This window comes from Asterias rubens, chromosome 10 (assembly GCF_902459465.1).
Source record: "Asterias rubens chromosome 10, eAstRub1.3, whole genome shotgun sequence".
In the NCBI taxonomy this organism is placed as follows: domain Eukaryota; kingdom Metazoa; phylum Echinodermata; class Asteroidea; order Forcipulatida; family Asteriidae; genus Asterias; species Asterias rubens.
The window spans coordinates 18,113,736-18,231,953 of NC_047071.1; the positions used below are offsets into that span (position 1 = coordinate 18,113,736).

General features: G+C 38.2%; 3 protein-coding genes across 4 annotated transcripts; 2 read left to right on the forward strand and 1 right to left on the reverse strand.

Annotated features, from left to right (window-relative positions):
- Positions 1 to 23,255: 23,255 nt before the first annotated feature.
- LOC117295367 (methyl-CpG-binding domain protein 2-like) lies at positions 23,256 to 72,238 on the reverse strand. 2 transcript variants are annotated; one of them, XM_033777974.1, is made up of 7 exons: positions 72,032 to 72,238; positions 69,502 to 69,659; positions 67,662 to 67,804; positions 66,948 to 67,038; positions 66,513 to 66,610; positions 47,273 to 47,435; positions 23,256 to 25,152 (listed from the first exon to the last, which is right to left on the reverse strand). In XM_033777974.1, the coding sequence occupies exons 1-7, from the start codon at positions 72,151 to 72,153 to the stop codon at positions 25,109 to 25,111; spliced, it is 819 nt and encodes a 272-aa protein (XP_033633865.1). In that variant the 5' UTR covers positions 72,154 to 72,238; the 3' UTR covers positions 23,256 to 25,108. The 2 variants fall into 2 exon arrangements, with proteins under 2 accessions (XP_033633865.1, XP_033633866.1); XM_033777975.1 differs by lacking the exon at positions 23,256 to 25,152 and adding an exon at positions 44,084 to 45,399.
- A 171-nt stretch (positions 72,239 to 72,409) lies between these two features.
- On the forward strand, positions 72,410 to 77,810 carry LOC117295368 (telomere repeats-binding bouquet formation protein 2-like). Its single transcript, XM_033777976.1, has 7 exons — positions 72,410 to 72,563; positions 73,003 to 73,238; positions 73,719 to 73,800; positions 74,108 to 74,247; positions 74,703 to 74,907; positions 75,492 to 75,568; positions 76,714 to 77,810. Exons 2-7 carry the CDS (start codon positions 73,151 to 73,153, stop codon positions 76,833 to 76,835), a joined length of 714 nt encoding a protein of 237 aa, XP_033633867.1. The 5' UTR covers positions 72,410 to 72,563; positions 73,003 to 73,150; the 3' UTR covers positions 76,836 to 77,810.
- A 3,273-nt stretch (positions 77,811 to 81,083) lies between these two features.
- Positions 81,084 to 113,697, forward strand: LOC117295834 (neuronal acetylcholine receptor subunit alpha-7-like). Its single transcript, XM_033778606.1, has 10 exons — positions 81,084 to 82,025; positions 84,700 to 84,741; positions 99,969 to 100,123; positions 102,182 to 102,226; positions 106,266 to 106,375; positions 108,027 to 108,283; positions 109,457 to 109,645; positions 110,406 to 110,492; positions 110,981 to 111,090; positions 111,618 to 113,697. The coding sequence occupies exons 1-10, from the start codon at positions 81,959 to 81,961 to the stop codon at positions 112,125 to 112,127; spliced, it is 1,572 nt and encodes a 523-aa protein (XP_033634497.1). The 5' UTR covers positions 81,084 to 81,958; the 3' UTR covers positions 112,128 to 113,697.
- Positions 113,698 to 118,218: the final 4,521 nt, after the last annotated feature.

Genomic DNA, 118,218 nt, shown 5'->3' on the forward strand with positions numbered 1-118,218 from the left:
GGGTCTTATTTCATAGCCAGGCCTGTATGCATCGTTTTTTGAAAGGGCAAGGGCACCAAGACATTTTCTCCTTGGTAAATAATATAGGAAAATTGTAAATTTGTACTGGAGCATTTCAAGGGCACCAAGGCAATGACCAGGGGGCATGGAGGCAACCTATTTCGTTGCTTCTGTGAAGTAAGAGGCCTTCTGAGTGATGACGACCAAAGATTGTTTGAAACATTTCTGAAAGGTTGGCTGGGTGTGGGTTGGTGGGGTGTGACAAATTCTCACTATATTCTCACTATCATTTCATTAGTATTCTGGTTGTGAATTCAATGATTCTCAGAAAAGCTAACTTAAACATTGTACTAGCCAAGAACCCAATGGGGAGAAGACACAGAAAGAAGTCAAGTTTTAGATGTGGGAGGAAAACTCCAGAGAATTATTCCAGGGAAAACCCACGGGTCCCCAAGAGGTGGAAGGTGAAAAAGATCCCCCTACGCAAACCCGACCACCCTCTGTGCAAAGAGGGACCAGAACTCTGTGCAACAAAGTAGTCGGACTGTTTTGTTGAATATTAAAAACTCTTGCAATACGTAAAAAAAAAAAAAAAACCAAGGGCACCTTATTTGAGTCTTTCACAGATTATTAGATGGAAATTTGACCCATAGAAAGGATTTTAATCCCCACAATGGGATACAATGTTGGCTGTAATTATTGACTGGTTTCTTAAATAAGCAGAACAGGATGACCCTTAATTATTTAATCAATAAACTATTGACCAGTTCCAAGATTGGACCCAACAGAGAGAAAAGTTTCTGTCTGGTTTCAAAACAAAGTGTGGGTGTACATTTCATCATGAGTGGGTTATTGTGAACTGAGTACTTTTTTTTGGTAATCTCCAACAATGCTGCCCACTCAGGTCATGGTAGAGTACTCCATCTTTGAAGAACAGCGTATTGGCTGAAAGTCTGTAGGCGTAGGCAGAAGTTCAGCGTGTGTTCACACTTTAACTTCAACGTCAAGGTATTCACCATCCCCCCCATGACCCTCACCTCCTAAAATCATCGGCACAGTTATCCATCACTCTTTGTTTGAACCAAAGAAACATGATCAACAGGAGCAATGTTGGGTAATAATTCTACATGAAGGGAGCGCTATCCTTTTATAAAACTCTTCAAAAAAAGTTTTCATTTGAATGCCTCACAATAGATGCGCCACCCACTGCTTTGCCTTTGTGTGTTGTAAAAAGGTAAATACAACCCAAACCGCAAGGAAGAGTACAATCATTCTAGAGATTTTTTTGGGGGCTTTGTCAGGAAAGTCGGAACAGGAAGGACATTCAATGTTATCGTGTTATTTCTGGAACACTTCTTCCACGTGGATTAGTTTGACTATTTTTGTTTTTCCGGTAACTTCCTTGAGTTGCCAAGCAGCAGTAACATTGTCAAACCTAAAACATGGTACCTGGTTAAAGCTTAATCTCACAAATCTTGTTCTAGCTTGTGATGGAAAAACATTCACACAGGTAGAACAAAATATGATATTTGTATTAATTCAAAGCACTGGACTCTTTTGGTGTTCTCACTTAGTGTATCTAACATGCATGAAATAAAAAGCTTTGAAACTTAATTGAACTCAATTGGTCATGGAAGTTGCAGGAGAATAATGAGAGAACACACGTTGTTGCACAAATTTGTGCGATTTCAGATGCCTAATAAAAAGCTTCAGCTGACTGTCTTTTATTATTGGAGTGAGAAATTACCTCTTTCTCAAAAACAAAGTTTACTCTAGAGTGAGACATTTCTCATAATCTTTTATACGATCAACAGCTTTCCATTGTTCGTTGCCAAGTATGTTTGTATGCTAACAATTATTTTGAGTAATTACCAATAGTGTCCAAATGCCTTTTAAAGGCAGTGGACAATATTGGTAATTACTCAAAATAATTCGTAGCATAGAACCATTCTTGGTGACTAGTAATGGGGAGAGGTTGATGGTCTAAAACATTGTGAGAAACGGCTATCTCTGAAGTGCCATAGAATAAAACACAATAAACCCTTTGAGACACCTATTATTAAAGACATTGGACACTATTGATAATTGTCAAAGACCAGTCTTCTCACTTGGTGTATCTCAACATATGCATAAAATAACAGACATGTGAAAATTTGAGCTCAATTGGTCGTCGAAGTTGCGAGATAATAATGAAAGAAAAAAACACCCTTGTCACATGAAGTTGCGTGCTTTTAGATGGTTGATTTCGAGACCTCAACTTCTAAAACTGAGGTCTCGAAATTAAATTCGTGGAAAATTACTTCTTTCTTGAAAACTACGTCACTTCAGAAGGAGCCGTTTCTCACAATGTTTTATACTATCAACCTCTCCCCATTACTTGTTACCAACTAACGTTTTATGCTAATAATTATTTTGAATAATTACCAATAGTATCCACTGCCTTTAATCAGCTTCAGCGAGAAATCACTCCAGAACAATGTGTAGACAATCAAACTATTCTGATTCAGTGAAGTGAATGCTGGCTTATCTCATTCATTTCACTTTGGGAATTTGTTGAGATTAATTTGTCGCCAGCATCAAACTAATCATGCAGTAGTTCCACTGATTAATCTGCTGGGGGAGTACTACTATAGTATTTTAATCACATCAAACACAAAGAATATATTTTTTGGATGTTTTATGGGATAATTTTGGAGCAGCAAAATCATGAAACAACCACTTTGGGCCTTAATTGGTTTACAACGATTGTGGCAAAACTTGTGGCCAAGTGATTTATTCATTTGTCTTTTTGGTAAATAAACATTACAGATACATACAGTTGAGTTATTGGGGCAAAACTTGTGGCTAAGTGATTTATTCATTTGTCTTTTTGGTAAATAAACATTACAGATACATACAGTTGAGTTATAATCTACATTAATCTACATACTAATTATAATCTACATACTAAAGTGACCTGAATTAGGGTTACACACAGCTAGTTGGTAAGGATTTAGGCAAGGATATCATCCACTTAACGCGTGACTGGTAAGAGCAAACTGCACTATACCTTCCCAACATTGTCATACACTGTTATGGTGATGAATGATTGATATGAAATTAGTCATGAGTTTTTACATTTTATTTTTATTTCCAAAAGGTGAACACGACTGACTTAATTGGGTTATTTGTTTAAATAACCTGCTTTTCTAGAAGTTTACTACCTGAGTGCTATACAAATTTCCAAGTGTACTCTCTAAATGCAAAAGAGTGAAAAAGCACTCTTTGAAGAGCCATATGAGGGACAACTCTTTTTTGAGTGGTCTTCCACTCTTAAGAGTGAAGTTTGCATCTTTTTGAGTGAAATAAACACCACTCTTTTCAAAGAGCCATTTGAGGGACAACTCGAAATGTAAAGAGTGGTGTCACTCTTTTACATTAAGAGAGTACGGCAAAAATGGCACCCTACTTTATGCTTCTACAGCTAAATACCCCTAGGGAGGAAGTTCAGAAAGGATCAATCAAACACCAAGTCCTTACAAAGTTTAATACATGTCTCCTTTGAGTTTTTTTCCAATAATATTACGGAAGTGAATTTAACAGACTTATTCCGAACACTTTCTTTTGTGTTTTGTCCCTTTGTGCATGCAAGAACAGAACTTGGGGCTTCCTGCCCCGCACCTCTATAGCCACAGTGCCGTCAGGATTGATGAATGTTAAACAAATTTTGGTGCGTATGACCGACCTTTCTAAACTGGAAAGTTCATGTCTTTTGTAAACTATAAAAAGGCATCGTTTACAATGGCATATTAAAAATCAGAGTATCGGGGTGGTAGACAGAGACATCAAACTTTGACAACGTGTACATGCCCCTATGTGTTGCCACCTTTGACAATGTTGTGGGTCTTGTTTCAGTGAAAGAGGAAGGCGGGGAACGCTAATTAATTTTTGGTTTGCCACCGATGATGTGACAAAGTCAAAATGGAGTGCCTTTGGTTAAAGAAAGTGTTTGACACTTTTAAAGATCCAAAACAATCAACAGATAAAATTCACAACAACTGTATGTCCAAGTTGATTCCACACTGAAAAAACAAAAGTAAAAAGGAAATGAGGTTAAGCAGTTCTTTGAAGATGTACATTAGTTTTTTTGTTGTTTAGTTTAATGCATGGTAGATGATCCCAGAGTCACTTCTAGGGGTTTATTTTGAGCTGTTAAAATTCTTTGAAAGTGTGGTCAATTAAAAATCCCCCCGACTCCACAGTAGATAATTTTCTCTTCCAAAAACATTGATGTGCTCAAACAAACTCATTGGGTTTTAATTGGTTGTGGGTCCCATTAACAAGAAAGTTAAACCAGGCCTGTATGATAGACTTATCACTATGGTTTCGACCCACAGTTGACACACAATCAACCCATACATACCCAACCTACTTATAATTTCACTAATTTGTGACTTATTATTAAAAAACACTTACAGGAGGTCAGGATTTGATATTGCAAAAATATCACAAACAAAGCTTTAACCTTTTTTTTAATCTTCCCGCCAATAGAAACATCCTTGAATGTCAAAGCAGCGTATGCTGATTAAACCATGGAGGTAGAAAAAACCACCTGCCCCTGAATGCCTCAATGCCCCAATGCATGCCTTGTCACTTCATCTGATGACAATTAGTAAACACCCCTTATTTGTACACTTCTTTGCATTTCACTTGTCTGGTTTTGTACAGGAAGCTGATAATCAGTGGACCAATATTTGTTACTTCTTGTTGATTAGGGGTTGGGGGTTTAAACTTCGTAAACACTTACTTGAAGGAAGATTCTAGTTACTTCTTTCTGTTAGGAATTGAACTTTGGGGTAGACTTTTTTTAGGAGGGGGTCAACTGACATAATGAGAATGAAGAATATTCCCATGGGATGTGTAAAGGCTTTGACCTCATGGGGTCAAGTGGAATGGGGCTGCTACCCCTGCCAATCAGTAAGATAAGGGTGTGATTTAAAAAAAATCCTTGAATGGCATTGATTGTTTTTGACCTTGCTCGGTGATTAAAGTCAGTAAATACAAACATTTGCTTAAAATAACATGCTTAAATGGTCACCCACAACAGCTGTAGGCCTATGACCCTTGGGGGGGGGGGGGGGGGGTTGGCAAGAAGGGCAAGAAGCATTGACTTAGAACCTTGATTTGCTACACATGTCGAATTTAATCTTCATGAAGGTTATCTTTTACTCAAACATTGTATTATATTTTTCACAACCAGTGCCCCATTTCATGGCTCTGCTTACCGTAAGCAAACAATTGGTGCTTCTGGAAGCAGGTAATTCCGCGCTTACTTCAAGGGTATTTCACTGGTTGGCAGGGAATTTTTGAGTGCAAAGTAAGCGGAATGGTAACCGCACAATTTGGCGGTAAGCAGAGCCATATGAACTTGGGCCCAGGGCCCATAAAGCCTGTTAGCACAAAAACAACTTGCTAAGCACAGAAAAGTATTGCTCAACCGAAATAGCTTACCAGCCAAAATGTCATTGTTGTGACTGGTGCCCTACTTAGTTTTTGCTGAGCAGTATGTTTTGCTTAACAGCTTTATGAAATTGAGCAAAAAGAAACCATTGAAGGTATTACCACCAACTCCAGAGGGAGCCGTTTCTCTTAATGTTTTATACTATGCTCTCCATTGCTCACTACCAAGTCAGTTTTTATATGTTAGTAGATAGTTTGTGTAATAACCAATAGTGTCCAGTTCCTATAAAACTAGTTCAATACAGAATGTAGGATTCTATAATTGCAAAGTCTTGGTTGAAAGGTGACTAATTCCCCAGTAAGTGGAGAACAGAATAGCGGGAGTTTCCGGAGCAACCTGCCTCACCATGAAGTGTCCCTTCACACCTTTGTTGCAACATCTCTCTAGAGAATTAGTAGAAAAATAGGTTTTGGCGTCACCTGCTCCTACGACCAGCTGAGCCCCAGTAGCATGCCGGATTAGGGTGACAAATAGATCATCTTGCAGCCAGAGCTTAATTGTTGGGTAAGCTTTTAGGCCTGATACTTCATGGGGCAATGAAGACTAGTGCCTCCATGCCCCCTGGTCATTGCTGTGGTGCCCTTGAAATGCAAGAGAGCATAAATTTACTTATTTCCTAATTGAGTCTCGGTGCCCTTGCCCTTTCTAAAACGAAACATACAGGGATGCAAGTCCACATTTCTTTATGTTGACCAGCAGATCAGTGGGCTAGATTTCAACCATTTTCTTCCGGTCATCATGGATTGAGAAAATTTAGTATTAGTGAGGACTGTGGGTAGCACAGTAGGTGATAGAATTGGTAAGTCACAAGAAGAAATTGCAGTAGGCAAAATTCATCTGCTGATCCATATAAAAACTATATATTTTTTTTATGTGGAGAGTTTTCAAACTATACTGAATCTTCCACATAACTTTGTTTAATACAACCTGGGTACTTGAAAGTTAGAAAACTTTTGAGGCATTTTTGAATAAGTTATCAGCATTTTTTTTTTAAAGTTAAAATCAATGTTTTGAATGTTTGTATTTGTTTGAAATAGAAACAATTACTTTTTTTACTGAAGCAGTTTGTTCAGTAGTCTTGAGTGACCACTTGAACTTTTTTTAATTAATTAAATAAACAAATTAACACATGCAACTAAAGTGTGCAGGTATAGGGCCTACCGTCCCAGGTCAAAATTCCAGTTGAACCTAGTTAACTGGGGTCAACTGGTTCAACTGGATAGTGACCAAAGTCATCCATTTTCCATATTAACCAACTGGTTTGGACTAGGTTCAACTGTGTTCAAGGTTTAAATTATAAACCAGTTGGTGTCTGTCCATTTTCCATATTAAACCAACTGGTAGTTTTCAACTAGGTTCAACTAGAATTTCGACCTGGGTTTCTATTAGTGAGTTGTTTGGGTTACTGTGTCCGTAAATACTGACCAAAGATATTTTAAAGCAAAATTTAGCATTTTTCATTCTAAAAACTGACACGCCTCAGACAGCAACATGACAGCCTAGGAAGCGGCTGAATTAAATATTAATCTCCAGGGTTTATTTAGAGTGCAAATTTGATCGTGGTTGTTTTAGACTTGAATCAATTTATTTTGCAAAAGCGTATCGGGTGACAGTGATGCAAGTCAATGACCACATCTCAGCCACAGCATAGTTGGCGAGAGAAGAAAAAAAGAGAGAGGGGGAGAGACAGACAGAGTAAAAAGAAAAAGCAGGGGCCTGAAACCTGAGTGCAAATTGCTGGGGACGTCTCGTTAAGTTTGGATCTGTTGTTGACAACTACACAAAAACCTTCAACCAAAGAAAACTGCTTAAGGTAGTAAGTGGACTATTGATGTGTCAGGTACCCGTAATGGAATCTCCTTATACCCGGAACACTGCTACAAAAGGAAGGTGTACTCCTACTAAATCAATTAAATTCATTATACACCCATTGTAACTGTTTTAATTGGGTTAATCAAACACAAAAATTCCTTCAGTGAAGATGTGATTATTAATGACAAGAAAAACAAAACTTGAACCTTTTTTTGACTGATGTCTCTGCTGCCCCCAGCCCCCATTTAAAGTCTGGACTTTGAAAATAATAAAAGGAAACATTTAACTTTTACGTAGTATTTTCAGTGTTTTTAATTTTTTTTTCTACAGACAAAATGTACTATTTTTGTAACCTTCTCAGCAGATTATCTGAACAAAACAGTGAATGACATAAAAATGGACCCTTCCCATGAAATACGCTAATTACATTCACACATGCGTACAGACCCTGTTGGTTGGCATAGAGTTGTGCACTAAGCAGACGTGCAATCGCGTGTGCGTCACGCACCCATTAGCCGTGTACAAAACAGCGCGATTTTCCCTCATTTTGCCAACCAAAACCTTAGTGCGCACGCGCTATGTGCATTTTACATATTTCATTGGGAAGGGTCTATTGAGCACTGAAAGGGGCTCGTTTTAGAAACATACAACCGTAACCAATAGTTAGCCAGAATGGTTGCACCCCTTCTTACTCCTAAAATGTTACCTTAGTTTCGGCACTGCATAATTAGAAGTGATAACTGGGATCTCTCATAGTTATGAATTAGCATCAGTGATAACTAGATGACAATTGTACCTCATTAGTAGGATTTGTGCCAAATAAATCATGGTCAAGACATTTACAAGTTATATATTTATTAGAAACATCATTTATTCATAAGTAGGCCCCTATATAAGTAAGTCATAATGATGTGATTCATACATAACTTGTATGACTTGTACCAAGTCAAAAGTGTGAGATACATTGTATAAGTCATTATAGCGAATTGATTTCCCCTCTCTCACTAATGCTTCTGTACTTTTCATTTGGTGCACAGCCACAACCATACACTTTTTGTCACACAGACACCAAATGAACAACATACATTGAGTAGCTCTTTGCAGATCTTGTATTCCACAAACTCAAGAACTTTGAATTCATCATTGACACAGCAACTGTTAAATTACTTCACTGAGATAACTGCTAATGTATATCGATGGTTTTCAAACTATTGTTCATAATGGGAAAACCAATTATGTACTCATGAGGTTGTGTACATTTTGTGTATGTTTTTGTTTGCGTCACAATGAGTCTGCCCTTACCTTGACTGATATACAACTTTGGAATGTGTGACATACAAACTTTCAACCTTCAACAGTGATAACGTCACTATCTTAGTATTAATAATAATCCAGAACAATAATATTGTTGTTTGGAACTTGATATTTCAAATAAAAAGGTCGCATTCCCTTAAGGTGATCCTCAGGCAGCCAGTGCCCAGGCAGGGCATTAGCGTGGGTGGATGTGATCCTGGGCTATGGTTGTATGGGTTTGGACTGGCACCACAAATAAAATATTGAACAAGTAAGACTGACAACATAGGGCTAGCTAGCTCAGTTGGTACATTGCTGATAAATTAAACCTGAGGTCGTTGGTTCAAATCCCACTTCTTATAACGTTCCCGTACCTGATAATAATACAAGATACATGAATTAAATCCCATCCCATCCCCAGGATGAAGTGTCTAGCCTAATGACAAGCGACCCAACTGGGACCTAAACCCTTGACAACTCCAGAACTTAAAATAATCAAATCTTGTCTGGACCCCCCCCCCCCCCCCCCCCATCCCCCCACTAGTCTAATGAGCTTGAAAGTAACGTGGTCTCACTTAACAGATAACAAAATAAGGAACATTATTATATCACTTATTGATTAATAATATTCTGGCTTGAGAGGAAGGAAATGAAATGAAAAACTGAAGCAACCCCTACAGGGCAAATAGAAGAAGAAGAAAAAAAAACCCAAGAGAGAACTTCACGAGTTCTAGATGAACAAAACATTAAAGAAGAAGGATGCAAGCTAACAATAATTTGACAACACTGACAGATGAAGTGATCTCACTCAATGGCCTGACAAAAAGGCACTCGGTTATATCGCTATGGAATGTACACAGTATGTGCGTTACATTAATGATTAAGCCACCTCGGACCGATGTAGCGCACTGTGTTTCAAGTTAATAAATCAAAGCATGCAGTGGAGCTTCAATATCACAGGAAACTCAAGCTTGCAGTGACGTGTGCAATTAAAACAAATCATTCATGATCTATGAGCAAGGCTTTTGTGAAGAAAGAGTGGGTCATGTAAGATTTCAATAGGTATACTTCGTCTCCCTCCCCATGGGTCACTCTTAATGTTAATAGCCATTTAGCTTTAATGTGTCTGATATTTATTTTGTTCAATTTAGAACATTGGATTTTTTCTTCCCTAGAAATTCATGGTAATATAAATGTCAGGTTGTTAGACTCTCCTGGCTCAACCCTCGAGGGCCAGCTGATTTTTTGTAAAAAAACAAGGGAAGAGCTTGTAGGAATTTTATGTCTGATATGTGGCAGAGGGTGCGCCCCCTCAATTTTCCCATCATTTAACACTTTTTCTCTTGTACAGAAGTATTCCACTCCTATAAAAGAAACCTTTTGAGATTGCCATAGAGTTATATATAAGAACTAGCTGAGGGCGCACTGGTGATGCTTCTTGCACAACTGCTACGGCACCGCAAGGAGACACGCGCGCCATTCTGTACACGCGTTGAATATGAAGTACACGTTGGAATCATAGATTCTATATTTATGGTTGGAATTTGTGTTTATTGAACGCTGACGCGATGCTGTTTTGTCAACGTACAAAATGGCCGCACAACACCCTGAGCGATGCTGTTTTGTCCACTTAGAAAATGGCCGCCTGCGCGCACGCCGGGACACGTATTCAGGCCAGTGTGCCCTCTAGTTCTTATAGGAGAATATGGAGATTGGAGTGGAGATGCACCACGCCACGTTTGTAGGAAAGGTGGTCACTGGTATAAGGGCAGGGTGTTGTTACACCTGCAAAAGTTGGGATACACCTGAAGTGGAGGTACACCATGCCACATAAACAGAGCACCAAATGTGTAGGGAAAGGGGAGGTGGTCACTGGTAAGGGGGGGGGGGGGGGGTGTTGTTACACGTACTAAAGTTGGGATAAGAGTGGAGGTACGCCATGCCACATACAGAACACCAAATGTGTACTCTCTAAATGTAAAGCTGTCCTCCATATAGCTCTTCAAAAAGAGTTATTTCACTCTTTAAGATGGGTCTCACTCCAGGACAGAGTGAAAAATCACTCAAAAAGATGCAAAATTCAATCTAAAAGAGTGGAAGACCACTCAAAAAAGAGTTTTCCTTCATATGGCTCTTCAAAGAGTGCTTTTTCACTATTTTATACTAAGAGAGTAGGGAAAGGGGAGGTGGTCACTGGTAAGGGGGGGGGGGGTGTTGTTACACCTGCAAAAATTGGGATAAGAGTGGAGGTACGCCATGCCACATACAGAACACCAAATGTGTAGAGAGATGGTCATGGGTAAGGGTGGGGTGTTGCACGCCTGTGAAACTTGGGATACACCTCATTTGCTTCTATTCCACCTGATGAATTGCAACTTGCTTCGGGTAGATTCATCAAGGTTTTCATCAAGGACAACCTTGATGTGACATTCAATTGTCACATTGAATTCTAAAGGAATTTTCCTTGTGCAATGTTGGCAAGTTCTTCCCAATGAAAATAAATGTGAAATAACAATGTCCTATTGAATTGAACTGAATGATAAGTATGAAATGACATTGTTATCACACCTTTATTGAAATAAAATGAACTGGTCGTCATTTCGCCATACACCTTCAACTTTTGGAGATACGGTGAGGTATTTCAAAAGGAAGGAGCAACTAATAACAAAATTGAAAGCTTCTGTTGTTTTAAACTCTGCTGCTAAAATGCAGACACACTTAGAACATTATATGCTATGACAGTTTCACAATTGCCTTACTCTGTTTATTGGTATAAAGTGAAAGTGTGTAAACTTGGTTAAGCTGTGGAAATTACCCCAAAAGGAAATGTATGTTAAACAAAGACACATATTTTCACTAACATTATTTTCATTCAACCTTTTTTTTCTAGGAGTGCAATCCTGTACTCTGGTGTGCATTTGGGAGGCATGCATGCTTATAATATTATATATGCGTAACTTCACTTTAAGACACATGTGAGTAGTTTGGGTCTGAAGAAAAATTTTCCTCTGTTTTTGTTATCTCTTATTTCTTATAATGAAAAGATTTTTTAAAAGACATTGATTGCGTCGAAAGATTAAATAGTTTCTAAAAGACATTGATTGTGTAGAAAGATTACTCATCCCCAGGCAAAGTGTTGTGTCACCAGCAACCCTGCCCAGTGTTGAAAGACAAATTGAAATCTGTGTGTTCTCAGAATCACTTTGAAGAGGGTTCGGATGACTTCTTAAGTAGAACTGCCAGTACTACTGATAAGATTTCCTTTACTAACGAAGGGTGAGAGGTTTTATTTGTCTCAGCTTACATGCCGAATCACAATATCTAAGTCTCTTGACTCCCAAGATTCCATGTCTTGAAGTTACGTGACTAGATGTTGAAGCACTGATAAGTTTCCCAGGTTAGGATTGAAGTAGGTCTCAGCTTTTGTAATCAGACATCTACTGATGACAGCCAGGTCAACAGTGGGGTTAAAGAAGTCAATTATTTACTTCTTTAAGAATATATACTTCGGGATGTCTGCCATCTTTAAAACCACTGGACACCTTGGTAATTGTCAAAGACCACTATGCCCACTTGGTGTATCCCAACATATGCATAAAATAACAAATCTGTGAACATTTTGACTCCAAGGTCCACATGATGGTCATCGAGGTTGCAAGAGAATAGGGATGAAAAAACACCCTTGTTGCACAAATTTATGTACTTTGGGATGCATAATAAATAGCTTCAGGCCTTAAATCTTTCTCAAAAAATACGTTTCTTCAGACGTTTCTCACAATGTTTTATACTTTCAACAGCTCTCCATTGCTCGTTACCAAGTAACTTTTAATGCTAACAATTATTTTGAGCATAATTACCAATAGTGTCCAGTGCCTTTATAAAGAGGTCATGTTGTTTACTTCTTTAAGATTAGATAGTTCCTGATATACGCCATCTTTACAGGGACTTGAGTTCTTTGCTATTGCTTTGAGCCGTGTCAAGGGGTCCAAGTTTTCTATCAGCCAAGTTCACCGACCAACTTGCAAGGAATTTGAACAGAACATTTCAGTTCTTAGCACAGATTCTTGTTCAAAGGTAAACTTTTAACATTGCTGCATGTTCTTTCTGTATTACCTCCCATGCTCTATATATACCATCAAATCAATGATGACGTTGTCTAACCATCCCTAACAGGGCATTCTTTGGTTGCTGGTTATGGATGATGTATCAAACCGAGGTATGTGGTGGCTGTTAACCCTTGAACAGCACTTGGGATTAAAGAGAAGTGCCATTCACATGTTTTTATCCCTTGTGTGCAGAGCAGGAAAATATCCAGGGAGTAATCACTGGGGGAGGTTTTAAAAGGATAGGGGAGGGGAGTCATTTGTCTGGGGGGGGGGGGCAGTACAATGACAACTTTTTATGAAACATTCAGAATAATTTGTTGTGTGTTGGATTTTTTTTAATTTTTCTTGTCTTACTGTGTGTAGAATATCAATGCTTCAAATCAACAGTGATTTAGTGGTCTCTGAAATGCATTGTGTTGTTTTGTCCTTTTGTTGGGTAATTTTCTTGTGTCCTTCCCCACAGGTTGACTCAGTTCGTACCTGTCTCCCTTCAGGCACTAATTTTCCCCATTGCTTTTTGCACCCCCCCCCCCCCCCCACTGTCTCTATCATTACTGAGGTAGAAGTATGGATCGCATTAAGAATAATGTTTTGATCACTTTGATGTTTTTAATAAAAACCTCTCCGTCAAGGTAAACATTATGAGGTTTCATAACTGCAATTAAGTATCCCAATGATGTAAGTACCTTCCTATGCACAATAACGCAATTAAAACATCCAGTATGTACAAAAGGAGGTGTTATGTTTTGCCCTGCTCCCTTGATGTAGCAAATGAAAGGTACGGACTTACTTGCTCGGAATGATCTGGGGGATGGGAATGCAAGTATGCATGGATGTCACACCAATGGTGTTATAGCAAGGACATGGAGAATGTAGTCTGGGTCTTAACATAATGAGAGTTGACGAGTATGGTGCAACTGGATTCTGGGAGGTGGGGGTAGGGGTGGAGCTAAGACCCTGTGGGAAAAAGGGGTTGTTAGTCTAGGGTGCATTCAGACACGGTACTAAAGTTGGTTTAACTCATGGTTCAACTCGATCGAGTTCAACTCAGTGTGTCTGAACGGATCTAAAGTTAGTCCGAATTGAGTTCAACCCACAAAAGATAAACCGTCCAGGGAGGGGGTTTATCTTTAGACCGCTTCGGGTTTATCTTTTAACACTGTGTGTGGACAGAATAAAAAAGACCACATCCGGTTTAACTCACAACAGGCGACCCATTGACCTTCGTAATCATTACGCAAACACACGGTGACCAATGAACAGGACAATAAACAGGATGTTAGAGTAACGGGGTCGCGTTTTCTTTGACCTCTTAAAACCCCCCAAAAAAGGGATCGGGTTTAACTCAGTGCTGTCTGAACGCAAAGGGGTTTTATTTTTACGATCACCCCCTGCTGTTCGTAAAAGTTAAACCGGTTCGGGTCTAACTTAGTACGCTGTCTGAACATACCCTTTGGTGTAACTAAATGCTGTAAGGCGTGGTTAGGGGACTGTGGGAACAATTGTCTGTTGCAACTGAGTACTTTGAGGTTGGTAAGGGTTGACAGGGGTTTCCCTTAACTTTTTCAGTGACTATCCAGCGGGACCACTGAGCTTGTTATTTAGCTGGTCCGCAGCTTTTTCACTGGTCACCTGCCCTGGTCTGTATTTTGGGACTTCCTTTCAACTAGCATTATTTAGGATGCGCAGTCTGTACACTCAAACCCATTTGTAGCATCTCAACATTATTAGAAACACAAAGCATGAGTGGATCTACTAACTTACTGTGAAACAAACAAGTCCGTTTACTAGAATTTAAATATTTTCACTTCCTTCTGTGAGAAAGTGAATCTAAACTAGCTATAGTTAATTCACACGGAAGCACAACTTATAAGAATTAGAAAAAGAAAAAAACACACAAGTAATTGACCTTGACTACCTATGCATGGTGCAGTCGACTTTCCCTTTAAATCAAATCAATGGTGCCAAATCAAATCGTCTTCTCTCCATTTCTTTTAGTTAGATTTAAAAGGATCAGTCCTTAAAATGGCTTTGAAACTAGGTCGCCCACATGACCTATGACCTAGAGGACATGGTCTCCAAGAACTATAGATGTCAGGACAGGGGTGGATTTCACAAAGAGTTAGACTAGTCTTATCTTGAGTTAGGACGATCAGTTACTCGTTCTAACTAATAGGACTAGCCTTAAAATTGTATTGTTTCCTAGAACTAGTCCCAAGTTCGGAATAGTCCTAAATCTTTGTGAAATCGAGTTCGGGGTAAGATCCTTGAGACTGCAGAGCTTAGAATCTCAACATTTTACAGGATTGGAATTTATTATACAAGACCACAAATCAAAATGAGTTGAACCATGGAGGAGGTTGAACAAGCACTGAGGGAAGAATTGTCTCATGGGTACACTTCAATACTCGATAGATTTGAATGATATTATTCATCAGATAGCAACAAATCAAAGGTTTGTTTTATTTCTACCTCCATGGTTTTACAGAAAGTGAAGTTTTGTTATTCAACTGGAAAACAAAAGACCACCGGGCTTGTCAGGTCATGAGTTTACTGGCCTGACGCTTGGGGCCTGTGGTCCACTGTTAAATTGGATCCACTGCTGTATATTTTTTGGGGGGATGATTTATGACTCTGTCCACTGTAAATGGCTTACTGTAAGATTGGGTGATACAGAAGAGATATGGTTGTACCCCCATTGAGGTGACATTACTGTTTCCAAGAAATCATTGAGGCAGAGGGGAAAATTACTGTTGCCCTTGCATTGCACTATGCGCAGTGCACTTACACTTCTTATTCTTATCCTGTCCGTCATTTTGAAAGTCAAAATGTACACAAAGGAATTGACTCTCAAAAATGGTGGATGCGTATTGAAATATGTGCCAAGTTGTAAAGGGGCAATGGCAGCCAGTGAACAAGACAGTGAATAAAGGTATGTGTTTCACTAAAAACATTACATGAGGTTACAAAACAAATCAGAAAGGAATGCACATACAGAGAGGATGTATGTAACTGTCTGGAATTCTGATCACTGTTGTAAGTTGCGAGCAATTCTGTTTTGGAAGTTCCACATCGGACTTTTGCTGACTCTTCCCAGTAGATGACTGATGTTGTGCTTATCTTAATTGGGAAAAGGCACAAACAAAAACTTCAATAGAAAGAACTTTTTAAAGTGTTTTTTTGTCAACAAAATACTGATGTGGTTAAAATTATCAACAATACAGGACATGTCACCCACTCAAACTTGCTTACTAGATGATGTTTACCAACCAAGACACACCATGTCATAATATGCTCCATCAGGATTAGTACGATCTCCATGGTATATTGGTCATTATTTGCTAACTAGGAATTCTAGGCAGTAGGCCTATTTTCTGCTTTCGAAACAGCTCTGTATAAAATTGGGCCCAGAGAATTTGTATCCATTCAAGGAAATGAGAATGTTATGTATATCTTAATTTGATTGAAGCTTATAATTTTTGTTTTAACAAGGCTGAGAAGCCCAGAGTTGTTTTTTTTCAAGGGAGAGACATTATCCACACCGCACTGGTCGTCAATCTCAACCCCAGGTTATATTTGGTAGCAAGCCAAAGACAGGCCAGTATTAGCTATGCCATAATTTGGTCAGTTACCAAACCATATTGTTATTCATCCACAAATGCTGGCTAAGGAATTTCCTATAGCAACAGAAATGCAGGCTTGGAATTATTATACACAGGCCATGGAGGCCATGACCTCTGTGCACCATGTCTTGACCTTGGTGCCCCTTCAAAGATTTTCCAATGGAAGTGCCCTTTGCAAAATGAATGTTGCAATGTTTCAAAGATGAAATTCCAAGCCTGGAAATGGGCTACAGTACCTTACCCAGTCTGCACAATATTCTTCTATCCAAAGGTGAATGAACCTTCATGTCTCAAGTATTGATGTAAGACGAGCAGGTTATGAAATTTCCTCCCAGTGACATGCCTTGAAAGCTTGTCATGATGTCAGGCTATAAAAGTGATGCGCCGGTTAAGTTCATTTTTGTTTACAAGCCAAGGGCATCGGAAGGCGATAATTCCCTCTTTTCTATAGTTTTAGGTGTGTGGGGTGTGGAGCTGCTTGGAGGGGGGGGGGGGGTTATAAATATAGCCTACTTATGGAGTAGTTCCTTACAGCCAAGGCCACTGTGACACACTTTGTTAGGGGCAGGGACCTTACTTATTTTACCAAAATGGTTCCCAGTTGTGTGTAGCTATTATATTTAACGTGGCCAATAAACTCAAAGGAATGAAGGCATTGAGTTACACGCAGGCCATGAAGACCATTGCCCTCGTTGCCCCTGGTCTTGGGTGTGGTGGCCTTCAAGATTTTCCAATTGAAGTGCCCTTCACAAAATAATAATGGACACGCCCTTTCAACATGTTCAAAGATGCGAATGGTGCGTCTCTTTTGTTCTTCATCAACTCATGGAACAAATAAAAGCGTCTCTGTTGGGTAAGAAAATACAAACTTGGTTCAAGACATTATCAACATGAGAAATGTTTTCACAAGACAAATTTCCAAAATTTAAAGATAAAGTTTGATGGTGCCAACTTAAACAAATTTGCATAGAAACTTAATTACATATGAATAATTATTACATGCATATGACAAAACATGAAATCATTGTGCTCTGTTTTTAAAACATTTGTGAAGCTTTTGGAGAACTAGGTTGGAATAGGATTGTGTTTTGCGAAATTTTTCCTCATTCCTTTAACGAGACTCATTTAGTCTAGACATAACGACTTAACGATGCAGGAAGATATGGGCAGTCAATCAAATAGCACTCATTGACTAATACTATATAGGAATAATTGAGTTACGCCTAATACATGAAAACATTTGCTAGCTCAGTCACCCTTTGCTATGTCTTAATGGCGGTGAAGGGTGTGGACCTAAGGCAATTATCTTGCAATGTTTTTGTTTTTACGACCGAGAAGCTTGAAAGAAAATAAGACGCACTGAAAAAGATGATCAGTGTAGAGTGTTGTGGTTTTGAGGAAAAATACTGAATTTAAGTGCAGAAACACTGTAAAATGTGTCGTGAATAAAAGGCCAGTAATCGCAGTCAAAGGCCCGATGACATTATTTTGCACATAACTTTACTAGTGAAACTTTGTAGGCCTACATTGCGTTCATCAGCAAATAAGTTGATAAAGTTGACTAAAATGTGAGGCTATACCCTTATAAATTGTTAATAATTTGATGATTATTTTATTAAAAAAAGCAAGGCTTATCCCTTGCCTATTTTTCAAATTTTTTGATAAATTTTGACTAAAATGCAAGCTTTGCCTTGCCCATTTATCACGTTTTCTGATGAATTTTGACTAAAATGCAAGTTTTTCATATTTTTTTAAATTTTTGATGAAATTTGACCTATATACAAGGCCCTTGCCATTTTGTACATTTAAGGATTAATTTTGACTAAAATGCAGGGCCCTTGCATTTTTTTCATTTATGAATTTTGATTAAAATGCAAGGCTTACCCCGTGCACATTTTTTCATTTTTTTAAAAATGAATTTTTTCATATTTTTGATGAGTTTTTACTAAAGTGCAAGGCTTACCCCTTGCACTTTTTTTTACATTTTTCTGTTGAATTTTAAAGAAACACGTTGCCTTGGATCGGTCGAGTTGGTATTTGAAAAGTGCTTGAAACCCTTTGTTACAAAAGGCATATGGTTAGAAAGATAACTTAAAAGTAAAATATAATGATCCACACAAACATGCCTTGGAATTTCACGGTTTTCTTTAACGTCGCGAAGAAACACGGTCGGCCATTTATGGGAGTCAAAAATTTGACTCCCATAAATGGCCGACCGTGTTAGTCAACGAGGTAAAAGGAAAACCACGCAATTTCGAGGCATATTTGTGTAGATCATTGTATTCTACTTTGACAACATCTTTCTAACCATATGCATTTTATAACAAACGGTTACAAACGATTTTTATAGACCAACTCGTCCGATCCAATGCAACGTGTTCCTTTTAGTAAAATGCAAGGCTTACTTCTTGCATTTTTTTCATTTATGAATTTTGATTAAATCGCAAGGTTTACCTCTTGCACATTTTTCCATTTTTTTAAAATGAATTTGGAGTAAAAAGCACTTTTTTCATATTTTTGATTAGTTTTTACTAAAATGCTAGGCTTACCCCTTGCATTTTTTTCATGTATGAATTTTGAGTAAAATGCAAGGCTTACCCCTTGCACATTTTTAATGAACTTTGAGTAAAATTTTGATGAAAATGCAAGGCTTACCCCTTGCACTTTTTTCATATTTGTGATGAATTTCGAGTCAAATGCAATGCTTTACTCCTTGCACATTTTGGATAAACTTTGAGTAAAAATGCAAGGCTACCCCGTGCGAATGTTTTCATATTTTTGCTGAATTTTGAGTAGAGGCTAACCCCTTGCACATTTTTCATATTTTTCGATGAATTTTGAGTTAACTGCCCATTTATCACTTTTTAGGATGAATTTTGAGTAAAATGCAAGGCTTACCCCTTGCACATTTTTAATGAACTTTGAGTAAAATTTGGATGAAAATACATGGGTTACCCCTTGCACTTTTTTCATATTTGTGATGAGTTTCGAGTAGAGGCTAACCCCTTGCACTTTTTTCATTTTTTTTATTAATTTTTGGTAACATTTTTGCACTTTTTTCTCGTATTTTGAATTAATTTTGAGTCAAGTGCAAGGCTTACCCCTTGCACATTTTTAATGTTTTTGATGAATTTGAATGAAATGCAAGGCTCACCCCTTGCATTTTCTAAGCAAAATGTAGATACAATCTGATGCTTTCATCTGAAACTGTTTTTTTTAGTTTCTTCTTTTACATTAAATAAAAAGTAAAACTTCCCCTCAATGCTACCTTTTCAAAGATTACTTTCACCAAACAATAACCACTTTCAATTCTTACCAGGAAACTTGACCAATAAAACATATACAAATTTGACACGCCACACCAAAATCTGTACTGTCTCTTATTTATTTAGCAAGAATGTGGTTGATGAAAAATCATGTACTGTTATTCTAACACTTCAGTGGAAAGTGAAAATATATAAGACATATCTCCACTGCTCCATAACAGCAAGCATCAGTCAGTGTTGGGTACAATGCACTATATTTCAGGGTTTTCAGATAAAGAGATTCTTGAAGGCATCCCAAGTAATCTTAAAGCCAGTGGACACTATTGGTAATTGTCAAAGACCAGTCTTCTCACTTTCTGTATCTCAACATATGCATAAAATAACAAACCTGTGAAAATTTGAGCTCAATCGGTCATCATTTTTTTATTTTGTGTAGGCGCCTTGATTGGTTTTCTGGAGAAGTGCGCATTATAAATCCGTTATCAAAATTGCGAGATAATAATGAAAGAAAAAACACCCTTGTCACACGAAGTTGTGTGCTTTCAGATGCTTGATTTCGAGACCTCAAATTCTAAATCTGAGGTCTCAAAATCAAATTCAGGGAAAATTACTTCTTTCTTGAAAACTACGTCACTTTAGAGGGAGCTGTTTCTCACAATGTTTTACTATCAACCTCTCCCCATTACTTGTTACCAAGTAAGGTTTAAAGCTTATAATTATTTTGAGTAATTACCAATAGTGTCCACAGCCTTTGAAGCCGTTGGACCCTTTCGGTACAGAAAAAAAAAAATTCACAGATGTACACATAACTTACAGGGATTACAGAAGGTCATGGTGAAAGATTTCTATTGAAATATTATTCCATGAAATGCTTTACTTTTTGAGAAAACATTAAAACAATATCAATTCTCGATAGCGAGAATTATGGATTTACTTTAAACACATGTCATGACACGGCGAAACGCGCGGATACAAGGGTGGGTTTTCCCGTTGTTTTCTCCCGACTCCGATGACCGATTGAGCCTAAATTTTCACAGGTAACATACCTGTGAAAATTTGATATAGAAGTTGATATAGAAGTTGTGATACACGAAGTGTGGGCCTTGGACAATACTGTTTACTGAAAGGGTTCAATGGATTTAAATTACAAGATACAAATTTATTTTTGTATTTATACATTTACATATCTCCTGTCTTTGCTGCGATTGAATCTTTCACTAAAATCTGAAAAGGATTCAATTGGGCACATGTTGCTCCTATTAAGATAATATTTACAAGGATTTAAAAAACAAACTAATACATGAATAAAGGCATTCTTTAACTTGTAAAACCAAGCAAGCCTAATTGCAGCGGGATTTGAAAACCGGTGTTCAAATGAGTTTGGGTTGTCATCTTACACAACTGTAAGGTGATGGAACTTGTCTGAAATAAGTAGCACCGTAACCATGTTATGAATGAATGGCTGACAAACATAGAATGTTGAATCCAATCCCAATCATGGTATACAGTAACACTGGCAAATTGAATTGGGCTTTCTTCCAGAGAGAGAATACAGCAGGCTGCATACATTGACACAGCAGCCTTGGGGTTGACTGTCTGCAGCGACCATGGCTTGCAGCAGTAGCTAGAGTGAACATGGGAGTAACATCTAATGAAAAATGCACCCTGGTTCAGGCTGTGGACTTTCACTGTGTAGAATGTCTAGGGTTAGGTCTAAAGTGTTTGCATAACTGAAACAACACAAGAATTGGAAGAGTGTACATGAATTAAAGATAGAGTGTCGCTTTAAAAACGCAGGGTAAATTCAACATTTTATCCGTTCTTAGTCTGTCTCTATCTGAAACTCAACTGATGTAGGCATGATAATCTTCCTACTTGTGTCTGATTTCAATTTGTTTTGCCCTTGAACAAGAAATCAACAAATAAAATTGTGATTGCCTGACAAGTCTTCTGAGGCCCGGCACCATGTTTACAGGTTGGTTATAGCCCTCCGTACTCAATCAAATGTTCCTCCTTTTTTTCCAAGGACCAAAATATCATTCCTGCTAAAGAAATGTCTATTTCCTGAGAAAATAGCCACAGGTGTGTTTTCATGAGGAAGTATTTTTTTCTCTGTACATTTAAAAAATAAATAAAAATAGCTGACTATCTTTTCAAAAGAGAAACACAAAAATCTGTTGTGATAAACAAAGAAAAATAGTCTGAAAATACTGTTTGTTGTTGTGGGGGATATGGTTCCGAAGGCAGACAACAAAAAGTTGTCCAACATATATGTTGCCGATAGAATTTTGCAAGAAATTATCACGGTCTGTGGCACTGGCATTGTAGCCATGCACAATCAAAACCACTAAACTGAAACAAGTACACCAAAACTCAGGTATGATGTTGTAAACCATACTCAAAATACATACTAATATACAATCATCAGAGAGGTGCGTGGGCCTGTCAAATAGTTAAATAGTGACACGCAATGCTTGATGCAGAATAAATGTATGCTAAAAGAGCCCAATTTCACAAAGCTGCTTATAAGCACAAACACAAAAAGTAGGATTTGAAACTTTGCATGGTGGAGATATGATATGGAAAGGTTTGCGGTCACACCATGTAAATGAGTTGGGTTGGTTCTGAAAAGAACCGTTGGTTTCAACTCACCAGAATAAGGTTACCAGCCAAAAGACCATGTCACATTTTGTACTAAGCAAGGATTTTTTTAAGCAGTATTTTGTTTTCTGCTTAAGCAGCTCTATGAAAATGGGCCCTGGAACGAATATTAAAAATTGCGTCATAGATCTTGGTACTCAAAGCAAATCTTTCAGAAATGTGACTGGCTTTATGGCTTCAAGTTGTGCTTCTCTAGTTTCCTGGGGTCAATTTTACAGAGATGTATAAGCACAAAAAGTAGCTAAGCACAACCAAATTATGCTTACCAGAATAAGACTACCAGCCAAAATACCATGTCACATGCATCATTTCTGACTGGTATCCTGCTCACTTGTGCTAAGCAAACAAATTATAAAAAAAATGTTCTGCTTAAGCAGCTCTTTGAAATTGGACCCTGATTGGCCTCAAACCACTTGAAATGGATCTTTGTTCACAACAATAAAAAATACTAATAAAAGTATTTAGACATACATAAAATACACCTTAGAACTTGTTTCATTTTTTGATTGTTTTTCTTAATCTCAATTGCTTTTCTTGCCCCCAGCTGGGCTAAAGGATTTGTTATGAGTAGAAACTCGGGGTGCTACGGTTGGGTTATGAATAAAAGGGGTGTCTTCTTGGCAACCAACGACTTTGAAATCCCCCCTCAAGACGCTGCAATGTTAATCTAGAATGGAGATTGAGGTTGCCCTCCGCTCCATCATTCCCTTAAACACATCAGTGTCTGTGCATATTAAGCTTGGGCGATATCGATTTATTTTATTCACGATATATCGCCGACAATATATCACGATATTCGATATAATCGCGATTAATTAAATTTGACATAATCAGTCTTCAAACTCCAAGTGAAAGTTGTAGAAGAGACAGTCATAGCATAAGAGAGGTGTTCTAATGACCCATTCTTCTGGTTTTACTCCAAACCCATGGGGTGCAATATATTGATATTTCGATTAAAACCAAATTCATCCGATATCGAAATCGTTTCCAAATTAATATCGCGATATTCGATAATATCGTGATATCGCCCAAGCTTAGTGCATATCCAAGGTATGAATATTTAAATTTATGTCCGAACCTGCTTTTGGACCAATCTGCATATATCTAACACTGTACGTGTATAATGCCAATGGTGACCAATGCATGCTGTTCGTCTTCACTCCTGCCAGGGCCATCTGTGTTGGGATCCCGGAGGCCAACTATGAGCCTAGCACTGAAACAGCAAAAAGGGGTCCAAGCTATTTTCATTTCCAGCTCAGATGCTCGTGGCAGCACTCTCTTGTCGGTATTAATTCTGTAATTCTCATCCCACATTTGTTCTCACTTTAATATAATATAGAGTTCTTATAAAGCGCACATATCTGAGATCAAGACCCTGAACAAAGGAATAATTCAACAGTAGACATTGATAAAACTTAATGAGCTCTGAACAGTTCAGTCTTCAACGGTTTTCCATTTTCTAATGGAAGAACTATTTTCTTTTATGAAAAGTGAGTCAAATGAAATTCCAGCCTTTAATTATTCACCTTGTCATTTCCAAAGAATGATAAAAACAGGAAGGCTTACTGCCACTTGCCCCATCCTGAAATTCTCAAACCGTTGACAACATTTTGACACGAGGTTTCATAACCAACGAGCTATCTTAACTGTGTGTATCACGCCCACTATTCTTGGGACAAAATTGAGGCATCCGAAGAAAACATCCTGTCTCCCTAAAAAAAAACCAAGGTTATTTTAATGACTGCCTTCAGGGAACCATACAAAGTGGTCTGCAGTGTGAAGGAAAGTTCAAGTTGGGTTGAGTATCCGATCTCCTCCCTTTCAATAAAACATTACTAGGACACCGTTGTTCAACTGTACTAGTGAAAGTTGATCTAGCTATAGATATTAGTACCAGGCATAGAGTTATATATAAGAACTAGAGGGCGGTGATGCTGCGTGCAAAAACGCAACGGGACTGCAAGGAGACACGTGCGCCATTTGCAAGATGAACTTTGTACGGCCATTGAATGTGAAATACACACGCTATGCGATGCTGTTTTATTGTCAACTTCAAAAATGGCCGCCACCGGGCCGCATATCTAGGCTTGTGCGCCCTCTAGTTCTTATATATAAGTCTATGGTACCAGGCCTGTAAGCTTTGTTTTTGAAAAGGCAAGGGCACCAAGGCAATGAGGAAATTGTTAATTTCTACTGAAGCATTTCAAGGGCACCAAGGCAATGACCAGGGGGCATTGAGGCAATCGCCTTCGTTGTCTCCGTAAAATATCAGGCTTGTTAGTACAGATGCAGAGCTGCCAACATTTGTTATAAGGGAGATTTTGTACAACAGTCAGGAAGATATTTTAGAATTTCATTCTACGTATTAACAGAAAAACAGTTTTCATTATCGGAAAGATTTTCAAACTTGTTCATCAGAACATCTACAGATGGTTTATTTTCAGGGAACTTTCTGCAAAACAGGGAGGGTCGGCAGCTCTGCAGATGCAAAGCTTATGCAAATACAGTTCAACTTATGCAAATTTGTCTTACAATTTTTGACCTGCATGTGATTTGCTGACACAGGAGCTTGGTTGTGGTCCGGTGGGTGGAGCTACGAAGTGGGAGATGTCGTTACTCTACATCCCAAGGTGTTTAACGTGAAGGAGTTGATTGGCCGACAAAGGAGCTGGTGATTGGCTGGTCCCAAGTAGGAGGGGCCTCGGCAGTCACAGATGACTCTGCTATCAGACTGGGTATTGGCTCTTCAACTGTTGACGCCTGTGATCAGCAGTTTATTGGCAGACCAATGTTGCCACTATAGGGTGGGATTTGTGATCTTACTTGCTGAGATTTGAGTTTCTTAGATCATTCTGAAGCATCCTCATCCTCGTCTGTATCTTCCAGTTCAACTGTAAGACATAAAAATAAAAAGTAATCCTGTCAAATATTATACACATAATGAATGTTTATGAGTGCAATGGTGCAAATATGTTCATGAGTTGAAAGATGGAATGTTCTATTCAACGAGGCGGAGCCGAGTTGAATGGAACATTCCAGCTTTCAACGAATGAACATATTCGCACCATTGCACGAATGAAAAACATTCATTATTTGTTTTATATAACATCCAAGTAGAACTTTGTCATTTTGATTGAAAGATACAACTTTCAAAACAAACAATTTCAACTGTAGAAGCCGAATGCTAGTAATTTTACTATGCCTTCTTGCAGTAACACCTGCTGCGTTACCAAAGACACGCGCACGCAGTGATGTTTTTACTCAGCTTTTTCGTTCCATCCGAAAAGTACCATTGCACGCTGGCAGCGTGCAATGGTACTTTTCGGATGGAACGAAAAAGCACGGCGAGTGACTCAGCGTGCAATGGTACTTTTATTTGCTATCACGTGACGGACAATCCTCCAATCAAATGGCAAGGATCTGCTTGGGTGTTATATAATAGTGGCTAATAATAATAAAAGTGGCTTCATCTATAGGACTCATACCCATCACTCAGTGGGTCAGACACTTCTGTAAAGAATTTTTTTGTTGAAATAAAAATTTCTATTTATCGTGTTTCAGTGAAAGTAACTTTTCAATTTTGTTTTGTTTTGATAGTCAGCCTCACAAGAGGTCATTCAAGGTCGTAAGTTTTTCATAAGTTGCCTTACAAGAGGTCATTCAAGGTTGTTATCAGAGCCAAATATCCATACATGATGATGATGACATGACAAGTGAGGGCGCGTCTAATGAACACAATCTCGCGACAACTAGGTCACTCCTCCTCCACTCAAACCCCATCCATCATCGTTTTGAACTCAGCCGTGTTCAAATACAATAACTTATACAGCATGGAAGTGGTTTCAACTGACGGCACATCACTCCATGCAAGGTTTGAGTTGGTCATTAATAGAGGGTTGGATGAGTTTTGCATTAACAGCAAACAAAGTTGACAAAGCATTTGACTTTGAGAAGAAATTAATGCTCCAGGTCCCAATTTTGTTGAGCTTCTTAAGCACAAAAAGGAGTACACCAAAAGTATGCTTACCAGAATAAGTTACCAGCCAAAGTAACATGTCACATGTACAAATTGTGACTGGTATCTTGCTTATTTTAGCTTAGCAGAAAGGTAATAATAATAATTATCTGCTTATAAAGCAGCTCTATGAAATTAGGCCCTGATTTGTCGCTGTTTCCTGAACAATTTGTTGCGTTGCTGTTCTTACCTTTGACCCTCTATAGGCAAATCAGAATTCAACCCCAAATGGTTCAGTTGGTGCACCTTTAAGCTTGCTGCACCCTCAAAATTCATAACACTTGGCTGACAAGCCGTGTTGTTCACCTGAAGCATTTTATGATATAAAACCCTGCACAGACTATTGTCCTAATAAAGGGAAGCACTGGCAGCCGATACGTGTGCTATACACTGCAATCTCCTATACTTCTATTTAAAGACACTGGACACTTTGGGTAATTGATAAAGACCACTATTCTCATTTGGTGTATCCCAACATATGCATAAATAACAAACCTGTGAAAATTAGGACTCAATTGATCATCGAGGTTGGTAGAATAATGAAAGAAAAAACACCCTTGTTGCACACATTTGTGTGCTTTCAGATGCCTTTAAAAAAGGCTTCAGGCCTGATGTCTTGATCAGATTCAAATATTTGAGTGAGAAATTACCTCTTTCTCAAAACTACGTTACTTCAGAGGGAGCTGTTGCTCATAATGTTGTATACTATCAAAAGCTCTCTATTGCTCGTTGTTACCAAGTAAGTTTTTATGCTATCAATTATTTTGAGTAACTACCGATTGTATCCAGTGCCTTTAATGATGCTTTGAATAGAGGAGTTGAAACTACATATTTCAGACATGTGTTTTGGCTACTGTGGAGTCCCAGGTCGGAACAGACTCGTATTCATGGGTCTTCTTTATCAGCTGTGAAATGTCAGACTTTGACATTTTCGCTTGGAGTCAAAGATTCTATTTTGTGCATGTCTGTGTGTCTGTGTGTGAACTGTTGAATAAAGGAAATGTATGGGGCTAGAACGGTTAAAGGGTTTGGTACCTTTTGTGGATCAAGTTTTGGGCAACAACATGAATTCCCACTCACTGCGAATGAAGAAGTATGTTATATATTAACAGAAAGCCGTTGTACAAAAATGTTTGTCTCTGACACAGAGAAATTGTTACTTCTCAAAAACAACAGCACCTCAGCAAGTAATTTTTTTAAGGGAAGCTTTCTACTGTCATTGTCTTTAAACTGTGTAAGTTTAATGTAAATCTGTGGAAATTTGTGTTTTGTGTCGTACAACAAGTAGGCCTACCCAAACCCATTTAAAGACACTGGACACTATTGGTTATTGTCAAAGACTAGTCTTCTCTCTGGGTGTATCTCAACATATGCATAAAATAACAAACCTGTTAAAATTTGAGCTTAATCGGTCGTACAAGTTGTGTGCTTTCAGATGCTTGATTTTGGGACCTCAAGTTCTAAATCTGAGGTCTCGAAATCAAATTCAGGGAAAATTACTTCTTTCTTGAAAACTACGTCACTTCAGAGGGAGCTGTTTCTCACAAGGTTTACTATCAACCTCTCCCCATTACTCGTAATCAAGAAAGGTTTTATGATTTTGAGTAATTACCAATAGTGTCCACTACCTTTAAAGCCATTATACACTTTCGGTAAACAGTATTGTCCAAGTCCCACACTAGGCTCAATCGGTCATCGGAGTCGGGAGAAAATACCGGGAAAACCCACTCTTGTTTCCGCGCGTTTCGCCGTGTCATGACATGTGTTTCAAATAAATCCGTAATTCTCGCTAACGAGAATTGATATTGTTTTAATGTTTTCTCAAAAAGTAAAGCATTTCATGGAACAATATTTCAAGAGAAGTCTTTCACCATTACCTTCTGTAAACCCTGTAAATTATTTGTAAATCTGTGAACTTTTATTTATTCTTCTGTACCAATAGTGTCCACTGCCTTTAAATGCAGGCTTCATCATTTAGTTGGATCGAGACTAATGATATGCAATGTTGACTTTAAGATTACAAAAAATGGTCTTGGCCTTTTCAAGAACTACAAACAAATCCATGGTCACATTTGATTCTTGAAACCACTGTTATGATAAATCTGAGTTTATGACCGGGTCACCTCTCCCTGGAATTCATTGAGTCTAAAAATAAAAGGCAACATTGTTGATATTGTGGGCCTGTTTGAGGAAATAATCTAAACAAGTCGAAACCTAACTTTTTCCTTTCCATGTTAAAGACAGGGTTTGATTTTACCAATAGATGTTATAACTCTCTATTTTTATAGTTAAATTCTGACTTGTAAATGTATATTAATTAGCATGAACAAAAATTCCTGTACCTTCTTTCGTGACAAAACTGTGTTCAAATCTGACATAAATTTCTAATGTTTTGTAAGGTCTTGCAAAGGAAGTAAACTGAACAATAAAACACAAAAGAATCAAATTGTTCAAATCAAGTAGGAGTTGCATTAACTCAATAGAAAACAAAATCTCTCTTGAGTTGTTGTGTAGCAACACTTTTCAGAACCTCAAGAACTCAAGAGAGACTGCTTCCAAGATGTCTCAAGCCCCACTAGATTGTATCCCCACCACAAAGAGTCAAAACTTCTTCTTAGAAATTGTTGTTGTTCAACTGCAAAGACTAACCTCACATTATTTACTCCCTTCAGTATTTGCAATGCCACTAGGTGACTTTTAGTTTCAAATTGGTTTATAAGCAAAAATACAGTTAAAACATATGGGAATTTGTTACACGTTTTGATAAAGAACTAAAACTCATTTCACAATAGATCCAAAAAGGCAATCAAACCCCAGGAAATTCTCAGCGATCTGGGGAAAATTAACACTCGGTATTCTTACCCCTGGGTTTTCGGCTCCACGATACTCACAAGAGGGGGAGGGGTAGCTATTTCCCAGTAGTTTGCAGGGTTGGCAATTCAAGTGTGACAAATTAATAACATTTTCCTGGGTATATCCTGTAAATGTTGTCTTGTGTGAAAGGAGCAGTTATTACTCCATTTCTTGTTATGAAACCAAGGATGTCTCATAAGTGAAGTCAATCACTGTAGCTCTCAAGCCTCGGCAATCTGTTAGCAAGGGCGTTTCCTATGCGAACCTCCAGGGTTAACCCCTACTCTTACTCCTGGATTCTATAACGTGCACCATCAATACACAGGACCTTTGGCCTAATGTCCCATCTGAAGGACAAGGCAATAATGGTAAAGCATCTTGCTCAAGGACACAAGTGTCAAGACCGGGACTCGAACCCACACTCTGTCGATCTGAAACACCAGACCTTGGTGCTCTTAACCACTCGGCCACGACCATTACTGTTTTCCCTCTACGTTTTATGCAAAAATAATGTGCTTGAGTACGTACTGGGTGTGGTTGCCCCTTGGTCAAGATCAAGAAATCCCTCGACCTCTTTAGAGTGAAAATACCTCGACCTCTTTAGAGTGAAAATTCCACAAAAAGGGTGGGGGGGGAACAAACAATAAAAAATATTTTAACTTAATACAGTCAAACTTCAGTATGAAGAGGTTCTGCTTATAAAGCGTACATTTTTTTAAAAGACCCAAATCTCATTTCTGCTTTGTGTTTCTTTGATATACTGTCCTCTTGTAACAATGTTCCGGTTAGTGCTATAAATAGATAATTTGGTCAGTTCCAGTGATCTTGTTACAACAAGAGTCAACTGAACATGTTACAAAGTTCACTTTTCTTTGCTACACTTTCATCGAACAACAAGACAGGTCAAAGTAAAACAATAACAAAGGTTACAATCAGACTGAATCCTTAGACATTTCTTGCCTGCAGCGCTTTTTACCCAAGGTCTAAAAGCACTTTATGATATTACCCCTGGTCATCTGCTCATTAGATCAGATTTCACGCAGCAGTGGATTGGGATCAATGCAATCTCAACTGTACCCTCACAGGTACCAATCTATACTCCTGGGTGCAGAGAAGCAATTGCAATTAAGTGGCTCGCTCAAGAAAAAAACTTGTCAAGGTTGTGATCAGGGAGAAGAGGAGGGACCTTCTGGACTGTGGTTTCTTGCTTAAGCTAACTAGGGATGTCAGTCACGTAGTGCCATGTGATATTGGCCTAGTGGTTTGATGATCAGAACGAGTGCATCTTAAAGGCACTGGACAATATTGGTAATTACTCAAAATAATTTTTAGCATAAAAACTTACTTGGTAATGAGCAATGGAACACATTTGTGCAATGAGGGTGTTTTTCCTTTCATTGTGCAACTTCAATGACTAATTGAGTAAAAATGTTCACAGATTTGTTATTTTATGCCTATGTTGGGATACACCAAGTGTGAATACTGGCCTTTGACAATTACCAAAGGTGTCCAGTGGCTTTATTAATAATAATAATAATAATAATAATAATAATAATAATAATAATAATAATAATAATAATAATAATAATAATAATAATAATAATAATAATAATAATAATAATAATAATAATAATAATAATGCATTTATAATGCACCATCTATCTAGTGTACAAGACCCTTTTCCGAGGCGCAGAACAAAAAAACAATACATACAACAAAAAAGAAATGTAGAACATAATACAAAATTATACAATGAATAATCTACTGTCAAGACATGTAACGAGCTAAGTGTAAGAGGATTTAAATAAATGAATTTTAAGCAAGTTTTTAAACAATGGAAGAGAACGTCAGCGCCTGATGTTATTAGGTAAAGCGTTCCAAAGTTTAGGAGCACAAGCAGAAAAGGAACGATCGCCATATGATGAGGAAGTTCTAGGAATAGTTAAAAGGGACTTAGCAGAAGAACGAAGAGTGCGAGAGGGGGGCATAAGGTACAAGGAGATTTGCAATATAAGACGGAGTCAAGCCAAACTGAGATTTAAATGCAATAAGTAGAATTTTGAATTGAATTCGTTGTCGAATGGGTAGCCAGTGAAGTTCCTGCAATATAGGTGTAATATGATCATGTTTTTTAGATTTTGTTAAATCACGGGCGGCAGCATTTTGTAAAAGTTGTAGTTTGTGGAGCTGGTGTTCGGTAACTCCGTGTAATAGGGAATTACGGGTACGGGTTTGGGTACTTTTTGTGCGACACACAACGCAAACATACACAGATCGTCGTGTGCCTGACAAAAGGACGTAAGGGCAAGTTCCCGGCAAAAGGACGTAAGCAATTTATGTTAAAATTTGTGTTTCAAGAATTATGAGTGGGAAAGTTTGGTAAACATGTTGCTATGCAAAAGTCATTCTAGAAAGGTTAAATTCTGCATGGGGAATGGGGAAACATGTCTTCAGGGCAATTCTAGCAAAAAAACTAACAAAAAATGATAATTTTATAAAGTCAGGAGCCATGATGTTGCTTACGTCATTTTGTTACTGGGACAAACTACTTTGTTTTCCCGGCAAAAGGGCGTAAGGCCTTACGCCTTTTTGCCGGGCACACGACGAGATTTACATTAAACTTATTTATATACCGCACATAAAGATAATGATGGTATAAATCTTCCCTTAAAATATTACTTGCTGAGGTGCTATATTTTTTTTAGAAATGAAAAGAACAAAATTCACAAAATAAAATTTCGTCTCAGTGAGACAATTTTTGTTTTAGCTTGTTCGACGGATTAAGGTGACTCTCCTGAAAACATTGCCCTGAACACAAATCAATACGCCATCAATTGATCACAAGACTAAATAATGAACGAAGTACAGAAGCGAAGTTCAGGACCTTGAATTGTCTGCATCTAATCTTGATCTATGGCCATTGACAATTAATTAGTTTTTTTGTGTTTGTATGTGTGTCTGAGGATTAGGGACGACTCAATGATCTTTGTATTTTGATCGGCTATCCTGCTCGTCCTTCCCTATTGGAAACTTAGATCATGAAACAAGGTTATGATCATGTAGGTCGGAAATGATTATACATACAGGAATGAATTGTAGAGGGGAGATTGGGTTGGCAGAGAAAGACATACACGCACATACAAAGAACAGAGTGCACTTTGAAGTCACTTTGACATCAACACATATGTAGTGTTTTTTTAAAGAGGTTTTGTATGTTTATTAACAATTCATGTGATGAAACCCAATTGTTATTGAATTTAATCACTGTAAAATCAAATTCTATGCTTTTGTAAAAAGAAATTGTTGTTATCTCCTTTGATGTAACTTTTTAGTGACTGGCCAGCAGGACCATTCAGCTAGCTTATAATTTCGGTAGTCCATCAGCTTTTGTACTAGTCAAAATTCAAATGAAATAGGGACGCTTTTCAACACTGAACTGGTCAGCCTAAACACTTGCAAATAATTCTGACTGGTCCTCTCCTGTTTTAACTGGCATTTGGCCAGTGGGACACTGTTAACAGTAACATACCATGGTAGTTCACTACAAATTTTCATGGTTTTCATAAAATTATCTCGTGTCATGCTTTGATTTGTGAATCCATGTACCACTGGGAGCTCTTTTCATGTAGGATTTGCCAAGTGAAGTCCAGCAATCATGCTGGATTAAAAGATTATCACTAAGGAAAACATTCGGCTTCGTCTTGGAGTATTAAATTGTCACGTTCTTCCTAATCTTCGAAGTGCTCTCCGGGATTTGAATTATTCACAGAAATTTGGACTGGAAGATGGAATGAAATGCTTTTATTTTATGACTGTCGTCGCAGTTGTGAAAAAAAAATTATGTAAAATGTATTCTGAATATGAACATCTTAAAAGTTACTTCCAAGTAAGACTCAAGTCATTTATCCCCGGAGGAGAAGAGCTCAAAGCATTTTGATAAAAATTTAATGTCAGCATTGTGCACTGTACTTGAGGGAGAATTTCAAATGAGCAAAATGAGTAAATGTCATGCACACTGACTTCCTCAATCAGAAGTAAAAACTTGACTTGAAAACCTTAGATTCCTAGGAATCTTCTATTGATCTTACGGAACTGGACTTTCATCTTAAAAGGGCAAGGTCCAATTTTGCAAAGGGCACTTTCATTGGAAAATCTTACAGTCTATGGGATACTTCTGAAGGGGCACCAGGGCCAAGACCAGAGGAAACATAGGCCAGGGTATGCATAACTTTCCAGGCCTTATCTTCTAATTTAAAAAGCAACCTCCTGATCGTCCAAAACCTGTACAACTCAAATACACCTTACTTGGAAACTGTTTGTTGCAGCCATCTATCTCCAAACAAAGTGACACAGCAACACCATAGTCTAAATAATTCAAATTCAGTTACAGTACCACATCTCTGTGATATGCTACCTACCTCTTCACATTAAAACCTCCAATAATATTCACTCGATCAAAAAGGCTCTCAAAACCCACCTCTTGTCAAAATTCCCTTTAACTGAATTTTCTTTTGGTCCCGTCCCCTTTTGGTTTTTTCACTTCCATCGTTACAGCACCTCGAGCATGTTTGGGTGGAATCGTGCGCTTGACAAGACTTTGTTATTATGATTAACTTATGACCCACGCAAGTCAAGGTACCAGACACTATCCAAATTGAACCAATAGCTTATTTGGATGATGGGGCTTGTCCATCCAGCTCCAGACCAGCTGCAACATTATGGAAATATTCATCTCCCCAAGACCTGACAACTTGTAGTTCAGCGATCAATTCTCTGATCAAAGCCACACGAACTTGTAAAACAGTCCAATAAAATATGCTAAACAAATTCAGGGATAGTTGATGCATGGTTAATGGATGCAGCGTCCATTGACAGTTAACAGGATTCAAACTGGGACCAAATGCATAGGGTTGCTTACTGTGGAGTTCTGCTCTTAGGGTCACTTACTAAGCCACTGAATTCCTGCGCTTGTAAGCGAAGAATACTTAGTAATGTGAATATGCAGTGGCTTAAGCCAAAATTTCATGAAATATGCTTACTACAGTAAGCGTCAATCACCTGCTTGCATAATGGCCGTTTTTTTTTCTGATGTAAGCAGTTCAATGAAATTGGATGCAGGGCCCAAATTTCATAAATCCTGTAGCACAAAAACTTGCAGAAACAGAAAAGTCATTGCTTGAAAAACAGGTTACCAAGCCGATAAATAAATTAAGTTTACAATGTTGTGTGACCCAGTGCTACTCAATTTTTGCTTAGCAAAAAAATTTGTCAAGCAGTATTTTTCTTTATGAAATCAGGCCTCTTGTTACCAGACTGGCTCAGCAGTCTAGCGGTTGAGACATCTGCTCCTGGCTTCAGAGTATAAAGGTTCAATTCCACGGGAATAGCTTGTGTGAATAAATGTTGCCTCAAGAATAAAGAATTTTATTTGGTTTTACTCGTACACCGATGTGTTTTCAGCAAAGTGTACTCAGAAATTTTTCCCTGAGTCCTGAGAAAAAGGTTCCAGGGATGTTGTATTTACACATCTTGCCTGAAATATAACTACGCTAGAAATTCCCTAGAGTAGTCTAACTAGAGAAACAAATTGAGCCTAGACTCCCAAGTGAACAATCTACACATCGGTGCTTTTGATGCTGAAATAAGGCTGTGTCCGAATTGGTGGCTACGGCTGCGACTACGACCGTTGCCAGGGGTGTTGCTAAGGGCGTCCTATACTTCAATGCATGACGACACGGCGATCCGGACATAGCCGTAGCCGCCAATTCGGATACGGCCTAGGACACATTTTCTTGGAGCCTACACCAATATCCAGTATGTTTGAAACCCGAGCCCAATGGCGTGGCTCTGCTTACCGTAAAGCAAAGAATCAGCGCTTGCGTGAGCTGAAAATTCTGCGTTTACCTCAAACGTATTTCACGGGTTAGCAGGGAATTTTGGCTTGTGGGCAAGCGTACTCACATAGGCATTCTACACTTAACAGCTAGCACAGAAATAGTTTGCCGCTTGCACAGTTAGCGGAGAATGGTGATCTTAAGCGCAGTATTTGGCAATAAGCAGAGCCATGAAATTGTGCCCTTCTCTTTACAACCTCCTCAGGCAAGAGCTATTCATAATCAATCCAAAATATTCCCCAGCAAGGCTTCATGCATTTTTCAAGAGACTCTTAAGACCATTTAGGAATTATGAAACATTTTCAGTCATATATGCTGCTCTTAATCTAATTTCTTGGGTCGTGAATACCTTTACATAAAATCATGAACTCCTTTCAATTTGCCTCATACTATACATCAAAGCAGGACTTGTGGAATCACGAATACAGACGACACAAATAAGCCCAGTTTCAATCATTTTCTTGCGTAATTATTTTTCGGAATACTACTACAAAAGATTGTACAGCCTTGGAAGTTATTGCAAAACCTACAAACCATGGAGAAAGATCGGTGGAAGATGCTATGCTCAAACAAATTAACATAAAACAACTACAAAAAGGAAACAAATGGATACGGGCAGTAAAACTGTTTTGATGATGTTTCATAATGAATTCTCGCTTAATTTTGTTTTTTCCAGATTCGTTTTGCATTTTGAATAGTTTGTTTTGAATAGTTTGTTTTGTTGTTTGTTTGACCCTCTTCATTTCTGTCATTACTTTCTCAGTTACATGTATCTTAAGTCCCTCTTATCTCCCCCCCCCCCTTATCAGAGCCAATTTCAAGTCTGTATAAATACAAAAGTTTGATGCCAGAACTGATTAAAACAAAATACACTATTATATATAAATATTTTTTTTCCCCCTTAGCATGAACAAAAACCTGGGAGAAATTCAAATCTAAAGTTCTTTGCATAAATAACTGGTCAGGAAAGAACTATGCAGGTCTGATATTTCATAATAAAGGTCCTTAGCTTTAGGTCACAGATGGTTTAGTTTGCGTAATTGACTAAAAGGATTTTACAATACATATTCAAAAGGTCAATTTCAAACAGGGTTAATTTCATAAGTAAATTTATAAAACAAATTGCTCTCTTGACGATTCTGTTTACTGCCCGTTTGTTTACAGCTATAAAAATAAATATGGACAAGTAACCAACGGTTAGTATAGGTCATGGCCAACCAATTAAATCACTGATAATATCAACTCAAGCCTTATTATAACATAAATCATTTCCTCGATGTTTCTTTTTTGAGGTTACGGAATAATTTGTTTTAAGCGGACTATTTTTAGCTCCAATGGAATTTTCATGACCTTCTAGGTATGGTTGGCTTGTTATTGTTAGCCAAGGTGCTGAAAAACATCATACTGGATGCTAGCCACATAGACAGAGGTCAAAAGCAGTCTCCCAAGTTTGCTTAGTTCTGGCACTTCCAGTACAAAAAGTAGCTAAGCACATACAACTTGAGCTTACTTAAATATGGTTATAAGCCATATGTGACTGGTATCTTGCTTATTGTTTTTGCTCAGCAGAAGATTCCCCTCTGTCGAATGATACACATCAGTCAATGTCTTGAAATCTTTCACACAAGGACTCAAAAAACAACATAATATTTTTTTTGAAGGAAATATTGCTTGTCATTTCTGAGAAATTCCCTAAGTAGGGAAGTAACATAATGGTTTTATTATTAAGAATTTCCTTTTAGTTATTATCAACTGTCACCTGATTAATAAACACAGCCAGTATCAACAAACAGATGTGGTAATTGGTCACGCATGGACGTTTGTTTGGTCAAGTGTGACTCAAAACAGGAGTAATCGGAGAGCTATGAACTTTGTAGTCCGAGGGGTTAAATAATGGTCATTAAAGAGTGCAGTTGACTACAAATATTAAGCATGACGTTCTACCCTTGGTTAAACAAAAAGGAAATATTTTTGTTATTTATTTACGTTAATGAAACCAGAAGATGCGTTGTAAGTGAACTTACTGTAGCAATTGCTAGCCTGAAGAAACCTGTAAACAAGGGTGTTTGCTGTGTGAACCAGAAACACTGGGATTAACCTCTACTCTTCAACAATAGGTGTTCTGGGTTCTTTCATGTGCAACGCTGGTCATAGTACATGGCACCTACATGTAGGGCTTAATCCCATCAAAAGGACAAAGCAGTTATGGTAAAAGTATCTTGCTCAAGGACACAAGTTCCACGACCCGCCAGGACTCGAACCCAAACTCTGCTGACCAGAAACACCAGAGCTTGAATTCAATGTTCTGAGCCAAAATCAATTATACAGTGTCATTGCACTAGATGATAATCATTGACAACATTTCCCCCGAGTTTCAAGACATTCAGCATCACAGTTTTGTAAATACACTCAGTGAGAGCTCAATTATTACCAACGTTCATGCCAATACCCATCCTCCAGAGAAATATATCTGTCTGGTAGAATGTCAAGAAGTCTACGAAAATGGCATTTGAGAACCCCTCCAAATCGCTGTCGCTCATTTTGAGTACTGCAAATAAAAGTCAGCCAAACATAAAGCGTGCACAAATTAATCTATCAAAACACAAATTTTTCGGTGGGTTTTGCAGACCCATAGAATCTGTCAACATTTTCAAAGGTTGTACGATGTGAACATTGGAAATGAGCATAGTCTTTTAAAATCCCAATGATTGATTATGCCTTTTTAAAGACACTGGACACTATTGGTAATTGTCAAGGACCAGTCTTCTCACTCGGTGTATCTCAAGATATGCATAAAATAACAAACCTGTGAAAATTTGAGCTCAATTGGTCATCAAAGCTTTTAGATGGTTGATTTCAAGACCTCAAATTCTAAACATGAGGTCTTGAAATCAAATTCTTGGAAAATTACTTCTTTCTCGAAAACTATGTCACTTCAGAGGGAGCCGTTTCCCACAATGTTTTATACTATCGACCTCTCCCAATTACTTGTCACCACGTCCGGCTTTATGCTAACAATTATTTTGAGTAACTACCAATAGTGTCCACTGCCTTTAAATATCAATTTAAACAAAATTAACAACAAAGTTTTGTTGTTATAGAATGATAACCAGAGCTTGTGATTACGCCAATGATAAAAAAGCACAACCATGGAGGAAAGAAAACTAAAATATACAAATTGATTCATAGTGTGAAAGAAAACACTACAAAAAAGCCAACACATTCTGATCAGTGTTACGCTGTGCAAAAACGCTGAGTTTCAGGAAAAGGCCCCCCAAGCGTCCAGGAATCAAAACAACACTGTGACGCCATACAGGGACTGGATCCAAACAAGACAATGAAAAACGCACAGCCACAAAAACAAACAACCGTCACACAGTCCATGGTGTGACACAATGGTTTACACTGGTTCACTGAGGTGCTGGTACTTCAGTCTTGATTTCATGTTGCATTTGTATTGGTTTTTACTCTAAATGGCGAAAAAAAAATCCAACGTTTTGGGGGGCTAGTTTTTCAGAAAATACTAAAACAAAATTACAGGGAGGAAAACTTTACACATACAATGATCAAATGATACATTTATAGCACAAAGTAAACAAGGATGAAAAGTCAAGTTTGTTTGAGTGATTCATTCAAGTTGTTCTTTAAAGGCTTGTGAATACTGAACGCAAGGCAATGACAACCGCATTGGGACATCCCTAGACGAGACTCTTGCCAAAACATACTCCAAAAAGTTGAGCAAAGTTCAAGTGGGTAAATCCCTTCTTTGCATATTCAGGATATGAATAGGACATGAAATTTCCCTAACTTCACTATCCTGTTGAGTTTTAACCAGGGCCCAACTTCAGTAAGCCTGTAAGCATACAAACTTGCTAAGCACAGACAAACATTGCTCAACAGACACTTTTACAAGCCAAAATTCCATAAAGTTTAAATTTTTGCAACTGGTGTCCTCTCAATTTTTGCTTAGCAAAGAAATTTGCTTAGCAGTATTTCCTGGTAACAGTTTAATGAAATTGAGCCCAGGCTTCAAGTATAAAAAAAAAGAAAAGATTATTCTAATCCCACTCTAGTTCCGCTTTCGCCCCCTCATTTCGATTACATTTATTTATTCTTCTTTAATTACTAAATTTATTTATTTGATTTACCTAATTTTTTGAAATGTTATGTACTTGTTTTGTTGAGAAAATGGAATGTACTGTATAAATTTGCTTACAAACCAATGGACCTATGGTATATACAAGTCTGAGATTTTCTCATCTCTACTTTTTTTTTTATTCATGGGTTATCGATAAACTTGATACAGCTCTGTTGAGCCACGATAGCTTGAAAAACATATTAAATGGAAATCTCTTCTACTAGTAATTTCCGTACATATATGCTCCGATCTTAAATTACCATCCTTCATTCATTATTCACAGAATGAAACAACTCCAAATCCAGCCAGACAGTCAGATAATCAACTCTTTAACACAACTCTCCCAGAAGAATGCCACAACACAAAGCAAAAACAGAGAGCCAAACAAAGTAGACAGTTCTCAAAACAGATTAAACACAACATCAAACTCGACTCAATAACAGACAGTTCTTTTTTTAATTTGATCATGTCAGGACAGGGGAGATCAACACAGGCTCGAGAAAACCTCAGTCTGAACATCAACCTAGCCCTGTAAAAAAAACATGCTGAAGATGTTCCTGTCAAACAACCACGACACAAACAAGGATGTGTAAAATTACAATTTCCCGGCCACCAATATCTTGTTTGTGTCTTTCTTTGTGAGGTTTCATTGCTGTACTGCATAATACTAGATCCCGAATTGCGAACCTGCCTGCCAAACTTCCTGGCTCCGGGCCAAAGGGATACAAAATTAGGTTTCTCAACTAAAGGAGGGGCCAATAATATGTTTGACTTGGCACGACATCAAATGGAAGCTGAATAGAGTTTAGGCAGGATCCCACCTCCCCCATCCTTGTGATAGGTTTGCTTGGAGTGGGTGTGGCTTGTCATGGCTGAGCGATCAAGCGCACTGGACTCAAGCTCTGGTGTTTCTGATCAGCAGAAGTAGGTTCGAGTCCCGGTCTTGACTCTGTATCCTTAAGCAAGACACATGGTGGTCACCCTTAACACCGGCGCAGGGTACAATGTCATGTACAAAATATGCTACGTGCTAGTAAACACCACTTCTCAACGTGCCCTGTGGTCTACTCAAAATTGTGCAAGCTAATATTTATTCCTTTCAGACTTATTTTGTAATTTTGATCATTTGGATCGCTATCATTAAAGGAGTTGTGTCGTCATCGTCATGATCAATGCAGACCTGTGGCTGTATATAGAATTCTGATTTCTCTCACAGTTACTGCAACGTCTGCGTGAGCTCTCCAAATATACGATAAGGCGGGAGAGCTCGCGTCTGCAGTAACTGGGCAAGAGTACATAATTCCATGTACAGCAACAGGCCCGCTTTAATCGTAACGACACAACCCCTTTAAGATACCAGAAAGACACATTTATGACAAAACATGTTAACTGGTGGGCTACATTAAACAAAGCTTTAGTGCAAGGTTTGGGCACAATTTCATAGAGCTGCTTAACAACTTATTTTGTGCTTACTGCGTGAGTTTCTATCTCAAAGCATTGCACACAGAAGTTATGCTAACCTTCTGGGCCCAATTTCATAGAGCTGCTTAAGCAAAAAATTTGCTTAAGCACGAAAATAGCTTGCTTATTTTACACATGTTACTGGCAAAAATCTCATGCCATGTACATTGCTTGTGACTTATATTTAGCTGTTGTTTACTTAGCATAACAAATGAGTGGAGTCTTAGCCGGTAATCTGATTTTACAAAGCAAAGATGAGTCTTAGCCGGTAATTTGATTTTACAAAGCAAAGATTTTTTTGCTTAAGCAAAATTGAAATTGGGCCCTGGTGCTTACCATTCCAAAACAAATGACAGCAAAGCAAATCCTCAGCAAACTCGCAAGCTGGCCAGAAAACTTTCTCGCTAACCTGTGAAATACGCTGTAGTTAGCACGAAAACTTGTTTACCTTTGAGCAGCGCAATGAAATTGGCCCCTGTTGGTGTTGGGGAAGGGACTACTTATGGTTTGTTCAAATTAAAGGGGCACAAGGAAATTAAAGGCACTGAACATGTTTGGTAATTGTCAAAGACCAGTATTCTCACTGGGTGTATCCCGTATGCATAAAATAACAAGCCTGTGAAAATTTAGACTCAATAAAATAAATTGGTCATTGAAGTTACAAGAAAATGATGAAATAAAAAACACCCTTGTTGTACATAGTGTGCTTTCAGATAAGAATAAAAGACTTTAATTACCTGTTCCCAGTTACTTTTTAATTGTTTTTGTTTTTTATTGGCAGTTGTTGCTGAGCGCCATGATCTAGATGGAATGGCGCTATACAAATCGTTATTATTATTACCAATAGCGTCCAGTGTCTTTAATTTAATTTGGCTTATTTATACATGCCGCTCATTTTGTAAAGAAAAACAACTACCATGTTCAAAACAAATATCGGAAAAACTTGTTTTTCCTCTGCTGGAAGAAGTTAATTCTTTTGAACTGTTAGCCTTTTTAGTTGTTAGTATTTTCAATAAAAATAAACAAAAAGCAAAAACAAAATGCACTCAACAAACTCTTGAAACTTAACAAAGTGATCTTACTGTACATTTTAGGTGTATCATTTTATTTCCCGAGGCAATGAATAACAATCATGGTGGAATGGACAGTGTGGTTCAATTCAATCAATAAAACATCATATAATCAAATGAATATTCCAAATCTCATTAAATTGACTCTGACTGTACAAAAAGCGCCAATCAACCTGATAAACGTCTCTGTTGTAAATGTCCAAGGTTTACAAAAAATACAAATTGACTGAATTATGTCAAACTGAATAAGTTCCCAACAAACAGTGATTCAATGGCATAAAACATGGCAGACAAGTAAAAAAAACTTTGATTTTTAAAGGGACTGTGTTCTCATGACCAAAGTAGGCTTTTCATGCTGTACAACAAATTATGAACTCTCACCCTGTCCCAGTTACTGCACGTGCGCGTCCTGCCTATGAAGAGCTTTACGCGTCTGCAGTTTCTTGGTGTGAGTGGGAGTTCATAACTTATTGATAGCATAGAGTAAGGACAAGTGACGACACAGCCCCTTTAAAGCAGCCTACTGTCTTGTCAACTACAGAATGTTAAAGCACCAATTGAGAGCAAATTTTCATGCGTTAGAAATTTATGGTAAACTAAAAGGATTGGAATGAACGGTTTCACAATACTGTAGGCAAGTGAGGTTGGAAGCTTTGCATGGTATGGAGCCTAAGAAGTAATTACAACTAGTTACATTTTATAGTAAACTTGCAGGTACAACCTTGTATAGAGCAGTTTCGGGAGTGTTTCTCCTAAAGAGCAGAGAATACTGAGTAGAGAATAAACCAGCTCTTCTCAGAGCCAACACTTCTCCCAAAAGGTTTTCTATACAAGGTTGTATCTTCAAGTTTACTGTTGACTAAATCCAGTGCTTTACATCATTTGTCATAGTTGCTGCTTAATTTCTGAGCTTTTGGTAAGTAACTATTAAAACCATCAGCACATTCATGCAAAGCTCTTCTTCTTTGAAAGATGATTTGAAGCACAAATAAAATTACAAAACAAAGCAAGCAAAACAATCAGAAAAGTGTGGATGAAACAATGCAATCTTAAAAGGGTGAAATAACACTGAAAATGACATTTAACATTAGCAAGTGGGTTTTAGAGTAAAACAAAGCATCACACATCCTGAGATATATCTGAGACAACGACTCACATTTTAGCAGGAAAATTTGATGTTTGAATAATTTAGTCTAAACAATTTTCTGCACTGAAGACAACATTTAAAAAACATGTCATGATTATAACCTTTATACATGTACTTAGTTACACCCTTTTTAAAATTCATGTAAGCCTACGTGTTTTGATGTAATTAATGTTAATCTTCAAAGATTAGCTTTAATAATATTTCTTGAAGACCTGCCAACTGGAATGAATGTGCTTTTCCAAAACCCTAAAGTAGGACGGTACATCCCTGAAGACCCTTTAGTTAACCACTTAAATGCAGTCCGTTTAATCTAAAGGAACATACATAGAGTACAAGGAAAGGACAAAGTGTCACAGTGTTTTCAACACCATACAGGACATTGTTTTTTCGTTTCCACGTTCTCTTTTGTCTTCTGAGGTAATTTGGCGCAAACCGCCTGCCAGAGAAAAGCTTGGGCTTGGCCTGAGGCCAACCAACCCTACTCAAATATCCTGTGAATTATTAACATTTCCTTCCAGAATCTGTAAACACCCGGAGCCTAAGTTCAGTGACTGCCAAGAATTTTACAACTCTTGTGTTTTGCTGATGAGTGTTTTTTTAAGGCATGTGTGGAATATTTTGTTTTGACGGTCAAAGTACTTCAAAAATTAAATGCAACGGTCAACTCATCTTAACAACTTGATCAATCATTGATTAAAAAAAAAAAATATTGTTTTAACAGTACTTTAACAGTAACTGGACTGACCCCCATAAAGTTTCAGTACCCCAAAAATGCAAAAATATACGACACAGAACAAAGATTAATCAATTTTATGAAAGGAAGATTGACAAACTGCTGCAGTGCTTGTTTTTTTAAAAACTCTCTAGTTGTTGGCAACTTTTTGTTTTGTTTTGTCAATCAGGAACAGAATTTCACTCTTTTCAAATGTCTGGGTTTAAAGCCAATGGACCCTTTCGGTACAGAAAAAAAAAAAAGTTCACAGATTTACAAATAACTTACAGGGTTTACAGAAGGTAGTGGTGAAATACTTCTCTTGAAATATTATTCCATGAAATGCTTTACTTTTTGAGAAAATAGTAAAACAATATCGATTCTCGTTAACGAGAATTACGGATTTATTTTAAACACATGTCATGACACGGCGAAATGCGCGGATACAAGGGTCGGTTTTCCCGTTATTTTCTCCCGACTCCAATGACCGATTAAGCCCAAATTTTCACAGGTTTGTTATTTGATATAGAAGTTGTGATACACGAAGTGTGGGCCTTGGACAATACTGTTTACCAAAAGGGTCCAATGGCTTTAAGGCGAGACAACTGATTTACTTGGGTCCCATCAAAGGGTCCCATCAGCTTAAACTTTGAACCCTGTGTTCATTAGTATAACAATAAAAACTAACTTTGCACATAGCTTCGCTATCCAGGATAAGGTCACCAGCCAAAATACCATGTAACATAAAAGAACCAGCACTGGTTTCCTGCCTATTATCACCGAGAAGAAACTTGTTTTAAAAAGTAAAAATTTCGGCTTTAAAAGTAGCTCTTTGAAACTAGGCCTCTGGAGTGAATATTATGTTATGTTTCACTGCATGTTTATTCTCTAAATGCAACTGTTAGACCATCAACAAAAGGCTTGTGTTGTATTGTCGTCGCTACCAAATGCGCAGCTGTAAATTCTATAGGGCTTCCAGAAAAACGAAACGATAAAGCGCAGTGCCGCTATTGGGGGAGGGGGACTATCATAACATTTTGTGAATGATTGATTACATATTTGAACACTTCTGTACCGTTATATGAAGTGTGTGTATTAAAAAAATATCTACTTGGAGTAAATTAGCATTTTCTACGCGTGTACGTTCAACATGAAACACAAACGGCTTCCTTTTGTAAGGGACACTATGCAAACTTTGATTGGTTAATGTTCGCTTCAGTAAACCTTAATAAAACAGAAACGACTTTTTCCCCTGTAATGTTTGACCTCGCGCCATGTGTGCCTAAAGTTTAATTAAATATGACTATAACATTTTGATATCAGATTTTTGTTATTGTAACACAATACATCTAAATATCGTTATTAAATTATCCTCGAAAGTGCATCTTTGATACCAATTCAATTAATGTAATTGTTTAAAAACAGATGAGTCAGGTTTTAATAGCTCATCTTCCCGAAGCGTTTTTTTTTTTTAATTAAAATTGTTTTTCTATAGCTCCATCGTCCGTCAAATCACTCTGAGGAATCATTCTAAATCATTCTGAATCATTCTGAATCTTAAAATCTTAAGAACCAGTCCAGGTTGATGAATCACTAGAATGAATAATCTAACCACTTCTTTGTCTGCGATGGTCTATGTCACTACACCACTGTGCGACCCTACTACGTATGATGCTACTAGGCCGATCTATGATTCACTATCGTAATACGTGAATAGGAACACATTATGAGACTACTACGACGCAGCGACGACGGTAGAGAAGTGGTGTGAGTGTGTGTGCTCTGCCAGAACAGTGTGTCACACGTGTGAGTCACGGAGAACCTCTGTGGATCATCCTGTGCAGGGTGCTGCTGGTACACACATAGACACCAAGCGTTATAATAGCACCAGAGACTCAATATCAAGGTGAAACTGATAAATGGCGTACTGCAAGCTGCAGTGTGTACGTTTTATGCAGACAATGGAAATGCCACATTCAAAATGACAATTCTAATTCACATCATACTTAGTTGGGGTTTTCTAACAGAGTTTGGACAAATAAATCATTTTTCTATTCTGAAAGTTTGAATAAAAAACCCCAATAATAATAACAAAATTTAACCAGTTCCTATTTCCTTGATATATTTTTCAGTCTGAAATACTGCCATGAATTATGAGGAAATTGTTCCAAAGAGCTTGATCCCATTTTATCATATTGAAATACGCAACAAACCTGGTGCAGTCTGAGTTCTTTTGAAGACTTGACTAACTTACTTGATAGATTTTCCCAGCTTGGTTGCACGGTGTGTTTATTTTATTGATTAGAGGTTTGGATTGAATTTACTTGCCCAGAAAACCAATGACGTATCAGTTTTACACCTTCAAATTGTAAGGCCGTATCCGAATTGGCGCCTACAGCTAGTGCTACTGCTAAGGGCATCCTGTACAAACTTCAATGCGTGATCAGGTCTGTATGCTTCTTTTTAAAAGGGCAAGGTCACCAAGGCATTTTCTCTTTGGTAAAGGGCACCCTATGAGGAAATTGTAAGTTACTACTGGAGGATTTCAAGGGCACCAAGGCAATGACAAGAGGGCATGGAGGCAATCGCTTTTGATGCCTCCGTGAAGAATCAGGCCTGCATGATGACGCCCTGTTCCAGCCATAGCTGTAGCCTTAACCACTAAATCAGACACGGTCCAAGACTTTTTAAAAACAAGGGCGCATAAACCAGCTTCAATGCTCGCATTTAAGACCAAATACAGATATTTCAAAGCGATTCAGTGTCTGACAACGACAGATAAAAGTAACAAAAAATGACAGTTTGGTCTTTTCATTAGGAATTCTGAATGTTTTTTACTCGTAGCAGTTTAGAGAGAAGCAGTATGGTTTCATTTATTTGTTGATACCACTCATCAGCTTAGGACAGAAATACAGCGACAAGCCAGTACTGGATAAATAGCTGTCATAAAAAATAGGCCGGGTGAAAAAAGGCTTGATTAATTATCTACATAAATTTGATATTTATGTTGGCATAAAGCTTCGTGAAGGCATTTTACATCCCTGGGTTATAAACACAAAGAATCATGAATCCATAATTATTCAATGCACCATAAAAGTATCGTTTTCTATTTTTAAAGCTGTACTCTCACAATACTGTTTTTATGAATTAGTAAACTACGTTTATAAAAGCCTGCTGATCTGTTTTCTACTAAGAAGAATGGTGTCAGGATTTGTAGGGAGGGGGAAGGGGTGCATGGAGGGGGTGCATTGAGGGAAACTTTATTGGAACTCCAGGCAAATGCAAAGGAACATTCCTCTAAGAATAAGCCAACTCCACCTCTGGGAAACCAATAGTAATATTTCTCAAAGTAGATCTATTTTGAGATTTGAGACGGTCCGTGCATCAATATCAGTTTATTAACCAGCATTTCAAGGCGACCCCCATGCACCCTTTACGCCCAATGCATACACAACGAAACGCATAATTGAACATTTTTACATATTCCCAGTGAGTCAATACTCGCAAACAGCTAAATTCTGCTGAACTCGTAAACATTTCGAAGAGTCTCAAAATATCGCAGTCAGGTTGGGTTTACATGAGGGTACCCCCTCCCCTCCTGCCACACCCTCCAACGTCCCTCTGGACCTACAGCGACACTATTGTTAACACTACAGCTAAAAAACACCAGGGTAGAATGCAAGGTCCCTCTAATTAGTAGAGATCTGAGCCTGCTGCGTACCTTGTATCTGTTTCAGATCACCCTCGAGCACCTTCCGTAGACGGTCCCGAACCTCACGCACCCTCTCCTCTTGTTTCTTGATGTCCGCTTCCGTCACTAGGAATTTCAAGCATGGCGGCTGATCGGAGTTGAGGTACACCCCTGGATTCTTCTCAATCTGATTCTGAATTGGATTGGATTTGAGGAAAAAGAAGAGAGGGGAGGGGTGGAAAAGAAAGAAAGAAAAACAACTTAATATGTTATTTTTGCATCGGGGATAAAGAATAAAGAGTATTAGTTTTTTACCCGTACACCGATCTGTATTAAAAGCACTGTGTACTCATTACTTTCCAGAGTTCTGTGAAAAAAAAAACCAAGGCAAATCACTCTGGGTGGATTTGAACCCATGACCTTTGCATTGCTGGAGGAGATGTCTCACCACTAGATCACAGAGCTAGCCTGGTTGCTAGAGGCAGTTAGAATCCTATGTGTTAGCAGCACATACCACAACGATTTAATAGATGTTAGTTTTGCATAGGAAGATAAAGAATATCATTTGTTTTAACCCTCACATTTATGTGTATCAGAACTGCATACTCAGTACTTTGCTGAGTTTTATGACAAAATAGGATTCAAAACTGCCTCTGGCCACTGACAAGATGGAACAAGATCCTCCAATCCGTCAAAAAAGCAAACAAACAGGCAAAGTCACACACAATCTTGTTTTTGACAACAAATGTTTATCACCATTTCCTCAACTTTACAGGAAGGGTTGTGGAAAGAAGACTATTGGAAGTTAATGTGGCAGGATATTGTAATTAGAGTTAGCAACGAGAAGACCTCGTATTAGATTCACCGGTAACCAAAACAGTTGACCACTTCAGATGAAATTAGCATATTGAATATTGTGAGACAATGCTCACCAGCTTGATTTAAAATGAATCTAATTACGTTTTGCAGGGGTGAGAGTCTGAGTGCCGACAAGAAAATCTGAGACTGGAACCTACAATCCTGGCCACATCTCGTTGCCTTCCCCCCTGCCCCCTTTCAATGGTGGTTCTGATTGCACGGTCTTCTGCGTTACAGTCAACATTGAGCGGGGGGACGGGGGACAGGGGACAGACTGTTTGTTGTCAGTGGAAAGTGTACAGGGAATGGTTTTATGTAACGTTGGGGATGGGTGGCCCAAGCATTTTGGGCAGGATTGTAGATCTCAGGAGGTACATTGGTACATTAAAATGATGGAAATAAACCACCTTTTAGTAACCTCTGGAGTTATCGATCCAAGGAGCTTATAAGACTTCTGGAAGTTAATACGACAGAATATGCGGCATGTCTACATTGATAGGGCGCTATATAAGTTTTGGTACTATTGTAAGAATAGCATGCTCCATGCAAGAGATGTATTTCAAAGAGCATGACTTATTTAATATACAGTATTCTTTGTTTACCAGGCAGACTTACTATTGTAAGAATAGCATGCTCCATGCAAGAGATGTATTTCAAAGAGCATGACTTATTTAATATACAGTATTCTTTGTTTACCAGGCAGACTTACTATTGTAAGAATAGCATGCTCCATGCAAGAGATGTATATCAAAGAGCATGACTTATTTAATATACAGTATTCTTTGTTTACCAGGCAGACTTGAAAAGTCTGAATTCAGATGAAAATCTGAAATTTGTCATCCCTGGTTTTTTAATTGTAACAATCCAAGACTTTACTGTCATAAGACAGCTGCTCATATTTTCTATGATTTCTAAACAAAGTTTTGATAAAGTACTACAAAGGTTAATTCCGCCATTCCTCATATGACTAAAAGGCAAATAAATTAAAAAATTAAATCGAGCCATGACAGACTGAGTCGACCAAGAAATAACTTCTATGTTGAATGCAAAAATTGACAGAAAATGGGAGAAAAAAAGAAAGAAAAAAAGCTACGGAAATTCCGGCTGAGAATATGAACCCCGAGTCTGGGATCCAGCAACTGTGCACACCTGCACACACACACGCAAACCAAGATAGATACCGGCCTACATAATCCTGCACTCACCGGCCACAAAGTCTAAAGTGCTTTCAACTTGTCACAAACATCTTAGGCAGTCATGAATTAAATGCTTAATATCTTACGCTTCTTGCATCTAATTACGTCTCATCAAGTTTGCGAATTCTTTAAGTCAAGCCCAAGGGAGTCTTAGCATATAAACGACCCGAAACACACAGCATGCAATTATATCTTAATGAGATTAGTGACATGGGTAACCAATGAAGGTATGTTAAATTGCTGGAGAAAAGGGAAGTGGAAAGGGGGGGGGGTATGATAGCCACTCCCTGAATGCGGCAAAGAGAAATACTTGTAAACATGTCATGCCTACCATGCAAATTAGACTAATGACATTAAGAGAGTCATACATATACATAATGTGAGACAGTATTTTATTTAAGAAGGAGCATACATTAAGAAGATTAACTGCAGCGCTAATGCTATAGTCACACTTATCTCAATCTCATTTCAGACTCGGTACATAAATTGCTTCTTTTTTATTGGGTGGGGGGATGGAGTGTGCTATGAATAAAACATTAAATATATCATTTTCACACGTGGTGGTGATTTAGATCTTGCTATGAGCAGTGGCCCTATAATGCAGTCAAGCTGTGAATTTTGAAGTTGGTTCGGCCAGATATTTAATGTGAACTTTTCACTCATCATTTAAAAGCAATTACAATCACTGATTAGTGGAAGCGAAGAGTAAATTCACCTCAAATCTCTATAGTTTTTAATAAACACACTATCCAGTTAGCCAGTGGAAAAGTAATTAAATAAATTGGTTTTAAGTGAAAAAACAAACAAAGAAACTAACCTATGCACACTTCTTTAAAAAGTCAAAATTTTAGACTTTATAAGACCCTTTTTATGCCATCCTCAGTAAAATTTAAGACTGGAATTAAGTGAATAAAGCAAAGTAAGAAACAGCTGTACCCGCTCACACATGCAGCTTAATTAGATTCTTTTAGAGCTCATTGATAATACAATATGCTCATCCATTAAGACCTCAATCAACTAAATTTAATACTTGTTAATTGCTGCTTTTACAAGGCCTTAAAATTGGATAGCTTAATTTATTTTGTAATATATCTGAAGTGTCTCCAGAAACCCTGCAAGACAAAGAAACAAAGAAACAAACACCCAAACAAACAAACTTAACACACACAATGATATTGATACATGTTTTGTCAGTGATTTCCTGCATGTCCATACATGCAATTGCCTGTTTTGATAGCGGCTATTGGAAACTTGAAAATAAGAAATGGTGATTGAGATGCAATTGCAGTGACTTTGACAGCATTGCAGATGGGATTATTACTCTGGAAGATTGGTTGAAGTGGCTCGAACACACTGCAATCAGAGAGCTTCCATAACTGCCTCAATCATTGCCCTCTGATTGTTACCAATTGCGTACTTTGTCTTTAACGAACCAGTGACAGATTCTGGTGTGGAAAAATGGAGCATGTTGCCAGCTTAAATTTTTTTTCTTCAAATCCCCCAACCAAACCCCAAAATAACTTGCTGCATTTTAATTTATTTTTCATAGACCCCAAACATAAGGCTAGATAGCTCAGTTGGAAGAGCGACTGCATGCTAATCCGGAGGTCACAGGTTCAAATCCTGCTCTAGTAAAATTTTCTTTGTTCAACCCCAAGACATTTAAAATGGACCCACCCAGTTTCCCTCGTGGTTTATTATTTGATTTGTCATTACCCGAAACACTTTTGATGGTATAAAAATATTCATGTGTCCTATCCGCAGCAGACACATGCCCATAAAAGGTTGTAATGCCATACAACTGCAAATAGGCATAAATATCTACATGTGTGCTAACACACTTAATAGGCCTATCCATAAATGCGGGGGGGGGGGGGGGGGGGGGGGGGGGGGGGGGGGGGGGGGGCTATTGTGCCCTCTGTTTTGTGCCCTGTCTTCTTTTTGGATAATTGATAGTGTATCTTACTTTAGACTAACGACTCCATTAAATTGAACTTGCTTTGAACCAGTTGGCATTTCCGAAAGATTCTCCAAAAATGAATCCTTAATTTCCCGATACTATCATTTTAAAGGGGGACGTGTGTATTAACCAAAGATTATAGAGCGCCGCAAGGCGCAAGATGCGGAACTGAAGCTTTATCTATTGTTGGAACGTGAAATACGTGTGTGGGTGCCATTTCAGCAAGTGAATGTTTTGTTTCCCATTGATAGGAATGGTCATTGTCTGCACTGATCTGCACAGGTCTATTGTTGTATCAAAATAGTTACTTGCCGAAATGGCGTCCAGAGGGATTTCACATTCCAGCCCGAGTTCCGCATCTTGCGCCGCTATATAATCTTTGGTATTAACATTGCAGGGCAGCCTTGGAATTATACACAGGTCATGACCTCTGTTGCCCCTGATCTTGGCCTTGGTGCCCTTTCAAAAAGTTTCCTATAGAATTTAAGATTTTCAAATGGAAGTGCCCTTTGCAAAATGAAATGGCCTTGCCCTCTCAAAGATGAAAATCTAGACCTGATTACAAGGGTTCAAATTTTACACTGGACCACAGCATCACAAACGAAATGACGGTTAAACATTGACTTTTGAGATTTGTTGTTATCTTTCAATTCTGCACATGTATCAACAATAATGTACCCAACTGTCATAAAAAAACTAAAATACAAAAACGAAATGACGTTTAAACATTGACTTTTGAGTCTGGTTATTATCTTTCAATTCCGGTGAGTATCCAAATATAGATCAACTTACCCACAAAACGAATTGAGTTAAACAGTTAATTTGAATTCGCCAGTCTGAAATCTGGCATTCGAAAACAGTGAAAACACAATGGGTTTTTTAAAGCAATTTTTTGAATGAATTAAAAAAAAACATTGGCACAACAATAAATAAAAAACAAGCTGATCTAAACAAAGATCTCTAAACTTAATTATCCGCTGAACATGAGGCAATTCTAAATTCACTTTTTGGTGGTATTAACAAACAATCACTCTATGAGACCCCGGTCACAATAAGATACAAATGTCTACTGTTACCTGATGAGCCTCGAGTGGTTTCTTAGCTTATTGTAATTATTTTCTGAATGCAGCCTTTGAGTAAAGAGAGAGTCAGGTTGAAGGTTGTAATTATGTTACCAGACTCATATCTCTAGGGTACAGCCCCCCCCTTGTAATATGGGCATGTAGAGGAGATTCCATCCTCACTGCACAATACTAGGTCTGTTGTAATTACTAGATGAGTCATTCTGGTGACAAGGAGGTAGGACAAAAGAAAGATGCAGGCTTGATACTTCAAGGAGGTATCAAAGGCGATTGCTTCTATGCCCCCTGGTCATTGCCTTGGTGCCCTTGAAATGCTGAAGTAGAAATTTACATTTTTCCGAAATACATAGAGAAAATGCCTTGGTGCCCAATTGCTCTTTCAAAAAACGAAGCATAGCGGCTTGAGGATGCGTATGTTTATGGAAAAAGGAGGTACATTGAGCGGATTTGTATGTGTTTTACTGCGACGCTGGTGATTGGGTAGCATGTGTGATGTAGCAGTGTGGGTGACCGATGCAGATGAACACTCATAGTTTGCGGTGATCCCTGGGGTTTGAGCTACGGTGACTAAGTGTACATGGTTCAGTGCCCAATAATCAAGTACCCCACCTACTTTCTCTGTGATGGATGTAGCAATGAAAATAAAATAAATTGACTTTCCAGAGGATTTGGTTATAGTCCAAACAAGCAAAATGTCAGATTTGACTGTGATTGTGAATCAACATTAATCATACTTCGCTAGGGTATACGACTTGCATACATTCCTCGTCACTTTTCTGTTTTGAATAATAAGCTTGGGTGCAATAACATTTGGAAGTCAAATCCAAAGCTTAAAAGTGTCCTAACCAAGCCATGCCGAATGTAAAAAAATTATAGATTTCGGGGATAAAGAGTATAACTTGGTTTCACAGTTACACTGGTGTGTGTTAACTGTATGCTCGGTACTTCCACGGAGTTCCGTGAAAAAAATTTCCACCGGCAGATCACTCAGGTGTGATAACTGACAAGTTACACCATGGTTAGCACTAGGTTAAAGACTTTTTTCCCACTTTTATAAAGATCCCTTATCCAAGCCTGATACTTCTCGGAGGCAATGAAGGCGATTGCCCCGATGCCCCCTGGTCATTGCCTTGGTGCCAAAAAAATGCTCCACTGGAAATTTATAATTTCCTCATAGGGTGCCCTTTACCAAAGAGAAAATGCCTTGGTGCCCTTTCAAAAAAGAAGCATACAAGTCTGCTTATCTATTGGAAAACCAGACCATCACAAAACTCAATTAGACATTGGAGCCCCTCTTGAAGAGTTACTCAACAACAAAAGAGAATGCATAACAACATTTGACACTTAATACATTTGCAACTAAACAACTTCTCTAGTTGCGATCGCTCTATAATTGCAATTCCAAGTTTCGCTCAATAATGTCACAACTTAACTTATACACAACACTTTACTTGAAACATTAGCGCAAGGACTTCAGCTCCTTGCCCCGAAGGCTTGTGAAATGCAAATTATGCTCATAATAATCCCTTTCTTACACCTGGTTGGATTTGTCTAGACAATTACAAAACAATGTAGTGAGAAAAATTCCCTCCCCCCCCCAAAAAAAAAACAACTCAAAATAACTGAATATTTATAATCGAGTATATTTGTGACAGCAGTGCTATGACAAGGGTAATATGAGTCATGTCAAACGCTTAATACCAAATATTGGATACCCAGTCTGGTGTAAATCACTGCGAAGGAGATGTTTGTGAGACTTGTGTTTTTTTTAGCTTGATAGCCTTGATCACTGAAGTTTTTTTGAAAGACTCTAGCTGTTGACAAACGGCATCCAGCGAAATACAAAATTCAGGCATCCCCTGAATTTTTTTTAAATTGTGCTCACCCCCCCCCCCCCTCCAAAAAAAAAGACGACGAAAATGCATTTCTGTATCAAAAACCAAAATGTAGTGAATGATCTAACAGTTAGATTGATCATGACCCGGATTGCTACCGTTACGTGAGCTCCCTGCAGCGTAGCGATCCCCCAAAATGCATGGCACCCCCCCTCCCACTGACAAACCAATTCCCCTTGGACCGCCACCCCCCCCCCCCCCACTGACTTATAGCAAAGCCCCCCTGTGCCCCCCCCCCCCCCCCCCCCCAAACTGAAAAAGTACTAGCTAGTGCTACGCCGCTCAGCTGTAAAATACAGTCCTGGAACAAGCTTTTCAGAAATTGATTGCGCCTACATGCAACTTGCATTTTAAGGAAGAGCTGGACTGTCTAGAAGCAAGTCACTGACTGCTTACATTAATGTTTAAAATAGGTCTATGCCTTGAAGCCATGTTTCGACATTTAAATTGGCTTTTTTTCTTTTCTTTTACAGGCTGAAAATAGATTTCGCTTTGAGGATTAGATTTAAGAACTCTTACAACATATTGTCTCTAGTTATCTTACTTAGCTTCTTCTCTTTTTCATCCTTCACCTTTGTGAATTTGTACTTATTGTTTTACACTCTTGTTCGTCCTAGCTCGTTACGTATCGTTTTTCTTTGCTTGTTTGTCCTGTCGTCACTTAAAGGCAGTGGACACTATTGATAATTACTCAAAAGCATAAAACCTTACTCGGTAATGGGTAATGGGGAGAGGTTGATAATATAAAACATTGTGAGAAATGGCTCCCTCTGAAGTAGCGTAATTTTCAAGAAAGAAGTAATTTTCCACGATTTTGATTTCGAGACCTCAGATTTAGAATTTGAGGTCGCGAAATCAAGCATCTGAAAGCACACAACTTCGTGTAACAAGGGTGGTTTTTTCTTTCATTATTATATCGCAACTTGGACGACCAATTGAGCTCAAATTTTCAGTTTTTTAAATTTATGCATATGTTGAGATAATGTACACCAAGCGAGAAGACTGTCTTTGACCAATACCAATAGTGTCCAGGATCTTTAAGTTCTAATATAAAATTCCAGCATTTTGTTCATAAGGCATTTCTATACAAGACTTTGTCTTTGAATATATGCCTCCATTTTTGCCAAAATTGTTGGCTGGACATGCCAAAAATAACCAGCATCTTCTTACAGGAAGAACGCACCGAGGGACAAAATCACAAAGTGCATACTCCCAGACTTGTGTCAAACAATTTCTCTAAAATCCCAGACACTGATAAGAAAATCTCTAAGGATCAGACTCTCAGACATCTTAATGTCTCACAATCCCTCCCTTCCTTTTCACTGGGTAGGATTGGTCCCTTGCTCTTTGGCCAGAGCTGCCAGCCTCAATTTAACATTTCTGGTAAGCAGAAGTATAAAAATGTGCTTACCAGACAAAGTCACTCATTAGGATTTTAGCCAACCAAACCGTTTACTCAATTCTTAGCTGGTTGTCTACTCCTATTTTGCTAACTACATGTACTCTCACTTTTTTAAGAGGCATGATTGAATGGTCCCTTTGCTCTATGGTTGGTCAGAGCGGACACTCTCAATTTAACATCCTGGTAAGCAGAAGTATCCAAAATAAAATCATGCTTATCGGAAAATCGCTAAGCAGAATTTACTCCATCCAAACCTTTTACTTTTGCCAAGTCCTTGTTTTTTTATGTGGTAGGATTAGTTGATCCCTTGCTCTATGGATGGTCAGACCAGCTTTCTAAGCATTTTAAGGATTTTCGCTAAACAAATCTTTTACTCAATACTTTGGCTGGTTGTCTACATGTACCTTCTATTTTGCTAAGTCAAAGTACTTAGTCTATAGCATGGCACAATGCAAAGCAGCTTGTTGGAATTAGCCATTTTTGTTCAGTGGTCTGGGTCTCTGGCCGGCCTGAATGTGGTGTAAGTGAAGATAAGACAATGTCTGACCACCACCCTTCCTGTGCTACTTGAATGGGTGCTTTTGATGTCTGCGTTTACAAGCGTGGTAACACACCGGGCAGTGTTGTGGTCTTTACACTAATAAGATTATGAATTGACGCAAAAGAAAACGAAAGAGTTATTCAGGGTTGCTAAATCTGAATCCCCACCACCGCCCAACACAAGAAAAAACAATTTGCAACACTTACAAAAAAAGTGCTGAGTTGGGTCTAGTAATCTCAGTGACCTGGGTCAAATTTCATGGCTCTGCTTACCATAAGCGAAAAATCAGCGCTTACTGCAGCTGGGATTTCAGTGCTTACCTCAAGCGTATTCCACGGGTAAGAGAAGGGAATTTTTGTTTGTGCACATGTTACTGAGGGCACAAGGCATTCTGCGCTTGCACAGTTAGAACAAAAACTCAGTGCTTGCCGTTTTGTAAGCGAAGACTGGCGATTGAAAGCACAGACTTTGGCGGTAAGCAGAGCCTTGAATTTTGGCGGTGATAAAAATATACTGCTGTGCACTCATAACACAAAGTAGGAGAGATTTATAATTACCCTTGGGGGTTAAATTTACAGCCTGTAAACACCTACGGATGTTGATACTTTTTGTACCATTAGCAGATGTGTTTAGCTAATTAGATAATCATAATTAAGACTGTTGATTTACTTTTGAATTGAAGGGATGTTAAACATTTTTTTTTCAAATTGATTATATTTTGGGGGGGGTTCGAATTCCGGTCAGGATTCCTGTGTCCTTAGGCCAAAAATGTTTTCTCATCAACCCAATAACCTTTTTGCGATTTAAAAGTCAACAACAAACATCTAACTAACGAACTGACTAAATAAATGCAGAAAAAAAGAACACACACAATAATATTGCCTCTCCACCCATTGGAAATTCAATACCAACGGGTCCCTTCCCTCCCCCCCCCCCACTTCATTAAATGATTCATCAAGCCCATCGCATCTGAACTGTATGATGATACCATAACTTGATATGCGTAAATGGAATTCGATAAAATTCCTTCAATTTTTCATTCAGAGTTGGCACCACAGACAACAAGAGCCCGTTGCACTCCAGTGACAAATACAATTTGTTTTGAAGGGGTGAGTCACATTCTGCCCAGATGAGATGTCGGAGAGACTCACTCTTCTCTCCGAAGGGTCTTGAAAAAAATATATATATAAAAAAGACCTTCTAACCGAAGGTTCCAATCTAGTGGCAGCTGTATTATTATCAATGATTCATAGACTTAATTTTCCCTTTTGACGCATGATGTGTGTCGTCTAATGACTAATATCTCTCTGGGAACGTTAAAGTGTGGATCCTGCGTCACGCGCATTATAAGGAGACCCTCGCCGTGCAGTCACCGCGCTCCTTGAATGATTATCGCAGGCATTGACTTAAGTGCCTGACTAATTTGGCTTTTGGATTGTCTATTTATTTGTGTTGAGTGCTGACTGGGGAATTCACACAATCCCGTAATAAATTCTAAAATACACAAATTATTACAAGCTTTAGGCCTACTACACAGTGTACACTAGCTTGTTGGATAAAGGCAATAAATAAAGTGTTGTTTGTGCTAACAATAAAGCACTAGGTATATAAACAAAACGATGTAATACAACGCTGGAACGGTTTTGTAAAGGGCGTCAATGTTTAAACATTGGTTTTTCTTTCTTTTTCTCCTTCTTTAAAAGGAGATTGGGTTGATTTGACAACACCTAAGGGAAAACTCATAGTAGCGGTGCTACATGGCACACACACATTTACTGAGGAAATAGATTGTTTACTTAATATCAGAACCGAGTAAACTGCCAGTCGATAATGTAATTTGCAATGTTAGTTCCATGCTAATATTCCAAGTGAGACAGAACTGTTCTGCAATTTGGTTGATTTCGTATCAGCTTTTGCGTTGGTCGTGGCAGAGGAGTTTAGTTTAACGGACCCAAGCTCTGGTGTGGCAGAGTGTGGGTCCAAATCCTGGTCATGACACTTGTGCCCTTGATCAAGGCACTTAAACATATTTGCTGCATAAAAAGTTGGGAAGGTTGTGCATTCTGCTCTACCGGCAACACTCCTAGTGGATGATACCCTTGCCTACATCCTAACAGACTGTGAAGGGGGTGGCAATTTGACAGGTCTTGAATTTCATCTTTGAAAATGTTGAAGAAAGGGCAAGACAAACTTCATTTTGCAAAAGGCACTTCCACTGCAAATATTAAGTCAATGGAAAACTTTTGAAGGGCACCAAGGCCAATACCAGGGGTGATAGGTGATATTTCATAAAGAAAAAAAAAAAAAAAAATAATAATAATAATAATAACAACATTTATTGACAGGTTTTGCCCTTCATGTTTTTTTTCACTGACTAGCCAGGGGACCAGTTTTTTCTTTAGTCATAATTATTTTCATATAATATATTTTTTTAAGAACAAGTTTTTATTTTGTTTTCATTTATGTGAAAAGTACTTTAATATGCATAGGTAATGGAGAGGTTCAACTTTCAAAAATTCGATACTCATGCTAAAACGATGACACTTATAAAAATGGTGGCAGATGTTAGTTTGCAGTTTATTATTACTAGAGAATAACACAGTTGTTTTCTATTTTAATTTGATATTTTAATCACTTCCTGTTACCAACCATTTATTGCTGTTGGTTGGAGATATTAAAAAAATGAAATAAATAAAAAATAAATAAATACAATAAAAGTCTTGTTTGAGCTTCAAAGATAAAAACCAAACAACATACAGGTTCATCTGAAGGGCAACGTTGTGAACTAACGCAGTTCATGGTCGTGGGTTTCCATTTTATAGTGAGTTTTACATATTGTACTAGTAATATGCATTTCATGAACATGAATGCCAGAGTATAATGCACCACATACAGGATTAATGTTGTGAGCTTAATTGAAACAGCAATGTGCGATACTGTCTGAGTACAAGTTCAATGCAAATACAGACACTCTTTAAAATAACTTGTCAATTAATTTAAAGGGTTTCGATGCTTTTTGTAGCTCAAGTTTTTGGCCATGACACAAATCCCCACTCAATGTTAATGAAGATGTTTGTAATAAAATTTACTTAAGATGTTTCAGCTTTATTTAGTCATCAAGTTTTTGAGACAAAAGTGAAAATCACAGAGCAATATTTTCATGAGAGTCGCGTAAATCCATTGTACATAGTACTACGCTGAAATTATTTTCTTGAAATTGGTAATCTCATTTCTCAAAAACTACCTATTTTTAAATGGCAAGTAATATTCTAAGGGAAGTTTTTCACTATCAGTACCTTTAAACCGTGTAAGTTTAATAATATTTAAAAGTTTGTGTTTTGTGTCGTACAGAAAGTACCCAAAACCTTTTCAAAATAAAATTGCAAGTTCACCCCAGACAAGGCTAAAAACACCCTTGGTAAGGGGCTACAGCTTGAGATGAAAATAACACAGGGGAGCTGATATTAGAAATTTATACTCTCCTCTCAAATCAGTCTAGATTGTAGAACAGAATGAAACATGCACTGGGCAAGAAAGAATTCCATTGAGAATGTCATTTTCCAAGCATGTTCGCCTTAAATTCATGAATTTATGAATAAATCATGAATACAATTTCTCTTTCAGTGTTGGTACAGGTGCAGTGTAAACCTTCTTTGTGAGATCTTAGCAGTGTCAGAAAACCCATGGCAGAGCAATGAAAGCACATCTGCACAGACACCAAGACAGTCCGCATGAATTGGTGAACTTCTTAAAAGAAGCCATAGAGTAAGGTTTATGGTAACACCATGTAATGATAATCTTTAATTGAGTTGGGGTGGTTCTGAAAAGAATTGTAGGTTTCAACTTGACGTTTCGGTCAGTATGCTCTGATCGTCTTCAGGAGAAAGCTGGACTCCGATGCTGCATCCTGCTTAAGTTCTTAAGAAGCGTTATTGTAGTCTGGCGTATATTGCGTTTCACCAATCATTGCGTGCAACGCCTCAGTAGGAAGTTTAAACCTCGAGTGAATCTTAGAGATTACATTAAGTACCTGGGCTTTGTGTGTTTCAAGACAATCTCCAGAAGAACTCAGACATATTCTCACAAGATAGCAAGTATCAAATTCCCTGTCCTTTTTGTTGGTACAGTTTCCCTTTTGTGAACTTCTGGAGAAAGATCATATCTTGGGGGGGGGGGGGGGGAGGGGCAGAGCTGTCTCCTCAAAGAGGTGTGACATAGAGGGACCAGTTTCATTGGTCACGTGTGGTTGTTTGGCGACATTTTGTCCAAACGCAGCACAACCTAACGTGCAATCTAGTCTGGCTTCCAATGTGTGTAGTACATGTGCATGTTTTTGGACCGAAAATGGCTTCAAATTGCAAGTTGTCTCAGCTTTTCCAAATGTGTCTCTAGGTGTGTGTGTGGGGGGGGGGGGGGTGCAGTGCACTTTGGATTGTTAGAATTTTTCAGTACGGAGCATAGTGTTAAGTTTAGACAGGTGTGTCTTTCTTTCAGTCGTCTTACTTCGGTATTAGGTGCTATGATTTTTTTGTACATGGTAACCAATCTGGCAGCAAATTTTTTCTCAAAATCTTTGAGAGGAGCAATGTGAGAGTTTGGGAGACCTGCCAATAATCCATTGCAGTAGTCCAGGGCCCACTTTCATAGAGCTGCTAAGCACAAAAATTTGCTAAGCATGAAATTTATTCGTTTATAAAAACAGGATTACCAACAGAATTTTGATTTGTTGCATATTGCTTGTTACTGGTATTCAGCTATTGTTTGCTTATCCTGAAAATCACGTGGAAATTTAATTGGTAATCCTGTTTTTATCAAGGAAGAATCTTTATGCTTAGCAAATTGTTGTGCTTGCTTAGAAGCTCTATGAAATTGGGCCCTGATGAGAGGAAACAAAAGCATGTACAATGCACTCAGTGGCTGTCTTATCTACACACTTTCTAATCTTACAAATATTTCAAGGTAAAAAACTGCCACAAGCTAGGCAAACATCTTGACAGCATCTCACAACACATTGATTCGCACAAGAATCCTAGTCATTACAGTGGGCCTTAATTATTGACAGGGAAAACAGTACCATGTAGCTAGTATCATACCATGGAGATACATGTAGTATACCCATGGCCATAACCCAAGCTGCACTAATGCAGACGTGTTACTTCAATTAGACGATGCCACTTGTATTGTCAACAAACGATTTACTTCCAAACACTTGCTCGATTAAAAATATCTCTGCCATTTTGCACATGATGACAAAATCAAGAACGAGATTAAAAAAAAAAAAAATGAATGAGTGGCAATGTTAAATTATTGCTCGATAGATTAATCTTTTTGTTTCCAAAGTCCAAGTTTGCTTAAAAACGCTAGTAGACACCAGTGACCTGTCTTGCACCCATTGTACATTCCTTTACGACTAGGGTCACATTTTTATAGAGTTGATTTAAAGTATAGATAGAAAACTTTCTGCTAAGCAATAATTAGTAGGATACCAGTCACAAATGGTATGCAATATGGTATTTTGGCTGGTAACGTCATTTTGGTAAGCATAATTATGTTGCACTTTAAAGGCAGTGGACACTATTGGTAATTAATCAAAATAATTATAATTATAACACCTTTCTTGATTACGAGTAATGGGGAGAGGTTGATAGTATAAAACATTGTGATAAAAGCTCCCTCTGAAGTGATGCAGTTTTCGAGAAGGTAGTAATTTTCCACAAATTTGATTTCGAGACCTCAGATTTGGAATTTGAGGTCTCAAAGTCAAGCATCTGAAAGCACACAACCTCATGTTGTGACAATGGTGTTTTTTCTTTCATAGTTATATCGCAACTTCGACGACCGATAAAGCTCAAATTTTCACAGGTTTGTTATTTTATGCATTATGTTGAGATACACCAACTGTGAAGACTAGTCTTTGACAATTAACAATAGTGTCCACTGCCTTTAATAGCTTTTAAAGCAACCCTATTAAACTGGACCCCGAAAATTGATCCAGAAAAAAAAACCCGAACTCATACACAAAAGAAACCTTTTAACCCAAAACCAAAGCTCGGTATACATTCTCATGATGTAAGAACCTCAAAGTTCTTTGAACTGTCTTACATGTATTTGACACTCGGCCAATTTTCCCACTTAAAAAGATATTCATACAAATTAGTGTCAGTTCCTCTATCCTGTTAAACAGACCGCCACCTTGTCTTGTGTAGAGTCGAGGAACATCATAATTAAACCTCACGCTGCGAGCCTGTACATGTACGTACAGTACTAAGCCAAATCTTGTAATTAGTTGATTCTTTTAATTACTTCTCCTGCAAGCCTATGAGCCCAGATCAATTACATAGTCTATTTGTACACAAAGTACTTGTACGATTACTTAATAATCTTGCTACAGTATTGTGGGGCAGTATCAGCTCGCTGACGCAAAACAAAACTGAGAGTATGGATTGGGTAATGGGCACACAATTGAATATGCCTTTTGAAAATTGAAAGTTCAAGAAATGAAAAGCAAAATATTCAAGGGCCATTTATCTGATGCTGAATACACGTGCAAAGTGTATGATAATATTTGTCTTTAAACAAACTTGAATCCTCAATTTTGTTTGGTCGATTCCATGGTGATATTAAACCATATTGCACAGTCCATATCACATCCTGCGTAGTGTGCTGTTTTAACTCCACGTATTGCACTATTTTCAGCTGCACGCCAAATTTACTTGAAGATAAATATTTGTTATCACATGCCACTCCTGGAGTGCAGGAAAAATATACACGTAGTATCTCTGTGTCCCATACCCGACTTCGGCAACACACAAAAATAACCAAATATTTGTCACAAAGGTTTTTTATATCAAGTTCTGTCGGTGGTTTTTATGGCCTTATTTTGATATTCGTAAGACTTTGTATGAAATAAAAAACTCAAAAAGATTCTTCTTTTCCAAACAGCACATAGCTTTAAATCATCTGGACAGTGCTGACACTACCACATAATAAGTTACATATGTTAAGGGGAAAAAAAGGAATAAGTTTAAAATAGTCAGGGTTCTTGATGCGATTAACCCTACTTAAAGACCAGGGTTAACCCCAGGTTCCAGCCGTGTGGTGATCTCCATGGAATGCCAGACACTCATTCTGATCATTCATCTATGCCCGTAGTATGTCTGTCAGCTCAGACAGTCTGACCAGAACAGTTATGCTGCTCAAGATTTTTTTTCCTCTTTTCAATCTCCCGAACAACCTCTGCTGGGAGATCTTCCCAATGCCTGATTGGAGTACGCCAAAGAGCAGAAGGATCATTGGGAGCCAGTGAAGGAAAGGATCTGAATGAATTATGAAAATGTGGGATGTAACCCCGGGTGCCTGGGGTAGTGTACTGTACAAATATGCTATACTACGCTACACTTGTCTGAAATGAGCAGCGTCGTGGTATCTTGCAGTGAGGATAATTAATGCAGGACAAGCGTGGCTGACTGCTGACTGTACAGTATGCAAACTGCACACATGGCCAGATTCAGGCTGTGAGGACCGTCTTTTGTTACGAAGATGCAATTAAGATTAGAATATTGAAGGTTAAATTGAAGGTGAAATTCTAAGTAAACCTGACAGAGAGATGAATATGTAGGTTCTGCATTTATAGTGAGGCTACTCATAACATTGTCAAGGATGATTATTTTATGGTGTACATTTTTTTCACTGCAAAAATTTCAATGTTTTTTTTGTGTGTGAAATACGATTACAGTCAGCTTCAGAAGTATTTGTAGTTGTAGCTGTGCACAATTCAATCAATTCAATTCAATATTTTATTAACTAGTCAAGTTCCAAAACTTACAAAGTACATTGAATTCCTATCCGGTGTGAAAATTGTAGGCCCCCCTATATAAAAATATAATACATAAAACCACACCCATAATCTAATTTGGTACAAATTTTTGTGTAATGTCCATGTTTATAAAATGAACATTAGTTTGAGAACCACTAAAGTAGCAGTCATCTCAAATACCAATTGCTGTGTCAACAATGAATGAAAGGATGAGTTCTCTGGGATAATATACAAGATCTGCAAAGTGTCACTCAAAATTTTATGTTGTTCAATTATTGTCTTTGTTACAAAGAGTGTATGATTTTCGCTGTGCAATGAAAATAGCATACAGGGGTGCGATACGACTCCTACTTTTACAATAACAAATCAGACATAAAATGAACAAAAAGCTATAAATATGATCTCTGTGCTATTTTGTGGAAGGTCAAAGGGGCTGGAGCTTCGGTAACATAAGAAATTCCAGTAAAACATCATATGACATACATGTATCAACTGAATGAATGCTTCATCTCCTACAGTCTCTCATTCGAAGCTCATTACAAATGCATCTGATCGCAATTTCTCTGCAATAATTCTCCAAATAATAACTTTGTTCTTGTTCGTTTTGAAAAAAAAAAGAAAACACACTAACACTACAGTCGAGACACCCCCTGCTCTAACATAATTAATAAAGTACATAGCAGTTCAGGGCTGACTACAAAATGACACAATTAATTGGCCTCAAATATTTGATAAAGCTTTTAGTTGTGGCCCAGCCGACAAATCAAGTTGGATAAGTGGATTACCGCAGCAGTTGAGACTGTCAAATATGATTACATGCTAGCTGCACAGTGGAGATGCCAGACTGTGTGTAGGGTTAATATGAACCTACACTAAAATCAATCCCATCATTTGGCTGGATGTTCTTGCCAACAGAGGGCGCTATACTCAAATAGTGGTCTGCCAAAAAAAAACCTTGGTTGTTTGCCTATTGGGGGATGATTGGACAGCAACAGTTTTAAGGTCTGAAGCTTTGTTCAAACAAGGACAAAGCAGTTTTTCCTTGGTACAGTGCACCTTTATTAAAGACACTGGACACTATTGATAATTGTCAAAGACCAGTCTTCTCACTTGGTGTATCTCAACATATGCATAAAATAACAAACCTGTGAAAATTTGAGCTCAATTGGTTGTCGAACTTGCGAGATAATAATGAAAGAAAAAACACCCTTGTCACACGAAGTTGTGTGCGTTTAGATGGTTGATTTAGAGACCTCAAGTTCTAAATCTGAGGTCTCGATATCAAATTCGTAAAAAATTACTTCTTTCACGAAAACTATGGCACTTCAGGGGAAGCCGTTTCTCACGATGTTTTACACCATCAACCTCTCCCCATTACTCGTCACCAAGAAAGGTTTTATGCTAATAATTATTTTGAGTAATTACCAATAGTGTCCACTGCCTTTAAGGGAATTTAAAATTCTACTGATTATTTCCAAGGGCTTCAAGGCATGGGCAATGAAGGCAAATTGAGCCCTGTGCCTTGGGGCAACTAGGCTCCAATTTGAAGACAAATCTCCACAAGACGACAGGTCTTGTACATGAAGCTCAACATTTCCAACCGCGAGACCTAAGGACGACTTTCTCTTTCTAAACAATTCAAGGAGGTTTGAACTTGACAATCTCAAATACTAATTCAGCAATCTTAACAAATGCGTGTTGGAAAAACACTGGACTGTCATACTTTCTTTTACAGTTGTTAAATTACTGGCCCTATTTGAGAATGACTGGACCTGGGTTGGTAGTGGGTACTTTTTAGTCATTATTATCCAAAGTTTTCCAAACATGGTGGCCTAATATACTTAAGTCGTTCAATTTCATTCCCTCCATTGTCAAGACCTAAATTAACCATACAAGCAACTGTGCATATTGCATACAGTTGTGAGGAACTTGTGGCGTGTCATGGCCGAGCGGTTAAAGCACCGGATTCAATCTCTGGTGTTTGATCAGCAGAGTGCCGGTCGTGACACTTGCTACGTAAAATTGGGGAGGTAGTGCTTTCTGCTGTACCAGTCAGGCTTCTGATGGATAATACCCAAGCATACATCCATATGGACTGTAAAAGGGGTAACCCTGTTTCAGCCCTAGGAGTAGGTGGCAACGGCCTCTGGAAAAAAGTAACTGTAGCCCACACCTTGAAGTGGCCTTCAGGCCTTGTGTGTCTGGCGACTTGCATAAAAAAAAATACAATGTGTACATTCGCACAAACCTAGTACAGGGCCCAATAGCCAACAGCTACTTCACTACAACAAGTAGCTAAGCACAACAAAATAATATGCTTGCCAAAATAAGGTTACCAGCCAGACTACCATGTCACATGTACAATTTGTGGCTGGCATCATGCTCATTTCTGCTAAGCAAAACAAATCAATCAATATTTTCTGAAACTGGGTCCAGGTCGCCTCCCAACTGCTCTACCCACTCCTCCCCCACCTACCCCAGGAAAAAGAAAGTGGAATTAAACTAACACGGATTACTTACCTGTGAGCCCGTCTGGCCTGTGATTGGCTGCGTACTAACGTGTAGGCTCGAGGCTATACTCTGTACTAAACTGTCATCTGTCATGTCTGGCCCAACACCTGGAAAATATTGAGAACAAAAAACCACATCTGGTTATCAATCATTTTACATGAAATAATATGACAAACCCGAACCTCCAAGTTGACTTCCACAGGAAGCTATTGATTATTATTCTTTCCGTCAAATTACATAAACATAAAGTGTTCCAGGTAATGTGTGGCCTATCCCATTAGCAGAGGAGGTGAGCGATTTATCACGGATGATGATATCGGGCACACTGGGACGAAAGGAGCAAGCCAAAGGGTTCATATTTATGATTACTTCCACAAGCCTGGTACTCCACAGAGGCAATGGATTAATAGTTTCAAGCAGTTCAATTAGTAATAATCTCCGTACCAAATAAACCATCAGGCAGCTCCATTGATCTCAAGATTTCTTCTTCAATGTCACACGCATGCATTCCTTGAAGACGCTTCTCCCAGAAGAGCTGGTGAACAGATAATGAAGAAGCAAGATTGTTATAAATGTGTACATTACTCTAATAAAGGGTTTGAATCTCGGTTGTTGCTCTTTTGCCTCTTGAGTAAGATATTTCATCATAATTACTGTGTCCTTCAGATGGGACATTAAGCCATAGGTCTTGTGTACTAGGGTTGGTAGTGCACGAGAACCCAAAACACTTATTTTGGAAGAGTAGGGGTTATCAATGGGAATTCTGGTTTACTTAGCAAGTACCCTTGTTTACAGGTTTTTTCAGGCTTGCGGGCAACATGTATCTAGGTTAGGGTTAGGATAATACCTGAGGTGCGCACCATTCGTGGGTAAAAATGGCCCGAGGACGAAGCCTGAGGCCTATTACTGTCCCACCAATGACGCGTACACTAAGGGCATTATCTATTAACCTCCACCTGTGAGGTCATGCTATATTGTCATGCTATATTGTTTCGAGAAATAAATGGAGCAATGGAACAATAGCATGAAGTCACAGGTGGACGTTAAGTTCAATAGAGTGCCCTCCTTGAATTCATCACAAGAAATATTATATACTAATAAAAATATATTAAAAAAGCTGGTGTGTAGATTATTGTAATCTTTTCTAACATCAATTACCTGTTTAGGTGTTTCTTTTGTGTCTTGTTTGGGGTCAGCTTTGATCCGATTTGTTGTGTGATTAGTTTTCAGTGTAACAGGTTGCTTGAAGATGGATGCCGTCTGTCGGATTGGAAGAACGAGACTGATATCGTGGCGGGTACCTGAAACGTACATCAAAGAGCACAAAGACAAATTTGTTAACATTATTCTCATCAACACAAGTGCAATTTGCTTCATTTAACCATTCTTCCCCTGTTACAATTTCCAAATCCTAAAAAAAATCTCTGCACTGATCTTTCCAGAGATGACATCATCGACTCAAGACTAAGGTCAGTGCAGTTTGTATGGATTTTATAAAATTGCTCAAAACACATGTTTTAAAGCTCCTTGTAATGACGTTCATTGATCAAGAGCGGTCTCCAAAATAAAATTGTTTTGCAAAACATTTATTTGTGAATTTTGATTTATTTTTTCAAATTAAGACACAATTGTCACTTAAAGGGAAGGTACACGTTTGCGTTTGGTAATTACTCAAAACTAATATTAACTTAAAAACTGACTTGTTAACAAGCATTGGAAAGCTGTTGATAGTATAAAACATTGTGTGAAACGGCTGCCTCTGAAGTAACATAGTTTTTGAGAGCAACATGTTAGCTAGCGAGCCGTGCACGCCGTGTTAGCACGGCCAGTTGGGCTGAAAACACGGGCAAAAATTTGATGCACGGCTTGGGTGAAGCCGTGCTGTCTAATAATTTCAATGAAAATTACTGAACTTCTTTTATTATTTTGTTGTTGTTGAACAGTTTAAAAACAGCAGTGAGTAAAATTAGATTTGGTTTTACCAGATTTCCTTCTTTTGAATCAAAATTTCAACGACGCAACCATAAAACAATCGCTCGAAGTTGCCTCGAAAACGCTGACCACATTGCGACCACACAACGCACAAACCACACATTACACAACGCACGTGCAAATTACATGTACACAACGCAATGCAAGCGAGACACGCAGACTTCGTTTTAACAGTCAGTCGTCGTCATCGACCGTCATCAGCAGGCAGCATGAACTCCATGCACGCGTGGTATGATAGAGGCAAATTTAGGCCGTGTCCGAATTGGCAACTTCGGCTACAGCTACGGCTAGGGCGCGCGCGTCTGCTATTTTTCAACACTGACAGACGCGCTGATCTATCTGAAAGCACACAAATTCGTCCAATAAGGGTGTTCATCATTTTCTTGCAACTTTGATGACCAATTGAGCCCAAATTTTCAAAGGCTTGTTATTTTATACTTATGATGGGATAGACCAAGTGAGAACACTGGTCTTTGACAACTACCAAATGGTACAGTGCCTTAAATACCCTTTCAATCATTACGATATGAAGCTTTAATTCAGACCTTAATAGCACCTGAGCTGACAACATTATGGGTTATTATCGAGTAGCTTCCCTAGGTCAACCCAAGGGCCTATTTCACAAAGCAATAAAATTCATCGCAAGACAAATTGTCAGTATTACCATAGTAATTTGTATTGTGACATCACACTTTACTTAGAAACTTCGATTGATTTGCAGTTAAAATCAATTTTAGCTCTTTGTGAAATCGGCCATTGGTCTGACCCAAGTGCATTCGATCAGCTTCCCTTGGGTCGAACCAGGTCTGACCCCAGTGCTTTCCATTGGCTTAGCTAGGTCAACCTGTCATGACCAAACAAGTCAAGCAGAGTTAGTTGCCCATGACTTTACTGGCATGGTCCAATGCTAAAATCACTGGCCTTTGGCCCAGTGGTGTTCTGTGCAATTTTGGAGCTATGTGTAGCACTCTCTATCAATGGTGATTTTTTTTATTTATTTGTTTACCTTTGTTGTAATCATAATGGATGTTCTTTAGCCTTTTACTCTTCCTCACTCCAGATGTTAACAGTTTGCCGGTGCGGAAATCAAACGATGTCAGATCTATTGCATCACCAAGAAATCTCGCTAGCTGTGGCTTACTCCGAAACTTCTTTCCACATGGGCTACTTGGTAGAATAAACAAAAAGTTCAAAATTTAATATTGTTATGGGACACTTAATTACTGTAACATGAAGTTTTGAAATTCACCATTTTTTAATTTTTTTTTTTGTTTGGGGGGGGGGGGGGGGGGGGGTGGACACTGGCTTCTGGTGGATATGAATTATTTTGACTGGAGTAACTTTTGAGCACCCTCAGTTTTTGCTGCTAGGCGTACAACTGTACGAGGATACTGGATAGCCCTAGAGACACTTTATTGTGTAGTGTCCATAGACATGCCTGCACATGGAGGGAGTTTCAACAAGCAAATGCAACCACGGGGGCCCAATTTCATGGCTCTGCATAACGCCGAACTCCGCGCTTGCAATCATGATTCCACGCTCACGTGCAAGCGCCGAATTTCTGCGCTAGCCTTGTAAGCGTAGAATGCCTAGTAACATTGAATACGCATGCGCAGAAGCCAAAATTCGCCGCTAACCCGTGAAATACGCTTGCCGCAAGCACAGAATTCCCTGCTTCCGTAAGCGCCGACTCTGTGCTTACTGTGAAGCGCCGACTCTGTGCTTACTGTGAAGCGCCGACTCTGTGCTTACTGTGAAGCGCCGACTCTGTGCTTACTGTGAGCAGAGCCATGAAATTGGGCCCAGGTGGTGTAAGACCGTTTGGAGGATGGAGGGTTACGATTATCGCAAGAGTTATGATTTACTGGACAGTTTTGACCTTTCAAATGAACTTAATCATTAATATTGTGATGATCATTATTATTTATAGTCCCCGGGCGATCCAATCAATGATGATGGAGTTAAAATAATTTTAAAGGGGGTAGGGGGTGTTAGGACCATACAAATGGTGGCTGGCGCTGTTAACGGACCTCCGGCTCAGTCCGTTAACAGCGCCAGCCACCAACCCAATCATTACCATGCAGTGAAGACTGGGTCCTCGCACTGTTATTCCCTAATTTTTGTTAGACTTGTGTCCACGTCCACTGCCTTTATTTAAACGTTTAGTTGGACTTGGAGTGACATTAATTTACATAATTAATAATGGCAGGGTACCACTACCAGGGTTAAGGTTCGGTAAAAACACATAAATAAACTAGGTTATATAAGATGCTGAACAGGCTTTGATGAGAACCGACAAACATGATGTAGAAATAGAATATTATTATCCTGGTGTCATGTGTTTTCAAGTAGGATAACAGGAAAATTGTTCACAATCAAGAACTAAATATTTTTTTTCAAATCATCTATCCAATTTTTTAACAACAAAACTTTTACTTCATGGTGTGTTGAAAGTTTTGGGTTTTACTTGCGAGAGACAGTCCGCCATTAACAGTGCTTATGCATGCATGACATTGGAGCAATGTCATATGTTTTCACACCTCTCATTGGTTGGTATTTTATTGAATATTCAGAAGCTAGTATGGCATGCAAAATAAATCAAAAATATTATTCAATTGCTACTTAACAAATTTAATTACATTTTTGTCCTAAGGCATTATGGCTACTATATTAGAATCCAAAGATATCATAAGGGCAAGGCATGAAAGTAAAACACCCCACCCTCCCTTGCCTTGCTTGATGCACTCACACTTCATAACAATCCGTTTTCCCCCATTTCAGACCAGTAATGTCTGGTTTCAGGAGATAAGAAACCAATTTATGATATTTTCTCTTTAATGTAGACTTAATATTTATTACGCTTACCGGAATTTATAACAGTTATATGCAGTAAATAAATAAAAAAAATTGTTGTCATTTTCACTTAAAATATTTTAATATTTTCCCCACATTTGCACACCATAGAATCCCAAATAGTAACCACCTCACGTGATCCATCTAGTAACTAAAGCAGAATGAAACTCAATCTAGCAGATAGTAATTTTGTTTTGAACTTTCGAGGTTGGATGATGTTTCTTTGACTCATTTGAATGTTGGCATAATAATGCACTAGTGATTAGTACCAAAAATCAATCACTTTATAAATGTTTGAGCATAACCAACGACAGGAAACTTTATTCTCAGCATGATTAAGCCTGATGATAATACAGACCGTGAGTAAACTGCATAGCTTCTGTCACTGGTGCAGCTTGCACAATTTCGCGGTAAACGGGAATCAAAGTTGGGGACCGAAAACATATGAGGGTCGATAACGTATGACGCTCAATATGTGACAAACAAACAAATCACCGAAATTTGGTAATTCTTTAATTTGCGCGGAAATGTTTTAGATTACTCGCGCACATTTAGAACTCAAATTCGCGCAATTCTAGAACAACCCTTTATGATAAATTTCTTTAATTTGCGCAAACAACATACATTTGTTTTGCGCTACACCAAAATCTCTATCTTCCAGATGACATTTTTAAGTATCTTACCTGTGATAATAAACGTCTGTTTTGCCCGCCGAAAGACCGGATTTCCTAATCACCTCTTCTCGTGTCCATCCTTTAGGAAGGAAGGAACACTCTTCCGTCTTTTTGTCCAATTCCAGCCCCATCAAGTTAGGAACTGTTGACTATTTTCACAGAAACAAATTTCCCCCAAGTAAATAAAATAAACGAAGGCCAAACAGCTCACGCACTTGTTCCGATCGGACCAATTCAGCATTAGAAAGTAGTTCCTGAATTAACTAAACACCAAGGCTTTCGTGGAATATTTGGGGACAAAACTAACAAAATTAGTGATTGAGTAAAAATTCAAATTGAAATTATTTGGAAAATGACTGTTTCAAAGATAATTTACATAAGTAAGCAAGGAGTGTATAAATATTCGTTGTGGTAAAAGGTCGCAAAATAAAAAGCAATATGGTATTCATCCAAGATGGCGGCCCCCATGGAGAAAAGATTGCAGACGGCTTGAAACTTTGACTGGCGGACTTTTTAAATCATTAAAAGCGGAAACATTTTGGTAAACATGAATTCAAGATGTTGAAAACCATTGATGTGCGCAATTTTATGAAAGTTTACTATGCCTTGAACAGTTAATCTATCTGTGTTTTTTGAATTAATAAAATAGTAATAAAGGATAGTCTGTGAAATGGAAATAATAAAACATTGATTTACTGAATACTGCTGTAGCTATACAGATTCAAGCGCCAGTTAAAGACACACCTGTTTTGTTAATTATGTTATTGTTAATCTTTGTTGCTTTGCTGATTACTTATTATTGTTCTGCTTTGTCTATTTTTTTTCAGCTTTTGTGTATGTATTTTGTTGTCGTAATTGCAATTCATTGTAAAGTGCTATGTTAATGTATGAATATGATCATGTTCTTTTAATCTTTGGAATAGCGCTATACAAGCACTGTATATTTTATTATTACCGTATTTATTTTTGGTTTACTACAGGTTAATTTTGAAGTCGAAGCACAACAAAAGTTAAACATATGTTAGGCTAAGCGTCAATACAGATTCAGCTAGCTGTTACAATCAGAGTTGGAGCTTAACAAAGACAAGAAGACGAAGGAATTTGTTGTCATCTTTTTGTGGTGTGAGAATGATGCCAGATAAAACAATACCGGTTTTCAACAAACTGTCAGCTTGGTTTTCCAAGAGTGTTTCATTAAGAAGGCAATCTTTGTGGGGTAAGTGGATCTATGTTGTCAATCAAAATGAGCTTCGTTCATTGTACAAGTTCACTTAATTAAAACAAGTTTATAATCTCACAATTAATGTAACAAGATAAAATATAAGCTGCCGCATAAATTGTCATCCAAGTCCAGATATTTGGTAAATTAATATTAAAACATAACTCTTTGATGTAAAGGGAGTTTGCCACAATTTGTTTCGCTTTGGGGTTTGAAAGTTATCAGCTGAATTGTTAAACTCACTTAGCCTGTGAGTGAGATTCCGACATTGGTTCTTATATAAAGAGAAAGGAACAAAACATAAAACAACCTCAAATTATTAGAGAACAGGTAATTTACTTTGTCGCCCTTTGACCAAGAACAGAATATTGTTTATTGACAATTCAAGTGTTACTTTTTGTATGAATGATTTCATTGTGGTAATTTGGTTGCAAGAGAAACTTTTTCAGTTTTCAAACATCTACTTGATTATTGCAGTTAAACATGGAGGCAAGATTGTCGAACTTCGTAAGGCTCAGTTTATCTTCAGTCAAGATCCGGAAAGCTTTGATACCAAAAGGTAAGTGAAAAGACCTGCCAAAACTTTCATCAGTACCAAAAGCTTTGGCTTTGGCTCCGGCTAAGGCTTCAGGCTCCACCTGCTGATGTGCGAACCATCGATTGTGTTACGCGCGGCTTCAAAAATGCAGGTTAATAGCCGAGCTGTGTTCCCACTGCTTACGCAGCGCGGAGCTTGAGCCGATGCCAAAGTCAAGGTCTGATAAAGTCCCCAGATTTATGCAATTCAATACACTGCGAGTGCCTACAGCCAGGTTGAACATAAGTATTTTTTGCCGTAATATCAACCCTCTATGTCTTGTACGCAGTTTATTTCTGTCAGATGACTTTCATATGGGTTTAGCGACTGTCTTCCATGCTGGATACATTGATGCCTGCCTCAAGAATAAGAGTGCCCACAACACAGTCATCAGCAAATACGTCCTGCTCCCAGATCATCTCGCGAAAGGTAATTCATGGTTTACTGATGAGAGTTATTTACTCCTTCCACCCTCATTCTTGAACTGCATTTCTATAACTGTGGCCATGGCCGAGTAGATAAGAACATTCAGTGTTGAGAACATTGGACTCAAGCTCAGGTGTTTCTCTTCAACTGAGTGTGGGTTCGAGTCCTGGTCATGACACTTGTGTCCCTAAAGCAACACACTTGACCATTAATGCTGCAGCCTTCAGACAGGACGTAAAGCCGCAGGTCCCGTGTATGGTGTAATGCATGTATTAGAACCCAGTGCACTTACTGCAAAGAGAAGGGGTTCGCCCCAGTGTTCCTGGTTTGATTGTTTTCATATTGCATTCAAACACCAATGCAGTCTGTAAAAACCCCATTAAATATCATATTTGTCTTTTTAATATTAGAACGAAGTTGCATTTCATAAGTGTCCATTGTTTTTAATGTACCTGCAGAATTACACAGAGTTAGAATTTCACGTGATAAACAAAATGAAACGCCTGACAGCACAACTGCCCCACACAGATCTAGTTTAAGAGATCCATTGCCAGAGGGAAGGCGTGCAGATCAAAGGATAGATGCTGATGCACCCTCTAGAAATAGAACAGCCACAGACAGTGAAATGGATCGGCATGCAGGAACCAGTAATGAGCTAAGAAGGTATTTTTTTACCTCTTATTGAGTTGGTGACTTCAATCTGTTTGACAAATTAGTCTATAAAATCGACTGTTATTTTTCTTTCAATTTATCACACAACACCAGTGTCGTTCCAGACTTTTACCCAGATACTTGTGTTCGGGAATACAAGTCTAAGACCCTCCAAGTGAAACCTTCAAGATGTATGTAAGAGTAACCCAGCAACTTTCACACTATGAAGGTCAAGGGGACTGCCCCAATGTGGATTTTTGTTGTTGCACAACTTTTGTTAACTTCAGAGCTTTTGCCAGATTGGTTTAATGTATGTTAAGTAGTTTTCAATAAGACTTATTACCCTCAGATATGACACATGACCTGGGGTCAGAGAAAGGGTAATCAAGGTCTTACTATTCTTGTTTTGCATACTAGTTTATTTTATAATATGATTTGGGATGACAATTTATCTAAACCACAAGAACTCTCTCTCAACAGTTTATACTTTCAACAGCCGCAGTGCTTCTCACCAAGTAGGGTCATTCTTTTTTGGAGTCCTTACCAACATATTGACACTACCTTTAATAAAATGTTCATCTTCTTGTTTTGACAAGTTTTGAAGACAGAGCAGAAGGAAGACCAGTTGGAGCTCAAGCCTTGTCTGAGGAGCAGAGGATGGAAACGGCAGCAGGTATGCAACAGGACCAACTTTCATAAAGCTGTCAAGCAGAAAATACTGCTTAGCAAAGTTCTTTGTTAAGCAAAAAATGATTGGGGCACCAGTTGCAACAATGTAAACTGTTTGGAATTTTGGGTGGTAACAGTTTCTGTTTAGAAAGATTTGTCTGTGATTAGCAAGTTTTAACGCTTACAGGCGCAGGTTTTTTCCCTTGTGGTATATTCTTTGATACAATTACAACAACTAAGACTATGTTGCCCTCACAAAAAATATGTTGTGCATTAAATAAAAATTACATTCAAAGCATAAGAAAAACAATAAATTATGACTGACTATCGGAAATACTGACGTTTTGTAATGAGAAAAAACTGTAAAAACTGGGCTTTCTAAAGAAGATGATCAGAGCATACTGATCAAAATGTTGTTTTCAGAACCACCCTAACTCATTTAGAGATATTCATTACATGGTATTACCGCTAACTCTGGGATGAAAAACACTCTGGGTTTTCTATTTAACAATGATTGTCTTCTCTTCATGTTAGAAAATAATGTTTCATTTGTTTTGCCTTAAATAAAAGACAAAGTCATGTCAAGGACAACAAACTTGCTTAGCCAAACAGAAACCATTTTACAGACACTACACGTCTCACCACCAACACAAGGAAAGCAAGTCACAAGACTCCTCTACTTGCAAGAACACAAGAGAAAGTAGTATGCTGCCACCTATTGACTGAAACAGGCCGACGTATTTTTTTTATACAAATTAATGTTTGAGAACACACTTTTTTACATTGGTGTTACCCCATGATGTTAATGTTGATGCCCTCTTTGATATCTGTATGTAACAAGACTCATGGTGTCAATTTAAACACCCCTGTTTTTGCAGTGTATATTATTTCACTTTGGAAGAGTAAAGACAGTTGATTCAACCACACCATCCACCAAGCAAAACTACTTCCCTGAATCTAATCTGCTGGTCCTCCAATCTACTCTGCTGACTAGATTATAAATAGCAGGACCAGTTCTAACTAAGCTGGATGAACTCTGATCAAAACTGAATTCCACTTGGTGAAAGTAGATAACATCACACGGTCTGGCTGCAAGCTATAAACCCAACTCAATTTCCTGTAATTTTGTTTTTGGTCATTGTCCACTAGGTCAGTTTCAGAATCAAGAGATCTCCAAGATACCTCACGTCAGAGAATTGCCGCAAGTATCTGGTCCCATCGTTGATTTCGTCGTCGGAAGAAACGGCTATAGTGTTCAGATGAGCACATGAAGGACTCTGCAAGTTTAAGTGTTAAAGTTTGAAATAGTTTTGTGTTTGGTGTTATTCAAAAATTGCTTGTTATTTCTGAAGTTTAAGTGTTTGGTTGAAAAAGATGCAAGTCTGCATTCATTTACCTTTTGAAAGTTACTTGTTGATTATGATATCTAGAGATATTGATGCAGCATTAAACGTGTTACCGGACTTAGACTAAGGGAGTGCGCTGACAAAGGGCTGGATAGCTCAGATGGTAAACCACCAGCACCCTGGACGTTATTGGTTCAAATCTCGCTCGAGTAAATTTTTCTGTGTTTGGACTTCAATCAGATTAATCAGATGTTCTTGAAAAGATGTGCCTATTTTTCTACAAAGGTTTTTGTTAGCTCAGTAATGCCCATATTTATATTTCTTAATGTTAGTAAGTTATTCATATTGTTAAACTATAATACTTCCAAGAGGGAAAGTGTTGCATTAGACCCGACAAAAAATTATTAATTTGAAACGTCTTTCTATTGAAAATTTTTGTTAAACATTTTTGTTTATGTTTCTAAATGTGTCTTTGTTGAAAATTACAGACATATTTTTCTAATCTTCTCTGAAACTGTCTCTTTTTGGAATAAATGAAAAAAAAACTGCGGGCGTGAAGAAATTTAATTCAAAGAAGGTTAGCCTGCAAGTTTTTTAAGATGGTCAATATAATCAACAGCTGTACATTAGCTTGAATCAACAAGAGTAATCATACCAGTGTGAATATACACACCATTTTATTCAATCCTGGTGGTGAAGTTGGCTAATATCAACAGCTGAACACTAGAAGCTTGATTCAAGAAGAGGTGTTTTACAATTGTTGAAAACATATTGTATGATGTTAAAGTTTGTGGTAAGGTTGGCAAGTTTTATCAAAAGCTGTATCTTAACCTAATCTAAGAACAGTAATCATACCATTGTTGTTATATATATAATTATTATAAATTTCATTGAATAAAAAAAGAGTCTCTTACTGATAATGAAGATTTGTAACATTTATGTTTGTTGTTTGCTATGGTTTAAACAATATTTTTCTTACATATGGATGAACAATTTCAGACTTGTATCTGAATTCAGACCTGTACAGTTTGCCTGGTAAACAAAATGCTGTACCATCCAAGCTCTGTGATCTATCTTTCTAGCACTAAGGATACTGTTCCAAAAAGCGGTTTGCAAACTTGGTGGACTTTTTAGTCTCGGGTCTCCCTGGTAAACAACTCGTGCTGTATTTGTCTCAAATTTAAATACACCAGGCTTTTCGACCTACTTCTATCCAGACACTGTTACCAAAAGCTCTCTGCAACAAAATAATATGATAACTTCAGGGTTTACCAAAACTTGGAGAAACAATTATTTCAATGTACCTCTTTACGAAATGAATCCCAGGGTCAGTTTCAGACTTTCTTGTCAACAATTACTCCCACCCCTGCATCGCACTCTTGACTTTGGGAACAAGTGAAGCTGTAGAAGGAATTCTACACAGTACATTACAGAGTTCTAAAGGGAAGGTACACGTTTGGTAATTGTCAAGGACTAGTCTTCTCACTTGGTGTATCCCAACATAAGCTTCAAATTTACAAGGCTGTGAAAATTTGGGCTCAATTGGTCATTGAAATTGTGAGAAAATGATGAAAGAAAAATCACCCTTGTTGGACGAATTGGTGTGCTATCAGATAAGAATAAAAGACTTCTAGCTAGAAGTCTTTTATTTTTTAGTGAGAAATTACCCCTTTCTCAAAAACTACGTTACTTCAGAGGGAGTCGTTTCCCACAATGTTTTATACTACCAACATCTCTCTAATGCTCGTTACCAAGTCAGTTTTTAAGTTAATATTTGTTTTGAGTAATTACCAAACGTGTACCGTCCCTTTAAAGACACAGGAGGACACCTTTGGTAGTTGTCAAAGACCAGTCTTCTCACTTGGTGTATCTCAACATTATGCATAAAATAACAATTCTGTGAAAATTTGAACTCAATTGGTCGTGCGAAGTTGCGAGATAATAATGGAAGAAAAAACACCCTTGCACATGAAGTTGTGTGCGTTCAGATGCTTGATTTCGAAACCTCAAAATCTAATTCTGAGGTCTCGAAATCAAATTCAAGTATTTTAGTGGAAAAATACTTCTTTCTCGAAAACTACGTTACTTCAGAGTGAGCAGTTTCTCACAATGTTGTATACTATAACACTACATGTTTTAACAACTCTTCATTGCTTGTTACCAAGTAAGTTTTTATGCTAACAATTATTTTGAGCAATTACAAATAGCAGTACTGACCAACAGTGTCATGCATGTCCAGTGCTTTCACTACGTCACGCCACTTTTCTGGAGGGATATCAGAAATAGGCGTTCGAGGACGGGTAATCGGGAAACATTATAAAGACAGGGTTTACGTAACCTCACGTGCCAAAACTGATCTCCAGCATATCAAAGTGGAATTGTATGTCCAGCTCCTTCAAAAAGATAAACACTGGGAGCGCCATTAAAGGCAGTTGACACTAATGGTAATTGTCAAAATCCAGTCTTCTCACTTTATGTATCTCAACACGTACATGAAAAAAAATACTGTGAAAACTTGAGCTCGATTGGTCGTCGGAGTTGCGAGATAACTATGAAAGAAAAAACACCCTTGTAACACGAAGTTGTGTACTTTCAAATGCTTGATTTCGAGACTTCAAGTTCTAAACTTGAGGTCTCGAAATCAAATTCATGGAAAATTACTTGTTTCTCGAAAACTATACCACTTCAGAGGGAGCGGTTTCGCACAATGTTTTATACTACCAACCTCTCCCATTACTCGTAAACGAAAAAGGTTTTATGATAATTATTTTGAGTAATTACCAATAGTGTACACTGCCTTTAAGATGGTGGTAGAGTACAATCAAGACATATTAGTTCAAGTGACAGATACGTTTACTGTAATGAGACTGAAGACAGCTGTGAAAGATAGCGACTATTAAGTAGGGAAATAAACATCAATGTTTGTATTTGACAGACATCATTAAGAGGTAATTAGACAATCTTAGAAAGTTAATCAGGAATAAGCAGCGCCTGACAGATACTAATGCACATTTAAATAATAACCAAAGGGCTGGATGGCATACTAGCCGATGCTTTATCGCATAATACTTATTAAAATAATATTTTGACAAGTTTTAATAGGAGGTGATAGGAACTCGATGAAGGTGGTAAGCCTAATATTGTCCTGGTGAAGAAATCCGACCCTTGTTGAAAAATTGTATATTGTTTTATAAAATAGGCCTCAAAGGGTGTGTTATTAAAAAGTTATAATTAATTGAATACATTTCCTAGAAAGGTGATTTTTTTAAAACTGTGATTATATTAAAGGCCTATTTTGTATTTATTATTCGTGTGTTAATTTTTTTATTTTATATTTTAGAGATAGTGCGGGATGGGAAAAGCAAACGCCAGGTTTCTTGGCATCACAAGTTGACGGAAACAAAACCAAGTATATACATGTTCTTTTCGAACGGACTCGCTCAAACTAGTTTAGAGACAGGTAGGGTGGAAAAGAATAGTCTCAGGAAATCAGAAACTTTCGAAAATAATCTTACAAAACATTTGAAAATGGTCCTATAGGTAGGGGAGGGGATCCCCTTTTAACAAACCTGTGTTGATAAAAACACGGTGACGAACGCAATCTAGATTGTTTTATGCGCCCATTCTTCACCAACCCAGCGGGAGGTTGATATGAGGACAACAAGGTATTGGAGATGGCAAAAGGGGAAAGACAACTCTTGAACGGATTAAAGTTGATCGAAATGAAGAAAGAAAGAGTCACTGGTGGTAGAAATGCCCGGGTTAACAGAAGAAGTTAAGATAATGCAAATATGGAACACTCTACCTCCGTATAGGCTTCCTATAGCTATAGGCCTTTTTTGATAATGTAATTCCCATGTATAGCATGCAGATGGCGCTACCAATATTTCTAGATTGTTCATTTTGCTCACTCTTGGCTGTGTGGTTGAGCTGCAAGTTTCTCTCGTTGGCTCACTTTTAATTTTGAGCTGCTCTTGAATAAATTTGCTGCATAATCGACGTTGCTCGGTGTGATCTCAATTTGTATAGTAAAGGCCTGCCGTACCAGACTTCCTCAGTTAGCAACAACTGCGATAAAGGCTATACGCGATTCCAATCAGTTGACTTGGGCGCATGCGCTCGTCTCACCCAGTAAGATGAGACGGGTAGCGTTGACGACTTGATTTAATTTTCTGTGGTCATTTCGCTGTTGCGGTTTTACGAGTTTGTATATTGCCGACGTGTGGTGGTTAGCGTTTCACGTTTGTCTTGGGAAAGAGTTTCTTCTTCCTTCACGCACCGCTAACTAAACACGACACCAACGTTTCCACCATTAGTGTCTGTTACAAAGAGGAGCGAAGGAGGCAAGGTGCGTCATCAGGTGATATGACTCGTGATACTGGGTGCCTCTACACGGTGTGAACTAGAGTTGCAGTGGTACGGCACGAATTGCTCTAGTTTGTCTTGACTTTCAATGTGAACTTGAAGCAGTGGTGTCACATGAATTACTATAATTGTCTGGAAGGGCCACGTGAACCATACAACAAGGGTAATTATTTGACCGCAGATAGATACCCCTATCTTTGCAGATAATTTGAAACTGATTTGGACGCGCCATTTCTTCTAAACGATAACTTTTCAAGTTTATTTTACAAACGTGAGTTAAAATAGCCATACTGCAAAACTGATTTTCTTGAAGGTGATGTTCTAGCTGAAGTCCTGTGACATCAGTGAACGAGAGCCTAGCCCTGCCTGCTACCAAATCTGCACTTTCAGCTATCAACATAATTGATGTAAATCTTTGTACACATGCAGGGCGTTCATACACCAGCCCACGGGCTTTTCAACACCAATTAAAGAATTTATCCACAGTAGAGGTGCTGGATACGCAAATCGCCGCTGATATCAGCTGCAACAGCACTGCATGTTCACTTTTAATTATACGCACTATATATAATCTGCCACGGCCAGACTGTCATCTTTGCGTATAGGGCCTCTACGTGTGTGTGGCTAGCTTCCCAATGAGAAACTTACCGTCTACCTGAGATAGCAGTTTGAGTTGATGAACGATGTCGTTAAACGTCAGGATGCTTGCTCGTGCTGGAATTATAACATTTTTGGTCCTACTTTTACAAGGTGAGTGATGCGTTGATTGATAACAATCACAACTTTGTCTTACAGTTCTTGAATAAAGTATTTTTAAAACCACGCCTTTATTTATAATTACTTATGATTTAAATCAACAATTGCGTAACAGATTGTGGAGGGAAAGTTTCACACAGAAAGTTTAAACCCATATTACAAATACGTACCCCATCCAAATATACACTGCAAAGCTGGGTGTTAATATTGACGCTATGGGTGTTGTCACATGATACCCAATAGAGAATCTAATACCTAGATGTTTTTGCAGATAATTATCTGAGTTATTTGAACACCCAATTGTAGAAAACTTTGCTTCTTTTTGGGGATGGGGTATCTATATGGTGTCTTGTTGCACCCTAGTTTTGTAATGTAAATTTCACTTGGGGGGGGGGGCATTAGTGAAAATTAGAACCAAAGACCGGCAAATTAAGAAGAGTGTCCACCCAAATCTTTCTACAGAAAATAATATGAAGTGTTCCTTCAGTTAATACATTCTGACAGTGATTTAGTATCATAATTTGTGTAACATCCTTTGACCTATGAAGTTATTCTTGAGAAACCATGTGTGAAATTGATAGTGCATTCAAAGCAGAGAGCTGTTAGTCACCTTCGCAGAGAAACCCAGTTACATTTATTTTAAAACTTATATTAGTGAAGTTTTTTTGCTAGTATTCAGATTCTTTTGAAAACGTAAGAATTCTTGCTCTGGTGATAGTATAAGACCACCCTCTGCCCACGTCCATATCAACAGAGCAGTGTTCTACAGTGTCATCCTCCATGTCACTTGGCACCGTAACCGGTAGAGCACAAAACACCCCAAGGCTAGGCTCGATCAAGTGCAATGTACAATGCAGATGCGGCCGATTATGCATTCACAAGAGATGAGGCGTACTCCCCTTACAAGGGCCCGAATGCCTTGGTCAACTCTGCAAAACAGATCTTTTGCCTGGCTGACTTAATAATGATGTGGTTTATCTTTCTTGAGAGGCGGATTTTGCGATGGCAAACTAGATGTACTTTTGTCTCGATGATGCGTTTCAAGAGGGTTTTACAGAAACGTCTGGAACCACAGAGAGGAACAACACTGTAACTTAGATGACAAGACATCCCCAGTGTAAGACTAGACGAGAAGGGGCAACTGGGGAAACTTGACTTTTAGAATCAGTGCAAAGGTTTCCAGGCATTGATAATAAGAAAAGTGACGCTGCCGATAAGCGAGTAGGCCGATGCGTTCAGCCCGGAGGTGAACATTGTAAAAGTCTCAAGATCTGTTGTAAAAAGAGGCCCATCACTTGATCCGACACCACTGTATGTAATTATACTCAACCAAACTGATGGTTTGGAAATAGTAGATGACTTTGCACCATAACTGTTGAATAACATCGCCATTCCTGTTTCAGAGTAGGCTATTATTAGCTTTTAAAGACAGTTTCATTAAAGGCAGTGGACACTATTGGTTATTACTCAAAATAATTATTAGCATAAAACCTTACTTGGTAGCGAGTAATTGGGAGAGGTTGGTAGACTAAGTATACAACATTGTGAGAAACGGCTCCCTCTGAAGTGGAGTAGTTCTCGAGAAAGAAGTAATTTTCCACGAATTTGATTTCGAGACCTCAAGTTTACAATTTGAGGTCTCGAAATCAACCATCTAAACGCACACAACTTCGTGTGACAAGGGTGTTTTTTTCTTTCATAGTTATCTCGCAACTCCGATGACCAATCGAGCTCACATTTTCACAGGTTCGTTATTTTATGCATATGTTGAGGTATACCAAGTGAGAAGACTGGTCTTTGACATTTACCAATAGTGTACACTGGCTTTAAGGCAACTAAAAGGCATCATTAGCAAAACAACTATCTGCAAAAAAATTACATTCAAAAGGGTGTAAATGTTTGTGCGTTTGGCCGGTCGCAATCTACAGTTTAGTTTCTTTGCAGATCAGCACGTCCTTATAAACGATTACTTCCTTCACAAGACATTGCTGTGTTTGAGTTTAAAACCACTGGGTTTGGGTTCACTTAATAGTGCCACCATTGGAGAAAAGGAAGTGCCACCCCTCAACACACACACCTCAAGTTGGTGTATAACGGAGCAATAAGGAAGCCGATAGTCGTCTTACTTTATTTTGCAATTAATTTTATCTCATGATTTGAAGAGCGTTATCCCCAAATGAAACCCACGTAAAATATATTACATGTTACCTAAATACAGTACATTATAAAGTGATCAGAAAGCACCTGCTATTCTTAAAAAAAAAAAACGATTACGTATTATATTAGTATAATGTTGTTGATTTAGCACAAGTCACCGGCATTTGGGTAAACTGTCTTTAGGCTTCAAAGGATCCGTGTTCGATTCGGAAAGGGAAACCTCGGGCAAATCAACCAAATGAGTTCACTATAAGATCATCAAATGCATCTGCTTCAGCCAGGAGTCCTTTACCTTTGATATTATTCCTTTAACAAATAATTATTGTATAGGGCTTTGTTTCCGATGCATTGAAGTTCAATTCAATTGAGCATGAACTTTGAAGCTTAGAGAGAGATGTACCATAGGTTTTTACAAAGATGTATTTCACTTCATGGCGATGTTAAAACATTCATAAAGAACTGTAAATGTATAAATAAATATCAATACTTTTTTTCTGTTTTGTTTTAACAGTTGTCGGTGGCAAAACCGAAGAACGACGAAAATATGTAAAAGGTAAGATTTGTTTGAAATCTGTAAAGAAGTTAAAAAAATCGATCAACGGCTACACTCTAAAATATTATTTATAGTAAACTTAACAAATACTGCGGTCTCTTTTGTATACATCGTTTTAAAGAGAAGGCATGCGTTTGGTAATCACTTTTACAATGAATGGAAATACAACCCGTGGTTAGAAAGCCTCATTAGCTTCCGAAGGAATGTGGTTTTGTAAAAAGATATCAGTGTTTAAGCCTTAAAATTTGAATATTAGAAGTGTTACTGCAGTATAACTGTTGTTTCTAACAAGATTTATAAGTTTTTATGGCCCCAAATTTGAATATGCGAAGCGTTACTGCAGTAATGCTCCTCGGATTCCTGTTATGTATTCATGTTAGGGTTTATTCTTTATAAGTGCACAGTAATCACTCCTGATTATCGGTGATATCTCAAACAAAATTAAAGCAATCGAACGGCTCCAAAAACCAAACAATTACTTTGCTTTAATACAAGCTTTGCCTCCCGCGTTAAAGATGAAAACCAAAACCATGCCTCAGGCGAGAAAGGAAGCAAAGATTAATAATCTGTGACTTCGTGAGAAGGAAGACCAACGTCTTGGCAGTTTGAACGAAAAACAAAAGAAATTGAGGGGCCAAGTTGTGATGACTCGTGACCAGAATTTCACGACCGCTGCTTCATAAGTCGAGTAAATGAACTCATATAGCTAGCGATCCGTAACTCCGGACGGTCGGAATTAAAACGCCTTCAGCACGGCGAGAATAACCGACCAAACCCCCCCCGGTGCCCTTTGGCGTTAAAGTGCCTTACAATAATTCTTGGAAGGAGGGCGAACTCATTCCTAGATGGACAAGAAAATTAACCCATTATAACATTTCAACAAAGGTTTCTTTATGTTCATTTTTGAAGAAACAAAAATGGCAATCATTTGATTTGACGTGACATCGTTACTTTTGTTACGTGTAGCTAGAAGATTGAACAAAAATGGCAATCATTTGATTTGACGTGACATCGTTACTTTTGTTACGTGTAGCTAGAAGATTGAATGAAATGGAATTGGTTGGACACTCACAATTATAGCAGGATATGTAATTAATGTGCACACATTTTAACCAGTCTCGTAACAATCTGATGTTTTTCTTCGGGAATCACTAGGCATATTAGTCATCCAATGACATTATATGAGTGTTGGTTATTGAAGTCTTTGCTTGGGAAAAATGTCATGGCAATTCGTCTCACACAAGTATACACCCCTACCAGTACAGTCTCTGTCAACCACACTGTTAATAACGCGATATGAATGTGTGTAAGTCCACAAAGTGTTTCAAATCCGTACATTACGTGGGCCTATTCTGTTTTCATGTCCACACTTCCCTACAGCGTTAAATTGCTGATCCCAATACACTACACCTGGTGTCAATTAATATTATATTTGACCTTATATGACAACTACAATTTCAAATGTCCACCTTGTTTTTAAATTAACTGAGTCTTCGTCGATCTGAAGTAACAAGTGAAAACGGTAGTTAAATCCGGTCGGGTGAAACCAGTTCAAAACAAAAACAGAAACAGAAATGACAACAACAAAGTTCCCTCCTTTGATCTTATTTCTTATCAACAGGGAGGAACTCATCCTCCTCTCGCAATCGCTTCGAGATTACCAGACACCAACAGCTCTCCCTCTCTTTTACTATTATAAGTTCAACCAGCGGCCCCTCTATTAATTTACCTTGGCGCGTAAATAACGGATTTTCATCTGATCTGCTTCGGGTTCCTCCGCTTGAGCGCGCGCAGATCATTAACGAACCAATCGGATCATCGGGACAATGACGGGTCAGTGATTCTTACCTCTTACCCACTGGTGTTGCTCATGATGTAATTAGACGTGATGAGTCCACGGGGGGGATGATCAACATAGCAATGGGCAACCGAGATTGTAAGTTAGCCCAGTTATTATTTGAGCTATATTTACCTAGAAATCCAGGTATTGTGGTGCAAAGTGCAGTAAGTTCCTGATGCCCATAGCACATCCGCATTAAAGCCAGCCGTTTCTGCACCATTTGCATGTTCCACACATATAAGCAATATCGACATATTTTGAAATTATTTAAACATATTTCACAAACGCAAAGTCCATTGGTCTTCCGAGTTGCAAGGCCTAAATTTCCACACACGCAAAGATAAATTGATAAATTTTGCATGACACTTCTCGTGCTTTTTACGGAAAACAAATTTTCACAAAACTAGACCAAGGGTAACAATCCAATTGCGTGCTACCATTATAAGAAGATAATGCACTTTAATTATTTAGGATTTAGCGGGATTTGCCTACTGAGGTGTAGAAGGCCCGACCCGACCTACTTGCAAGGACATGTGTTTGTATTTTGGATGAGTACTGGTATTAAACCAAGGTCGAGTTGACTCCAAACACCTCAACAATGGGTTGATGGATGCGTCTGGACTTCAAAAGCACATTCAGTGAGATTTATCCCCAACTCTTCATTCGGATTTGCGGGTTTACGTCTTCGTTCTTAAAAGAGATAGGCAGATGAGAATCTTATAATGAACTTTTAGAGCTTATGATGAGTGTTGATTACTTTTTCTACAGTGGGTTTTAATGTAGACGGGGTGAGGGCAAGTGTATTCTTTCCACAGGTTTCGATCCAGTGCAGAGCTGTCGACTAAACATGATTGATGGTAACAATTATAAATCGACGGAGAAGGGAAAATATGATATCCTTTTCGTGACTTTACCGACACCTTTCTGAGATGTGTCAATTTGTTTTGCAACAAATTTTCGATCAATGACTTGATCGCAGTTTGCTTCCACAAATTAGGCCTTCATCAGGTTACTAAACAACTCCCGGGTCAAACCATGTCCTGGGAGAATGACCCATTGCTGGGTCAGTACATTCCAAAATCTGTTAAAATAGGACTGTTCTGTCCTGCAACATTTAAAGGCAGTGGACACTATTGGTAATTACTCAAAATATTTATTAGCACAAAACCTTACTTGGTAACGAGTGATGGGGAGCTGTTGATAGTATAAAACATTGTGAGAAACGGTTCCCTCTGAAGTGACGTATATATAGTTTTCGAGAAACAAAGTAATTTTCCACGAATTTGATTTCGAGACCTCAGATTTAGAATTTGAGGTCTCGAAATCAAGCATCTGAAAGCACACAACTTCATGTGACAAGGCTGTTTTTTTTTCTTTCATAGTTATTTCGCAACTTCGACGACCAATTGAGCTGAATTGTTTAAGCATATTTTGAGATACACCAAGTGAGAGGACTGGTCTTTGACATTTACCAATTGTGTCCAGTGTCCTTGACAGCTCTTCAAAGCTCTTTACCAAGTACATTTTTATGACATCAACTTGTAGAGTATAAACTACCATTCTTTACCTCCATTAAACTACCAAAAGTATATTGTGCCTTTAATGTAGAATGATTGTGCAGTATAATGGCATATCAGAGAAGCATAACAACTTAGAGCAACGGAGAGCTGTTGAAAGTATAAAACATTGTAAGAAACGCCTCCCGGCCAAAGAAACGCAGTTTTGAGACAGAGGTAATTTCTCACTCTAATAATAAAAGACTTCAGGCCTGAAGCCTTATGCACCTGAAAGCACATACATTTGACTTGTGCAACAGGGGTGTTTTGTTTTCTTTCATTATTCTCTTGAAACTTTGATGACCAACTGAGTCAAAATGGTCACAGATTTGTTACTGTATGCATATGTTGAGGGTATCACCAGGGAGAATACTGGTCTTTGAAAATTACCAAAGGTGTCCAGTGCCTTTTAATGAATTTCACTTTAAAAAGTGCAGCGTCACTCAGTTTTCCACTACTACATTAAAGAAACTACAATTTCATGACATCATTCGAAGAAAACACCCATTTGTTTTTAAAGCTTGTCCTTTCAGACGTCACTGCTTCGAATTTACAGAGTCCCAATAAAGTGCGTTTCCAAGTAGGCCATAACGATGTTAATGTCCTCTAATTGTCACTTCTGAATAGATCTTTTCTAAAACATATGCTGATTTAATTCTGTCAGAATACAAGAGGGTGGTATGAGTGGTCGACAAGGCCTAATCCCCCGCACCTCAAGTGGTTTGCGCATAATGGATGCCTCTCGCAAAACGCAATATGGTTAATTAAATAATTATGGGCAAATTTACGTGAATGACTTATAGCTCGTCCCGCGAGCAAGAGTTTGTGCATAGACGTTTAGAGCGGTGCGGTGTTTTTAACACACGGCTTAATTAATTCCGATGGCAGCATTTAAAGACAGGTCAGTCTCAACAATCGGTGGTCTAATTAAATAATACGACTAGGCTATTTTTGTTCTCTGTGGTTGTTTGGAGGCAATGAATGCTATTCATGGCTTGGGTTAGGGCTGTGACGTCACTGGGAAAAGTGAAATCCAACTGGAATCTGTTTAGCAATGTTTGTTTAAAGGTGAACAAGTTAAACAAGACATCATTATTTATTAAAGTTAACAGTTCAGACAGAATAAAGCTTATAAACAATACAAAGTTACAATACAAAGTATGTATCTGGTTTCACTTTTTAACACATGCTGACTATGCCTGGCCGCTTTAAAAACTTATACAGCAAAAAAGAAAGAAAGAAAGTTTCAATTTCTACTCGACCATGCTTCCCTGTAACTCATTTGGTTTTTGAAGCAGTTTCCTCAGCTATATTGAAAAATCGAATAGTGACAATCTTTTAACAATTAAGGCGGCCCAACAGCACGTTTTCCGCTCACTCTACTTTAGTGAAGAGGAATGTACGATGAAAGGGCAAGAGGGTCCAAATTTAAAAAATCGAATCAGAAGATGTTATCTTGTCAATTGGGTCTTCAAGCTAAAGGAAGCGATGCATTCATTGGCTTTTGGAGCTTTCATCAACATCAGGATATTACCATTATGAGGGTTTCGCTTCTCTGTCAAAAACCGTCATGTGTTCACATAGTTTTGGTGGCCATCGGAAAATGGATTGACAATATTGGGTTTGAAAGCTAGGTTGGTATCAGGTTTTTACTGGCGTCTGATTCTTTGTAAAATCAGAGCTACGTCTTAGGCACCGGTTCGGACTTCTTCAGAATACGTACTTTCGGTATGGAACTTGAAACAGTTATATAGCCAAGCCAGAGACTCAAGCCAAGCCGTAGCATCAAACATGGCTCTTATTAGTTTCCAAAACTGTTGAATCCATGCAACAATGGTCAGTCACAACTCTGCTATCACGATAGGTCACAACTTTTGAGTACTCGTCTATGGCAGACCTGTTTTGATACCCGTCGTATACTCAAAAAGTGATACCCATACTCGTGTGTTTTTTCGTACCCGCACGCAAACTCGTCGAGGATGTTTGGAACAATGTCATCAAACCGAGAACGTTTCCGCGTCGTACTCGTTAAAGGCAGTGGACACTATTGGTAATTGTCAAAGACTAGCCTTCACAGTTGGTGTGTCTCAACATATGCATAAAATAACAAACCTGTGAAAATTTGAGCTCAATCGGTCATCAAAGTTGCGAGATAATAATCAAAGAAGAAAACACCATTGTCTCACGAAGTTGTGTGCGTTTAGATGGTTGATTTCGAGACCTCAAGTTCTAAACTTGAGGTCTCGAAATCAAATTCGTGGAAAATTACTTCTTTCTCGAAAACTATGGCACTTCAGAGGGAGCTGTTTCTCACAAGGTTTTATACCACCAACCTCTCCCCATTACTTGTCACCAAGAAAGGTTTTATGCTAATAATTATTTTGAGTAATTACCAATAGTGTCCACTGCCTTTAAGAGCCCTTAGGTATTTACCGTACGTACATGGTTCTTCAGTGCTCGTTTGTGTACCTCTCTGTAACTCATTGTTTTCAAAATACTCGTACTCGAGTACTTTTATTCGCGTACCTCTCTGTAACTCATTGTTTTCAAAATACTCGTACTCGAGTACTTTTATTCGCAACTCGTTCTCGTTTTTGTACTTCATGAATGTGTCACAAGCTTATTTCAAATTGGTAACATGGACATAGTATATTTTGTAATTTTTTAGCGCTATATAGGATACCTGCATGTTTGTCTATATGTACACATGGCACCTTAGTTGAGACAATAACGTTGGACTCTCACACATTGCTCCAGACACCTCCTTCCTGATCGATAAGATACTACTGAATACTACTGGGTACGAGGATGATGTAGATGCACCTTGTTTAGATAACACCGGGGCCCCACACACTCCAAGCCTTAGGTTTCATGAATGAACTCCTTGTTTTTCACCACCGTTCACACTTGAATAGCGAACACCGATTATTAAGTACACTTTCAACGCGTGGACGGTGTTAGTAAAAAAAAGTAGCTCGAGAAGACACATTAGGGAAGCCGGAAAGTAACGATCTGTCTTCAACATGACGTCATGACATCACTTCCGGATGAGATCAGATCTTCATTTGAAGGATAGTCAGCGGAGGAAAGAAATTACCCTTCATGAATATCTCATGTTTTTTCTTTTTTGTGTGTATGGTGTGAGGAAAAGTCTACATACTTGAGGTGGTTGGGGAGTTTATGAGGGCGTTCATTGCTCCAGGCAGAAAACGTGTACTGTCACGTGTTTGTTGGGGTGACACAGATGTTTGGTGCATCTTTGAGAAAAAGTCCAAAAGTATGAGCTGCTAAAATTGAAGTTACCAATAATGACGTTTTTGTTGGCTGTCAACCATTTTAGACAATGACATCACGCATACATTCCCTTAAAAACAAGTCACAATTCCTCAGGTTAAACTGCATGCAGACTTGCATGTGAATCTGGTAAGCTGGTAAGAATGCCTGCAAATACAAGATGAAGTGACAAGAGTTTTATATCACTCTGCATCCAAGCGTTGAGACGTGCATCCAAGGGTCTGTACGTTTGGTAATGACTCTCAAAATGAATGACAATAAAAACTACACGTGGTAAGAAGTACAGTAGCTTGGATAAAATAAAACATTTGGAGCAATATTTAACTCCGAAGTACGCTTATGGACAAAGTAAAAGGTATCCCTCCCCCCCCCCCAAAAAAATAAATAATGCTTCTTAAAATGTGTTTCCTATATGAATTTTTCTTGATGCGTGGACATAATTTTTTTGCTCTGGAGTCACGGCGATATCTAAAAAATGAGACCAGCTTTTAAAATAACCTTTTTTTTTACAGGTAAACTTTTATTGTTTACAACTACATGTTTGCAGGATCATAACGACCGAATGGTTTCAAAAACCAATGTATCCATTGCCTTTAACGCACGGCTAGCGTGCCGGACACCATACCTTTACGACAAGCGCAACATCGTCTCTATAGCATTACAGGTTGACAACATTATACACTAGTATGGTCTCCAGGCTACATTATGGGTATCCCAAAATTTCCAGACCCTCCAAATCGATTGCAACCAGTCCCTGGTCACCTCCAGTTAGTCTTTGGGTAATTTATACCAGCATCTTGTTTTGTTAGTGGAACTGAGCTGCGTACCTTGCAGAATGATAGCCTTTTGTCAGGGGCTTTGTGGCCTGGAGAGCCGCGTTCACAAGCGACTGGAACAGGAGACCACGCACGCGAGTGGCGAGTGGCGTACATGGTCTCCTGTCCAGTCGCTTGTGAGCACATCTCTAAGCCACGAAGGCTTTGACAAAAGGCTAAATGATATGCTGATGTACATACGAAGCAGTGGGCAAGACTCAAGACGCGAAATTGAGACTTCTCTCTCCTCAGTTGAGTTGAATTCGGGTGCCGTTGAATTCGGGTGCCGTCTGATAACTGACAGATGTTTTACTTGTTGGGCATTCATACTGGGTTTCGGTCTGATGCGGTAGGTGTGAGAAGCGACCTTCTGAACTTTATGTTTATGAAATATATAATGGAATAACTAATAACCGCCGACCTCCTCAAATACGTATTGGGTCTTTCTCATATGAAATAAATAATTATATTAAACTTCAATGAAAATACCCGCAAACTCAGAAATATATTTATTGTGTTTTTGTTTAACCCTATGATTGCCCTTGTAAATGAACTGGGGTTGCTCTGCACACCTTTATTTTGACTGCCTTATACGATAACAAGTATTCAATCAAATTCATACTTTATAATAAGTTTGCAGAATAGCATTTGCTAACTGATCTCGACGTATGACCCGGAATCTGCGTCAAAAATGACCTAGAAATGGGTCAAACTGTGGCAGAAGTTGAGTTAAAATCTCCTTTCAAAATAAAAATTATTTCCGGGTGAGCTTGTACTGGAAATGGGCCCTGGGACCATGGAACCCGGGTCTATTCACATCAATGAGGTTTAATATTTGGCAATCTTATACAGAGATGGCTACAGTATTCACAGACAGTCCACACACAAACTACGGAGGTTTTTCACAACACACCATACTCCTGCTCCGGCTTGTGGGCTCCGTCCTAAAATATTCTAGAGCATCTTGCCCGGTGCTTCATCATTACATAGAGCCCGGAGCCGGAGCTGAGGTTTTGGAAGAAGCTTACACGGATTCTTGCAAGCATCCTCCAGCAGTATAAGTGAGGATGAAGCCAAAATGCCGCAGCATTTATTATCATCATGATGATGCTCGATTAGTCCATCGAGCGCAGACAAACATCTTGTACTGGTTGTCAGCCCCAGTTAAACCCTTTCTGTATTCTGCTTACCGTAATCAAAGAATCGGCGCTTACGGGAACAGGGAGTTCCACGCTTACGTCAAGCGTATTTCGCGTGTTATAGCCGGGAATGTTTCTTGTGCGATTGCGGATTTTACTTCGACACAGCTAGCGCAGAAGTTCGGCGCTTGCACAGTGAGTGGAGAATGGTGATCATCATAAGCGCAGAATTCGGCGGTAAGCAGAGCCGTGAAATTGGGTCCCGGTCACCACAGCTGGTTCAATCGTAAGATGGATGTGAATAATGATAAACATTGCGACTTGATACTTCACTGTAGATTGATTCGTGTGGAATGCAAGATGCTGAGCAGCAATCTGCAGTACGGATTCAACGAGGCCACTTTGGTGTGACTGTTTGCGGTATAATATTTCCCGATGTGAAAGCAGAAGCTTTACTGACACTTCTGATGTTTTTTCTGGGGTAATTGTTGACACTGAAAAGTGCTTTGGACAAAATTATACCTAGTGTCTTCTTGTGCATGACTATGTTTTTGTTTTTTAAATTATCAACATGTGGACCTTTCAAATAATGTAAACTGGTAAACATTTGAGGTGCCGATATTCGTATTCAATCAAAAACTCAGGTACGTACTAGATACATAGATAGATTACAGCATAACAACTGATTAGCAACTATGATACATCATTAAGATCTAAAAGTAAATCATAAAAAAAATGACATCAAGATCAACAAACACTACGGGAGGCCCCCCTCCACCCTCAGTCTCGAAACCTTACTAACTCTTGCCCCCCCCCCCCGTTCAGCATGAGATCAAATAAAAATGCAAAAATGAATGGTGCGATACATTACATAGCCATCTAATTACGCCATTACTCCAGTAATGAGAATGTCAGGTTACGCCAGTGCAACGTGCATTTTCAAGTTCGACACCAATGTTATGGAACGACGTCACTATATAGGCATCAACACCTCATCACACATGGATTTCTAGAAGAGACTGAAACTAGTTTGTCTAGTTTATTTGATGTGTAATTTATGTAACTTACATGTGCACCTCTTTGATTATTGCCTTTGAACATACTTATTTATGGATACCAACGCTGTATAAATTGTGTTGATTATTTGATTGATGGATGGCATTCAGTGACAAATGCTGAAATTCCATTTCGAATCACAATTTAACACACGGGCAGGTATACCACTCGTAAGCTTTTCAGTACAAGAAATCAACCCAACTCAATCACAGTTGATCTTCACAAAAAGGTCTCGTTTTACCACCAAAATAGACGTGAGTTTCTGAGAAAGTTCCTATATGCCACTTAAAAGCTGGTGACCTTTTTGACACTAATTGGTTAGACTGGAACGGACTCCAGAGGTTTTACAGTTCAACGAGAAATTTACATACATCACATATATGGCGTCACCATAGAACAAAACAAAAGCAAAATCAAGTGAGCCTACAAACAAAGGTAAGAATTAATTGAACAATTATTTCACTAATTATTCATTTACCACAAACCACATAGAGTGACGTGCAAACAACCTTTAAATGCAAAGTATACCTTTGTTTTGTTCAACCCTTCGATTTTTGTTAAGTCCTCATATGTACAATGTGTATTGTGTACATATAAATAATGTGCAAAAATTGTGTCAAAAGGTCGCGTTTTTGAGATATCAACGAAAATCCGTTACTGACAGTCATGCGCTTCTCAGATATCTTTTTACATAAAAACCGCATTCCTTTGAAGTGAAATGTTTATCACAATGCTCCATACTATCGAAGATGGTATTGTCGTTAATTTTAAGAGTGATAACGAAACGTGTACCTTCCCTTTAAGTCCCCTACCCTCGTGGACTCGTCAAGTAGAGCGTTCCTCACATGCTTGTGTTTATAAGGAATCGAATCCCCTGCATATAATTGACATTTTGAAGCATCTTTAGCACTAGCGATACTCGTCTCGTTAAAATACTTGAATTCTCTGACTCTGTCTGCTGCCTGGTAAAATGTCCCCATGACTAACTGCCCAATCAATCAAATCTATCGCCGTTTACTGGCGCTTGAATTTACAAATAATTAAAGATGCTCTTAAGATTTCACAGAGCTTGTTAATAGCAAGGTGCTACTGCAGCTGGAGAGGGGTGGGTGGGGTGATGAAGGAGGAGGTTAAAGGACGATTGATTGAATGATTCAATGATGTTAAATGAACTTGTTGTCTGCTTCTCTGATGCGATTACGTGTTGATTCATGGAATTTTGAGGGGGGGGGGAGGGGAGGTGCTACCCGATTTATTTTTGAAAGAGTTTTTTGGGATTGGGTGCGGCAGGATTTATGGATGGCAGGTCCGTTGACGGCAGGGCGTGGCCAAGTCCTGTCATTTTTTTTTAAATATTCGTTTTGATTTATTTAGACAGGGTATTATAGCCTTATCAGTTGTACAACTGCTATCCCTGAGGGCCCTTGGTACAAAGTAAGTAAATTAAAATAGTTAATTTAATAATAAATTACAGAACAATAAGAAAATCTATGTAAAATCTACAAAGAAAAAAGAAAAAACTAGAATAAACATAAGCCAGTAACCGTCAAAGCTGCAAGATTCGGGCTATACCAATACATCCATACACATTTTGTTGCTAGTAATTAATTTCAGTGTACGTTAAGTACAGACACAGACAAAATCAATTTAACAGTACACCGTAGTTTTCTCTATTATAGCCAGTGTAGGTCAAACCCGGAATTTATTTTGGTACAAGCCTCCGAAGATGTTAGCCCCAACGTCAATCAATGTTCATACCCTCCTTTGATTTGAGTTGTTACATCAAAATCACATAATTATGTTTGCACAGCTTTATCTGGGTTTGGGCATCAGCCTAATTTCAATATCTTACCTGATTGGTCCAAAGCCCAACACCCTAAAATGTTTCAGACCCAACCATTTTTCCTGCTCTCCCTTGAAAGTTGATTTGGGCGAGTTCTTATATAAAAATCACTTATTTTTCACAGCTATAAACTACCTCCATGCTATTATAACTGGGTCAAGGCATCAGACCCGTTTTCAATATACAACCTGATGGTCATCCTAGTCAGGGGGCGATGTAGACTCCCTTACCCAACGGCCATTAGGCTAATCAAGTATCCTGATACCTATGTGATGCACTCATGCGATCTAATGGATACTGTTACCAATCCAGCCTCAGGCCAGACTCCATCGACTCAAAGTTGAGTGGAGGGAGGGGGAAGAAACAAAGTACATAAAACGTAGGGAGGTAAAGGAGTGAGGTCGATTATTCAAACGGGCTAACTGTCTGGTTACAGCTTTGGGCGGGAAAGAAAGGCTGGATTCGGAACAGACGAGTGCAGTCTTGGATCTATATTTAACAGACAGCACAACGACAAGAAACCAGGCTAACACCCACATTATTCTATACCATGATGTAATATGAACACTTCAATCTGTTGTCACAGGTTTGTAATTCCGTTTTATCGAACAGTCTTCTCGGGTTTTACGAGAGTATTAAATGTTGGTAAAATGGATGTACCTAAAATACACAACCCGTAGGCCCCAAGGTATAAGTTAACACTTTTTGAATTCTTCTTAGATGAAATTGTTTCAATGAAACTGAACAAATAATGCTCTCTTAAAATATATGTCACCCTAGAATAAGTTAAGCAGATCACAACATAAACGAAAAATATGATCCTTACAAAAACGAAAGACGACAACCATTCGAGAAACCCCTGTTACGACATCACTCATGTTACGTCACGTGGGAGCTTCAGCATAGAGGGTTAACCAAACTACGTTAATAAATTATTGTCATTTTAACGCGCGCCGTCAACGGCAGAAGTGTTTCTCGTTTTTGTTCGCAACCTTGAGGTTGGGCCCAGTTTTTGATCGATAATTACGAACTATTCAGAAGTGTATTAAACAAAATACGTTGAAATGATAAACTTAATAATTTTAAAGAAGTTAAAATAGCATTCACATTAAACATGTTTTTGTTAAAATAGTCGTTTCAAACGTTTCGGCCTTACTAAGCAACTGTTCTATTTAACCAGCTCTATATATGAAATACATTTGTTGAAGCTTCGTTGTTAGTGTTGAAAGATCTTAATTTAAGAAGTTAATAATGACCGAAAGACACATTTCATCCCCTTCAAAACATTGCTTGTAATGCGTACCTGTGCATCCGATTTCAAGCCCTGGGTACTAGCTCGGCAGGACAAGAGATCTGCTGACTGAGTGAATAGATGATGGCTATAATGCAGACGGTTATAGAATATTATCCAGTTACATACTCAGGAAAAGAGACTAGATGCTTTGAGCGTTTATTGGATTTGGCTAAATGCAAACATAATTAATGCAGATGGTGTGTGCTTTATCTCCATAAGCATTGACATTATTATTGCTAAGCATTTTTATTGGGTCGTTTGGAGCGAGTGGAGGGAATGTTAATTAAGTAAAAGAAGTTCAGGGTAGAGGGTTGTGATTTATGATCTTATTAACTGAGGTTTTATTTCACGACTTGGAAGGGCCAGGCTGAGTCGTTATACGCTATGCTACGGATACCATACTTGTTATGATGTTGTACAGGTTTTTACCTTTGGTTTTCATGTCTCAGTGGCTGAGAGATCTCCCGTTCTTTGATTATGAATTGCGTTTACCCACAGCATACCTAGCAAGGAGCATTGCTCTTTGCTCAGAGGTGTTCATTTGCCAGAAATTTACACATTAAAATCTTTATTTTGCTTTCACTGATCAATTTCTTCTTTTTATTGGTATGTGCTCAAAACTTCCCAACCGTTTGCCCGAATTTGGCAGGGCAGCCCCCCCCCCCCATGAGGGTCGTACGCCTATGCAGTCCCAATTTATTCTGAAGATTATCCCTTTTTTTATGTGTACATTTTACCCTCCACTAATTGCAAGTTGAACAGCTTGTAATGTAATCTAGGTCAATTCGAGCTAAGACGATTTTGAGAAATGAAACATGTCTCATGATCAGTACTGCTCATGATAGGAGGTGAAATTTAAAGGAATTAACACACGGTGTTTTAAATTTGGAAGTTTCAAACGGTTTGATAAAAACAGCAGGAACGTGCAGTGCTGTGGTCAATAGTACTTTCCAGTCGAGAAACTGCCGAGTACTAAATGAGTAGTGAGAAGTACTCATCCGAGTATTATGCTTGGGTCTTCGAGAACGAAAACAATAGGGGACTTTTGGGACGCTTGGTGGCAGCAGACTTACCAGATAAAATCCATTGTTCTCGGTAATGTGAGCGTGTTCAGAACTATAATAATACATAAACAATATACCTTATTGCAAATACCAATGCGCAAGCGCAGACTGTTGAAAGAGGTGCATTGTGGGGTAGATATCGATCAAATTTGGATACCAGCTTTAATAGACCACAATGCACCTAATTCCAAGCTTTACGCGCGCACCCGCCCCAGTATTTGCGAAAAGGTCTATGGACATCTGGTAAGTCTGCGGCCACCAAGCGTTCCAAAGTCTCCTATTGTCCGAGTGCCGAGTATTCTGATACCTGGGGCTTTTCTCAAACCTCGGCTTAGGCTCCGGCTCAGGCTCCGCGTGCTGGTACAATCAGCAATACGCGCTGAAAATGCAGGTTAAAGGCCGAGCTGCGTACACAGCGCGGAGCCTAAGCCTGAGCCGGAGCCCAAGCCGTGGTTTTAGAAAGGCCCCTGGCTACCAATAGCCGAGTACTACGTACCTTTCTCCGAGTACGGGTGCTTTCAAAATTAAAACACCTCTAAATGTGTTGCAGTCACTGTGTTGACATTTTATTTGTTCTGCACACTGAGGGAAAATCCTATTCTTCAATGGTGTTAATAGCACTGTGTGGACGTGTGTAGTCAACACTTTATGTGGACTTCTTTTGTTCTCGGGTCCCAACTCGTCAAAACACACATTCTATTTTGGGCATCCCTGTGTATACATCTTTTGTTCTTTACTTATCCCCTGTAGTTAAAGATGCTATGTCAGATTTTTGGCCGATTTGACCAAAAAAAATTGATTTAAAATTCATTAGGTATTTTGATGGGGGTCGAGAAAGTTACAAGCTTTCATTTGAGCCATTGCTCGAAAAAGTCCGCCAATTATGAGCAGCAGTGAAATAAAGTGCTCAAAATGAGTTTTTGTTGGGATCCCGACAATATATCACGTGACCAATTCTTATGTGTTTTATAAGAAAAGTTAATTTTTTTTTTCATGGTTCCTGACCATTAAAAGTAAAAGTTAAACTTGTTTTCGTTAGAGCGGGTGATACTCTTTGAAATACCATTCACTCAAAAACAATCTATTTTTTAATGTATGGGGCCAAAAATCTGACATAGCATCTTTAAGAACCCCCCATAAACTTTGTACACAAAATTCCTTGTGGAGCAACCCATTCTTTGTTTTCCCTTTTTTTGTTTTGTTCTCCGTCTCCAAGGTAGTGAATAGGGAATCACCCCAAACAAACACCCCCAAACAAACACACAAACAAACAGAATCAAAGATGCACTACTGATCATTTTTGATTGTGCTAATTTCTCTCGACAGATTCTACCGAAGTTGGTCACCATGAGCGCCAGCTAGTGAGCAGACTACTGAACAACGAGCTGTTCCCCCACCGTGAACTGACCCTGCCGGCAGACCGTGAGGACGGGGCTCTCGTAGTGCAAATCAGCTGCATACTCCAGCAGATTATGAACGTGGTATGATTTAAAGTCTTAATGAAACAGGAGAGAGACAGATACCTTTAAACAACCACCGCCTTGAAAAATAAAGTACATGTAGAGCCTATTTCATTATTACATTCAGTCATGCAAAACAACACAGTATCACTTCTAGTGCACACAGCTTCAATCCATAACTTCGTTGGGGACACCCCCGGCTACCACGCCCCCCCCCCAAAAAAAAAAAAACCCACCCCCCCCCAAAAAAAAACCCCAAAACATTACACATATTTTTTATCTAATTTAGATCAATGGCATTACTGTAAAACTAAGCAACCAAGATGTTTCAAGACCTGAAACATGGCAGAAAGAAAGGTAACAGTGAATACCTTCTAAATATTGACATCACCAACACCATGAAAAGCTATATTTCACCATTGTCACTTTTAGTTACTTTATTTTGGTTAAAAAAAAGAGTACAAAACAAAATGCATTTTCAATGTTCTACGCAGTGTGATATTTCCTGTTGATAATAGTTTTCTTATAAACCCAAAACCTGGTCTATGGTTAATCACTACACACGGCCGCTGCATGCATATCAAAATGTCAAAGACATCCTGGCAGAACTCCAATCAATTAAAAGAACACATCATCGGACAACATCTTTTCACTTGACAACTAAGACTCTCTACTCACACCAAATCAAGATGCAGCAAAAGGACCCAGCCAACAAGTGATGTGGATTTGTGTGATACCGGATTTTAAGGCCAGCGCCTTGTGGCTTTGATCATAGCGTTTGTTTGACACGATTATACGTTGGAGGGTCGCTTCATTAGTTCTACAAGGCCGTTTGATTAATCCATAACACGCAGCAGCCATCTTGGATTGTTTTTATTTTGAGTTTCGTGGTTAAATCAATGAGGCATTACTGTTTCAGAGTGTGTCAATCTCTTTCTTCTCTTGATTGCACAAACTAGCATCATCAACAGTATTGCATTCCATGTAATTATTAATTAATGTTAAAGCCATTATACACTTTCGGAACAGAAAAAAATAAAAGTTCACAGATTTACAAATTACCTCCAGGGTTTACAGAAGGTAATGGTGAAAGAACTCTCTTGAAATATTATTGCATGAAATGCTTTACTTTTTGAGAAAACATTAAAACAATAATTTTATCAATTCTCGATATCGAGAATTACGGATTTATTTTAAACACATGTCATGACACGGCGAAACGTGCGGAAACAAGGGTGGGTTTTCCCGTAATTTTCTCCCGACTCCGATGACCGATTGAGTCTAAATTTTCACAGGTTTGTTATTTTATATATAAGTTGTGATACACGAAGTGTGGGCCTTTGGACAATACTGTTTACCGAAAGTGTCCAATGGCTTTAAGACAAAATGTGTTTCTGTAAAAGAACAGAAGAAAACTAGAAGTGCATGTTGTGTGGATTTGAGTATTTTGTTTTGAGTTACGAGGGCAATGTAATGATGCCTCCTATTTCAGTGTATAGCAATCTCTTTTTACTCTTGATTGCCCCATAAGTAGCATCATGAACAGTAGGATTGCATTCCATGTAATTATGTTACATGTCAAGACAAATGTGTTTCTGCAAAAAAGAGGATTCTTGACGTGCATTGGATGTTCGATTATTGAGAGCATGGGCTCGCCTCACAGTGTTGTTTGACATTGGCAGAAATACAAAAAAATGAATCAAAACGTACACATAACGTATAAATAGAACACTAATATCTGCTTAAACAATAATTATAGTGGTTTTATTTTTCGATTTCTCTCTCCCTTGGTGTCAATGTTAACACTCCATGTTTTGCAGTGTACTGTACTCGTGACTGGATTGTGAAGATTGAGAATGTAATAAACATATGAAGAAAAAGAAATTGATCACAAAATGATTTCATTGCTCATACTGTGGTTTGAATAAATTGAATCTGACATTTTGATTGGACTTGGCGGGTTGGTTAGAGACATCAACAAAATATGCCACTGGCACATTATACAGTGCCACCCTAGTACTGAAATTGCTTATAAGTAAGAAGACCATTTTTTCGTAAGCTTTCTTCTTTTACTTTCAGAATGAAAAGGATCAGATACTGGTCATAAACGCCTGGCTGAAATATGTAAGTATTGTCAGATATGGATATTGTGGTGTTTTTAACCGTTACTGATTCACTCCTCGAAGGAGTTTCTTGCAAAATGTTATACTATATTTAATTTCAAAGTTGCGCTTATATCTCGTCCTTTTTTTATTTTCCACTTTTAATTTTTTATATATTTTTTATTTTAGTGTTCCAATGTGACTGTTGTGCCCAACCTTTTGGTTTTCCATTGTATTTCTTTTGTCAATCTTCGGCTTCACTGAATGTCGTTACTATTATTATTTACCTAAGACCGACTGTATGAAAACTATTGTCACAGTCCAATTACAAATTATTCAACAACAAAAATCAACCGAAATATCACCGTATATGACGTAAAAAAAGACAGGGAAGACGAAGAAAAAAAGACCCCCAAAATACAGTAAAAGTAAAAAACAAAAGACCAAAGACAACAGATCAACAGAGCAGGACAGAATTTTTAAGAGCTTCTAAAGTGTAAACACAAAAACCTTCAAAGTACCAGAAAAAAAAACAGCTACCCGCCGAAATTCAATTTCATTTACCGTTTGCACTACGTTTCCAGCTATGATTTTTGCACAAAACTGTTGAAGGTACACTATTGGTAATTGTCCAAGTCTTCTCACTTGGTGTATCCCAACATAAGCATAAAATAACGAGCCCGTAAAACATTGAGCTAAATTGGTCATCGAAATTGCGAGAAAATGATGAGAGAAAAAACACCCTTGTTGGACGAATTTGTGTGCTTTCGGATAGTGAGAAATTACCTCTTTCTCAAAATCTATGCTACTTCAGAGGGAGCCGTTTCTCACAATGTTTCAGACTAGCAACAGCTCTCCAATGCTCGTTACCAAGTAAGTTTTTAAGTTAATATTTGTTTCGGGCAACTACCAAACGTGTACCTTCCCTTTAAACAATATTGCCTGCCTAGCAGCTACTTGAAACTAAGCCAAGATCTCAGGAGGGCACAAGATCCCTCGATCATCCCGGATGCGTGACTGCTGCTCCTCTAAGCAGCGCATTGAGTTTTAGTTGGAGATTGGCGCCAAAATCATGGAACATTTTTTTTCAGCTTTGAATTTGTCCACAGGATTCATCTCACATAAACACTGTGCTTTATGAAGCATTAAAAACCGCAGAAGATGAAATGATCCTAATATTTTAATCAGAATCTTCTTTGTGACCCAATGGTTAAGAAAGTAGTCCAATGATGGCGCCAATCTTTGGACCGTTATTTGAAACTGCATCATGCGTCAGCTGATAAACCAGACAGCACGGCACACTTTAGATCACACTCCCGCCTTTTATACAAAGCAGATGTTATGCAAGGTTGCGCGGAACGCGACATACTTTATTTTGTGCCAATTTTCTAAATGTGTAGATGCTGCATCCATGAACTTCAAGGAATTCAAGACACAGAGAAAGAACAGGTCCTTAAGTTTTGCGGAAACTGGGGAAGTATTTTCCAATAAACTCTAGCATTCCAGTTAACGATGGATTGGGATAATCATTCGTCTTATATTTCAAGTTGAACCATCTCAACTCATTTGTCATACCACGCAAGAGAGATCTCAAAAGCTTTGGGTAGATATCTTTGATGAAAAATTGTCGTTGACAAACAGCCAACTAAAATAAAGCTTTTGATTTTTTTGGCGTGTATTTCCAAGAAACTTTAAATAAAGGTATGATCAAGAAAATGGTGGCAGAACTAATGAATAAAGACGTTGAAAACTGTGAGAGGCAGATCTCCGTTTATCTCTTCCAATATCTGTGCCGGTTTAAAATCTTTTAATCTCTTGAGCAGAAACGAGCTCTTCTCGGAGCCACCACATACGAGTTTCCTTGCATGGTGTCACCGTAAACCTTACTTACTTAGAGTATCCCAATCATTGTAGAGCACAATACTCGCTAATAAATTATGTTACGAATGTATTATACACTTGCTACTCAAATTTCAGGGCTTAATATTTCGCCTTCTGGCAAAACGATCAAAATAGTCTCAGCATACATCCATAATATTAACATGTCGGCCAAGGTCAATGCCATGTCTTATGGCTGTGTTGCGCTGTGAAGGTTTTTTTCTTCTCTGCTCCTTCTTTTACGGATGTGAAGAATGTTGTGGATGTAAACAATTTTACAGAGACGCGATGAACTTTCGCGATAACCTGAGTCGTATAACTTTAACAATTTTCAAAAAGTAAATTAAAGGGTCTGTATACGTTTGGTAAGGATTCTGAAAGTTAATGCCAATAAAAACGTACTTGGTAAAAGTACGGCAGCGATGGATGGTATATTGCAATTTGAGAGACTTTTCACTTCGAAGTGCTGCGGTTAAAAGAAACAGATATCACTTTTTATCTATATAAAATTTGAATCGGAGAAGCGTTACTGATGTGACGCTTCTCAGACCGTGTACTCCATTATTGCAGATTATTCTTTATGTTTTGGACATAACCGCTCCAGATATTCGGCAATGTCTCAAAAAAAGCTACCACCTTCTAAAATTAGATTTGCACAAGTTATTTTTTAAATGATTATCTACAACTATAAAGGATTGAAACAGAAAGTGGTTCCAATGGGAGACTTTGGAACGCTAGGTGGCAGCAGACTTACCAGGTAAATTTCCATTGTTTACGTAGTTCTGAGCAGGCGCACTTTACCGAGAATAATGGATTTTACCTGGTAAGTCTGCTGCCACCAAGCGTCCCAAAAGTCTCCCATTGCATAACGGATTCAATCCCTTTAATGATTGTCTTGAATGAGCAGTGGGCCAACCAAAAAGGGAACTCTCTTGTGCTTTGACAAATTTTCTTGGTAGTTATTTCACACGTGGTCCGCCGATGAAGTGAAAGGAAACTGGAAGGTCATTCTTAGAGGCACTTAAGTTAACCAGTCCAAATCACTAGCTGTCACTTATGACACAGCATAAACAAGCAGAGGACAGAGTGGCAAATAGTCTGCAACTTTTATTGGTGTGAGAATAATAAGTATTCGTAATCAATATTGTACACTGGGATCCTGACAAAATGGTGTGTAACAGGATGTGTTATCTAAATATTTAGTTTTTTTGTACTGATCAGAACTTCTGGACCGAGTTATGTTTTCATAATACCAACACAACTTATACTTCTGCCAAAATTTTGAACATAAAAAACATCAAAACATGTCTTTCACAATCGTTCACGTTATATTTTAACTAACAAAAATAAATCTGTATTGATGCAGTACTCTTGCTGCACGCTTTATAATTTCCAAGTTCTAAACACACTTAAGTCGAACTGTAGGTTTTTGCGCTACTAATACTTGCACTCGAGTCTTGTTTGAGGAAAGATAACTAGCCGTTGCAAACTATACAAACCAACAGGACCTAAATGCGAAAAAGGGCATTCAAGCGTTTCGACCCTTAGCAGATTCATTCACGGAGGCTAAATGACAATAATATAACCATTTCTGTTCAAGTATTATCTTACTGTACGAGATTCGTACTCGTACATAGGCCTACAATTTCACGGATCTGGTTAGTGGTAATCCTGATATTGTTATCATATTGCTCCCTTTGTGAAGCATTCCTCTGTGGGGTCCAAAATGAACAAAGACAAACTTGTATTGGTATATTGTTTCATTCGGTAAAAGACCTTCCCTTATGCCCAAGCGAAACACCACTTCATCCAATCGCACAGTAGCGCTAATGCTCTGTCATTAGCCGTCTGTGCGGCACCTAAATGTATGGGGCTACATTTAGGTCAGGCTACATTTAGGGCTCGGGCTACATTTAGGTGCCGCACAGCAGTCGGTTTTGAGTTACCGGGCGCGTATAGCTGATTGTAAGAGGCGCCAAACTCATTGTCAAATCGGACGAGATGGGACAGTGAGTCGAATTGGACGAGATGGGCACTGACAACGATGAGAATGATGGTGATGATGATCACTGTATTATGTGTATTAATTAAACGACATCTCTGTTTTACGAAAATAACTTCATTGCGTCCATCATTATACTGATTGTGTGAAACTCCGATCGTTGATTTTTTTTACTTTCTAGGAATGGAATGACACTACTCTTGCCTGGAACGAATCTGACTACGGAGGTATCAAGAACATTCGTCTCCCACCCTCTAAAATATGGACACCGGATGTTCTTCTCTACAACAGGTACACAAACTCATTCAGCTCGATCACGGATCTTGTAAAACTGCACCTTTAAGGTCAGCTGTTTAAGGTGACGTCGTGGTGATGTAATTGTATTACGATTGATATCACATCAAGGTATTATGATGTGATCCGAAGTTCAGCAGTTTGGATATTTTCCCCGAAAATTTTGCCCGAAAGTAGAAACAAATTGTAATCCGACATCATAACGTCATTAGTCTGTCAAGTGCAAGTTTGAATGACTTTTACTTTTCTTTCGAAATCTTGCTGAGAAGGTAAAGAAAAAAACTTGACATAAGTTTAGTTGAATCAAAAACAGGGTGTTTGGTGTTAACAAGTCCAAATTAGCAGAGATGGTAAGAAGTAGTTCATGTCTTTGTATAGGAAATGATTTGATATACGTGAAATAAATTGATTAAAGATCACAGTTTCTCAAGATATTTCATGCTGTGCAAAGATCCTGGCATAATAAAACGATAATGGTTTTTCTGGTAAGATTTTTCTTAGAGTATTAGACGTTGATTTGATGGTATGACGTCATCACATACTGAACGGTACGAAACTTGGCTCGTCCTTGAACGAACACATGTTCCGGTCTTTGAACGACTCAAAGACACCACCACTGCGGCCTATAAATCAAACCCGGTCACAATATACAGAAGTAATATCAAACCCACCGATACGTAAACCTTAAGGACAAAACAATCCACTTGAACAATAAAGAAGCAGCAGTTTCCAGTCTCACTCCAGGTGAGTTGCCGAGCCTCGAGGGCAAGAAAAAACATCCACTTCATGCAGGGATTTCGGTTACCTGGATTGTAGTTTCCATCCCTGGCCTCCTGGCCACGGAAGTTTACCAGTACGAAGGCGTGCTCACGCAAGCCCGAGCGTTTTTAGACCGTACCTTAGACGGACGATGGTAATAAGTAGTAGCATCTTGATGTATTAGGGGAGTGACTTCATTTCGGCAGCAAAATTTGTGAATTTTATCAAATAATCATCTTTGAGATTCCCCAAGGCGTACAATGTGCATTAGGCTTTAATACACCGTTTTTCAATTTAAGATGGGATCTTTGCTTGTATAGCCTGTTTATATTGAAAATCCATTTGAGTGATATTTCTTATTTTAGAGAGGTTTGCTGTAAGATTCAGACATCACTGGCGTGCATACATTCAAATAACTCCTTTCTAATTTGACTCCTCTGTTTTGGGTAATCGAACCCCAGTGCTGACGATGGTTACAAATGCATTGGAGTTATATTTCTTATTTAAGACAGATTTGCTGTGAGATGTCAGACATCACTTGCGTAAATTACATTAGAATATTATAGATACATTTGCCAGACTTTGACTCACTGTCGAGCTGATGTTTACACTAGGGACAACTTTTACACTGCCCAAACAAAAGTAGGAAAATGTTCCGCTGGCCAAACGTTGGTCCTTTGCTGTGATGCCTTTTGTGTGATACATTCATTCCTTTTCTAATTTGACTTCTTTGTTTTGGGTAACCGAACCCCAGTAATGACGATGGCTCCAAACGCATTTCTTATTTTAGAGAGATTTGCTGTAGGCCTATTGCAAAGTTACATACAAATTAATTACACAATATTTGGTTTCTAACTTGACTCCTTTGTTTTTTTGGTAACCGAACCAGTGCCGACGATGGTTTTGACGCAACCTATCACACCAACGTTGTGATAGAATCCACGGGTAGCTGCCTCTGGATACCACCAGGCATCTTAAGAACCACGTGCCGTATAGACGTGGAATACTTCCCGTTTGATGAGCAGACATGTACTCTGAAGCTGAGCTCATGGACGTATGACGGGAATGCAATGGACCTGATTGTAAAGAGCGAGAATAATGAATACACTTCGAGTATGTCAGAAAATGGCGAATGGGAAATGCTAGGTGAGAAGAGTTTTAGGATTTTTATTTTGATATTTAACAGAAGTCAAGAATGACACGGTGCAGCTAAACTTCCCTTATTGATGTTATTCCACGTACGAATCTTACGGTAAACCATTCTTTCATAAAGGTTTTATTCAGGTTAAAGACATTGAACACTTGGTAATTGTCAAAGACCAGTATTCTCACTTGTTGTGTCTCAACATATGCATAAAATAACAAACCTGTGAACATTTGGACTCAATTGGTCGTCGAAGTTGCGAGATTAAATAATGGAAGAAAAAACAACATTGTCACGCACGAAGTTGTGTGCTTCAGATGCTTCATTTCGGGACCTCAAAATCTAATTCTGAGGTCTCGAAATCAAATTCAGATATTTTAGTGGAAATTACTTCTTTCTCGAAAACTACGTCACTTCAGAGGGAGCCGTTTCTCACAATATTTTATACTATCAACCTCTCCCCATTACTCGTTACCAAGTAAGGTTTTATGCTAATAATTCTTTTGAGTAATTACCAATAGTGTCCACTGCCTTTAAAATAAACATCAACCCAATCCTACTAGAGTCAGACAACTTAACATCACAGAGTGCGTGTAGTGTGAATCCCCATTTACCCCATTTCGATCACACTGATTAACAAACATGTTGAAGTCGGTGCAAACCTTTATTAAAAATACAAGTAACCAAGCATTAACTATGGTGGCCCTGAAGGGACATTGAACATATATATATATATACGTGAATATATGTTTCATGTCCCTTCAGGGCCACCATACATTACACATTTTTATAAACAAGCGGAAGACTTATTTTCTGAGCACTTTCGTTTTGTTTAATATTAAAACTGATTGGGATGTGAAACTTTGGGGTTTACGGTAACACGGCAACACAATGTTCGTGAGCTGTGGTGGTTCTGTAAATCACCACCAGTACTATAGCAATTCAATAGTTCGATCAGTTTTAGGCTGTTTCCACACCCATGTCGTCATTTTCAAACACAAGACATAAGAAGACATAAGAAAACTTTAATGATCTCCAAAAAGAAGAAATTGCATTGCACGCACAATCGTATCATTTTTAATGATACACAAATAGCACAATATACAAAACATACCACATCTTGCAATTTGTAAACTAATAAGCTCCTAAATTCTACTGTTTTCTTTTTTTTTAAGGAATGTGGGCCACGAGGCGGGTGGACCCTTTTGAAGGTACCTTTTATCCCACGGTGACCTTTCACCTTCATATCAGGAGACGTTCTCTATACTACTTCGTCAATGTTCTCATCCCGTGTGTGCTCATCTCCATGCTGACCGTCTTAAGCTTCAGCCTCCCTCCAGAGAGTGGAGAGAAATTGTCTTTCGGTACGTTTTATAAGGATGGAGAGTTATTAATACTTTCGGGACACCGTAGTTTTTAATGAGAGACTTTCTGTGACGCTAGGTGGCGCCACACTTTCAGGAAGATCCATTATTTTGTCTTAGTGATTGGCGCGTGCTCTTCCTAACTTCGTGAACAGTTGCAACATTACTTGAACTGTATGCTGCCACCTAGTGGTTCAAAGTGCACCATGGTATATGCATGACCTAATACTGAAAGCATCCTCAGTCTCAAAACACTTTGGGTAATCTTGAAAGATTAAGAAAGATGAAAGGACCACACAGGTTTGGCTGCATCGCTGTGAGACTCGCCAACATTCGTGACAGAGACAAGCCTTTTCTGCATATATAGTCGGCAAAGCATCACCCAATGGAAACGTCACAACAATTTCTTGTAGAGAAGATGAAATTTCAGTTTTAGACGAGGGAGAAAAAACCCTATATTGGGGAAACCCACGCAGTCAGGTGGATTGGCTTTTGTAGTCCCTAGGGACTAACAACCAATCCATATTCAAGGCTCCTGTCAGCTGAGATGGGATTCGAACCGGGGTCCACAGAGATGAAAGACAGGGAAAGAAACCATTGAGCCAACCTACTGTATTTACTTTTGCTATCGTTCTAAACCTCAATACTTTCTTTGACTGTAAGTGTGGTTTTGATTGATGACGTCAGTACGAGTACCAAATATTATTGTCACTTATGCCAAATAAACTGCTATCCGTTAACCTTTAATTGTTGTTTACAGGTGTAACAATTCTATTGTCTTTGACGGTGTTTATGATGATTGTAGCTGCATCTATGCCAGAAACGTCTTTCGTGATTCCGCTTATCGGTATGTTCATTTACTTATTCATGTTTCAGTCAGTCCCCCCTCCCTGTTTACTTTGGATGGACCATCAACATTTAAAATGACCCTGTTTTGATCAAATGATTCATTTCAAAGCTCAAAACACAGCCAATAATGAATGATAATTTCGAAACTAGGAATTTGCATAAAATATTACGATACCATATAGAACATATTTACAGTTTGTTTAAGATTAACAGAAGTGTACATCCAAGGCCCTTATGGTTAAATAAAATGAAGGATGAACCACTGAGTCGGTTATTTAAAAAAAAAATTGGGGAGGATGATACAGAAAATCTGATTAAGTTGCAACATATTTGTATATATTTTATATTATTTGGTTTGCGGTAACACCATGTGTGTATCTACTTTTCAGGAAGAGTTTGTTCTGAGAGAACTGTCTTGCTTTATTCTACTACCATGTCTGTAGCTGATCAGGGAATCACCATATTTGTATTTTTCACATAATTTAGCTAAATACTTTACGTGTGTGCTGGTATTGGTGGCGCTCTCCGTAGTTTGCACTGTCGTCAGCTTGAACTTGCACTTCCGCAATCCAGACACACACGTCATGCATGGATGGGTAAGTTGTACACACTTTGTTTCTCGTTCTCTGGGGATCAAACTACCGATTTGCTTAGCAAGAGATCAGAAGTCGAGGTTGATTCGTAACCATGTTTTACCATGGAGCTATATATAAAAAGGATAGTTCAATGGTTTTACTCTCCTAAATTGTGAGTTATAACTGCAGTTTGTATGTGTATCATGTGTAACATTGAACATCGACTGGGCCCCTGTCTTTATCCGCAAGAATAAAGACATGCAGGTACTTGCTTTTCAGAACCAATGATTTCATTGGATACAATAATTTAACCGGAAACACGTGCAGTGACGTAAGCTTTCAATATCTGTGTTTTGATTGGTCCGTGGTGACGTTTCCAATGAAATCATTGGCTCTTTAAAATACCTTTCTTAAGGGGGCCGGAGTCTAGTGTAAGAGTGGACATTATGTTCACATGGTTAATGTTTCGTTTACTCTTGAGGGCGCTCTGTCAACTCAGTCGATGATTAAAATGATGCTTTAACCAGCATTTTTATGAACCCTTTCAGCTAAGGTGCATTCTGCTGGAATATCTACCATGGTTGCTGCGCATGAGCCGTCCAGGTCGTAAAATGTGCGCACCTTGTTTGCCTCAACACGTGACCGGCAAACCCCAAAAGGACATTGAACTCATGGAGCGGTCCCCATTGCGCAATCGCGGCTCTGGCCTAAGCCACCAAGCGACCAGGAACGGTCTCCGGACGGGTAACAGCCAAGGGTACCTTAACTCCACTGACGTCATCGGGGTGAAATATGCCAACTACGCCGGGGATGGAGAAGGGGAGCCCATGCTGTCCCAGGACCACAAGGACTGCAGATGCAGCAATAGAGGCGCCATCTTGGAAGAGCTGAGGTTCCTTACGAATAGATACCGGAAGAAGGAATCAGAGAACGAGGTTGTGTCTGATTGGAAGTTTGCTGCAATGGTGGTGGACCGTCTCTGCCTAGTAGTCTTCAGCATAGCTACACTCGTCGTCACCTTTGTTTTATTTGGTACTGCCCCGAACTTTGGTAAATGAAAGGGGGAGAACATGGGTCTTTCGTAACAATGATAAAAGAGGATTTGTCTTTCAATGCAAGACGTATGTCTTGTCAAAGTGCATGACCCGGTGAAGGTATAGCTGTGATATTCCATTTAGTTGGATAGAGCTTCGTGAATAAATTACATAACACCATGCTGTGCGTGCTAAAATGCAACAAAAGAGGTTTTTTGAATGTGAACAGATAATGTTTGTAAAAATGACTACACATTACACTCTATTTGTAGTATCGAATGTTAATGGTACCATAATGTATCTCTTTCTGTAAAGGTGCTACTGAGTCCTGTTTGTGAGCAACTTTTAAAAACGAGTTTTCGATTTCAGGAATGCATTTTCATTGAATGATTGCGTAATAAAATATGTTTACTGGTCAATTAATTTGTAAATGGCTGTTGATAGTGACAATTTGCGTTATAATCAGCGATGGGAGAAAGTAAATGATTGGAAGATTGATAATTGATAATCGACAATGGATAACATATTTAATGAAGTGTTAAATGCATGGATCTGAGTGGTGTTGATTTACATTATAAAGACAGAAGTAACAAGGGTTTAAAAAGAGTGATGTGACTTTTCAAGACATTTTCCCTGCAAGTTTTGTAAGTGACTGCTTACCTTAAAAAGGGATACAATGTTTGACATGAGTGTTAGAAATGAATTACAGTAACATATGAATGTTTCGATACTATATAATACTATTATGTTGAATTCCTGATATTAAATTTTGAGAATTTAAGGAGCTAAGACTACAAATAGCCACGTGGGAAGTTTTTCATTGCTGTGATATTAAGTAAACTTTTTATTGTATTTTTAAGAGTAAAATTGGTTGTGAAAAGTTTGATAACTAAATCACCTTCAAGGTTGTGTATAATATTGGTAAAGGTAAACATGTAAATGTTTCAAGATTTGCACACATCTTACACGGTCTCTTAGTCCAAAAATTTATGTTTGAAAACAGTGAAAATATTTGTCCCTACTTTTTTTCTCATGACTCAAATGACCGATTGAAAGGGTTGGAAAGGTTTGGTTGTTTCATGTTTTGGTCACACATCACATCAAGTGTGGAAACTGGTCTTTGGCAATAACCTGGAATCCAAACATGCAGAGATCATGTAATAACCTGGAATCCAAACATGCAGAGCTCAAATCTAAAGCACACACTCAATATGCTGTTGCACAAATAAATCATCCCGAGCCATTAACGTTTACTGCAAAGTGTCTTAATCCCCTAAAGAACGATTCCCATTAAACAAAAGGGGGTACACAGTTTTCAGGAATGAATGTCGGTGATGCATGACCAGGGAACGCAGACACTTAGTAATATCAATGGAAAGTTTATTACACATAATCTATGATAAAACCATAAAAACTGTCATTATGCAGATAGAATGGTAATTTTCCCTACGTTGTGGCTTACCTTTTTTTCGGTAAGCCTGCACATGTAGTATGTATGTTCTATTTAGAACAACGTCTTCCCTTAAAGTCACCTGGAAGTGGTATTTTTTCAAAATAAAGCTTTTGTCACTAATATATGTGTTTTGATGAGTGGAATGTGAATAAACAGTTAACTAAGGTTTTAAACAATCAGTTCTTATGTTATTTACAAATTTAAGAGTAGACCCAGACCCGAGAGGGCGCTGTTCGTGACGTCAATCGAGGCAGACTTTGCCTGTAATGCGTAGAGTAAACACAATTGCAAAGTACATGTACGGACCAAGTCGTGAGTTTGTACGTTTCCCAAAAAATTGTTTTTGTTTTTTTCCGGCAATGCCGACCAGGTGTATTGCTGCTGAATGCAGAAACACACTTTTTGAAATGTACCAACTCACGACTTGGACGTACATGTACTTTGCACGTGTGTTTACTATACGCATTGCAGGCAAAGTCTGCCTCGATTGACGTCACAAAAGGGGTAGGCGGAGTAACCCCCCCAAACAACTTTATATATTTTTTAAACATATAAATCGTGACAAACAATTACTAAAAAAATTGTTTTATTGTTCGTAAGCATATACTCTTATGTTTAAAAGAAAACAAATTCTATTTCCAGGTGACTTTAAGTTCTGTTCAACATTTTAAATGTTTTAAAAACAACTATTTATGTAATTTAAAACGTATCTGTGTATAATTCGATGAAAATGTTTAATGTTAAAGATCAGTGTTAAAGAAAGACCTGTTGATGAACACTGATGTTGTTAAAACCGTATGGCTAGACTACCGGACTTGCAATCACAAGATTGTGGGTTCGAATCCTACCAAGCTAACTGCTGATGTCAAAATGACTAGACGAAATTTCTGTCGTCTAGTTACTGAATAAGGACTTGTTGATTTTTCATTTTATAATCATACAATTCACAAATGTTTGCATGAGCTGAGAGAGAGAGAGGCTGTTGCCAGCTTGATGTTTATGTCCTGAGTAGTAGTTTGTTGAGTTTCCTTGTATAGCACGGAACATAAAGGACCAATGTGACCGAACCAGAGTGTGCCACGTCTGCTAAACCAATCGCAAACCCGTTATGACTGACAAAGCTCGTCACATAAAAACATCTCATGTCAGACATATTGGATGAGCTCATCGCAAGAAGTTTAGATTGGCAATTGAAGAAAAGCTGTGGATTTAAATATTTATGTATATATGAAAAAATACTTATGTATATAAATGTTCTGTTCGATATTGTTTGTGCTATTTAGGGTATAATTATTGATGAAAACTGCAGGCACAGTTTTGATTTGTTTAGGTTTATTAGGTTTTTTTGTTCTTTGTAAAAAAAATTGCAACGATGGGAATATTTTAATTCCAAATATATTTACGTAGTTTCCCATACAAATGTAATTGCAATTGTCATGTGATTAATAACGGTGTTATACTTCAACGGCAACGCCGAGTTTTCACGTGGTAATAATTAACATATACCATAATGAAGTTATAATGTGTGCTATCCAATGTATACTTTTCGTAAACATTTTCCTAAATTGACTACACAAAATTCAACTGTTGTGAGACTGTGGTGTTGTTTAAAGATGTTTTTACTACATGGCCGTAGTGAAAAAAAAAAAAAAAAAAAATGATTTGCTGTTTTATCAGAAAACAATTTATTGTCTGAATGTGTTTCATTTGCTATGAATTTTGCTAAAACAACAACAACAACAGCAGCAGCAGCAGCAGCAGCAGCAACAAAAAAGATGACAACATGCTGGTGCAGTCGATGCGAAACTATAATGATGTCTTCTATGAATTGATTACAGTCACTATTCACACTGCAATTTTTAAAGTTTGATTAAAGAAACCAAACTTTCTGACGTTTAAAATAAATGTTTAATGTGACATTCGAGAAAAGCACTGATGGTAACCATCTTTGAGTGATTATGTTTATCAATCAATACGCATGAGTTTACATGACGAGTGTAAAGTTTTCAATGACAAAATGCTGCCATGATGCCACTAGTATAATGGTTATAATATACCATTGATTTCATGATATGAAATTGTTTATCATTGTGCATCATCAACAACCGACGTATCTAGTTTGAATCATTCTTTCTCACAATGTTAAGGCATAAGAACTTACCAAGCAACGCATTACACGTTTACGATTTCATAACACAAAATACGTGTCTTCTGGCAAGTAAAAAAGCGCGCCCTCATTCGTCATGCATCAGTTTCATTCTCAGTGTAATTCGTTGTACAAAAAGATGTTACAAAGTCGGCCAAAAATGTAATTCAAATATACTCTTTAAATGTTTTGCACTTATCCCTTTCCCATAATATGGGTAGTGACTGCTTTAACTGCTAGCAGACGGCGGGAACTATCTAAACGGCTATTTAACAAAATACTTTGTAGAAAAACCACGGGAAATGGTGGGTGTTCAAGTTCACACATGCACATTTACTCGGTAAAAAAACAAAACAACAATATCATCAATGTTGTGATGTATTTCTATCTTGTGTTCTATTTTGGTTGACCCTTTTTCACTGTCTTTTCTCCTGTTGGTGTGTTTGTATTTTTGGCATGTTCTGGCTGTACTTTTATCCAAATAAATGCAACCAATCAACCAACTAATCAACCCCAGCAAAAAACTCAACAACATCAACAATAAATCGTGGAAACGAGGATTAAAATAGTCAAACAGGCTTAGGTTTTATTTTCATAAACCATGTAATTATTAAACTTGCAAATATTCCACTGTATAAATGCTTTTTGGGAGAAAGTTAAATAACATACGCAAGATAACACTGCTAAAATGACTAAAAACATGAAGACTGTATTTACACATAAAGGGTTTGTTAGCGGTTAGTGTACGTTTAAACAACCAACCATTTAGAGACAATATAACAAGTCCTGTCGTGGTGTACCCAACGAGTTTCATGTTTCTATATCGACCAATGGGCACAATAAAGGTATTATAGTTGTCAAGTTCATGTCAGATTTGTCTTCGCCGTTGCCTTTAAGGTCACTGGACACCTTTGGTATTTACTTAAATTATATATTAGCATAAAAAACTTACTTGGTTACACGAAAATGAGAGCTGTTGACAGTAAAAATTATGAGAAACGGCTCCCTTCTGGAGTAATAATGTTAAGATACACCAAGTGAGATTACTAAAGAAACAAAATGGCCGACATGAACATGAGGACGGGTAAAAAGATGCAACATTATTGATTGCAATTAATACATTTGATTGTTGAATAAACGGTGTATAATTTGGGTAATTGCATTGTACCTTTTAGGGGGTACGAAACAAGGGTATCGGTTCTACCGATTATGTTACGTTCTTGTTCACACCAACGTACAAATCATGGAATTGTCTCGCTTTTTCTTTTGAATAATTTCTCTACATTTTAATGGAACCACTGGATGTTTAAATCGACGCTAGCATCCGCGAGTATTTGGACAACAAATACCGAAACTCGCAAGGGCAACACTTGACATGTAGAGAATAAATCATGAAAATGAGTAGAATCTAAAAGTATTCACTTGACTTTATGACTGGTCTTGATTTGTTAAATTATTCAACGGTTGTAAAAGTTTGCTTTCCGTGCATATTATATCGTGTTTCACAATATTAAAGTAAAAACACACTGACAGACAACATGCCTTAATAAGTTTACAATAAAAAAAAGAGAAAACAAAAAAGTTACATCGAAGCGGTCGCTTTAAATTGCATTCCAAACCATCAAACCGCGCTATACAAATCTAATTTATTCTACCCACAAACCCATTATAAACATGATTATAAAAAAAATGAAATTAGAATTCCCACATTTTTTCTTCGATTGAAGAACCTGCTTCATATTTACATGACCAACATTGTACAGAACGACAATAATCCAACCAGAAAGACATGCTAATTGCCCTTCATAATATTGCGTCCAAGAAACGACACGGGGCGAAGCTGGTGTTGCATGAACAAATTTGCAGTAATTCCTAAAGTTAGATTACAGTCCATTATTATTATTATTATTATTATTATTATTATTATTAAAATAATCGGCCACCTGGCGAGTATGCACACGTTTTTAGGAAAATGACAACATGGGGAGATTCGAAATTGCTAATAATGAGTTATTTTGTGTGTGAAATGATTGACTCGCGGACAAACCTACGAGTCAAAATACGAAGGAAAATGGAAAATACGAAGGAAAATGAAACATTGTACACGTCAGCGTTACGTGGAAGTGATGGATGTTCACCCCCTTCACCATTAATGAAAATAACTAACTAGGCATTTGACAACATGCAGGATCCTCTTATTACGAAACAGTTAAAAATGAAGTACTTTCGACCATTCCTATAATGATTGCGAATTCGTGTTGTATGACACTAACCAATTGTCAAATCTGCTTTCCAATAACTAAAAGGCACTGGATACTATTGGTTATTACTCAAGTAATTGTTAGCATAACAACTTACTTGGTAACAAGCAATGGAGAGAGCTGTTAATAATTATAAGAAGTAGTTTTTGAGATACAGGTTACACACATTTGTGCAACAAATGTTCACAAATTTGTTATTTTATGCATGTATGTTGGGATACACCAAGTGAGAATACTGGTCTTTGACATTTACCA

What these genes read in the sequence shown, in the direction of transcription:
- LOC117295367 (XM_033777974.1), bottom strand. Translation starts at nt 72,153, where the DNA reads ATGGGGCTGGAATTGGACAAAAAGACGGAAGAGTGTTCCTTCCTTCCT. An exon ending in CAGGCCAGACGGGCTCACAG is followed by an intron (nt 47,436 to 66,512) that starts GTAAGTAATCCG and finishes AATCCAATTCAG; the next exon opens with AATCAGATTGAGAAGAATCC. An exon ending in TGATCTGAAACAGATACAAG is followed by an intron (nt 25,153 to 47,272) that starts GTACGCAGCAGG and finishes TATGTCTTACAG; the next exon opens with TTGAACTGGAAGATACAGAC.
- LOC117295368 (XM_033777976.1), top strand. Translation starts at nt 73,151, where the DNA reads ATGATGCCAGATAAAACAATACCGGTTTTCAACAAACTGTCAGCTTGG. An exon ending in AAGAAGGCAATCTTTGTGGG is followed by an intron (nt 73,239 to 73,718) that starts GTAAGTGGATCT and finishes TGATTATTGCAG; the next exon opens with TTAAACATGGAGGCAAGATT. An exon ending in CCCAGATCATCTCGCGAAAG is followed by an intron (nt 74,248 to 74,702) that starts GTAATTCATGGT and finishes ATGTACCTGCAG; the next exon opens with AATTACACAGAGTTAGAATT.
- LOC117295834 (XM_033778606.1), top strand. Translation starts at nt 81,959, where the DNA reads ATGTCGTTAAACGTCAGGATGCTTGCTCGTGCTGGAATTATAACATTT. An exon ending in TAAACGCCTGGCTGAAATAT is followed by an intron (nt 102,227 to 106,265) that starts GTAAGTATTGTC and finishes TTTACTTTCTAG; the next exon opens with GAATGGAATGACACTACTCT. An exon ending in TGGCGAATGGGAAATGCTAG is followed by an intron (nt 108,284 to 109,456) that starts GTGAGAAGAGTT and finishes TTTTTTTTTAAG; the next exon opens with GAATGTGGGCCACGAGGCGG.